Raw genomic sequence first — 121,896 nt, forward strand, 5'->3', positions numbered from 1 at the left:
GAGCTCGTTATACTTGTTTCATGATGTGCTCGATTCGCTTGATAGCCCAGCTTCATTCCATTTTGCTGTTTTTCTATATAACCACTTCCGTCCCTGCGATAGTTCTGTATGGAACACAGTATGTAAAGATAAAGCAAAAATAAATGCTGCTTAGTTTCACCGACCTATATCCAGCACCGACCTATTCGTTACAGCATGCCTGACGGTTCAAGGAAGAGCGTTTGCCTTCAGTGTGCCAAAATGCGCACTCGCCTGGGAGCCGAACATTTCCTGCAAGCGGTTAATGCCGCCGCCGTCGAGGTAAAGCAGCAGGATGGTGAAGATTATGCTCTCGACCAGCATCAAGAACACCTCGTCGATGTCGGATATGGACGGTGTGAAGTTCGGGATTTGCGTTGCTCCCGGTTGAAACTCCGGACAACAGTGCCTGACGAAGTCTCTGTTATTGCGGCGCTCTTCTTCGACCGCCACGCTGAAGCCTTCCGCCGGCTCCAAGCACACGCGCCGGTACGCCTCCAATGTCGCTGGGAGAAGCCATGACGAAAAGACGCATTTTGAGGATAAACATATTAATAAGCGTTCGTGAAAATCATTACTAATGAAGTTCACGCCGCCAGCAAAGTGATGATGCATGACGGTGGTCTACAGACAGCTCTTTGCATATTCTCGATCACAGGAGAAACAAAAAGGGAGAATTTAACTTGGGCGGGTAAGCTTCTTTTACCAGCCCAAGTGAATATCCCCCATTCCTTCACTTTCTCTTCTGCCATCTAATGCTTGCCATTTTTACAGCAAAGCTGTTCTAGCTAACCGTAAAAAGTGCCGCCTGCTGACGCAAAACCTTGCCGGGCTATGACGTCACTGCGTTGCCTAGGAACCACCTCGCGGATCGGCGTGTGCCTCGTCTCCTCTCCGTGCCGTGCACACGTTGCCTTGACATGGGACGCTAAGGATAGTTCATAAGGACTCGACCCAAGCTTCTTGAACTCTTATTGGTTGGCATCAACCTTATCGCAACCAATATGATCCTTATGAACTCTTATCAACCTTATCGGGCATTATTCAATCATTATCAACCCTTGTAGATCCTTTTCAGCTTTATGACTTTATCGAACCCTTACCAACCCTTAAAGGTGCTTCTTAAGCTTATCAGAATAGCTCCGACCATTATAAGCCCTTGTCACGCTTTAGCACCTTATCCATCCGCGCCGAACCATTATCAACTGTGATGAGAGCCATTATAACACCTCACCACTCCTTATCATCCTTATCAACTCATTGACTGCGTATCAGTCTATGTTGCGCGAAGTGAAGAACATGTGCCCTCATAAAACGAGGGCGTTTCGGTCGGTGAAGGAACGGCCCAACGGAAGGCGAATCCCGCGACCACCGAAACGCATCGGGAATGTGCCGTGTTTAGCATTAAATTTTAGCTAAATCGCAAACTTTCTGATGTCTGCAATGCCCCAAGACGCCTCTACATGTGGCCCTAAGGATGGCTTTTATGCCAGCATCACAAACGATTTCAAGAAAGCCTGCATAGAAACTGTTTTCTTCTGGGTGTATATGTAGGTCGGTAAGGCACTCGATTTTAAGCGTGGGGTCATAGTTGCGAAATTCACTACTGCCAACGTTTCAAGCGAAGCTTGCTCACAAGTATCGGCGGTGGGGGTGGTGGTGTCCCACTGAAAAGAGGGCCGATCCTGGTGATAGTGCAGACAGGATTCAAGCTCAATGGCACATGCCGGGACAAAAAAGAAAGAGAGAGGGGAAAGACAGAGAGAGAGAGACAAAGGAGAGAGAGAAAGAGAAAGAAAGAGAGAGAGAGAAAGAAAGAGAGATATAAAGAAAGAAAATCACCACGAAGGTCACATACACACACGAAAAGCTTCGCTTACCCCCATTTTCTCGACATGGGAAGGGCTGGTGATTTGTTCCTTTCAAAATCTGATGTAGAACTCCACTTACTTGAGCGTATTTCGGCATTTTGTGTTCAGTTTCCGGCGTGTTTCGGCCTGTGTCGTCACATTATTCAGCTGGCATGCTATACACCGTACGAGCCCTGGCACGAGGCTGACATCCCCAGCTCTAAATAAGCTTTCGGGTGCGTTTACCACACACTGTGCCACTTAATTCGATGATTGCTGGCAGCCGTGCCCTAAAATAAGTAAGGGTACTTATTTTAATGCAGTCGAGGAACATCAGCACACTTTTGCTTTATGCTGAAACTCTGCTTCAAACAAATGCAAAGTTATTCAAGTGACGGTCCAGAATGTAGTAGCACACATACTAACGCGGATACAATGCATTTGACATTTTCTACCTAGATTAGCTCAGTGCTGGCACGCCACCATCACAAGCCAATAGGCCGCTACTGCTACGCTCAAATAGCGTGCTGTTATTGCCTTTATCGCCGCTACCCTAACAGTGATGAGTAACCTTTGCGACACAATAGGCTATTTGAGAATAACGGCCCCCATTCATAGGGGCCCCAAACGATTAGCGTTTCGCCACAGTGCATGCGCCTGAACCCAAAGGGTACCTTTGGTTTGGGTTTCTAAAAACATTTTTAACAATGTCAGCAATAGTGTGGGTGCCCCAAACGCCCCAAACCTCTTATGTGCCGTCTCAACATCGCCGCGACCACCTTAAAAACGCGTCAACGGCTTCTCATTGAAAATAATAAACGCTCAGGTATGCTTTTCAAGTTGTGAATTATTACAGTTGCATTAATTTATAATTTTTCTCCTGCGGCATTTTATTTTCCTTTTCCTTCTGCGTGCAAGACTGGTGTCGCAGTCCCGTGACTCTGACGCATGTCAGAGTCACGCAATTCTAAAGCACCATCCCGCGGCGCAGACCGCGATCGTAAAGCAGTAGCTTCTTGGGGCCCGCTAAGCTGTAATTCCGTATTCTAAACCTCCCTAATACTTTTTCACCCTTGGAGATCGGCTGATTGCATCTTTACTCGTTGCAGTCGCAATTTAACAAAGCACAGCGCAATGATATACTGCTTCAAGAGGTGACAACAGCGAAAGCGTGCATTTGACCACGTAGTATATTGGAAGCTGAAAGGGTTCTCGACGCATTCCTTCCTCGAATTGAGCTCCACACGGCGCAAATATTTGGCCCCAACAACTAGCGGAGAAAGAAAGGGAGAGAATATTTTGGAAGGTCACGAAGAAGAGAGGAAGTGAACGGAGTCCGAGAGCGCGCTAGAATGCTGAGTGCCTGTTATTGCTGGGACATTAGTTGGCCGTGCCGAAGGCATTGCAAGATAGGAGAGTCGGCGCTCCTGTATATTCTACTCCCTGCTCGCAGCTATCGATATCACCTCCACTGAAACTTCTGCAATGAGCCATCAATTTGAAATGTTATGCTAGCTGTCTTGGATGCTTTGAGCATTGAAAGATGGTAGACTCCACACGGACGCCAGTCACCTGGATCCTTCTTTGGCACAAGACATTCGTAGTTAAGCCAAACTAGAGAAGTTTTGAAATTTATATGATGAAATCACTTTCTGCATAAGAGCACTGCAGGGCCTTTGAGTTTCACCAAACGAGTTCGCTGCTGGTCTCCGACGCATCATCATGGCTTTACCACATGACCTTGGGATACCGTACCCTCATTGGGTCAAAGAGGTTTCGTCGAACCACGCCTACACGGCAGCGATTATAGAAGACAATTCCCAGCAAGTGAAACATCTTATGACCTCCCTACGAATTCAAGTAGAGGTGATGGAGGAAGGCGGTCTCGACTAAGGCAGCTCATCTGCATGGAAGCGACATTATCATCGTGAATCGCCACCTTTGGAGCTAACGAAACCAGCCTTCTTCAGCGGCTCTATCAACTGAAGCAAGATCGCCGTACACGAGTACTCACCTCCTGTGCAATGCGTTGAACCATACATTCAGGAATGTTCCACGTCGCTCACATCAGAAGAAAAACGCAGGAGGCTTCAGGCGTGCAGGCGCGTTGCTTCCACTACGCCAATTGCAACCAAGTCGCTAGTTAATGTCGAAGGGCCACAAATTTGCGATGCGCCCGCTGTGCTGGACAACACTTGACGTCGCTGTACCACGTCTCTACTCAGGTCACGACCAATCAAAGCCTCAGGGCAACACTTCCGCACCATTCGTGCAACGCACAGGCGGACCGGTGTCCATCATCAAACCACCGCGAACAACATCTGTGTCTACGAGTGGTACCGGCCTCATGTCCGTATTCCTACAGAGAGGCAGAGCTTGGGCTGTCGCACCAGCAACGTCAATTTTCCTGCGGTTCCTGCTAAACACCGGCAGTCAGTGCACTTTCCTTCGGCAGGACTTTCCTCGAGGACTTAGTTAGCCTGTTCAAGATGTGAGGCGCATCACACTATTCACCTTCGGGAAAACGCATCACCCTGTGACCCTTACATGTAACCGAGTGTTCGTCTCACTCCGAACCTAGCACAGTAACAACAAGACCACGATAGTAGATACCCTATAACTGCCAGAAATATCTGAGGTAACCAGTCTACCAGCGGATGCCGCGATCGTCACCACGGTGACGCACCACGCTATATTCCCGGTGATGCACGACCCGAGACGACAATTTTCTGAGAGGACGAGATCAGCATCCTGATAGGCTCCGACTTCTACTGGGACGTTGTAACCGCACAGATAACTCTACTATCACCACGGGTTATGGTAGTATAAACCCTTTTTTTTTGGGGGGGGGGGGGGTTTCCAGGGAACGCCCCACGACTTATACTAAGGTTCCACTGCACAAACCACATGACTCTTCTTTGCTGTCGGAGAGCCTACGGTAAACGACTCCTTACTAGACGTGGACATCTCTTCCATGTGGCACGTCGAAGTAGTTGGGGTGCAAGATAATCCTTAAGGTAAATATGACGCCCACGTGGCTGTTGAGGACTTCGAACGCCATGTTTTGAATAGCCAGGTCTTGACTGCCAGCTAGAACTTCGCCCTAGCTAGGCTGAGGCTTTTCATGCAGCTTCGACACCTTAAGGAACAACCAGATCTTCTCGTCGAATATGAGAAGACGATCGAGGCTTTATAGAATCAGTTAAATATGGAGGCACTACGCTCACCTGAGTGCCTGTGTCGATAACGAAATCTATGCCCGAAACCTTTTTCATCATAGTCAGCAAGCGGACAGCTCGAAAGGCCGGGTCACCTGCGGCTGTCAATGATCCCACCAGTCATTTCCCGACAATTTGCAGGGTGGCGTACATTTCCTAGCATGCCGTACGTAGCCCAGGTGGTAACAGATTTGCTAGCGTTGACGATCTTGCGCGTGTGTCGCGAGAAGACGGCGAAACACGTGGACTGGAACAATGCTGGCACTGTCTAGATGCGGGAAGGGATTGGATGACCGAAATGAGATCGTCGATGCGCGCCTCGAGCTGTGTGAGCGCTCAGTTCTCAGGCGTGGTCCCAACGGCAGAAACGAAAGGATTGGCAGCCTCGTAGATGTTGTCAGCGAGTTTGGCCAGGTGGTCCAGCGTCGCGTCGTCAGAGTCGGCAAAGATGAGGTGAACAGGTTGCGCTTGGCGTTGCAAGAAATGTTCCCTGGGCAGAGCGCCGTTCGCCCAGGAACTGCCGCATCCGGTGGAACATCTGGGAAGAGCGCCTGTCACCGAGCTCTTCAGTGGTGGAAAACGTGGGCGGGCGCGTTCCGAAAGGCACCGTACGTGTCAGGGTCTTTAGCTTGAAGCGCTCATAGGGGTTTTCACCCAACAGCTGGACGATGACGTCGGTGCGCTCGTTCACCACCACTAATGATAGTCACTAGATCACTTTGTAGTACCTGATCGTCTGCGAAGCCATCCGGTGGAGGCGGAATTTCGTTTCGGCCTGTAGAAAACAGATTTGAGGATTTTGCGTCCAAAAGTGTGGCAACGAAAATCGCAGCTCCGGAGAATCGAGGAGACAAGAGCTTTACACGCTCAAACCCAGAGAATAGTTACTCGTGCGAACGAAAAGACGGCCAGCATGTAGACTACAGAAGTGATAACTGAGCACCCGCGCACTGCATTCCTAGATTGCTGTGACCTACAGTTACCAACCACTGGCATCCGCGCTTATATGGGCGCTACAGTTGCATTGTGGTGTACGTGGAGGCGCTTTGGTTTTGGTCGTGGTTCCAGTTCTGTTGTAGGCCCCAACTGTTCTCTGTAGTTCTTATATGCTTTGGTAGCTACATTCATCAGACTACTGCACGTTTCTCGGTGTAACTCTAAGAAGTTAAAAACAACGTGAAGGACAAAGAAGTGTGTGATTTAGTGTGCTGCTGCGGTAGGCAAGCGGACAAAACCCACCTCACGATGGCTGCCGACAATAATGCGTTAGCACTGAAAAAAAAATAGAGCCAAACAACGTATTGTCACCTTGGGAAACGAGTTATGCATAAGGGGTGCACTGCAGCGGGACTCCTCTTTCACGCTTCCCTAAAACACAACACATAATGCATATACAGACCCCGGAATGTGCATGGAGTACCCAAAGATTGCTAACCCATCCAAAACGGCTATTTCTTCAAATGCTCCGCGGCAGGTTTTGACGTTGGAACGGTGACAATGGTTCCAATTACCTAGGCTTCAAATGCAGCGAGTAGAATGCGAGCGCCATTGGCTGACGGAAGGTGGCGGTTACTCTATGAGCCAGCTGTAATAAAACCTACCACGAACCAAGCAACGTCGTGCTAACTCTGGAAACATCGTACGTACGGTGTGCCGTTCCCAGGATTCAAGACGAAAGCAGGGAGAGATTGGAAACAGAGCAGATTACTTGGGAAGACTAATTATGTAACGAAAAGTTCTCTCAACTTTTTGCTTTCTATTCTCTATACCTGTCACTATCAATCTGGCTCAAATCTCAAGCGTCATTCCTCTAGGGGTCAGAGCAGTGCGGAAGAGCATCGCATGGGCTCCTGCTTTTCTCGCCAATTTTTCCGGATACCGGCGTTTATTCATCGAAAATGTGGCATCGACGCAATGCACATGGGAGGTAAAGCCGGAGGATATGAAATTTATGTGCAGTCCATGGAATTACCGTCATTTTTGTCGTTTGAAGGTTTCACGCCACGCTAACGGAGCTAACTCTACAAGGGTAGGCTGCCCGCCGAACGCGCGTGACCCGTGAATCGTGAGCGCTCGTGAACCGCGGCTCCCTCTCTTTAAGAGTGACTTGGCGCCGTCGCCGAGTACCAGTGGATGGCGCATCCAACATAGCAAAACAAAAACTGCGCGAGAATTGAGCCGGAAATACAAGGGCATTGAGATGCAAGTCCAGATGCCACAAGAGCAACACAGGCAAGCGGAATGGACGCCTGATGAGAGCAGGGAAAATGCAATACACATGCAGCGAAAAATCACACAGGGGGGAGAGGAGAGGAAAGAAGACTCAGGCGCATATGAAATCCATAGCCGACGAAGCGGACCATGCAGCGTCCGTAGCAAGCCGCAGCAATAAAACCTACCCCTGGAAACATGCCACATTATAGAAAAACGAGTCTTCAGCCTTTGCCAGTGGATGACACGAAGTTCGTCTACAGAACGAAGGCGGGATTACAAATCTCTAAGTGGACACTGGTGACAGCGACACATCCCATCGGCTGACCTAGCAAGTTGTCTGACGAAGGCTTCTACGAAAACATTCGGATTCAAGTGCAGCACGTCGAGAACATAATCATCGCAAGTGCACCAAACATAGACATAGGGCGCAATATGCTCCTCAAGATCACCAGTATCTTGCTTGGAGGGTCCATTTACGAAGTTGAAGCAAATGTCAAGACACCAGAAGGCATCAGCAGAGGCGCAACCTAGAACATCATGACCAGTGTCCTGCTTGGAGAGTCCATTTACGAAGTTAAAGTAAATGTCAGGACACCATACGGCATCAGCAGAGGCGTAATCTAAAACAACCCTCCAGGCAGTAGTGAACAAGAGCTACTAAAAGGGCTACGATTATTCGCAAGACACAAGGTTATCGCAGCGTGCATACTGATATCTTCAGCGGCACTTATTTACTTCGATGGACCACACGACCCATGCAGCATCATATATCAGTGCAGTGAATACTGCTGCAAACCATACAGGAAATCCCTGCAGTAGTGTAGAACCTGCGGAGAACACCGGCACCGTTAAGATATCTCCCGAAACCCATCATAAAGTTAAGCTATAGATGTGGGATGGAAAATCAACCACAAGAACATGACGGCCAACCCAGATGTAAAATATGCCAACAACCATATTGAGACACTGATACAGCGGGCAAGGAGTGCCGACATAAGCTAAAACCAGATCCGCCACTGTAAAATATCAGACTGCATTAGTAAATGAAGATCCAAGAACAGCAGCATAGATGGAACTCAAATTCAGACTCCGACTTCCCCGAACTATCCAAATCAAACAGTACCTCACTATTCATTAAATGAAGACCGAGAAGTGACTCCAAATCAAGAGACGGACGAGGAAATGCCAGACCCCAGTCAAGATCACGGTCTTGATACTGTGCCCCCCCACCCACAAACGCGAGTCACATATGCAGACGCTGCAGGAGACACACGAGCACAAAAACCCAAGGAAACCGAACGAGAACTGCGAGCCCAACTCCAAAATCAGGAAGCCCTCTATGACAAGCTCACACAAACCTGCAAAGAACACGACACCGCGATTACAGCCTCCAATCCTCAAGGAATCCCAAACATCCCACCGCCCCTTATGGAAGGAAGAATCAAGAAAAGAATAACAATGGTGGTGCGAAAGCAGATACAGGAGGTCATGACCACTTTTGCAAAGGCTATAACACAACAGCTCCAGCAACATATCACAGCTCAACTGGCCCCTATCCATGCTACCCTCAAAGAACTCAGTAACATCGCGTCCTATGCCAAGCAAAACAACATAACGAAATCCACAGTAGAAAAGCTACTCCACAACGCCGACATGGCTCGCAAGAAAGCACGTAAAGAATTCCACAATGCGGCCAGACCAGAATGCATGACCCGGGGCGAACACGATAGGCAGGCAAGATGTTGGGTAATATAAAGAGGAGGTTCCCACAACCCCAATGAAGGTGTGGCAATGAAACTGTAACACTGTTCGAACCAGAAAACAAACCTCCAGGAACTGACCAACCAAACTACCAGACATCATCGCTGCTCCAGAAACTTATAATACCAATCTCCGCATACAGGAATACGATACACACTCCGGATCCCATAGAATAGCCAACCTGACGAAGAAACATCTAGCCACAATGCGGGGATTAACCGTAGAACACACCTTCGTGGAAGTGCAACGTGAGAAGAGGACACACCAAAGCCTATACGTCCTATGCTTATACAGCCGAACCTTCGTTAAATCGCGAATTTTGTTAATTCGAAGTTTTAAAGTTTCAGCATTAACAACAACTTGACAAATTCCGAGAGTATTCCTGATGGATACCTTGTTAGTAAGCACTTATAGACAAATCGGAAGAAGGTCAGGTCATAATACCCCAGTGTGTGCGGTGCACATCGCGCTGCGAGTAATGCATCGACCTGTCTTACGGCATCCGAGATTTGCATGTGTTGCTTCGCGCGGCGTGGTAAATCTTGGGCCCCATAGATGGCCGCGTTTAGTGCCCACAGCGGACCCGCACAAATTAGAACGAAAGTGTAAGGATATGCAGATATTTGTCCTGAATTAAAAAAAAGTCAGTTTCGCCAGAAAGCCGGAGCATTGATGGCGATAGCGAAGAAACAACTACTCGAAGTAAAAAAAATATTGTTACGGGGAGAACATATATACAATGGTTATATTTACAAGGTAAGGCTCACAACGCTACAGCAATCGTTTAGGAGAGCGCGTGCACACCAGAAAGCCACGCTGCCGTCGTCGTCATCGTCCAAGCACCGACCACAGGATCGCCGCTCGTGACATTACCCGCCCGCGGCAGAAGCACCGTCCCGGTGCAATTAGGGCCCGGGCCGAGAGTGGTACGGTTTAAGGCGCGAGACATGGACTATGTCAATCGCGATTGTTGCAGAGGCCGACTTAGGATTTAGCGGAGCGATTTCATAGGTCACATTAGTGACTTTGCGTACGACGCGGTAAGGGCCAGCATTACGGGAGATGAGTTTTTTGCATACGCCAACGCGACGTGACGGGAACCACAGCAAGACGAGCGATCCTGGAGGGAAGTTCACCTTCCGGTGTCGGCGGTCATAGAGACATTTTTGATTGACCTGTGAAGCCGACAAGCGATCGCGGGCAACCTGACGGGCAATTTCAGCACGAGCAAGAGCATCACGAGCATAGGCAGAGGATGTGTCTGCGTGAGGATGGAGTATGGTGTCCATAGGCAATGGTGGATCGTAGCCAAACAGTAGATAAAAAGGTGTGTAGCCAGCTGTGTCGTCACGAGAAGAGTTGTAGGCGAAGGTCACAAAAGGCAAGTTAATGTCCCAGTCTCGGTGGTCCTCAGACACGTACATAGCAAGCATATCTGTGAGAGTACGGTTGAGGCGTTCAGTAAGGCCGTTTGTCTGTGGATGGTACGCAGTGGTGAACTTGGAATTGGTCGAGCAAGAACGAAGAATGTCGTCGACTACTTTAGACAGGAAGCAGTGGCCGCGGTCCGTGATTAACTGACGAGGAGCACCGTGGCGCAGGATGACGTCGTGAAGAAGGAAATCGGCTACATCAGTAGCACAGCTGGTGGTAAGTGCTCGTGTAACAGCGTACCGCGTTGCGTAGTGAGTAGCGACTGCAACCCATCTATTGCCAGTGGTTGACATGGGGAAAGGCCCTAGAAGATCGAGTCCCACCCGGAAAAATGGTTCATCAGGGATATCGAGGGGCTGAAGGCTGCCAGCAGGGAGTAGGGCAGGAGTCTCGCGTCGCTGGCAGAGGTCACAAGCCGCAACGTACTGTCGCACAGAACGGTAGAGACCAGGCCATAAGAAGCGCCTACGGATGTGATCATACGTGTGGGACACGCCTAGGTGTCCGGCCGTCGGTGCATCGTGAAGCTGGCTCAAAACAGTAGAGCGAAGATGAGCGGGAACAACAAGTAAGAGCTCAGCGCCGTCCGGCCGGGCGTTGTAGCGGTGTAAGGTGTCGTTGTGTAGCACAAACATCCGTAGGGAAGGGTCAGGGTGTGGTGAGTTGAGACCGTCTATAATAGGCCGCAAAGATGAGTCGCGGCGCTGTTCGTCAGCTATGTGGACGAAGTCTGGAATGGCCAGAACAAAGGTGTCAGGTTCATCTTCCAGTGTATCAGGGCGATCGACCGGGTATCGTGACAAACAGTCAGCGTCTTGGTGAAGCCGTCCAGCTTTGTAGAAAACAGAAAATGAGTACTCTTGCAAGCGGAGTGCCCAAAGGGCCAAAGCGACCAGTGGGGTCCTTGAGCGAGGAAAGCCAGCAAAAGTGCATGGTGGTCTGTAATTACTGAAAAGTGCCTGCCATACAGGTACGGGCGGAATTTTGCGATGGTCCAGACGAGAGCTAAGCACTCGCGTTCTGTGATCGAGTAGTTTTTCTCCGACAGCGAAAGAAGTCGGCTTACATAGGCGACCACGCGGTGGAGGCCGTGCTGCTGTTGTTCAAGGACGGCGCCAATACCGTGGCCACTCGCGTCGGTACGAACGTCCGTGCTGGCTGATGGGTCGAAATGTGCTAGAACAGGTGGGTTCGTTAGGATGGCAACGAGCGATGAAAAGGCGTCCGCTTGGTCACGACCACAAGTGAAAACGACGTCCTTCTTGAGTAGGCCAGTTAGAGGGCGGGCCACTTCCGCGAAGTTCTGGACAAAACGACGCAAGTACGAGCACAGGCCAAGAAAACTGCGGACGTCTTTGGCCGACCGTGGAGTAGGGAACTGACTAACCGCGCGGACTTTGCCAGGGTCTGGCTGCACGCCTGCAGCGTCAACAAGGTGGCCGAGTACGCAAATTTGACGGTGCCCAAAGCGACATTTCGACGAGTTAGGCTGAAGAGGAGCACGGCGAAAAACATCAAGGACGGTGGACAGGCGAGTGAGATGGTTTTCAAACGTAGTCGAAAAAATGATAACAACGTCCAGGTAGCAAAGTTATATGGATCACTTGGTGCCTCGAAGAAGAGAGTCCATCATGCACTCGAAAGTAGAAGGGGCGTTACATAGGCCAAAAGGCATCACTTTAAATTGATAGAGGCCATCAGGGGTCACGAAGGCCGTCTTCTCGCGGTCTTGGTCCTCTACAGCGATTTGCCAGTATCGTGAGCGCAGGTCAATGGAAGAGAAATATCTGGCGCCATGCAAGCAGTCCAATGCGTCATCAATACGCGGGAGAGGATACACATCCTTCTTGGTAATCTGGTTGAGGTGGCGGTAGTCTACACAGAATCTCCAGCTATTGTCCTTTTTCCACAAGTACGACGGGAGAGGCCCAAGGACTGCATGAGGGTTCAATTATGCCTTTGCCCAGCATTTTCTCCACTTCGTGTTGGATGACAGCACGCTCCGGAGCTGACACACGGTCAAAGTCAAAGATATCCTGGTAGGAAACCAGCACGCGGCGAAGGGCAGTGGACTGTGCCGGAGCAAGGTCTCCTGATATCATGCGGGCGAAGTGGTCGCAGGACGAACCTGACTGCGATGACGGCGGTGAAAAATCCGGTGGAGGTTCTGTGGTCAGGGCAGAAACCGTGTGGCCGGTCAATGGGGTCAGATGAGCGAGTGATATGCCGCGAGGAATAACTTGCGTCTAGTAGCCAAAATTGAGGATGGTAGAGCAGGTGCCGTTGTTTGTAACTGTCACCACCGTATAGGGGAGCGTGACGTTGCGCGTCATGGCGACCTCAGTAATAGGGCAGGCAACGTAGTCGCCGTCGGGTAGGGACGGAAAGGCTGAAAGCTGGACGTATATTGCGGCTTGCGGAGGCACACGAAGAAACTCGACGGAGTGTTGGCGGGGTGGGCCGGCATCAACGTTGTTGGAGCACGAAGGAAGTTCTAGCCGGAGAAGGCCCGCGGAGCAGTTGATAAGGGCAGCGTGTGTGGACAGAAAGTCGATTCCCAAGAAGAGGTCATGGGGGCACTGTTCTAGAACAGCAAAAAGAACAGATGTGTGGCGACCAGAAATGGTGAAGCGTGCAGTGCACATTCTAAGTACGGCAGGTGTACTTCCGTCGGCTACTCGGACGGTAGGTGAAGTCGCGGGCGTCAGCACTTTCTGGAGACGGCTCCGGAGGCTCGAACTCATTACAGAAATTTGTGCGCCGGTATCAACAAGAGCGGTAACTGCCACACCATCAACCAGAACTTCAAGAAGGTTGCATCGGGTATGAGGGACAATCAGAGGATTTTCAGGCCGGGTCGTAAATGCAGCGTCACCTCCGGGGGCGGCACTGGCTAGTTTTCCCGAGAGGCGGTCAAAGGGAGACCGAGAGCGGCGAGGTTGGGGCGAGCGGGACTGACGGCGCTGGGGCGATGGTGAGCGGCTGATCCGGTTTTCCCTAGGAGGACGTTCAGCACTAGAGGCCTCAGGACGGAACGACGGGGCATATGGTGCACGGTCCGGGTGATTGTAAGTGTTTGGTCGATAGAACGTGGGCCAGCGGCTGCGGCAATGGCGGGCGATGTGTCCAATCCTAGAGCACGTGAAGCAGATGGGGCGCTCGTCAGGTGTGCGTCAATCGGCTGGATTTCGATAACGTGGCCTGAAGGTCGTGTTCGGTCTTGCAGCAGCGACGACAGGGGCGACCGGGTTGGTAGCAGCATGATCGTTATCAAAGGTGGGTAAACTGCCCATATTCGTAACCTCTTGGCGAAGCACGGCCTGAATTAGCGAAATTGGAGCCAGGTTGTTGCTTTGCATACCGTCATGAGGGTTACCGGGTGCCATGGCCTAGAGTTCTCGACGGACGATCTTGTTGACCTTTTCTGGAGCTTGTGCTTGCCGAAGCGTGGCTAAGCCTTCACATGAGGACGTGGCAGCCGTATTGGGAAGTCAAGCGGTGAGTTATACGTTGACTTTTGGCCAGCTCAAAACGACGACATTCAGCGATGACCGACTTCACTGTAGAGCAGTTCTTACACAGTAGCAGATTGAATGCGTCATCGGCTATGCCTTTCAGTACGTGGCCCACTTTGTCCGCTTCAGGCATATCCTTGTCGACCTTGTGGCACAGAGAGAACACGTCCTGAATATACGAGATGTACGGCTCTGTGGACGTCTGAATACGAATTGCGAGCTCCTGCTTGGCCGCTAGTTGTCGTTCGATAGGTCTCCCAAATAGATCGCGTAATTTCCGCTTAAAGACGTCCCAACTTGTCAGATCTGCCTCGTGGGTCTCGAACCAGAGTAGCGCAAGCATTATCGTCGGGTCCCACTTGTTAGTGCGGCTGACGCGCTCATACATTGCCAGCCATTCATCGACGTCCAGGCCGCTTGTGCCGTTGAATGTCCAGGGGTCACGAGTGTGCAAGAGAATGACCGGTCACGGGCCTTGCTCACACTGGGTCGCTTGGTCGGTCATTGTGGTGGCAGCAACGCGCCGTCCGCTGCGCAGATCCAGTTCCCGGTGTTGTAGCGAGCGTACCCCGCACCTCCACCAAAGATGTTACGGGGAGAATATATATACAATGGACATATTTACAAGGTAAGGCGCACAACGCTACAGCAATCGTTCAGGAGAGCGCGTGCACACCAGAAAGCCACGCCGTCGTCGTCGTCCAAGCACCAACCACAGGATCGCCGCTCGTGACAATATTCACAGATATCTCTCGATAACCACGAACTAGCAGTCTATGACGAGCGGTCAGCGTCTCGACGACGACTACGATGTTGCGCCTCGGCTGCTCCGAGCGTTCGAGCTGAGGCGAGAGTAGAACGGTGACAAGACGGCAGGAACGACGGCAAGAGCAACAGCGTCTGTGATAGTGCATAAATAAATGTGGCCGACCAAACGCCATCACGTCTTCCCACAAGTGGTGACAAGTGGTGACCCTGGACTTCCGACGGCAACGCGCCACCTGCTCGTTCCTTCGCCAACGCACCGAGTGTCCACGGTAAATACCTTCAGCCTCGTTCATTCCGGCTGATCATGGACACCACAACCAACATTGACGTCACACCGAATCCCACGGTACCCGAACCTGTCGTCGCTACACTCAAGCTACCGGAGTTTTGTCAGTTGGATTTAGAACTCTGGTTTCTGAGCGTCTAGCCTCTCTTCCGACGACATCGAGTAACATCGCAAACAGCAAGGCACGACTTCGTCATCGGTGCTTTACCACCTGCTGTCATCGCCATCGTAAGGGACATTCTGCGCTCTCCGCCTCCTGACACACCCTACGACACTCTTAAAACAGAGCTTATATGCCGGACAACCGAGTCGGTACAGCGTAGGCTGCAGCAGCTACTCACCGCGGAGGAGCTCGGTGACCGAAAGCCCACGGAGCTTCTGCGTCGCATGCGGCATCTGATTGGGGACGAGTCTGCTGCATTGGACGCATCCATTCTACAGGAGCTCTTCCAACAGCGACTGCCACAGCAGGTGCGGATGATCTTGAGCGCGTCCTCCACAGGAACCCTCCACTCACTGGCACAAATGGCCGACAAAGTTATGGATGTCGGCACCCCGGCCATATCTGGAATCGAGAAACAACGTGACTCTTCCCTCTTTGCGCCGGTCTGCGAAGACCGCTTGGACCGTCTCCTTCAAGCTAACGAGGAGCTCAACCGAAAAGTGGACCAGCTGGCCGCTGAACTCAGCTCACTCAAAGCAGACCACCAAGGCAGTGCGTAACGACAGCGACACCAAGCCGCGACAAATCACCAAGTCTGCCTCGCAGCGTCTGGTGGTACCACCGCCGATACGGAGCACGCGCTCGTCAGTGCAATCAGCCATGCCAGTTTGCGGCAAACACACGGACCACGCACTGACTGGCGGCCAGTGTTTCAGGCCCGCCATACAGCCGCCTATTCCACGTCACTGGTCTCGTCACGAAAGTCCGGTACCTCATCGACACAGGTGCCGAAGTGTGTGTCGTTCCTCCTACGCTGGAGGACCGCGGCCGACGTCAGACCACGCCGCCTGTCACTGCTGTCAATGGTTCAACCATAAGGACCTTCGGACACAGGTCCGTTACGCTTGACATTGGCTTGAGACACACGTTTCGATGGATTTTCTTAGTCGCTGACGTGCGTGTAGGATTCATCGGTGCAGATTTTCTTTGGCATTTTAAGCTTGTGGTAGACCTACGACATAGCCGTCTCCTGGATCCTGAGACCCACCTAACAGTTCAAGGCGTGACATCAAGTTTACCACCTTTGCGTCTCGTGCAAGCTCATGCCAAAGTCTCTCCGCCGTGGTCTACACTTCTGGAAGACTTTACCGATCTCTTCCGTGGTCCATATCTTGAAGACCCGGTACGCCACCATGTCAGTCACCGCATTGTGACAGTAGGAGCGCCGGTGTTTGCACGTGCTCGTCATCTCGCTCCTGACTGTTACAAGATCGCAAGGCAAGACTTCCAGCATATGCTTGAGCTCGGATACGTCCACCCCTCTTCTGGTGCCTGGTAATCACTGCTACACATGGTCCCCAAGTCATCAGGTGACTGGAGACCGTGCGGTCACTATCGCGCCCTCAACAATATGACGGTACCGGACCGCTACCCGATACCACACATCCAGGACTTCACGGCATTGCTGCACGGTTGCACCGTATTGAGCAAGATCGACTTAGTGAAGGCATACCACCAAATACCTGTCGAGCTTTCTGACGTACCGAAGACTGCCATAACACCTTTTGGCATGTTTGAATATATACGTATGCCGTTTGGTCTACGAAACGCCGCACAAACCTTTCAACTGTTCGTGGACCAGGTTGTTCGTGGTTTGACGTGCTGTTTCCCGTACATCGACAACATCCTCGTCTTCATCACCTCAGAAGCGGATCATGAACTTCACCTGCGTCAGGTTTTCACGCGGCTCCGCACGTACGTACTAGTCGTCAACGGACCGAAGAGCGAGTTCGGATTTTCTTCACTAGACTTCCTTGCCCATCGCGTGGATTCCCGTGGGATCTTTCCACCAGCCGCGCGTGTGGAAGCTATATTACAGTTTCCACGACCAACTACGAAGAAACTGCATGAATTCCTCGGGCTTGCCAACTATTACCGGCGGTTTATACCCCACTGCACTGCTATTATGCACCCGCTACATGCACTTCTGTAAGGTCCAACGAAGCCGACAGCTTCCATCTCCTGGACAGGCTATACCCAGACAGCTTTCAGTCTCATTAAGGAAGCGCTCGCCAACGTAACACTCCTCGCGCACCGAAAGTGCGACGCCAGCACGTCACTCACCGTGGATGCCTCGGACGTCGCCATTGGAGCAATCCTGCAGCAGTTGGTGGATGGAGTTTGGCAGCCGATGGCTTCCTTTTCTCGGAAGCTCTCACAGACCGAGCGCCAATACAGCACATTCGGTCGCGAACTACTGGTGGCCTATTTGGCTGTCAAGCACTCTGGTCACTTCCTCGAAGGTCGGCCATTTCATCTCCTCACCGACCACAAGCCGCTCACGTGTCTTTCGACCGCTGCCAACTCTTCCCACACTCCACGTGAGATCCGCCAGCTTGCCTATATATGAGAGTTTACCAGCTATATCCGACAGATCAGTGGCAAAGACAATCCTGTTGCTGACGCACTATCAGGAATAGAAATCAACGCAACGGTGGATGAGCGCCCGCCAGTCGATTTTTCAGCCATGGCTACTGCACAACGCGAGGACAGTGACCTTCAAGTTCTACGACTCCAAGGTAACTTCCTCAAGTTCGAAGATGTCCAACTTCCAGGCTGCGCTATTCCACTCATTTTCGACACCTCTACCGGACGTCCTCGCCAGTATGTTCCAGCGCCATTTCGCCGCAGCATCTTCAACGCCTTGCATTCCTTGTCGCACCCCGGCATACGTGCGACTCAACGCCTCGTCACAGAGCGATATATATGGCCACGAATGAACATCGACGTCCGTCGCTGGACACGTGCTTGCCTCACATGCCAGCAAACCAAAGTCCAGCGAAACACAGTGAGCCCACTGGGTACCTTTATGCCTTCCGACTCGCGGTTCAGTCACGTGCACCTGCACCTCGTAGGCCCTTTGCCCCCATCGAACAACAGCCGCTATATGTTAACGTGCGTTGATCGGTTCACGCGGTGGCCTGAGGCACTACCGCTCACCGACATCACGGCAGAGTCAGTTGCCCGCGGACTCATCACCGTGTGGATAAGCCGTTACGGAGTTCCCAAGACCATCACAACAGATAGAGGTCGTCAATTTGACTCCGCGCTCTTCCGCACTTTGTTCCGGACGCTTGGTGTCAACCACATCAAGACGACGGCCTACCACCCGATGTCGAACGGCATGGTTGAACGATTTCACCGCCAACTCAAAGCCTCGCTCATGCCTCACGATCGCTGATAGCCTGGACGGAGCGAGTACCGCTCGTCCTCCTAGCCGTTCGTAGCACGATACGTACGGACGCGTCCTGATCCTCAGCTGAGCTCGTTTTTGGCACGACCTTAAGGCTTCCTGGCCAGTTTTTATTGGGATAGCAATTATATGGACACTCCAAAGCAGATTTCTGCCGTCGCCGTCGCCATGAGGGTCCGTATGACGTCAATGGAGATGAAATCGTCGCCGCGCGCCGCCGAACGCTGTATGTGCTAGTGAAAGGGCGCGAGGGACGCACTCTGTCACGGGGAGTGAATCCACGGTGGAGAACACCCGCGCGTTCTGCGCCGTGCTTCCTTAAGGGTTGCAGAAGTAGGCGTCTTTCCTCCTTTATACAATCACCATATATGTAGAGCAAACGCGCCTTCTTCCGGCGCGCGAAAGGCAGGGGGGGGGGGAGGGAGGGGACGTTTAGCTGCGGCACCAAGTGCCTATTTATATCAGAGGCTCCGGCAACAGTCAGCAACGCCGCACGCATTTTGTGCGAACGCGGGCAAAACGCCGACGGCGTCGACATTAGTTCTGCGTGTTGCCGGTGCTGCTGCATGTCCAAGTTTATACAGCTGATAAAGCTACTATCATTACTCCGTATAGCTCTCTACAAATTTGCTATCGCAATTGATGCTTCCCCTTTCAGGTGAAACTGCGACCACTTTTTGAGGCGTCACCGATACCACCACTGGACGTTGCCGATTATGCCAGCCGCCTCGGGAATGCCATGAGAGACTTGTCCCCTATTCTGCCGCGTCAACACTCACGCCCATCTTTCACCAGTCGTGCTCTCCGCGATTGCACACACGTATTCGTACGGCACGATGCAGTGAGACCACCACTGCAGCCGCCTTACGACGGGCCCTTCGTCAAGCGTTGCCCGAAGCATTTCGTCCTGCTTCTCAATGGACGCAAAGACAGTGCCTCCGTTGACCGCATAAAGCCACCCTTCCTCGACACCGACGCCGTTCCCGAAGACGAAAGGCCATCCACAAACACCAGACGAACGCGCTTCGCAACAGAAAAACCTACCAGGTGCTCATTGAGATCGCTCCTTCGCACACTGTCTACCTCGCTAGAGGGGGGGCCCTATGGCGAGCCGTCAGCGTCTCGACGACGACGACGATGTTGCGCCTCGGCTGCTCCGCGCGTTCGAGCTGAGTACGAGAGGTGAACGGCGACAAGACGGCAAGAACGACGGCAAGAGCAACAGCATCTGTGATAGTGCATAAATAATTGTGGGCAACCAAACGCCATCACGCCTTCCCACAAGTCAAAAGTCGAGCGAGTGCTTCACACGGTGTTTCGGAAACTTGAGATTAGGCGACAGCAAACCCTTCACGCGCGGGTTGTTTGTTTACCAACTCGACAAATGGCGCAGCAGTGTTTCCTGCCTACCGGGTCCAGGCACGCGCGCTTTGACAGCGGTTTTGCTTCGGCCGACATAGTTTTGTTTCCTAGATTCGCTAGTCATACAGCCTTGGAGTAGATGCTTGAACTTGGCGAAAACTTCGTTAAATTGATACTGTGCCACGAAGTTACATCCTGAAACCACGAAGAAAAATACACGGTTTTCAATGAAACTAATAGCAGCAAATAAAAAAAGTTAGTTACCCCACGAATTTCCTTTAATCGAGCTTCGTTTATTTATTTATTTATTTCAGTACCCTCAGGGCCCGAGGGCATTACAGAGGGGAGTGGGTTACATTCGAAGAAGTGGGAAACAAGAAACAGCAGTAAACTTATATAAAACTTAGCATATTTGAGGTTCACGGGGGAAAAAGGAAAAAAAATAAAGTTACATCAATACAATAAAGGAGATTAACAATAAATAGCGCACAGCACAAGGAGAGAAAACCAGCTGAACAAACAAAGCATAAATAAATATTTTGCAACAAAGAAATAAAACGAAATACATGACGCTCGAAGTAGTAATATGTGCCTACAAAACAGAACACCCATTTTAAAAAGATTGGTGTAGTAAAAAAATTGCGAAGAAAAAATAAAAGCGCTGACAATGCTACAAATATGTTTATGATAACAGCAGGTTCGTTAAAGCAGCTTTGAACTTAGCGTTATCAGCTATGTCAACGACGGATCGGGGAAGGTGATTCCAACTTGCTGACGTACTGGGGATGAATGAATTGAAAAAATGGTTGGTGTGGCATGGACGGAATACCAACCTTATGACGATGGTCGATGCGCGCTGAAACGTAACACGAGGGGGTTATCAATTTATTCTTAAGAATGGGGTTGTCACAATATATTGACACGTATACATGTTTATCTTTCACTGGTGGCCGCTTTCCACCGGCTAACAAATGTTAAACGTTATCGCTCGGCGCAGGACGCGCCTGTATCAGAAGTTTCTAGAACGTTATCGATGATTTTTTCCGTTGCCTGTTTTCACCGACGCTTATGTTATCTGATTGTATGACCGACGCGAATTGTCTAGAACTTTCTGGAAGACCCGCGGGCATCAGGGTTAATCTGGAACCTTCGATGACTCAGGTATAAAAGCCGACGCGTTTCGCAGCTGATCGGATTTTCAACGATCGCCGACTGTGTTCGCCGCTATCGTTGTGCTTTGAGTGTAGCTTGCTTTTGTGGGCACAGGTTCGCCCAATAAACAACCAGTTTCGTCATACACAGTTTTGCGACTGTTTTCTTTACCGTCACTACTACGTGACAATATCTTATGGAATAGGCAAAGACGGAATATTTTCCTACGTTGTGAAAGCAAAGGTAACGATAAGCTTGTTTTCATAGTAGTGACGCTGGAGTTACGGTGATACTTGAAAAGAATGAAGCGAGCCGCCCGGTTCTGGACAGCGTTATATCGTTCTATATCGAGGTTCTATATCGAGGTTCTATATCGTCGTTATATCGAGGTTTGAATTATAGTCCACCTATGGATCTACTATCGCACATTGAAAACCATCATTGAAGCCAGAAGACTCAACAAAGGCCATAAGCTCATAAAATGGGGGATTTCAATGCCCTGCGCGCAGTATCGGGCGGTTATTAGCACAATACCAAGAAAGGAGCGCGAGTGCACGATACAGCGCAACACAATCCCCTAACCGTCTGGAATGATCCCAAACTCGAATAGGCAACAGTCTCTCCGGGAAACAAAACCTGACCTCACCCTTACAAGAGGAATATCCAAGGCCGAATAGACACGACTGGAAGGAAATCAGGGCAGCGACCACCATATCCTCCCGTTTGAAATCATGCACAATAAGAAGCCGAGCAGGACCGGAGCGGCAAGACTGACGGACTGGAAGGCCTTCCGAGAACATGACATACAGAAAAACATTCAAAATGTTCAAGAGTGGCTCTCCGAAGTAGTCAAGACGGCGGAGAAGCACACTAAAGACAACTTACAATGTACCCGCCGACAGTAGGTTCTCACCTCCTACATCTTGTAGATCACCCAGGCGGACTACTGACATGGTGGACAAAGATGAAACATAACCGTAAACTGAAAAAAATGGTTCGCCCACATAACAAATCATGCAGAAGAATACGGAGACTAGCTCAGCAGGCAAAAATGGCCTAAGCTCTGCGACGAACATCAGGGCTCACTCAGCACATAGAAGACCGGCATAAACTGGAAGCCCTTCAGCTACCAGCGAAAACCAAGACGCAACAAAGCCATGACCTCAAGAAAATCATTCACTCCCATCCAGGAACTCAGAAACAAGTTTTGGAAGAACTTAAGCATCAACGTTCTGGAGTCTACTTCGGTAGCTCCGATAAGTGTCAAGGGCGCCGATCCTTGAACGTACAAAGGCGAACGCCACCCTTGCTAATTTGACCAGTAACACGTCCCCAGAAAATTACAAGGTGACCAACAGGCTCCTACGTAACCTACCAGATAAGGCCCTAAATGGACTCCTCGACTGTATGAATAACTGATGGGAAAAAGGCGAGCTCCCGGCAGAATGGAAGCACGCAGAAGTCATTATGATTCCAAAACCGAACAAGCCACTACAAATCAGCAACCTACGGCCCATCTCCTTTACTTCCTGCGCTAGAAAGCTCCTCGAACACATGGTTCACGATCGCCTCACCACATACCTCGAAGACTCAGGACTCATGCCTGACACAATGTTTGGCTTCCGACAGCTCCTCTAAGCCCAATATATACTCCAACAGCTCAAGGAGGACCTCTTGGACTACCTAGAGCGCCGCAAAAGGTTCTCCATTTTAGCAATAGATGTAAAAGGAGCATTTGGTAATGTGAAGCATGAAGTAATCCTCAAGAATCTCCCAAGACACAAACTGCAGAATCCGGACCTACCAATACGTACAGGACTTCTCAAAAGTCGCACGGCTACGGTGGGTATCAGCAACATCCGAAGCGACAAATTCGAAATGTCCAACAAAGGCACTCCACAAAAGTCAGTCACAATCAGAACTGGTTTTGGCACGTTAAGCCCCAGAGAGGAGAAGATGTTTAATCTCGCCATCATTAAGCCCCCGCAACAACTGATGACATCGAAGGCTTAAACCATGCATTATACGCTGACGATATAACGTTATTGACAAAAGCATTCACAACCGGCCAACATCAAACTGCCATCCAAGATGCAATCAGCCAGAGAGACCAGTACCTAGAGAAATGGGGTCTTCAGTGCGTCCCTAAAAATCAGATCCACTATACTCAAGACAAGAACCCGGGGAAGACCATCAGCCCACATGGCCCCAGATCCCAAAATCACGCTCAATGCAGTCGAGTTCCCCCAGTTAGCGGCCTCTGCGTCCTTGGCCTCACAATACTTAAGCGTGGATCTGGCGCAGCTACACTGCCGAAGGGTCAGAAGACCCTAACACAAGTCGCTCATTTAATTAGGCGCATAACCACCCGAAGAAGAGGACTCAATATCAAAGAGAGATCAGGGAATCACCCAAATAATCCAAGCCATTCGCATAAGCCGGATCCCAAATGGCACGTCCTATGTACGCCTCACGAAAACAGAAATTGAAGACATCATTATCAGCCGAAAAGCAATCAAGAGTCCACCAGAACTTCCCAGTATGACCTCAACGACGACACTCCTCAAGCTTGGCCTCTATAACAAACGGGAAGAAATGAGTGAAGCACACAGGGGCAGCCAGTTGGAAGGCCTTCTTAAACTGACTCAAAGAGGTAGAATAGTACTTCGAAAATTGGTATACAGCGAAAACTTCATTGCAGACTCAGACTCGATAGTCCCATTACGGCCCCTTCTCCAAGACCGGAGGAAGGGGCCATTGTCCTCGCCATCGCCACATGCAAGAATACAGCTCTCATCTTGAGTGACTCGCAAAACGCGTGTACAAATCTACAAAAAGGCCATGTGTCTGCCGCAGCAGTGAATATTCTCAAAGAAATAACAAGGCGATAAAAACTCCCCGAGACGTACGTCGCATGTACCGCAGGCCACGAACCCCTGGCAGGAAACGAAGCAACACATGCTGTCGCCCGAGAGCATACCAGCAGAAATATCTTACCGCACGGGCGCCGGAAAGCGACTACGGTGCAGGACATTCCCATCAACTACGCCGCAATAATGCAACGCTACCGACTGGAAAGAAGAGAATATCCCGTAGCATATCCAAAATTAAGCCAGGAAGAAGCCACTGCCCTCCTCATACTACAAACGAATACATATGTCCGGGCAATTATCGTGCACCGAAAGCACCCCACACAATTCTCATACCTATGCAGATTCTGTGATGTATCGCACACCCTCCAACAGGTGGTGTTGGTGTACCCACACCACGTGAAAACGTCGGGAGGGAAGCTTCATAATTGCTAAAAGCTATCATAGAAACGTGGGAGGCAATGTTAACGGCTTGACAGCTGTACGTGCTAAACGCATACCTATAGCGCAACATCCTGGCATTGTAGCTTCTGTGAAGTTCGTATCTAGCGCGTGGGATGCAGACCTGGAAAGCGTCAGCAAATATATTTCTTATGTGTAGCATAAAATCTGCACGAATGATACGCGGTGCCGCATTTTCTTCCTCTTGCGCGTTAATCATTACAAAGTTTTAGTTTCGCTTGCACAAGACGGCAATATTTTACGTGCGCTACGCAGCACACGCTTTTAGTTTCGCCTATAGAAAAGCTTGCGCGGATAGTTCTCGCAGATATACGGCGGTTGCTTACACATGCCTATGCGCTTTCTTCGTGGGCGGGCGGAAACGCTATCTAGAGCAGCCAACTTGTTCAAGCCGAGTCCGGAGACAGATCGATACTTCCCTAAAATGCATGAACTGTGAATTTGTATACCTCCTAGGGTGGTCGTGGAATATCAGTGGCAAAATAAGTTTAGTATGCTTCAGCAGTCTGCCAGTATATCCCATCAATACAAACAAAAGATGAGTTTTTAGTTTGGCGATAAGCCCACCGACACGGTATGGGGCGAAGGCAATACTGTTCACGGCTGAACAGTTCAGAAATTCAGGAAGGCTGTCGCCAGGTTGATCTTCAAAAGCACAATACGAAAATGATGTGCTCCGTTCCTTAACAATCTTCAAATCAGCGACAGATGAACCTGAAGGATCTCGAAGGAGAACCGTGTTTGATTCATTTTTATTAATAACGTGTCAGTAGTGTTTGGGGCTATTGTACAGCATGGCGGCTGGCGTGTTAGAAATAAATTAACGTTTTGCTTCGTTTGATCTTACATGTGTAGGTTTTAGCAGCACTGAAGTATTTCGCCCAAGCAAGACTGCAACTTACCGTTCTGACAGCCCAAGACGTGTTTTTTTTTTCGCATGCTGCCTGAAGTACCGTATTTGCAGCTTACATAGAAACTCGAGCCAGAGCATCGTGCAATAATATCTGAACATAAATGCAACGTCGCGGCCAGTATGGGTGAGACTCTTCATGATCGCGGCACCCTCAACAGGAGACCGAGCATGCCACTGAAGGATATCACTCACATCGACTGCAGATCCAGGCGAGCTGGCTTTTGGAGACTGTTTGCAGGAATGCCGACATGAAGGCGAAGGAAGGCAACAGGCGCAGCAACGGAAGCAGGTTCAGCAGAACGAATCTGATGCCGGCAGCCGTCTTCAGCAGTTCGGCGGCGATCGTGCCGCTTGTCATGAACGCTGCACAAGTGCATCGCCCTTTGCTAGCGCAAACGTCATGGTATAAATGCACATACACACACGCATTCAAATGCGCTTCTCTAATTCTGTACTGTGAGCATACTCCCAACAGAAACGTGCTGTCGACTCACCGCCAAAGAAGCTCAGCAACAGGACGAGGGCGTAGCCCGCAGACGGAGTGTTCGCACCAAGGGACAGCAGGTACCCCAAGGGAAAGGCAGAGAGGCCGTAACAGGCGAAAACAAGCACAACGGGCTCTGGGAACAAGTAGAACAGCATGGTTTCAAAGCCAACTCACAGTTTGGCTAAGCGTAATACATGCGTTTGTTCAGTTCAATAGGGTACTGAGGGGTAGTGAACAAAAAATGCAGCAGGTCCGAAGAGTTGTAATCTATATACAACGAAGCTTTGTGTGAGCGCATGAAGAGTCGAAACACGAGTTTGTGTTTATTGAACTGCCACACAAAGTGGCACGGAAGACTTTATTAAGGCATTGTAGAGAGGCTAATGCAATACGTGGATGCGCGAAGGCGAGCTTTCTGGTTATTTTCGTTCCCCGCTGCTGCCACGGATAGGTGGTTGGATCCTATGAGCGTCCCCTTTGAAACAGGGCGGTGGGTTGCGTCACCTAGCTCTTATTATTTTGCCTAATTCCCTACCCATATATTCTGAGAAAACACAGATACAAAGAATTGCCAGCACCCACCATTTGGAACCATTACTGGGAACTCTTGTTTTTGTACGTCTCCGTTGTTTGTGGTCTCCCTAATTTTCTGCCACCAAACCTCCAATCACCTCTTACTAATCCCTATTGCGGTCATGTTTACTTTACCCCTGCTATCCCTGAACACAAGGGCTTAAAGGACGCCAGATGAGCCTAAACGGGCATTTAAGTAGGTATCTTGACATTCCACTAAAACATGATCTATTGTTTCCTTATGTTTACCGCAGCAAGCACATGCGTCTTTGTCCATCGTGTACCTCGCTTTATAACTACGCGTTGTAAGATATCCTGATCTCGCTTCGAAAAGTGAGGAGCTTTCCTTTGAGTTATCATAAATTGTTTCTTTCCTGATTTCATTTTTTTTTCTTTGGGGTGGTTAGTCATAGCAGGTTTCTTTTCCATTGCCGCCAGCCATGACACTGTTTCAGTCTGTTTCACTTTGCCTTTGACGTTCTTTGTTGCCGTGTTGCTGACCACACCGGTCGCATACTTGCTGGTATGCTTCCTAGTTCTTTTCCTCCAATGGTAGTCAACGTTTTGCCTGGAGAAATACGGGAACACTCTCGTGCCCCATTTATTTCCTTCCATATTTCTCGGTCGTTCTTCAAAATCACTTTTACTCTAAGCTATAGCACTGCACGGGCCGATTTTTTCAGCCCGGGCCCGTTTTTACGTTGGCTGGCCCGCCCGAGCCCGACCCGGTTTCATGGCGAGACCCGGGCCCGCAAATAATGTACGTTACCCGCCCGGCCCGGACCGCCACCCCTTTACCTTAGGCCCGAGCCCGGCCCGAGCCCGGCTCCAAATCGGCCCGAACCCGGCCCAAAGCAAAAACGACCACCGAGCGGCATTAAAAAAATAAAATGAAGCGAGTGAAAGGAATTTATTCTTAAGGCATAAATACATGTCATATGCAATTATGAACCCCATTTGAGCGGTCTGAACGCAAGTACCAGCGCGGAACATAGTACAAATGACCCTGCCGAGGAGTATCGCCAGCAGTTTTCAACGGCGCGACCTTGATGCGGCCCAATCCACATCTATCGCAGCGTCGCCAGAGTATTTTTCCACGTAGGGCGCCTCACTGCAAAGCATGCGCCGCCAAAGCCGCTCGTCCCACTCAACCGTATTCTAGTACACTGTAGTCGAGACGCAGCCACGACCGGTCGTGAGCACAGCGCATGGATGGAGTAAATGGAGAAAAAAAGCATGTCGTTCCTCGATGGTGCAGCGTAGTGCGCTGCTGCTAGGCAACCGGTTGAAAACATGCGTGTAATCACGGATGGACGCAGTGCCATATTTCAGCCGCGTGACGAATTATCTTACCAGTCATCGTTTTACCAATTCGCCTCTGAAGAAACAGCAAGTCGCGATCGCGCTTACACCGCGCTGAAAGCATAATTTACATTGATTTAAGTAAGGAACACAATGACATCGTTTGGTTTGAGGCGACTTCGGTCTTTGTGGACATTTACATTCTGTTCAAACAGCGCAAAACGCGACGGAAGAAGAAAAGGGAAGTACACAGGAGTAGCACTGCTAGCTTCCAGCTGCGCCGGGGCAACAGGTTTTTCAGAGTCAAGACATGCGAGGATAACTCGCTCCACGTTACATGCACACCACCAGAAAAGTCCGAGCCTGGCCCGGGCCCGCGTCAAAATACTCGAGCCCGGCCTGGGCCCAAGTCACAAAGCACATGCCGTGCCCGAGCCCGGTCCGAGCCCGTGATAAAACTGCCCTACCCGGCCCGACACGGCCCACGGGCACGCTCGACACGACATGGCCCGACACAGCCGACATCTCTCGTGGGCCGTGTCGGGCCGGGGCCGGGCCCGGGCCTTCGGGTAAGCCCGAGCCTGTGCAGTGCTCTACTCTGAGCCTCCATTACTTCAAGCATTTGTCCAGCCCTTACCACCCTGGAGAACTTTATTACTAGTCTTCCCGTGAGCGCGCAATGCGAGGCGTCCCACTGACCTTTGGTTACCATCGAGTCCCCCCATAGAACCCCTGACTTGAAGCAAATCGCATTTCCAAACCACGGATGCGCGGAGGCGAGCGACATCTGTTAGTGGTGCAAGGCGATGTCGCGCGCGTCCTGCGCTTTGATTGGTTAGCCTATTCGGCTAGAGAACGGCCACGTCGCACCCATGGTCACGAAAACCCGGCGATGTTCGCATGGAAAAGGTTCACTTTTAAAAGACCACATTGGCAAGTAATGTGCTACATATCTCCACTGTTGCAGATTTTCGCTTGTATACCGGTAACTTAGCACCCTCTGCCGCGTAGCAGGTCTGACCGCCGCCTTGGTCAGGTGCTCCGCAGCCACTGGGAACTGAGGGCCATGGGTTAATTGTCGGAGTCATGAGGGAGGTAGTGGCCGAATACTGCACCAGGGAGGCCAATTCCTGTTCTGGTGAGGGAGTGACTTTGATGAAGCTTAGTGGGCCTGCCGAGTTTGGTTGCACCTGAACTAGTATAGCCCCACTAGCTCTCGGCAATGTGTACTTTTTTTTCTTTGCCGGTGTCAGGCACCACTCCATGCCTGAAAATGTAGTGTAATGGAGCAGGATTCGAACTTACGACCTTCAGATTTGAGGTCGGGTGTTCTACCTCTACTCCACGCCACCACCTTCCATATTCCTTTACAGATTCCGTCAGCCTCTAGAATCTGTAAAGGAATATGTTTATCTAGGTCAATTACTCACAGGGGACCCTGATCATGAGAAAGAAATTTACAGAAGAATAAAATTGGGTTGGAGTGCATACGGCAGGCATTGCCATATCCTGACTGGGAGCTTACCACTGTCATTGAAAAGAAAAGTGTACAATCATTGCATTCTACCGGTGCTAACATACGGGGCAGAAACTTGGAGGTTAACAAAGAAGCTCGAGAACAAGTTAAGGACCGCACAAAGAGCAATGGAACGAAAAATCTTAGGAGTAACGTTAAGAGACCGGAAAAGAGCGGTGTGGATCAGAGAACAAACGGGGGTAGACGATATTCTAGTTGACATTAAGCGGAAGAAATGGAGCTGGGCAGGCCATGTAATGCGTAGGATGGATAACCGGTGGACCATTAGGGTTACAGAATGGATACCAAGAGAAGGGAAGCGCAGTCGAGGACGGCAGAAAGTCAGGTGGGATGATGAGGTTAGGAAATTCGCAGGCGCAAGTTGGAATACGCTAGCGCAAGACAGGGGTAATTGGAGATCGCAGGGAGAGGCCTTCGTCCTGCAGTGGACATAAATATAGGCTGATGATGATGATGATGACCGGTAACTGGACAGAGTCGCATGTCACGCTGTTGACTAGTATCTGGAGGCGCTCAGCGTAATCTCTGGCCTAAGCAACCAATTGATGTTGAAAGTAGTTCGACACCAAATATTCGTACTGGATCACCGTTGACTCACACTGACTAGATCTCTAGCCAGTAGTGATCGAGCTCAAACACAGCTGCTGACACGCTCGCTTAGCTGCCTGCGGTGAAAGCCAGATACTGAAGTTATTAGGAACGTGAAGTTATCTGTCGACTCACGATTTGCCGATTTCAAATTACATGTCTACTGTGGAGCAGTAGACAGACTACTACTCATTTTGCCTAAACTGTATTTTATGGGTTTATGCAAACCTTTGTTCGCGTTAGTGTGCAATTGATAATTACCAGCTATAGCGTGCTGAAACCTGGCGCAGCCATTTTACATACGACGGAGTGGTGCATTGATGGGACCACAACTGTGGCCTCGTGACACGGTGACTTCGCAACACTACGAGCAACGTTGTCGCTGGGGTGCGAAGGTTGGTACCTTTTTCGGGATGTCAAAGATGCGTTGTGCTTTCAAGGGTTGTCGGGGTCGTCACAACGCAAGTGTAGGCATTTCTTAATACAATGTGCCGGCTTGACGGTCAGACAAAAGGGTTCGATTGACTACACAGATCGCGCCTGCGGAGAACACGTCACATTATAGGTGACAAAAAAAGAAGGCACTTACGAGTTATGCAACCAATGGTTGCTGATGGCGTCTATTACAGCCATACTTTTCGTATCTTTAATAATATAACCCCAACTGTGGAAACCGTCGGTGCTTCCAGTTTGTCAGTTTTATCGACATGGCATTGCCACCGCATTTAGTAATGAGGCGCGGAATTCACAACGCTGCGCTTTTCGCGCGCAATTTCCTATCCAAAAAGTGGCAGCGCATTTAACCTACGGCGTCGTATGAGAGTGAGGAGGAAGCAAAGCTCGGATTAAAATACAAGAATTGAGAGAAGCGCGGTCAACTGATTGCATGATCGCACTCCATGGATCCGAAGTTGAGGCTATCTTCTTACGGCCAATCACGACACAACCCTTTTCGACAGCTACCTTTTCCGGGCATCTGGTACCGCGCCGGCAAGCGCAGCCACGCTCGCTCGTACACCGCACCGTCATGAAAAGAACGGCAGTAGAAGGGTCACGTATTCTCACATTTCTGCGAGAGGCAGGACTGATGGATGATGGTGGTGTATTTGGCGCAGAAAAAAGGCGCTCATGTGGAGCAATTGCCGACCAGGTCTGCCAGGCTAACCCCACGTGTATACATCACAACAACCACCCTGTTGCAAAGCTACTGAATGTGTTTATTTCGATACTAATTACGGGAATGAAAAAAAAAGCTCCATAATATATAGTTCGTATGGCCTCAAGGCAAGGGGCACTGCAACCGTTTGTTCACCAGGCACACGGTTGCAAGTGTGGTTCTAATGACGCGCATATGCTCAATATCAGCTTCCTCGCCCTTCCATACGGTCTGAAGTGCTGGTCGACGACGTCGTCAAGCACCAACCGACGACGACATGCGTGCTCCGTTCGCATAGGATCACTGTAGAGGGCACGGAGAGCTATTAAAGCAGCCCTAAAATAGAAATGCAGAAAGAAGCCGTGGCTATCAACGCTCCCAAATTAAGACAGAAAACTTGACTAGTAACATGCACACTTGCAAGTTTAGCTGCGTGTTACACTTTGACATCGTATCAGCGTTCATCGCATCTTCTTAGCTTCTGCTCAGCTGATAAAACACGATGATGCCTCGCACGAGGTCAAGAGTTTGTTCTTGCAGGTTCAGGCGTCCGCATTCCGACAGAGGTGAAATGCGCAAAGGGCCGTAGACATCCATTTCGGAAACCGGTAAATAATCATAGGTTGGTGATGTGAGGGCTTGGGGCCCTTAACTACACTGTCTGCCATAGCCCAAGTGGCACCTCATAGAACTGTAGGCTAACCAGTCAACATGACCACGATGCTCAGCACGAACGTTCCCATAAATTTACCAGCTTCATAAGAACACACACTCAAGTGCACGTCAGAATACTGCACAGCTACCATACACCAAGCACATAGCGGTTCAACATTCTAGCTGGTTTTGAATCAAATCAGTTCAAGCCGTTATCTTGCTACACTGACGTGCTTTTTTTTGCTGTACAAAATAGGAGGTCCTTGAAACACATTACACACTCCCGTTAAGCCACTGCACGTATTGTCGCTTTTTGTCTCATCGTGAACAAGGCTCTGCCGTGGCAGTCAAAATGTTAACGCTACTACCTTCCACATAGCTTTCCGCTATAAGTGGAATCAATTTTTCAGTCTTCCACACACTTAAAGGTGGAAATATGTTCCGCGTATTATTGCCAAATATATGGAGCGGGAACACTGTCACGGATAAAAGTGGCTATTTTAGAAGAAATTTTGAAGTATTTATTGTTATGTGCACTTTAAATGCAAAAAAGGGATAAAATTTCCTATATCTCGAATGATGTTCCACATGATTTGCAATTTCACCAAGCATACGCCATCGGTTAGGGGAAGCGCGGTGTGGTTGTCACGAATTTATGGAGACTAAAGACAGACAGGGAGAAGTCTCTCCTTTAAGACAAACATTTATAATTGAGAAACCAAACGTAAAAGGAAAGAAGAGAAAACAACCAATTTACAGCACAGCTTATTCTACAGGTTCCCCAATGTCCACAGATACCATAAATTGACATATCCTAAACATTTACATTGAATCCACCGACATGGCCACGTCACCTCGTCGTCGCTGCTTCCGACGACACGTCGTTGGGCCCGGCGATACGTCGTGGACTCGACGTCGTTGTGTCCGACGTTCGGCCCACTATTGACCTGGTCAGGGGCTCATGACGGTGGTGTGATCGAGGCGCTGAATCGCCCGGTCAACTCCGCTAGCCTGCGGATCGTAGCCACAGGCAGTCTTGGAGACGGTGCCGTATGCCTGTAGGCGCCCGCTCAGCTCGCGGGTCATGGGCGCGGCAGCGTAGAACAGCTTCTACTGGGTGGCCGCCGTCTCCGCGATCCACCCGTCGTGCCCGGCCTCCAGCTCCTTCTCCATCGTCTTCGTCCCAGAGCTTAGCTGGGCTGTTCTCTTCTGCTACGTGTCCCTTCTCCACCTTGGCCACGCAGCCGTACGTGCATTTTCCACTTCTTTCATACCTTCCGTTATTTTTTTCGATCGGGTACTTTCGCATTTTCTTCTTTTTACTTCATCTCTTCCCCAGACTTCTCGTGCTTTATTGTCCTCTTGAAATCTTCTCCCACCTATTTCTTGGCTCATGACAGTGGCGCACATGTTTTTTATGATCCTGAAGTTAAAAATCGGCGCTATCCCAATATTTTTATACGACGCCGCGAGGAGCCGTGACGCGTATGAAATTCTTTAAACATCCCGAAGTAAAATAAGACCGTATCCCGACGTTTTCAAACAATGCCACAAGGTGGCGTGACGCGTCTGAAGTTTTACTATCCCGAAGTTTAAAAACGCCACCATCCCGATGTTTTCATCCGAAGCGACAAGGTGGCGCGATGCGTCTGAAGTTGTTTTACGATCCTAAAGTTTAAAAATGCCGTATCCTGACATTTTCATACAACGCAACAAGGTGGCGCAACGCGTCTGAAATTCTTTTAAAAACCCGAAGTTTAAAAACGCCGCCATCCCGACGTTTACATACAAAACCACAAGGTGGCGCGACGCGTCTGAAATTGTTTTACGGTCACGAAGTTTAAAAACGCCGTATCCTGACGTTTTCATACCACGCAACAAAGTGGCGCGATGCGTCTGAAATTGGTTTACGGTCCCAAAGATTAAAAACGCCGTATCCTGACGTTTTCACACCACGCAACAAGGTGGCGCGACGCGTCTGAAATTGGTTTACGGTCCCAAAGTTTAAAAACGCCGCCATCCCGATGTTTTATACGACGCGACAAGGTGGCGCGACGCGCCTGAAGTTTTACATTCCCGAAGTTTAAAAACGCCGTATCCTGACGTTTTCATACCACGCAACGAGGTGGCGCGACGCGTCTGAAATTGTTTTACGGTCACGAAGTTTAAAAACGCCGTATCCTGACGTTTTCATACCACGCAACAAGGTGGCGCGATGCGTCTGAAATTGGTTTACGGTCCCAAAGTTTAAAAACGCCGCCATCCCGATGTTTTATACGACGCGACAAGGTGGCGCGACGCGTCTGAAGTTTTACATTCCCGAAGTTCAAAAACGCCGTATCCTGACGTTTTCATACAACGCAACAAGGTGGTGCAACGCGTCTAAAATTCTTTTACGATCCCGAAGTTTAAAAATTCCGCCAACCCCACGTTTTCTTAAGACGCCAGAAGATGGCGCGACGCGTCTGAAATTTTTTTACGATCTCGAAGTTTAAAAACGCCGCCATCCCGCCATTTTCATTAAACGCCAGAAGATGGCGCGATGCGTCAGAAATCTTTTACGATCCCGAAGTTTAAAAATGTCGCCATCCGACGTTTTCAAACGAAGCGGCAAGGTGGCGGGACCTTTTGAACTTGTTTTACGATTTCGAACTTTAAGAACGCTGCCATCCGGACGTTTTCATACTATGTCAGAACGTGGCACGACGCGTCTGAAATTGATCTACTCCCGTTGCTAGACGCAATCTCCTGTAACCTAGCATATCACAGCTTTGCTACAAAACAATATTTCTGCAATTGTTCACATGCGTCTCCTTCCTAAGGTTTTCTTTTTCTGTTCCTTCATGAGGACGTCGCTGGCATTCTCGTCTGCGTCTCATTTTTTGGACGGCGAACTCGCTGCGCCGTAAAAGTCGGCAATCGACGCGCCGCATCCATCGGCTGATGGCGGTGCAGGCTGAATAGCGTCGCATCGCTCTTAAAACTGCGTGTTTCGCGGAAAATTCTCGCCTTAGTATTTTCTCTACTGCATTGGTGGGCTTGATGGTTTTGCGCAGTCGGGTAATTCGTCCGGCAATACCGACGTGCATAGGACCTCTGCGCTGCCCGTGTGATTCAAGGATCAACAGAGACATCTGCTGCCGCGTGACGTCAAGCGTTACGTCCTATATATATATGCGTTGGGAAATGGTATTGCGAATTGTGCAGTACACTCCCCTCATCCTGGAAGGCACCTCAAATATAAATTTACTTTGCAAGTGGGTTCTTATAACTGATTGGTATGTTACAAACGTGAAATACCAATTTTACAGCAAAGCTGTCCATGACTAGGGTTCTACACATTTTTTCGTATACGTCAATAGATCTGCGTGTGCGAATACACTGCTCCCGAATTTGATGCAAAATCACTTCATTGGAATCAAAGTCTTATACAGCGCCTCCTCTATTCTTTTGAGAAGGTGCTGGGTAAAAGTCTCATCACTTCGATATGCATTTTCAGTAGATTAGTTATCAAAAGGCACCATTTTCGAGATCAGTTGACTCTCAGGCAGATATAAGTGTTTTTAAAAGATTTGCCGCTCCGCAACCCGCGTCCGCCATGTGTACGCTCGCACCGCCGCCTCTTTGTCCTATCTATCGGCGTGGCGGTCCCGACGCCCGTGTCTAGTTTCCTCCGGCTCCTCAAAGTGGTGATAGTCTTCCACGCGAATGTATGCCGCCGATCAAGATCGCCGATCAAAATAAAAGACCACCGTCGCCTATCAAGCGAAATGAAATGTGCTCACCTTTGATCTAATTCTTGTATCACCTCTATGATGTGTGCTAAACTGCTTCGCTTTTAATCCACTTTCACAGCAGTGGAATGGCACGTGTTTCCTTTTTTGTTTAAATATCTCCGTTAGATTTCCGAAGCAGGACCTCCAAGTACAGTGTCCAACAATTTAAACACTTATCTGCCTACTTGTGAACTTCAAATTTCGTAAAATGCCGTGGGCATGGCCTTGAAGAAGAGGGTGGGGTGGGAATGAAAAGTGAGTATGCAATATTGTGTGGTTTGTGGTGATGTTTCCGCTGCATTCCGGAATTTCACGCAATTTGGCGGTATTCCAGACAGGCTTTACATTTTTTTTCGTTGTCTGTGACAATACAAACGGCTTATGCCAACTGATTGTCAGTTTTCTGGAAAGCTGGCGGCAAGAATGCAGCTAAACCACTTTCATAAAGTTGTGGTGGCATCTGAATTCATTTTTGGTATACATATTTCACGTGATGGTTTCCGAATTAACGTTTAAAGTTATTTGACGCCACAATATAGTAAAGTCTGCGACGTTCTCAGGCCGCTGTGCTCAAGTGTTCGGGTAGGTTTCGTGCAGTTGGCATACCATACCCTTAAAGCTCTGGACTGTTTCAGAACGTCTTTATACAGCTCCGCTGTCTTTGATGAATGGTTTCTTCGGCTTGGCGTTAATCAGAGATTTGCTTACATAGACGGTCACTTCGAAAAGGCCGAACGTTTTACATAATCTGGATAAACGCCGGGTGAAAGAATGAACCGACGAAGCCGTACGAACTCACGCATCATTTCCCGGAAGAAAGTGCCGTAAAACCAGAACATCAGCATGTAGATGCATATGGTGGACAATGTGTAGAGGAAGTAGTCGAAGATGAAGTTGGCCAGCCAGTAGGTGGGGACGGAGATTCCCGTGAGCAGCTGCAGCTGGCGAGAGCCGCTCACACGGTCCAGGACGGGGAACAGGCCACACCCGGCCGTCAACGTGGCCAGAGACATAGCACCGAGCGTGAAGCGCTCCAACTGCCGCTGGATTACCTCGGGCGAGTCCTTGTCGTACTCGACAGACTCCTCCAGGTTCTTTTGGGGACGCACACGGAGCTTGATTGACGCCGTGTCGTCGCCCACGGTCCAGCGCAGAAGAGACGTATGAACCAGGTTCAAGGCCAGTATGGCGCTGTGGTAGAACTCGCCGCTGTACCTGCAACCAAAGTTTCCGTACTTTCGAGACACGCTTTTGTAATATCCGCGTGGAAGCCCTATCGAGAAAACCCGTATGCCGCATCAGCGATAATTCCTTGTGGACACACGGGGTAGCCACCCGCAGTAGCGGCTTATTCGCTATGTCATGGAGCTGCAAAGCAAGAGGTCGCGGAATCAAATCCTCGCCACGACGGCCGCCTTCAGATGGAGGCTACTGCAAAACGCCCATCTAGTGGTCATTGGGTACACATTGAAGAAACCCACGTGGTCAACATAAATCGGGAGTCGCACTACACTACGGCGCGTCTCATAAATAAATCGTGGTTTTGGCACCGCAAGACCCCAGAATTTAAATAATTTTCAGATGCGGGAATCTCATGCAAGGACCTGTATCTTCCCATGTATAGCATGGAGCATGTCTCATATCCTCCCCATATCTAGTATATGAACATATCGGAATGCCATATAAAAACAAAGGACCAACCAACTGCCGACGCTGACGACGAGATCCACGTTCGTGGTGCTTGAAATGGTTCGACGATAAAATGCTTATTATATGTCTCTATTCTGTCTGTTTCCATCTCTTCTTCATGTTCTTTATTCACTCACTTTCTCTCAATACCAATACTATTGGTAGTGTATTTCATGCGCAATTACGTCGACCCTATCATATTTATCACCGAAACATCGTTGACCCCGCTTTTCTTGCTGCACTTTCATGTTATGCCAAGTATTGGGCCTATTAGTTCAAAGTGTTTACGGTTTCTTCAAAATCAAGTTGACGATCATGATGGTGTGTTATTGGCAACCCCTTGGCAGCGATAAATAGTCACCAAGCCTGCTTGAGCGAGTCAAGTTTTCTATAGTGAATTTATCAGCCTAGGCATCTTGTCTATCTCTCCTTAATTTCTTTTACCTTCCTTAATGCCTCTATACCTACCTACCTATGCCCTTAATGGATCCCGTCCTATCAATTCTCTTGCAACTTTTTTTCCACCAATACTCGCAACGTCTCTTTTATCTGCACCCCCGCTCAATGACCGGTTACTGCTTACACCCAATGCAAATCCCAGTGCTTCTCGAAGGTGGACGTTTCCTATGGGTCTTGTGTGAATACTGTGGCATTCTATTACAATGTGCAGAGCTGTCTCAGGATTTTTGAAGCAGCAGACGTATCTAATTGTGTTGCGAATATTTGTTCCGGTATGTTTTTGTCCAACGTGGTAGCGTGGAGCAGTAGTAGAACACCCGACTTCAAATCTGAAGGTCGTAAGTTCGAATCTCACTCCTGTCCATTACATTTTCAGGCATGGAGTGGTGCCTGACACCTGCAAAAAATATATTGCCGAGACCTAGTGGGGCTATACTAGTTCAGGTGCAACCAAACTAGGCAGGCCCACTAAGCTTCATCAAAGTCACTCCCTCACCAGAACAGGAATTGGCCTCACTCGTGCAGTATTCGGCCACTACCTCCCTCACGACTCCGACAATTAACCCATGGCCCTCAGTTACCAGTGGCTGCGGAGCACCTGACCAAGGCGGCGGTCAGACCTGTGACGTGGCAGAGGGTGCTAAGAATCTCTGGGACCGGACAGACTGCCAATGGAAACGAAACCTGGCAACGTTCAACACGCGCACCCTCTCGAGTAAGGCTGGCTTAGCAGGACTATTTGAGGAATTATCTGGCATTGCCTGGTATATTATTGGCCTTAGTGAGGTTAGAAGAACAGGTGAGGCTTACACAGTGCTGACTAGCGGCCACGTGCTACAGATGTCTTCCAGATAAGAGAGAATCCGGGGTAGGATTTCTAGTCCATAACAACATAACGCGCAACATTGATGAATTCTACAGCATTATTGAGAGGGTAGCATTCGTGGTAATGAAGCTGAATAGGAGGTACAAAATGACCTCCATTCGCGATGATGAAGAAATAGAACAGTTTTATGAAGATGCTGAATTAGCAATGAGAAAGGTGCAAACTGAGTATACTGTAGTCATGGGCGACTTCAATGCAAAAGTGGGGGAAAAGCAGGTTGGTGAGCAAGCAATTGGCAACTACGGCATCGATTCTAGGAATGCAAGAGGAGAGATGTTGGTCGAATTCGCGGGAAGGAATAGGCTCCGAATAATGAATACATTCTTCAGGAAGCGCAGCAACAGGAAGTGGACCTGGAAAAGCCCTAATGGAGAAACAAGGAATGAAATAGATTTCATACTCTCTGCCAATCCACGCATAGTGCAGAATCTAGAAGTGTTAGGTAAGGTAAAGTGCAGTGACCATAGGTTAGTAAGGTCTAGGATTTTTCTCAATTTGAAGAGAGAAAGAGTGAAATTAGTCAAGAGGAAACAGGCCAACCTAGACGCAGTAAGGGTAAAAGCAGACCAATTCAGGCTGGTGCTCGCAAACAAATATGCAGCTTTAGAACAGGAAGATGAAGATAACATCGAGGTAATGAATGAAACTGTAGCTATGTTGACCTCAGAAGCAGCAATTGAAGTGGGAGGTAAGGCACCAAGGAAACTAGTAGGTAAGCTCATCCAAGAAACAAAGGAGCTAATAAAGAAACGACAAAATATGAATCTGTCCAACTCAAGAGATCACATAGAATTCGCTGAACTGTCAAAACTAATCAACAAGAAGAAAGTAAGAGATATTCGAAATTATAACGTGGGAAAGATTGAGGAAGCCGTAAAATATGGACGCAGCATGAAATCAGTAAGAAGAAAGCTTGGCATAGGACAAGCCAAGATGTACGCACTGAAAGATAAGCATGGTCATATCAGCAATATCGATGACAGAAAAAGCAGCGGAAGAATTCTATACTGACCTGTACAGTGCGCAAAACAGCCAAGATACTTTCATTCGAAATAGTGATGAACCGGATACAGAGGCTCCTTCTTATAACTAGCAAAGAAGTAAGAAGGACCTTGAAAGACATGACCAGAGGAAAATCGTCGGGAGAAGATGGAATAACAGTCGATTTAATCAAAGATGGAGGAGATATCATGCTTGAAAAGCTTGCGGCCCTTTATACGCAATGCCTCACAACTTCAAGTGTACCGGAGAGCTGGAAGAACGCCAACATCATAGTTATCCATAAGAAGTGAGACATTAAAGAATTGAAGTACTGACGCATTAGCTTGCTTTCAGTATTGTATAAAATACTCACCAAGATAATTTCCAATAGAATCAGGGCAACACTTGACTTCAATCAACCAAGAGAACAGGCTGGTTTCAGGAAGGGATATTCTACGATGGATCACATCCATGTCATCAATCAGATAATCGAGAAATCTGCGGAGTACACGCTAAACATTTTCACACCCTTAAGGGTGTTAAAATAGGTGTTTTCAGCATTTTCACCCCAATGCACATCCCTCTAGCACCCATTTTGTTAAAAACACCCTATCATAAGCGTGTATACTACGCATAAGGTGTGAAGTTGCTCAAAGAAGGGTGCTAAATGGACGTCTGAAGGGTGTTGAACAAAAGGATGCATGCATAAATCTGGCCATTAGAACGCGTATACGTCCGCGCAATGAGCCATGTGTCTATGTATAGCAGTTTTTTCTAAGATACTGATGTTACTGGTATGACGGGCACTACAAAACGTATTACCTAGAAAAGTACGCACATTCACTTGCAATTTCATTAAATATTATTAGATTTAGTGCTCACTGTCATACTACAATGCAATTTGACAATTTTAATACAAACTGCAGTAGTTGAATGAAAACGCGCAAGCAACTTGCAAAATTTTGCAGGAATTTAGCGGTGCCCTTAACAGCCCAACAAAAAGTGGCGAACCCCGGTGAGATGTCTTTTAAAAGGATTCGAGGTAGTAATTAGACACGCAGGCATAAAAATTAGGCTAATTCACTTGTCAACCAACGAAGTCAGAAGATTCTGCTTACTTAATTGTAGCCCATCATCGATATAGTTCATAAATGGTCCTTTGAATGCCAAGAACTGATGCCGCTTATTGCTTCAGTGTAATTCCGGACTATGGAAATATGGGAAACAGAAACATGTACTGCGGAAGAGCACAACTGTCACTCCTTTGGCAGACGCCCACGAGTGATATGCATGCTTGCGCCTCACACGTGGCACGACCAATAATATAGCGCTCTTATCGAGCCACGATCTCGCTAAAACTTTATGCTGCGTCCTGGCATGGTCTCCTTGATCGGATGCAGCCGGTATTTTGATCGTACATGTAGAAGCGCGCTGATCGGCTCGCTCATGGTCACGATTTGTGCGCTGCACTCAGTCATGCAGCCCAGACATCGTCAAAAAGAAAAAAAAATGCAACGCTTGACACGAAACGTATTCGCAGCTCCCAGCACACCGGTACAGCTAGAGACGACAGCGAAATGGCAGCAAGCAGGCGGCCACGCCAACAAGCAAACCTGTGAGAATAAACGGGCAGCGGCAGATAATTTTTGTACGCAGTTCGACTGAGTTCGGCGCAGCGCGATTTACGCAGCTGCGCCCTCCCGAATGAAAAGAGACCGGAACTGACGCTACGACGCTGTACCGTTGCCTTGACAACCCGGCACGCGGCAGGGTGGGAAGGCGGAAGCTGCTACGTCACCTCTTGCTTCAAAAGATGCGTTGTCTCTTTTGTCTGTGTCCGCGTCTCGCGCTCTGGGAAATAATTTTAAACGTGTGATTGGTTTTATGTGCGGTCTATTCAGAGACGTGGTCCGTGCGTTGTGTATTAATCGCGCCCCACCTCAACTCAAAGCCTTGGCACGCGCTGGAAGATGGATCCACGGAGGCAGATACGAGCAGTTGCAACGTGCCCGGTGTCGGCGGTCGGTATACTACTGTCAGTATGGAAAGTTTCAGGCAAGTGTCCGTTCATTTGGTGTTTCTTCATTTGATTACGTGTTATTGTTGGCTGTAGAAGTATCTCATTGTGATCCCATAGCATAATTCACTAATGTAAGCGCAAAAGCAGTTGCACGCAGTACTACGGCATGATGGCTACCTAGATTGCTCCCGTGTGACTAACGTTTCTGTGGCCACGTCGGGCGTTGTGCGCCTGCATAATCCCGCTTTGTTTCTGAGCGCTTGAGCTATCGGAAATGTTGTGTTCTTGCGAGTTCAGTGCCGCTTATAACACGGTTGTTCGTTTTGTATCGCGTAGAAAAAGAAGTGACGACTAGCTTTGCCTTTCGAAAGTACCGGCACATTATTGGCTCTCCCTGGCGCGCTCGCGTACTGCTGCTGCTGCTGCTGCTTGCCGGACGCCTTCCTTCAGCGTGTTTTGGGCTATCTTTCTCTATCCGTTTGTGTATGTGTGTGAGCGCGCGCGTACGTGTTTTGTAAGCGCTTTACGTGTGCGTGCGTGCGCCCGTGCGTTTGTGCTGAGCACTTTGTATGTGCGTTGGTGCATGTTTTTTTTGTGTTTTGTATGTGTGCGTGCGCGCGCGCGCGCGTTGCTGTTTTGCGTGTGCGCGCGTGCTTGTATGCGAGTTTCTATGTGCTTGCGCGTGCGTGCGTTCGTGTTTTGTGAGCGCTTTGTATGTGCGCGCGTGCCTGTTGTGGGAGTGCTTTGCATGTGTGCGTGCGCGCGCGCGCGTTGCTGCTTTGCGAGCGTTTTGCGTGTGCGCGCGTGCTTGTATGCGGGTCTCTATGTGCTTGCGCGTGCGTGCGTTCGTGCGTGTTTTGTGAGTGCTATGTATGTACGTGCGTGCCTCTTTTGTGGGTACTTTGCGTGTGTGCGAGTATTTTGTGAGCGCTTTGTCTGTGCGTGCGTGCGCACGCGCGTACGTGTTTTGTGAGCTTTTTGCGTGTGCGCGCGTGCTTGTGTGTGAGTGTATTGCATAAGGTCGGTAGTTTTACACGCAATAAACCTCTTCAAAATTGGTGCAGCGGCTCTCCCCGCCCTGAATACCGAGTTTGGTGTCGAGCCACCCTGGAAGCCACCTTTGGATATATGGAGGCGCCGGAGGACCAGTGGAAGGTGCAAGTTTCCTCCTTTTTCCCTCCTCTACCCTGATGAATCCACTTCCTTGATTGTTATTGTGAAACAAACGTTTCATCAACGGCATAAATACATGAATCAGAAATACGGAATGTGTGTTTCACGATTACACTAATTTCGATCGTGAAACGTGTACCTTGGGTTAGCCCACATTTCCTTGAAATAGGCAACTGCTTATGGAGGCGGCGGCGGGCGAAATGCCGCCGCTTTTGCCCGCACAAAAATGTTTTGCCGACAAATGCAAAAAACGTCCGTGTCCCGTGCATTGGGGGCACGTTGAAAAGCCCCTGGGGGTCAGAATCAATGCAGAGTCACCCGCAATCGCGTGCCCCTTAATGAAATTGTTGTTTTGACACGTAACACTTCCGAAATCAAGGAGACAACTGCTTAAATTGTGAATAGCTGGTTATTTGCCATGTTCCGCGTATGTAGCAATTGGTTTCAGCAGCTTTTAATAATTTGAAGATATGAAGTGCTAAGCTTTAGGTCTCTCTGGGTGGTTCCCATGCCCTTCGAAAATTGTCCCCTATAGGCCAATTATAATTCGTAGAAATGGAATTTATAAGGCATGCCGTCGCGCTCGAGAATGTGTTTGAGCTGGAAGTTTAGATTGAGAAGGTTGCAGTGAGTCCTAGAAAAGTTTTTTTATGGGATTCTTTAAAAGTTCTTTATCAGTAGGAGTGTCAAAGTGTAAAAAAAAGCGTATGTGTGTGTAAATTGTTGAAAGCGAGTCATGTGGTGGAGGTGTGCGCGTAAGTGACTTCTTGAACAACACATTGCAATGTGGTGAACATGATTTAAATAATGTATTTGAGACCTGCAAGGAGTTGCGACATTCTAACGCATTCCTTTTGCATTTACCACGGAGTTGCCACAGATTTGTATGACTCACTGGTGCGGTTTCTAGCATTGGCAAGGAAACTATAATTAATCAAATTTGTTTCATTCACACTATTTATATCCAGCATAGTAGCGCAAGTCACTAGTGTGATGGAGTATAGATTTGCAATGTGGCAGTAAGATTAGTCATTACATTCAACTTAGCCACTTTCATAGCTGGTAATAAACTTAGCACTAAAAGAAATATTCAACAATGGAAATACCGCTGGCACAGCACTGGCAACAGTGTATGAGCAGGCAAGCGTATATATGTGTGGAAATTTTAATGCAATGAACTTTCACTGCAACATCTGTGGTATGAGGCTTGTTTTTTTTCTCAGTAAGCTGTGCCGAGTCCATACTTTAATTTCTCTCTTGCCAACCAAAATCAGCTTTATTGCCAGTGATCTTGTCTCGCGTTCTGGCAGCATTTGTTTATGTGGAACTTAATATGTCATTTCTTGCAGGTCAACCAGATGACAGCCTAACAATTCCCAGCCTTTGTGCTCTCCATCAGAAACCCATCAGGGGCAAGCCACTTATGTTTGCCTTCAGACAAGACAACATTGTAAGTAGATGTAGGCGTGTAATCTAATATTCTAAACCAAGTTTCCATTTATTACTGTGAGGCTCCTTTGATAGCCTTCGGTTCATATTTTGTGCCGTTGTGTGTGTGCAGTTTTTAGATATTGCCGATGGTACAGTGCACATTGCAGATATGACGACTCAGAAGTATATACTTGCAATTTCATCATTGCCTTTCATAATGAAGTTTTTCTTTTGTGCAAGGATATTCAGAAATTGGGGAAATTCAGCATCATATTCTGTATTGTGCATTCAGTGCTCATTTCAAGTTACCCTCATCCTACCAATTTATTTGCGGGAAAGGAATATTTGTTTGCCCTCTGCAATGCGCTTCTTATTTGCTCATTGCATCAAACTCCTCTACCTGTAATTCTCACATAATTATCACAACCTCAAAATCTCGGCTGTTCTTATTGTTTTGAAAACACTATCAAAATCAAACTGTGCTTGATTGCTATCTAGACTGCAAGGGAATTCAAGAAATTGCAAGAAACCGTGGCTTCTTATAGTAGTTGAAAACCTCTTTTCAGCAAAACATGTGCCTATTTCGTTTACTGAGCTGCTCAAGAAATTAGCGAGAATGTTTGATTTAACATAGCCGTTACAGGACAAGAGAAAAAAAAGATTAACAGGAGCACTTTTCACGTGGATGCAATGCTTTTGGATATTCTCCAGGTGGGAAAATGTACATTTAGGAGCGAAAGTGACCTTGAATCAGAGAGGGTGGGGCGGGGAGACAATTTGCAGCCATTGTGACTCATGCATGTAGTGGCAACACAGGATGAGAAATTGTTGTGGCACTGCATTCTAGTAAATAGATATTCCCCCACAGTGAGGGGGAAACGTAGGATATGGTATCCAATAAAGATAGTGCTTTTAGGAGACAGCAGCGAATTTTAGGCTCTAGTTGAGCAGCTTCAACATGAAGGACCACGAAAATTGTAGGAAGCCAACATAAACTCAGTAGAAGGACGTACGTCACTGTTCAGAGCATGAAGTAGAAATTCGCAGCATCAGGAAGGATTGTAAGTATAAATAAGGGAATAGTACTTGTCAGCGTATTGCCGAGCTAACACATTGGAACAAGAGCAAAAAATAGTTGACAGGACGTTCTATAATTTCCAGAGAAATGTGCTGAAACACTAATTCTTACCCAGTCAGTAAAGAAATACAATAAATAAAAATAATTAAGTATACAGAAAAGGCCTTATAGACCGCAGTGGAGAGTTGGACATTGTTGGGCTGGATGCATATACTGCTTTGCTACTGTAATGCAGGGCAGGTGAGAATGCAGTTGGGGCTTTCTTCATTTTCGTCTGTTGTGCACTCTCTCTGTACAATGGTGCTCTTCGTCTCGTAGTGTATAAATGATGCGTTAAAAACAATTATTTTCTCATGCCTTGAGCATAGCAGTCTTATTGTGTCTTCTCCCATGAAGTCTTTTGCTATGGTGCTTCTGAAGTGTAATGCACAACTACATTGCAGATTTTTATTGTGAGTTTTATATTGCGGTCACATCCATGCTTCTGGAGAAATGCCCATTGCTGAGAGATGTCGTTAGTAATCTTTACAGTTTATGCTCTTATTTTCTTTATGTTTATGTTATGTTTATGTTAGTTTATGTTCTTATTTTATTTTTGCATCTATGCCATTTTGTATTCACGATGACTTGGTAATCGCGGTTTCTAAATTCGAAAACTGGAAATTTTGCCTACCTTTCATTTGTCATGCCCTATTAAGCTGTGCCTTGTGTTCGGTCACAATAACTAGGAGTGTTGTTTTCAGAAGCTTGTTGCCTTATCAAATTCCCCGCAGTGTATAGGATCGTAATGAAATGTGGAGTCAACTCTCATGATTCTGTTATTTTGCTGATGCAGAAGTGTGATTCCAGCACAGCCATCTCCTGCACTTATGGTCAAGATGCTCGGACAATGGAGTCCCTGTTCCTTGTGGTTAACCGTGAACAGTATTCTCGCTTTTATGAAAGCTAAAGGTGATTTCCTGCACAAATTACAATTTCGCAGCTCAAATGTATACACTTTATTCTAATTTGAATCAACTAATATATGCTGTTTAATACTTTTATACTGTTTGATACAATCATTTCTTGTTGGAAAATATTAAGCATGATGTTTAACATTTATTTATGCATTACTGGCTGATGCATGATGGCCTCTGTTTAAAAAATGTGAACTCACACATTTGAAGCTTCATTCAGTAACCAGAGTATGGCTGATTTAATAAACATTATTTGCTCATTTATGTACAAGCCCTAATCTTCCATTATCGCACTAAGTACAAATAATTTATAAATTGGCAATGTATCATCCGCATGTGGCCAGTAGAGTACCTTAATGAACAGTGGTTTGTTTTTATAATGCCCCATTGATGCGGCACTTCGCACCTAAACAGTAATAAATGTGGCATATTAGGGTTTTGTCTTGCAGTAGAAAAAAAAAACATTTTCAAGCAATATATTTTATAACAGACCATGCTGTGGCTTCGCATTACAAAAATTTAAGAAACCAGAATTGTAATTGGAAAATCTGCTACACAGCATTTTTAGCTCAGAAAACTATTTACATTTGAAAAAAAATTATTTAGGCGGGAAAAAATATTCTTGCTCAAGGAACCTTGTTCAGGAGGAAAATTCATCTTGATGCTCCTGGATCAAACATTATATAAAGCAAGTTCATGTGTGAAACATACGTTGTTTCAGTATATCAAAAATGTTGGCCAGTCAAGCTTTATATCGACTGTCCAAATCAGCTTTTCAAAATGATTTGCCATGACATTGGTGTACAAAATAACAGGTGTGTTTCTTGTGTGCTTTCTCTGCATTTCATGTAGTTCCCTAATTGACCTTTGCAATATACATATTTTTTTAAAAGGCCACCAAAACTAGAATTTTTGTACCTGAAATTTAATATTGAAATTTTTTTCCTTTAAGTGGTACCAAACTCCGGCTGTGTTAGTGTTACCATATATACAGGTTGTTTCAGAGAACTTAAGCTAAACTTTAAATATATGTAAATGCTACATAGCTGGGCAGAACCAAGATAATGTTGTTTGCCGTTGCTTGGAGATACTCAGACTATTTTTTGTATTCCGTCTAATTACATAATTAGACCTGATTATTTATTCAACTTCTCAATTATTATATTTAGATGAAAAGTGTCAATGAGTAAATCGTAGAGCAACATGAGAAACTCCCAATACAGCTTTCTGTTGCTCAATACGTGCAACATAAAATTGTTTTTCCGAGCGTGCAAAGAAACCCGCGAATACGCGCAAAATTGTCGCCCAACTGGCCGCTCGAGGTGCTTTATGTGTATTCGCGGGCATCTTTCACGCTTGGAAAAACACTTTTGTGTTGCACGTATTGAGCAACAGAAAGCTGTATCGGGAGTTTCTCATGTTGCTCTATACAATTTTCTAATTCACACTTGTCATCTAATTATAATAAATGAGAAGTTGAATAAATAATTAAGTCTAATAATCTAATTAGGCGGAATACAAAAAATAGTCTGAGAATCCCCAAGCGACGGTAAACAACATTACTTTGGTTCTGTCCACCTACGGAGCATTTGCATATTTTTAAAGTTTGTCCCAAGTTAACTGATACACCCTGTATATAGGACAGATTTAATCAGTTATATTAAAAAAACATATTTTTGTAGGAAATGTAAATTTTCATGTACTTACACGTATTTGGTGATTGCACGTTTTAGGTTGTTATATATGTATTACGTAGTTATGTATTCTAGCATGGAATAAATATATTTACTTTCCTTGAAAATGCAGTATCATATATGTCTTGCTGGTCTGTATTGCATTTTATATGGATATGTAAAGCGTAATAACCATTGATGTATATATACACGCTAAGAAGTTATAATTTGCTAGGTTGCATTTGTGCAGTGAAAGCAGGTTTGGCCCTGAATTACTAATATTTATTGTGATCCACTCGTATAAATGTTGTGTATGCCTATGGAAGCTTCAGGCTTGTCTATCAGACGCTGTGTTTGGTAGCTGAACTTGAACCTTCTGGCACACACGAGTTATGCGTGGATCGCTCTATATAGTTGTAATTGAAGACATGTACAGCTGAGCCTGCGTTCCGTATACACTAGAAACAAAAGGGTGTACACCCTTTCAACACCTAAGAAAATGGGTGTTAATGAGAACTAACACCCTAACACTCTTCATAATTTTTGCTGGACACCCTTCCTCTAGGGTGTAGGAAACAGCACCCATAGGGTGTCCGTCTGGCGACAAACTGATTTACACCCTTAAGGGTGTTAAAATGTTTAGTGTGTACAATCAACCTCTCTATATGACTTTCATAGATTATGAAAAGGCATTTGATTCAGTAGAGATACCAGCAGTCATAGAGGCATTGCGTAATCAAGGAGTACAGGAGGCATACGTGAATATCTTAGCAAATATCTACAAGGATTTCACAGCTACCTTGGTTCTCCTCAAGAAAAGTAGAACGTTACCTATCAAGAAAGGGGTCGGGCAAGGAGACACAATCTGTCCATTGCTATTCACTGCATGCTTAGAACAAGTATTCAATCTCTTAGACTGGGAAGGCTTAGGAGTGAGGATCAACGCCGAATATCTCAGCAACCTTCAGTTTGCAGATGACATTGTCCTATTCAGCAACAATGGAGACGAATTACAACAAATGATTGAAGACCTTAATCGAGAAAGTGTGAGAATTCGGTTGAATATGAGTAAGCAGAAGACAAAGATAATGTTCAATAGCCTGGCAAGGAAACAACAATTCAGGATCGCCAGTCAGCCTCTAGAGTCTGTAAAGGAGTATGTTTATCTAGGTCAATTACTCACAGGGCACCGTGATCATGAGAAAGAAATTTACAGAAGAATAAAATTGGGTTGGAGTACATACGGCAAGTATTGCCAAATCCTAACTGCGAGCTTACCACTGTCGCTGAAAAGTGTACAATCATTGCATTCTACCTGTGCTAACATGTGGGGCAGAAACTTGGAGGTTAACAAAGAAGCTCGGGAACAAGTTAAGGACCGCACAAAGAGCGATGGAACGAAAAATCTTAGGAGTAGCGTTAAGAGACAGGAAGCGAGTGGTGTGCATCAAAGAACAAACGGTGATAGCCGATATTCTAGTTGACATTAAGCTGAAGACATGGAGCTGGGCAGGCCATGTAATGCGTAGGATGGACAACCGGTGGACCATTAGGGTTACAGAATGGATACCAAGAGAAGGGAAGCGCAGTCGAGGACGGCAGAAAACCAGGTTGGATGATGAAGTTAGGAAATTTGCACGTGCAAGTTGTAATAGCCTAGCGCAAGACAGGGGTACTTGGAGATCACAGGGAGAGGCCTTCGTACTGCAGTGGACATAAATATAGGCTGATGATGATGTTTTTGTCCATAGGCAACCAGGTCAAGGCCCAAACAGAGGGACACTTCCGGTTGTGTTATCGTACAGATTTTTCCTTCCAATTTCTTTCTTCTCATTCTTGTATATCTCAATTGTCCTTTTTGTTCCCATCATTTGCCTCCTATTCGCTATTTCTGTTTCTCTCATTTTCTTTGCGATGACTCCTGGTTGTCTTAGTTACACTTTCTATAACCCTGTACTGGTTGCCAACTTAACACTAGCGAAGCCGGCGGCTCTCCCCCTCCTCCGACCCAGCTTTCCTCTATACCGATGACTTTGATAATCGACTATTACTCCATCTCGATGACGTTGATGATCGACTATTCATTGCTCAAGCGTTTTGCGCATCGTTCTTTGTTGTGAGCATAGAAACAGTTCTCATGGCACAGCGAGTATTTAAGTGGCTATTATTATTTCGCGAAGAAGGCGCTTAGGCACAGCAGTCACTTGACTGATCGAAGCAAGGTGACCAGTTCAATTTGGTATACGCAGTGATATTGCAAAATTGTAGCTGTGGGTTGGGTTCTCAATATCATACCCTGAAACGTTTTAAGGCTGTCATTGGGACCCTCGACATTCCCAATATAATAGCGTTTACTAAATATTTGCTAATCCCTACAAATCCAATGCACCGTTTTTCTTACGCCGACTGTTATACTTCTCAATTCTATCTTAAGAGTGGGAAAGCTGGAGCAAAGTTTATGTTGCGGATTGTTCAGAAAACCAATTACTAATTACGAATTTTGTACAGTAGAAATGTTTTATTGGAATAGCAATTTATTGCGTTTTTGTCCTGTACGAGTGCATACTAGACAAAAGACAAAATAAAACAATTTTTTTTCTGATTTTCTTTTATGTGGTAAGGTGTTTAGCTCTGCGAGGTTACCTAACAAAGATCACGCGACGATCTGTGTTACGCCAAGCCGAGGTGACGTCACCTCAAGGCGAACCAAATAAAACTATACCACCAAGGGTCGCGACAGCGTACCAGGCAATGGCCAGCCTGCCTTCGTAATCCTTGGAGAGGCCCAGCTGGACGACTCCCTCACTTGGGTCTGCGCGCGTGGATTTCTTTTTGCCGACAAGGAGGAAGCTGGCGCCGACCACGTATTTCATGTACTCATCCAAGCTGCGAATGCCAACTTCTAGCAGGTAGTCTGTGACGTCACGAACTCGCGTCACCTGCAAAGTTGGATTGGAAAGACGACGCATGAATATGTTGTAGCAAGAAAGTGCAGTGATATTGTTGGTGCAGGCTCTTCAGGGTGACTCTGGGATAAGGGGGGGGGGGGGCGGGAGGGAGGGAGTGAGTGAAATTTTAAGGCGAAAGCCTTAGATGTCTACGTATGCGGTGCCCTAGACTGTGACCTTGCGGTGACCATGGCGAAAATGCGTCGTGACAAATAAATACTGACGCCGCAAAGAGTAAAAACACGTCTAAAAATACTCTAATTGACGTTAAATTTCTAAGGCAGGTTCCTGTAAACAAAGCTGTCTAGTGGCTTTGAGAGAAAATTTTGTACATTCCGGTCTGGGTGGGAATCGAACACAGGCCTCTGCGGTGGCTTCCCTCAAGCCACGGCTGATCCACGGTTCTGGCTCACTAAAGATGTGCCTATTGTGCGCCCGATTGCACACGTCACGGGGTCACAGGGACGCGCTTGTGCCGCTGCCCGCACGTTCATCGTCATCTTCTGCCACAGCTGGATCCTATGCCGCTGATTATGCCAGGTTTCCATTACTGCTCCTTGCGCTCGTGCGACTGCTCGTGCGTTCGCCATCGTCTTCTTCCACAGCTGGGTGGCTTTGGTCTTCGCGTTTTACAAACGTGTTACACTTGCTTAATTTTGGGCCTCACAGCTGACAGCAATGAGAAAGGTGTAGAGCGTACGCCTCAGCTGATAGGAACAAACAAACCCACAAACTCAGGAGGAGTTTGTATGGGCGGCCAAGAGTATAGTCTTTTGGACGAAAACAAGACTGCTAAGGAGTCTTGCGTTGCTTTATCGGACTGCAGCCATTGCGAAACGTGCAAGTTATCGTACAGACGTGATAGTTAACGCCCCTGCTATAGCCCCTCACGATTATGAAAGTGAATCCTCAGTTGCACCATCTCACAAAGAAATGGCATGTCTTGTGTGCACAGAGGATGATGCCTTCTCCTAATCTACCTTAGGTCCTCCAAAGGATTGATAAGTGTTTTTATCTGACTTCTTGTTTTGCCACTTGGCGACGCGGCCGTTTCATTGGAGATCACGTGTGCGAATGTATACCTTCCTTTTAGAGCATACAGATAGCGCAAGGATCGTCAGTGGCAGATAACACCATTCTAATCCTTGAACTGGATTTACTCGAAGAAGCTAACATTACTTGAACAAGAAATCAAAATGTATATAATGTTTAATTAAAATAACTAACGACGGCTTTAAGCAATTACTTTGTCTCATTAAAATCTACAAATCGTCGTAATGCTTAAGGATCTGACCTCACAGGAGGCATAGACAGGCCAATGATCTGCGACACAACAAACTCTTTAGAAATTCGTTCAAAAGATAACTGAGTAAAACCGACCATGATGGGAAGCTTACTTCGACACCCTTTTGCTCGATGAGTTGACGGTAGTACTGCGATATTAACACGGACTCCTCGTCGGACGTCAGCATGGAGGCCACGCTGAAGTTGTACATCGCCATTATGTCGTAATGGTACACGTCCGTCAGGTTAACAGCTGCCCTCGCGCTGCGCCACGGTAAAGGAAGGGGCGTGAGAGCCGAGTAAAAATTCAACGGAAATTCAATAATAATAAAAATAAAAACTGCCTTACACGTACCTGCTTCGTGCCACGAGAGCATGCTTGTTTATTCGCTGCATAATGGGTTGATCGAATTGCAATAATTTTATTATTGAGTATATTCAAAACAGTCTTTCTTATATACCACGCCCTTTCACATGTATACCAACTTACAATCCTGAAGCCAAGGCGCGCTAACTCGACGTTTGTACTGCTTCTAATGCAGTTCATGTGCCATACACTGCCCAGGGTTGTTCTTTTATATATATATATATATATATATATATATATATATATAGTTAGAGATCGTAGCAGCGCCGCGTCGACAGCCCAACGAGACACGGCTTTCAAGCACAGCGCCGTTGCGAGCCAAAGCGCGGGAGCCACGAGCGTCTCTCTTCGCTACAATTACCCCGGGAGTGCTAAGGGCGCCGAGCCGTCCGGCGACAACAGCTCGTCAGGATGACAGGATCGTAGTATGGCTTGAGGCGGTCGACGTGCACAATGTCTCGTCCATGACGGCGCTTGTCCGAAGACGGTTGAACTGGTTCGATAACAAAATTCACGGGAGATGCGCGTTCAACGACGCGGTAAGGCCCTTCATATTTCGGGAGTAGTTTCGATGAGAGGCCAGGGGCTGTGAACGGGACAGAGAGCCAGACAAGCACGCCAGGAAGCAAGGTGACCGCGGAAGTGGAGTCGTCGCGAGTGCTCTTCTGGCGCTCTTGGTCGTTGGAAGTAAAGGCACGTGCGATGTCACGGCATTCTTCAGCACGCCGTGCTTTGGCAGAAATAGGTGAGCCCTCGGATGCATCCGCCCGGTAAGGTAAAATTGTGTCGATGGTATGCGACGGGTGCCGACCGTATAGTAAGAAAAAGGGCGAAAAGCCAGTGGTGCTCTGAGTACCGGTGTTGTACGCGTAGGTGACGAAGGGCAGAATGGTGTTCCAGTTCGTGTGGTCGGAGGCGACGCATATTGAAAGCACGTCGCCGAGCGCGCAGTTGAAGCGTTCTGTGAGGCCATTGGTTTGGGGTGGTACGCCGCAGTTGTGCGATGATTAAAGTGGCAATCTTTAAAAATGGCTTCAACCACTTCCGACAGGAAGACACGTCCGCGATCACTGAGCAATTCCTGGGGTGGACCATGCCGTAGGATGAATCGGCGAAGCAGGAATGAGGCAACATCGCGCGCTGTAGCTGCTGGGAGAGCGGCGGTTTTGGCGTGTCGTGTGAGGTGATCTACTGCCACAATAGTCCAGCGGTTACCAGCCGACGTCAAGGGAAGTGGCCCATACAAATCAATTCCAACGCGCCCGAACAGCCGAGTAGGGCAAGGTAGAGGCTGCAGACCAGCCGGCGAGAGCTGGGGTGAAGATTTCCGGCGCTGGCAGTCGGGGCAGGAGCGAACGAACTGTTGAACGTACTTGTACATTCCTCGCCAGTAGTAGCGCTGCCGAAGGCGCTGGTAGGTTTTGAAAACTCCCGAGTGTGCGCACTGTAGATCGGTGTAAAAGGATGCGCAGAATTCGGAGTGCAGACTGCGAGGAACTACTAACAACCACTGGAGGCCGTCTGCGGCATAACTGCGTCGGTGAAGCAGGTTGTCGCGAACCGCGAAATGGCGAGCCTGACGACGCAACGTACGAGTGGTTGATTGTGGTGATGGGTCAGCAAGCAAGTCTACAATCGAGGCAATCCAGGGGTCCTTGCGCTGCTCGGAATCGAGAGTCTCAAGGTCGATTGTAGAAACAGCTAGCTCCGATAGTGAGCAGCAGGTATTGTCGTCAGGCAAGGGAGAGCGTGATAGGGCGTCGGCATCAGAATGTTGGCGTCCGTTGCGGTACAGCACGCGGATATCGTAGTCCTGCAGGCGAAGTGCCCAGCGGGCAAGACGACCTGAAGGATCCTTCAAAGATGACAGCCAACATAGTGCATGGTGGTCGGTGACGACATCAAACGGGCGGCCATACAAATAAGGACGGAACTTAGTAAGAGCCCAGATGATCGCCAGACATTCTTTTTCCGTGACAGTGTAATTGGTCTCGGCTTTCGTAAGGGTGCGACTGGCATAGGCCACGATATATATTTAGGAAAACCAGGTTTGCGCTGCGCAAAGACAGCGCCGAGGCCAACACCGCTGGCATCTGTGTGTCCCTCTGTAGGGGCCGTCGGGTCGTTGTGGCGCAAAATTGGGGGAGTCGTCAGCAAACGACGGAGATTTGCGAACGCTTCCTCACACTCTGACGACCACGAATGAAGGGGTCCGTTGCATCCAAGGAGCTTCGTCAGAGGCGATATGATGGCGGCGAAATTTCGAATGAAGCGTCGGAAGTAAGAACACAAACCTACGAAACTTCGCAGTTCTTTGATGGGCGTAGGTTTAGGAAATTCGGCGACGGCACGAAGCTTGGCTGGATCGGGGAGAATTCCATCCTTGGAAACAACGTAACCCAGTATCGTCAGCTGCCACGCTGCAAATCGGCAGTTCTTTAAATTCAGTTGTTTGCCGGCGTTTCTCAAACACGTCAAAACACGCCGGAGGCGTTGAAGGTGCGTGGAGAAGTCCGGACCAAAAACAACGACGTCAACAAGGTAGCATAAGCACGTATGCCATTTCAAGCCGTGCAGAATGGTATCCATCATGCGCTCAAAAGTTGCTGGCGCATTACAAAGTCCAAACGGCATGACGATAAATTCGTATAAGCCGTCGCGCGTGTCAAAGGCTGTCTTCGGTCGATCATCATCTGCCATAGGTACTTGCCAATACCCTGAGCGCAGATCGAGAGATGAAAACATTCTGCTCCCTGTAGGCTGTCAATAGCGTCGTCGATTCGCGGAAGCGGGTAAACGTCCTTACGAGTGATTTTGTTGAGGCGCCGATAGTCCACACAGAACCGTACAGAACCGTTTTTCTTCGTAACAAGGACGACGAGAGATGCCGATGGACTGTGGGAAGGTCGGATCACTTCACGGCGGAGCATATCGGCCACTTGTTCATTAATCACGCGACGTTCTGTAGCCGATACACGATATGGGCGTTGCCGCAATGGTGATTGGGAGCCAGTATCGATGTGGTGCGTAAAAGTTGATGTCCGGCCCAGGGAAAGCTGCCCGACGTCGAAAGAAGCACGAAATTCTTGTAGGAAGCACAGAAGCTGTGATCGCTGGCCCGGTGTAAGGTCATCGGCAACAGAAGAATCGAACACATCTATAGGCAATGGGCCAGACGTAGAACTCGAGCCGAGCGTACTGTAACGGGCACAGTATGTGTCTTCGGGAACGTCCGTAATTTGTACGTCTGCGATAGCTTCGACACTGCCCAGACATTCTCCTTGGAGTAGCAACACAGGGCACGAGAACGGGTTACAAATAAATATAGCACTAGAGCCCTGTGTGATGTTCACCGTCGCAAAAGGTAGCAGGAGACCTTTTCGAGTGGAAAAGCGGCCGGACGGAGAAAGTAGTGCGACGGCGTCGGAGAAGCTGCTGCAGTACATAGAGACAACCACTGACGAGTTGGGAGGAACGGTGGTGTCGTGTCTGAAGAGGAGTTTGTTCGGTAGAGAAGCATTGTCGGCGAGCGTCAACCTGAGAGCGGCGACAGTTCTAGTTCGGCCCGTGCGCAATGAATGACGGCATTGTGGCGGGAAAGAAAATCCCAGCCGAGGATAACGTCATGGGAGCACGACGAAACTACAATAAATTCGATGGCGTATACAACGTCCTCAATGACAACACGAGCTGTGCACGCCGCTAACGGGTGAATACGCTGTGCGCCGGCTGTGTGGAGGGACAGTCCAGTAAGGGGCATCGTGACTTTCCGAATCAAGCGACAAAGTTTTGCGTCCATAACTGACACGGCGGCTCCGGTGTCCAGGAGGCAGATGTGTGAACACCATCAACAAACACGTCTATCACATTCGTCGGGCTACCCTGAGGACTTTCGCGTTTCACCGGCGTCGCAGCCCTTGCCTCGTGGACTGCGACGATTAGTTTTCCTCTTCCCGAGCTGCGGGACGGGGCCGCATCGGTAATAGCGAGCGTCGGTGTTGAGAAGGGGAGCGGCGGGTATTGGGCGTTGGGCGGAACGTCGGTGACGATGCCGAAGGGTCGCCGTAATATGGGCGGGGAGGACCGACCATACGACTTGGCGCATATGTTGTAGCGCTAGGTGACTAGACGCGATTACAGTAGCGTGCGACGTGACCGGCGTAGCCGCACGCAAAACAGATAGGCCGGTTGTCGGATGTAGGCCACCGATTCGCTGTGGTGGGCCCCGTCCATGTAGGAGGACGCGTTGTGTGGGGCGGCTGGTGATATGGTTGCATGGTGGGCTGTGGTCGGGGCATAGTCAAGACGTCGGCGTTTCTGAGAGGCCCACCTTGAGAGAAGGGGTGGGGCCTGGCGACGACTTCCGCGTAGCTGAGAGGTGCAGCCGGAGGGATCTGTTGGGGCCCGGCGGCGACTTCAGCGTAGCGGAGAGGTGCGACCGCAGGAACATGTTGATGGCGCTCAGGCAAAAGCCGGTTGAGTTCGTGCGCGATGGTGCGGCGGAGCGGGGGCTCAAAGCTTGACGTTGGCTCTTGTACTGGTGGCGGTTGTTCAAAGGCCATCAAGGAGAGCTGGCGTGCAATTTCCTCGCGCACGAAAGCCTTCATTTCTGCCATCAACGCTGACTGATCAGAAATGGCCGTCAAGCCAGCGAGGTGTTTGTCGCGCGATGGAGGGCTACGGGTCAATGACCGCTGCCTGCGTAGCTACTCGTAACTTTGGCACAGTGTAATTACCTCGGCCACAGTGCGAGGATTTTTGGCAAGGAACATGTTGAAGGCATCGTCTTCCATGCCTTTCTTAACATTCCTGATCTTATCAGACTCCGATATGGTCGCGTTGACTTTCCTGCCTAAGTCCAGGATGTCTTCGATATAACTTGTGAAGGATTCGCCTACTTGCTGAGCTCATTCCCGCAAAAGCTGTTCGGCGCGCAGCTTACGAACAGCAGGGCGACCAAAAACCTCGACAAAAGATGTCTTGAAGTCTGACCACGTCGGAAAATCCGTTTCATGGTTGTTGTACCATAAGCTGGCCACACCCGCGAGGTAGAATATCACGTTTCTGAGCTTAGCGGCTTCGTCCCATTTATTGTGGGCGCTTACCCGCTCGTAGGTCGTAAGCCAATCCTCAACGTCGGTTTCGTCCGCGCCTGTGAAGATAGCAGGGTCCCTGTGGCGCGGCACACCAAAGCAGGGTGCCGATGCAGGGGGAGGTAATTGCTGGGAGGCTTCTTCAGGCATGGTCGACGGTACGCTGCGGGATCGAAGTTCCAGGTTGCAGGTTTTGAGGGCGCAGCACGCTCCACCAATTGTAAAGGGTTTATTAGAGATCGGAGCAGCGCAGCGTCGACAGCCTAACGAGACACGGCTTTCAAGCGCGAGCGCCATTGCGAGCCAAAGCGCTGGACCCACTAGCGTCTCTCTTCGCTACATATATATATATATATATATATATATATATATATATACTAACTGTTACGCGACGCTCTGCTAGGCAGCACTCTACGCTTTCTGCATGGCCCCGTTACAGCAGTGGATGTCTTACGGTTCCACTGGACCCATCGTGCATAACGTATTTTAATGCCGTATTTCAAAGTTACTTGAATATATCATTTATAGCCAGTAATTACGTTGCATGGATGAATTGTCGCCGCGCCGTGTTACCTTTATGTTTTTTTCTAGCCCTATTCATGATGATCATCATCATCCACCTATATTTATGTTCACTGAAGGACGAAGGCCTCTCCCTGCGAACTCCCGATTACCCCTATCTTGCGCTAGCTAATTCCAACTTGGTAATGCCAGCCGTATGCACTCCAACCTAATTTTATTCTGCTGTAAATTTCCTTCTAAAGATCAGGGTCCCCTGTAAGTAATGGACCTAAATAAACGTACTCCTTTACAGAATCTAGAGGCTGACTGGCAATCCTGAATTCTTGTTCCCTTGCTAGGCTATTGAACATTATCTTTGTCTTCTGCATATTCATCTTCAACCCCATTCTTACACTTTCTCGGTTAAGGTCCTCAATCATTTGTTGTAATTCGTCTCCATTGCAGCTGAATAGGACAACGTGATCTGCAAACCGAAGTTGCTGAGATATTCACGCTTGATCCTTGCTCCTAAGCCTTCCCAGTCTAAGAGCTTGAATACTTATTCTAAGCATGCACTGAATAGCATTGGAGATATGGTGTCTCCTTGCCTGACCCCTTTCTTGATAGGTACTTTCTACTTTTCTTGTGGAGAACCAGGGTCGCTGTGGAATTTTGTAGATATTTGCCAAGATATTTACGGATGCCTACTGTACTCCTTGATGACTACTGATATTTCTACTGAATAAAAAGCCTTTTCATAACCTATGAAAGCCCTGTTCACACAACTGTGCTATTCCTCGAAATTCCAATGGCTTTATAGTTTTTTTGGCTACGTCCCACGCTCGCTTTCGCTGACAATTTGAAATGAAAGATCATTGAAATTGGCAAGCCCCATTGGCTCCCTTCCACGAGGTGGCACAAATGAGGAAATTTGGCAGGTGCATTCAAATGGCCTTTGGTTTCGTAGTCAGCGCAAGCGAGCGTGTGACACTGGTATTATATTTTCCACCATGCTTAGTCCCATTTTTGTTTTATCCCAATTATTACGTGGTTCAGCGCAAATACTTTACAATTGCATCTGGGCGCCATTATTCATGCAGTGTTTGATTCAATTCATTACTGCGTAGTACGCCTCGTGGCGCCACTCACGTGCTTCGTTCCCGGTAACCTTGCAATCCGAGGAGCAAGCATGGCGCGAATATTCCGAGTACCGGCAGCGCCCACTGGTGACGAGCGTACTGGCAGCGCTTGCGGATCAGCGCGCGCAGGCACTGTAGCGTAGACGTGCGCCACACGCACCCGTCGCAGCTGTCGCGCAGTGCGTTCACGTCCACAGGGTTCGTCGACGGCGCCTGCCCCGCGGCCGTCAGGGTCTCCGCCTGCTCTTCCATCATCTCGTCCGCGATCCTGCAAACGCAGCGCGATTGCACTGGCCCGCTTCAACGGCATCCGGACAGCGATACGGCTGTTCGCGCATATATTGCACCTGTCAGGGGTTTCAGCGAGGACTTCCTTTATCGATTCCAAAGTTTTCGACATCTGTTGCCGCATAAATACATGCCGCATTTTCCGCATTTACAGAGTCACACTCTGTAAGTATCACGGGCCCTTTTTCACGAGTTAGAAAGAAAAATACTGGCGTATAAGTAGCACCCAGTCTATGTATAAGACGCACCTATTTTAACTAGATAGGCATGATCTAACGAGAATATGCACCCTTGTACACTCATTCCAAAATGCCGCATTTATTCATTTCAGGACACAATTTCCGTAAACAAAATTTATACAAGCCGAAATTTCTACCAGAAGAAAACTTTGCCCAACACCAATATCATGCGCAGGAAACCAACATTCCTTGGTCTTGACTTGAAGTCATCGAAGCCCTCTTCCTTCAGCGCAGTCAAAAAGTTCAGCCACTACAGCCGGCAGCATGCCTAGGCCACCGTCGTCGGCCTCTGAATGAATGAACTAAATTTGTCCGGATTAAAAGTAGTTTCTTTTGCATTAAACCCTACAGGACGAGCGAGTTTGGGAGGCGAGAGATACATCTACTAGCGGCAGAGCTCCATCACCACCACGGAACAGCGCAGGACGTCGTCCTGCAGACCAGGCTTGGAGCTGCCCAGGGCAGCCCCCCCCCCCCCCCCACACACACACACTTGTAAAACGGTGGGGGGTGAGAGGGCCTGGTCTGGGCATGCTAGTAGTGCTAGTATTATGTGGTTATAGTTAGCATAAGGGGCTGTGCAACGACAACATCTGGGACAAAGAAAGTGATCGGGGTATAGTTTATTCAGGAGTGACGAAGTAGTGATGGTGTGAGTCTGCAGTTGTCTCCATAGTATTTCCAATTGCCTCGAGTTGGGATGAGTGAGAGGGGGCAAGTGCGTTGAGATGACCTGTAGTGCTGGCAAATGTGGTATGTAATGTGTCTATCACGCCGGTCTCAGCCTCCGATTTTGTTTGTGTCTGGTGCGTGAAACCTCGTGGACAGGAACAGACGGCTTCATTGCCTGGCAAGACCTCGTGCGCAGGAGCCCAAACAAGTGTAACTTCTGATTGAACTACAATTTTGCGTGCAATGATTCCATCCAGTCTGCCGATACACCCGGCTCCATGCAATCCTGATCGAGACACCCGGCTCCAATCACAAGCCTGATTTAGAATCGCTGATGACAGTGGTGGCTGAGGGGATAGTGTGAGCCAGCGCTACGGCGGCCTGCTCTGCCTCCTCTGGGAAGGGGAGCCACCAGCTGGCCTTGTGGGGTTACTGCCACGAGAACGAACTTATCCCGGGTGGTGTGAGGGGCATTCTGCGGCATCTAAATATAGTGTGCCTGGCAGTTTATCGCACTGGCGGTGCTGCGCTCTCACCCGAGCCACTCTCCGCATGCGGTTATACAGTGGGTGCATGTTCCGGAGAAGTGGTGGTACATACAATTTGGCTTGGAGCTCACTCCGCAGACGAAGTTTGTGCGTAGGTTGGAGGGGAGGGTTAACGTCAAGGCTGCGGGTATGCATATTTCGGTAGTGAATTTTGCGAGTCCGTAATACTGTGCACTGATAGTGGCTTCAATTGCAAGTTGAGAGAATGAGAACTCCTCCAACTCGATCAAGCCTTCGTCATGCCTATCATTACCCTACCTCACTTACCCTACCTCACTCACTAAACAGGAGGAAGAGGAAATCAATATACTTATTCTCAAGGCTCACAATTTCGCCCTCGATGAATGCATGAGAAAATGTACGGAATGATTTCTTGCCATCAGGGGCTGCCAAGTTAGCCCCATTTTCTGATCAACGGATTGCCTAAACCTCTGAATTGTAGTTGAGGTCTGCCTATTTTTCTGTATGGTGAGACATAAGGTCCGAATGTTATCAGCGATAGGAATGGGAGTGGCACCTATCGTGATATGAATTGGAGTAATTTGTTTTTCGGGCCATTTGTGCGCGCGGAGAAGCAGGAGATCTGATTTGAATGTAGCGCACGTCAGCTTGAGCTGCCGTGCGCATTATTTGGCCCGGTCTGTGTCTTTCAGCAGGCGTTCCTGCATCTCCACGTACGAACCACCGCCCCTGGTCCATATGGCGATGTCATCAGCATAGAGAGCGAAAGAGATCCCTGGGATTAACTGAAGTTTGCGCGTGATGTTTAGCATCGCAACGGTAAAGGAAGGGGGATAGCACCGACCCTTGGGGCATCCCAATGCGGCCCAGGTTTGATTCTGAAGAGTGCCCTGTACCCCAGTGAATAGTGGCCTTCCTATCGGTAATAAAGTGGCGGGAAACTTGACCGCGAATACACGCAGAATTGCCGCGCGACTGGATCGAGGCACTTTGAGTGTATTCGCAGGCTTCTTTAAGGATTGGAAATACGCTTATGTAGCACGTATTGAGCAACAGAAAGCTGTATCGGGAGTTTTTCATCTTGCTCTACAACTTTCTCACTGACATTTTGATAATTAGGTCAGTACTTCTCGAGTTAGATAATTACAATTACCTAATTAAATCTCAGTAACGAAAAAAATTACTGGCTGCTATTCCACTGTACTGGAAACAATAAGAAGTAGGTTTGCTTCGCGTAACGCCGTTCCTCTTTCTTTAAATCGTGCTGCGTGATAGCTGGGACACCCTGTATATATATATATATATATATATATATATTGTACTGAAGACGAATGACGGGAGCTTCGATGTCTGAGAAAAGTAGACAACTGGCTCTAGCTCACGCGCGCCAATAGGCAGACCTGCCTTTCGAATAGCTTTCTGTAATGCAACGCCAAGGCCTGCTTGAAGACCAACGCCCCAATTTTAAGTGGTGGAGATGCGGAGTAGAGGGTACAGATCCTTGCGCGTTATTCGATTAAGACGTCGGTAATCCACGCATAACCTGATGGATCCGTCCTTTTTCTTCCCCAGCACAACTGGACAGGCCCAGGGACTGCTGGAGGGCTGGATTATTCCACGTTTCAGCATATCGTTTATACCTGTTGATCGATGACACGGCGTTCTCCAGTTGACACACGGTATGGGCGCTGGCGCAATGGTGCTTGTTGGCCGGTATCGATGCGATGAACAACTGGTGACGTTCAACCTAAGGAAGACTGGTTGTGGTAGAAGGAGGCTCGAAAACGCTGCAGGCGTTTTCGAGCTTTGTTTGTTAGACAGTCGGATTCCCCCGGTCCGTGCCAGTTCTGAGTTGGCTGTTTTCTGCCGGCCGAAGCAAGAACCTCAGGCGCGAAGCCCATGGAAAATGCACAGCTGTGGCTTTCCACAGGAAGGTCCCGACGCTGGTCCGGGCTCGGCCGCACCGCTTTTTACTGCGGCGAGCCTCGCCCAGTCCCGGTGCAGTGCCGTTCCTGCTTCTGGACCCCAGCCTGACCGGCTCAGCCCTTAGAGCCAATCCTTTTCCCAAGGTTACGGATCCGTTTTGCCGACTTCCCTTACCTACATTGGTCTATCGACTAGAGGCTGTTCACCATGGAGACCTGCTGCGGTTGTGGGTACGGTCCGGCACGAAAATCACACTCCCTCACTCGGATTTTCAAGGGCCGACAGGAGCGCACCGGACAGCGCAAGAGACGCACTGCTCTACGGAGCCACCGTCCCTATCTCGGGGTGAACCCTTTCCAGGGACTCGATCTCCTTACAGAGAAAAGAAAACTCTTCCCGGGGCTCCCATCGGCGTCTCCGAGCTGCTTTGCGTTTCCGCACTGGGCCCCGAAGGGCCGATCTCCGTAGCCGGGTTCGGGACTCTTAACCCGATTGCCTTTTGGTTGCAGCAGGGCGTCTCCGTTTCACAGACTGAGCTGCACAAACGCGCCCGCTTCTGAAAGGATTTCTCCTTTCCCTAAGGACCGACTGACCCATGTTCAACTGCTGTTCACATGGAACCCTTCTCCACTTCAGTCCTCAAGGTTCTCACTTGAGTATTTGCTACTACCACCATTTGAAGCCACAAAATTCAAAGGTGAGCACTGCAGTGGTATGAGAAGCCTAAAAAACGCTCAACCTTGCACTCGGCCGGGCAACGCTTGAACCAGCGAAGCTGGGCGATCGTCGCCCAGCATTTTTCGGAAGTGCGCGCGAACTTTTCACCTTACTACTCATGATGTTGATAATTGCTTTTCGCACGTCCTGGACTTACGGCCGTCACTGCGCGTTGCATGGCGCCGCTTGCAACACCGGCAACGTGTTGTAATGCCAACATCGCGTTGCAGCAGACTCACTCCGTGAATGCATGTCTCTCTCGCTCTCTATCTCTCTCTCTCTCTCTCGGACTTACGGCCGTCACTGCGCATTGCATAGCGCAGCTTGCAACACCGACACCGCGTCCCAATGGCAACACCGCGTTCCACCGCGTTGCAATACCGACAACGCGTTCCATCAGACCCGCTCCATGAACGCGTCTCTCTCCCGCTCTAATTTTCTTTGTCTCTCTCCCGAGCCTCTTCTTAACCTCGCAGAGCATTGGCACTAGCGCGTGCGCACGCGCCAGCTGTGGACGACGACGCTCGAAAGCAATAATATGGTTCGCATAAATGCATGTTCTGCAAGCGTGGCTCTATATAGCCTAGTGGTTGTGACACTCGCCTTGGAACCGGGGGTACGTGGGCTCGATTCCCGTCTCGGCAAGAAAGTTTATTTCCTTTTATTTCTTTCTTCATTGCGATGATGATAGTTTCTTCGAGATTAGATTATGGGGTTTTACGGGCCAAAACCACAATCTGGTTATGAGGCACGCCGTAGTGGGGACTCCGGAAATATGGACCACGTGGTGTTCTTTAACGTGCACCTAAGTCTTAAGTACACGGGTGTTTTCGCATTTCGCCCCCATCAAAAGTGATAGTTTCTTCATACAAACCACTAATTATGGCTGCCTTAAACAGCTTCGCTGTTAATAGTCGTGGGTCACTGAGAAGCCAGACCAGATGTTGGTGTGAAAAACAAGGAAGCTAAATCAGAAACCTCTGGCAGTTGTTTCCTTATATTGTGTGACACTTTTACAAATCAGAGCACAACAAACGTGAGGCTTTAAGGGAATGGATGTCAATCGCAAAGCAATTTGAAGTTTATGTCCATCGTGTTCCAGATTCAGTGCTGTAAGTACGTCACATGTGCAGAAACCATCCATCAGCAAAAACACTCGATTCTACCAACATGAGTGCTTGGCACAAGTGGTGAACTTATTCACATTCGTTGAAGGAACACCCGCATTTTGTTAAACAGCAGATCATATTATAAACGCGCTCCGAAAAATTCGCGTGTCTAGAAGGCAGAATAGCAGTTGATGTAAAGACTATAATGTAAAGACTGTAACGTTGTGCTGCGGCACCAACTGCATATCTTGCGACCGGGCGCAAGCGGAACTGGCGACTCAATCTCACACATGAAATAAGGAAAGCGGAAAGGCGGCGTGAAAGGGGGGGGGGGGTGCGGCTTCTACTCTGCCAGCCACTGCGTACTTCTACTTTGAGCGGCTGCGGGCGGTCGCGCGCACCGTATTTTGAAAGCGATCTGCACACGGCTCCTACCTTGGTAAGCGCTGTGCTTTCGCCGCTAAGTTTCCGTTGAAGCGATAGACCGCTCGAACCTTCGCTCGCTGCTGCCCCCGCGCTTGCTCACGCCAGCGTTTTGACAACGGTTGTCTGCGGTCATCGAATCTGATCTATTCATGTTGGCTTGCGCACGCTGACACCATTCTTGTTAACTCAGTTAGTAAGCGAATGTGTTCATGTGTAGACAGCCGATAAAACTACTATTCTTACTGCCTAGCTATCTACTCATTTGCTATCGCAATTCATGCTGCGCCTTTCGGGAAAAACTGCGACTTTCTTATCATGCATGACTCAAAAATGCATGCTAGCAACCGCCGTGCTTCATGTTGCCTTGTGATTTAAGCATGAATGGTGGAATGTATTGTTGAAATGTGTTGCGTCTGTAAAGCCGTAGTTGGCTGCCGACTATTTATGAAACTCAAGGAAACAAACATATTAGGAGACAGCAGTCCAGGAGTATGATAAAACACCGGCGAGGCATTCATTCCGTGAGGCGCACTTGTGCCAGAGAGCCAGTGCCTTCGCGCGCGCACTTCGTCGTTGTTTCCTTCTGGCGACATATCAATTCTTCCTCCCTTAGACGAAGTTTCCATAGCGATCCGAAGGCCGTCTAACTAGTGGTCGCAGTTGCCGGGTGGTTCCTGCTTGTGACGTCGAGGTCGATGTTTCAGAGGAAGTGTTCTCTTGCGTATTGATTGAGTCCGGTACCAGTGGAACAGTAGCACTTGTTTCTTGTGGCATTGTGTCCGAGAATTCGTCTGGTCTGCTCCAGTCTGTCGGCGCTTGGGTTGCTTGCCTGGTTTGAGTCTTTTTGATGTGAAAGAGGTGACGCCTTATCTTTCCGAGGACGCTTTTCAAAGTCAGGATCATGGTCCGACGTTGCTCAGTATTTCCCCTTCAATCCAGTCTGGTTTCTTTAATAACTGTCGGATAAGCACTTTCTCCCCTACTGAGAAGCGACGTGATTGCCTGAGTGCTTCCTGGCACTCAGGGATCTGTGTCTTCGTCTGCGGCATGAGTATGTCGAGAGGACACAAAAGTTCTCGTCCAAACATCACTCTTAGCAGGTGTCATTCCTGTAGCCGTGTGAGCCGTGGTGTGTTGCCGATACACGAACCTCGCAATTCGACACTGTATGGACAACTTTGTATCCATCAGGAGCTCTCTCTTTAGTTCTGCAACACAGCGTTCTGCCTGGCCATTTGTTGCAGGGTGATACGCTGGTGATGTGGTAGCATGTATGCCAATTGACGCATACAACTGTTGCATGCAGCATACAGAAAAGTTGTCGCAGACAACTTTTCTGTGTATGCTGAACGCAGCAAAGAGACTTCGGAGTAGATCTTTGGACTACAACTGCGGGTGTTGGTTGTGTGACGTGATGGCCTCACGAAATCAATGTGCACTGTGTTCCACGGTGTTTGGGGACGATCCAAGGTGGGAATAGGAACTTTGGGTGAACTATTATGCGTTGACGGGTATTCACGGCACCGTTCGCACCGTTTTTTCGATAACCTTGTCAATTCCGGGCCACCATACGTAGGTTCTTGCGCACTTCCTCATGGCTACTATGCCTCGGTGACCCGCATGTAGGAGTTCCAAAACGTGAGATCGCGCTGAACATGGTATAATCACCCGTGATCCAATCGTGAGGCACTCACGATGAGTTGCCAGTGCAGTCGCTCTTTGTCGGTAAGGAGTGAACTTATCTCCAATGCGTTAAGCTCACTGTGCCATCTTGTACTGACTTGTGCAGCCTTTGTAGGATCTTGTCTTCCTGAGTCAGACGTGCTATCTCTGTAGGTGTAAACGGGGGTCTTGTCAACGCTTCAAACAATAGTACGTCGCCTGGTGGCCATGGCTTGTCGGTGTGTTCTGGTATACTGGCAATCGGCTAAGCGCATCCGCGTTTTCTTGCCATTCTTGTACACAATGCTGTAATCATACGCAGATAACTAGATGCTCCATCTCGTCATTCTTTGTGAGAGGACTTGAGCCGTTGGTTTCTCGGGGCCCAGTATGCCGAGCAGAGGTTGATGGCCAGTCACGAAACTTACCTTTCGTCCCACAATACACTTGTGTAAGCTGTGAGCTGCAAACACTACAGCAAGGCCTTCTCTGTCCAACTGTGCATAGTTTCGTTCCGCCGGCTCTAGTGTCCTAGATGCAAAAGCGATCGGTGCCTCTCTATTCTGGTCGTCACGTTCAGACAGAATTGCTCCTATGTCGTATGGTGAAGCGTCACAAGTGACAAGCAGCCCCTCCCGTTCGTCGTAGTGTGCCAGTATTGTCTGACTGAGAAGCAATCTCTTAAGTTCGTCAAAAGCTTCTTGATGATTGATTTCCCATATCCACGTGGCGTCCTTCTGAAGGAGCTGGTAAAGACAGCTGGCAATCGTTGCCTGTTTCCAAGGAATCTGTCGTAAAAAGGCAGCATTCCAAGAAATGACTAGCGCTTGCTTGCAGTTTGGTGCTGGAGCCTCTGTAACCGCTCGAAATTTCTCTTCGCTGGTGTGAGCTCCTGTTTCGTGAATTAGGTGTCTCAGAAAAGAAACTTGTCTCACTACAAAACAGCACTTGTTTTTGCCGAGGCGCACATTGTACTACGCCGCCTCTGAATGACTTCTTCCAATCAGTTGGCATGTTCCGCAGCGTACTTTCCACTGATGATCACGTCATCTAAGTACGCACAAACACCAGTGATGCCAGACAGCCTAGTCTCTATGGAGCGTTGAAAAATGACTGGTGCTGCAGAGATTCCAATGGGTAATTGTTTGACATTGTAGAGTCCTTTCAGCGTGTTCAAAGTCAATATCTCGACTGTCTGCGGTGTTACGTGAAGTTACTGGTAAGCCTGTGCTAAATCCAGTGTGCTGAAGATCTTGCCGCCCCTAAAGTGGCTGAGAACTACATCTGTTGTGGTAAGTGGGTAATCTGCCTTCTTCGATACTTGATTCACTGTACAACGGTAGTCGCCACATATTCGCAACGAGCTGTTCTTTCGAACGAGTACGTGAGGTGTTGCCCAATCCGAATGCTGCGCAGGCTCGAATATGCCTTGATATTTCAGTCGATCCACTTGAGCCTCTACAGCTTTTACAAACTTTGGCTTTGCTCCTTCCACAAGCTTGACTTGTACCGTAGGACCAACGTGTCCTGAGACGTCGGCGTCGAAAAGAGACTGATACTTGCTTAGAAACACGATCGTCTTACTTGCTTAGAAACGAGCTTAGAAACGAGTTCGTAGTCTGTTACGTCATTGATGCCTGTTATCTGTATACCCAGATAAGGAAACCAATTTCGTCCGAGGAGGTTACACCCTTCTCACTTCCACCTATTACTTCCACCGTTGCACTACCGAGAACACGAAGGGCCTGGCCTGACCATTTGCGTAGTAGAATCTTGTTCGTCTGAAGCTGTGGTGGGTCATATGTCCACGTCACTGTTAACGTGGCCTCACTGATGAGAGTTCAGGCTGCACCTGAGTCGACCTCAAAACCCAAGGGCTTGCCATGCATGCGTATCTGAATGATCACCTTGTAAGTTCACGATGCGTCCCCTAAGGAGTTGAGCTCGTAAAGCGCCACGTCTGGTGTTGAGGCAGTTGGCAAAATTCCTTGTCGTGGATTTTGGATATTGTCATTCTTCTTAGTTCTTGCTTCTTTCCGCTTCTTTATGCACGCTTTTTCAAAGTGTGCGCGTTTCTTGCAGTAGTTGCAGGAGGTTGTCTGAAACTTGCAAGTGTCCGAACTATGTTGCGCGTCACAACGCCAACGCCGTTGATTCTTCTTTAGGGCATAGGTATTCGAACTACTTAGATTTTCTGTCTTGCAGATGCTTCTTCTGGCTTCGTGAATGTCTTTAAATTCCGCGTTTTTTTTTCTGATCGTCAACGGCGTTCTCAGCTCGTAGTGCAAAGTCAAACGTTTGCTGGAACGTTAAGTCCGTTTCTTCCAACAACCGTTGCTGTACCTGCTCATACCGGAGACCACAGACGAAACGATCCCGCAGCATTACGTTAACAGGCAGCATTGTCGGTTTCGCAGCCATGTCTGCGCTGGTTCCAAAATTACAATCAGCTGCTAGTTTCTTGAGTGCTCTCGCGTAATCACTGACCATTTCGCCGTGTAGTTGGTCTCGTCGTTAGAAGCGTGGCTTCAGAAGGTCGTGGATCAAAATGAGCCGTGAGCATCTCGATTACGTCCTCGTAGCTCATTTGGCTTGGCTGCTTGGGTTGAACGAGAGCGCCCACAACATCGTAAGTCGGTTCCCCGCACAACATGAGCAGATGAGCACGTTTCTTGGAAGCGGCAGCAATGTCGTTAGCTTCGAAAAATAATTGAAGCCTCCCATACTAGGATCTCCATCATCCGGGGCTGAATTTGGGTAGGCGACCAAAGTCCGGCGTCGCCATGTTATTCCTTCGGTGAAGTGCGGGTGAGTCGAGAGTCTTTGTTGCCAATTGTTGCGTCGCCAATTGTTGTGTCTCTACAGCCGTAGTTGGCTGCCGACGATATATTAAACTCAAGGAAACAGAAACATTAGGAGGGAGCAGTCCAGGTGTATGAGAAAACACTGGCGAGGCTTTCGTTCCGTGAGGCGCGCTCGTGCCAGAGCGCCAGTGCCTTCGCGCGCACACTTGGTCGTTGGGCTCTTCTCGCGACATATCAAAATGTATTAAGCGTAGACGACTCCTCGGTGGAAGTTCACCGATTAAATTAACGACTGCTGGCGCCAAGGGTCCATTCCCCCATCATGGAAAACGGCCAAAGTAATTGTTATTCGAAAATCTGGCAAGCCATCTAGCCTTGCCAATCCCCGCCCCATCTCGTTAACCTCGTGTGTCGGTAAGGTTATGGAGCATGCACTCCTTACCCACATAAACTCTCACCTCGAAGACACGTCCGCATACCCCTACTCATTCATCGGCTTTAGAGCGCATCTCTCAGCCCAGGATGCCATGCTCCAACTCAAGCACCAAATTCTCGGCGACAAATCCCGACACACGAAGGTGATATTGGGCCTCGATCTCTAGAGCGCCTTCGATAACGTCGCGCACTCTACCATCCTCGAACGCATCTCCCTGCTCAACCTCTGCGACTGCACCTACAACTACGTACGAGACTTTCTATCCAACGGAGGGGTGTTCCTCTCGGTTGGAGATATTCAATCGGAGAAATTCACTCTCGGATGCGCGGGAACCCCACAAGGATCTGTCATTTCACCAATGCTGTTCAATTTGGTCATGCTCGGATTAACACAGGAACTACACAAGCTCGATGGCATAGAACATACCATCTATGCCAACGACATTACCATCTGGGCCACAACGGGCAGCGACGGGCAAATTGAAGCCGCTCTGCAAGACGCCATCAATGCCATCGGAAATTATCTCCAAGGCATGGGACTCCGATGTTCCCCCGACAAGTCAGAGCTCCTCCTATACCGCCCCACGCACTGTAGGCGCCCACCACTAGGTTCTACGCACAAACTCCACTACGAGAAAATCCAACTCCACATGAGAGATGGTGGAACCATACCCGTGGTCTCTACCATCCGGGACCTCGGCATGACCATCGAAGCCAACAGCGCCAACTCAACGGCTATATCGAAGATCCTCCGACAAACGGCCAATACGACGCGGCTGCTGAAACGGGTGACCAACCGGCGACAGTGCATGAAGGAAGAAAGCCTCATGCGCCTTGTGCACTCGTTCATCATCTGTCACGTGACGTACGTTGCCGCCTTCCATAATTGGTACAAAGCAGAACAGACCAAATTGGACATAATTATACGCTGCGCCTACCATCTATAGCCTTAGGACTGCCAAACAACACCAGCAGGGAACTTCTACTCAAATTAGGACTCCATAACACCCTCAACGAATTAATCGAAGCACCACGTCGGTCTCATCTGGAGCGTCTCACCGTCACAGAAACGGGCCAGCGCATTGTAACTAAAGTCGGCATCACCTACCACCGTCAACATGGAGACAAATACCCAATTCCACGTAACGTACAGATTTGGCTACATGCCGACCCTATCCCCAAAAACCTGCACCCGGACAACAATAAAGAACGTCGGAAGGCAAGGGCTGCCTCCCTCATTAAAGCCTATGGCGACACCACAGGCGTCTCCTGCGTCGACGCAGCTGGCTACCACAGTAAGCGGATCGCTCAAGCATGCCGCCAGCATCGTAACCCAAAACGCCGAGACGGCCGAGGAAGTGGCCATCGCCCTGGCCACCCTCGATGCTGACTGCCACATCATCGTGAGCGATTGCCGCACGGAAATCGGCAATTACATCAAAGGTCGTATTTCAAAAGAAGCACTACGCATCCCGCACCAAGCCCCTACCTCAACTCAAAGCCAAATCACCCTCGTCTGGTTCGCAGTGCACGTCGGCGGCGTACATCCCCACCTCATCAACCTCAATGAGGCCGCTCACTCCGTAGCACGAGGCCTTGTCAACCATGCGGGAGACAGCGCAGGTGCACCCGCGGAACGTGATCGCCTCACAAGCTTCAACGAACTTACGAAATCATTCCATCTCGGAAGAAGAACCTTCCCCATCCCTCATCACAAGCTAAACAGAGCACAGGCAACAAACCACCCTTCGCCTGTTACAGACAAACACGTACCCCTCACTAACACGTTACCACAGGATCTACCCAGACTCCTACCCTAGTACCACTTGGAAGATCTGTAAGACTCAGGCAGATTCGCTTGCCCACATGCTATGGGAATGTAAACACTACTATCCGACAAATAATACTGTGACTCTCACGTCGAGATGGCACGCCGCCCTGCGCAGCTTCCACCTCGACGACCAACTCTGGGCTACCCAGCAAGCCTGCGAGGCGGCGAAGAAGCAAGACCTCGACGTCCCCACGTGGGAGGCCTAGGCCTAGCCAACTAAACTGCTGGTTTCAATAAAAGCTTGTTCCTCCTCCTCCTCGCGGTTTATTGCGGGGCGTACGACAATACAATTGTATTTTCTTCATGCGAACATTGTCGTGCGTCTAGGCTGGTTTGGTTACCGTAAGTGTTCAGAAGAGTGCCTCGCCCATTAACCTGTTACATCCTGTGGAACGCACAATTTGAAGGTGCCCAAATTAAAGCTGGGCTTTGCAGCCGGAAATTCCCAGCACTGCTTGCTTCGCAGCAGAGACCGCTTTGAAAAATTAGCGACCACAATGCCTGCCTCTTATTCTTTTAGTTTACCCCAAAAACTCACTCCCATGGATTTCATCGAAACACGCACCTGAGGTACACGTCTTCCATGGTGGTAACGGACACGGTCATTTCCACTATGCCCAACTTGGAGCGAAAGCGCTCGAGCACCTTGAACATGTCCACGAACCCCTCGGACGAGGTCACACCAAGAGACAGGCGCAGCATCTTAGAGGTCTCGGACACCAACTGGACGGTGGGCACGTACGTCTTCACCACCAAGATGATGCCCTGCACGTCGCATCGGTGTAGCCGCTTGCCGATATCCATATGGTACCCCGTACCTGCGCACAGAGCAGTGATGACCATAGTTTTTCGTGCTCAGTTATTGATGCTTCAACGGCATGCTTGCGGTGCTCAGTGAAATTGCCTCAATCGTGTGAGCGGTGACCTGTAGTTGGATCCAAACGACTTTATTTTAAACGAGCATCGCTCGAATGGGGTACGAATGACAGCCCCACTGCTAAATGCGGGGCGACCACCCCCACCCACAATCTGCCTTTGAGAAACGCCGTATATAGGGGGAGGCTCCGGATTGAGTTTCAGATTACGAGGCACTCTAAGGTGCACCACAAGTGTGATAAAAAGATCATTTTTTACAGTCTTTTCGTCTCGGAATTCTGCCGCCTCAGCTGTTCGCAGAAATCACGAACCGTGCTCCGTGTTTCGTGCTCGGTTGTAGAACAACATATCCATTTAGCTACCATGGCGCCTAAAGATGGCTGCTATGGCTATGAACGAAGGAATGCCAAAGGCATGCTCAATTATATTTTCAATCAGGGTGCTGCTCTGGCTCGGAGGCAATAATGAAATTATTAAAAGGGTGTGGCTCGGAGGCAATATTGAAATTATTAAAGGGGTGCGCAAGGCGTATCCACTTGAACACCACGCTTTCCACAAATAATGTTAAAGTAAAGCAATCAAGACAGTTTATGCGAAACGTAAGTTGAGCTGGATTAGGAGAGCAGTGAACCGCGAAGACAACAAAAGCAAGTGGTAAAGACAATTCCAGATTAAGCGACAGTATAGACATAGTCAATTAAGAAGCGCAAGTTGAAAATATGCGTTCTCGAGGATGCAGGTGATGGTTTGTCACTCATATTTGGAGTTCGTGAGTAGTGGCCTGGAAGTGGGCATGGCTATCACAGAAAAAGAGAGATGTATGAACGATGCTAAATGAGAGAACTTTGTTAGCTGCCGATAATTCGATTTGTATCTTCTTTTCAATGTTTTAGTTTTAGAGAGGTTTTGATAGTTGATTTAAATTGAGCATATTAGGTCAAGATAGTTCTGTACGAAAAGCGAGAATGCTAGGACGAGTAAGTTTCAGTAAGCATTTAAGGGTTCTTGTTCACGATTTTTGTGGTATAACCCTTGTGTGCACGCACACAACGCCTTCGTACTCGTGATGATGTTGCAAACTAGGTTGGTTCCTCGAGTGTGAAGCTACTGCCTCTCTCTTGACGACAAACAGCGTCAGGTGACCATCAAAGCATCTTACTTCAGTGACGTGGCGCGTTCCAACATGGCGGTGTGCTTCTATGTGAAGTCGATTCTGAGAGAAAACGTAATATTCAAGCACCCGTTCCTTTCCCACAAAGTGTAATACATGTTGTAGCTAGGTCCGGTTGTCAGCTAATCAGGTGTTTCACTTAGGAATTGAAAGAAAGCAAAGTTTGTCAACATAAGCTGCAGCATTCTCTAATGTCACAGGCAAGAGTTTTATATTTGTGACGCGGTGTCTAGTCACACGTATAGTTATCAGATTCAAGCTTGTTTCCCATGCCGTACTTGAAGTATTAGCTAGCGGCATGAGATGGTGGTGGGGGCTTGTGCTTCATTCTGAAAATGCTGACTGTTTGTAGTTTGTAGGCTCTCGCAATTGGCGAATAAGCCGCAGGAAAACATGAAAAACAACGCCAAATGCCAAAACGTTACGAAAGTGTTTGTTTTTATTTTCAATCTGGAAAGGCACAAAATAATGGAAGAAACGTACAGGTAAAGGAAGGGAAGGGAAGTGCAGCCGAGAGCGAGAGAGATGAAAGAAAGGTCGGGATATTAACCAGTGAAGAGTCCCGTTGGCTACCCTACGCAGGGGGAACAGAGAAGGGGCATACAAAAAAGGGCCAGAGAGACGGTGGAGGGAGTAAATAGACGTGCACAGAAAGCACTACAAAGTCAAAGGCGCTCGCACAAGCTTTAAGTTCTCAGAAAGCAGAAAATTCGAGACGCCAGAAAATTAGGTGAGGGGATTAAATTAGAGATTTTGCAGGGGCAAGTTTTCAACAGCTAGCGCAAGACGAGGGTAATTGGAGATCGCTGGGAGATGCGTTCGTCGAGAACGCATAAATATTGTCTGGTGATGATGAAGGTACAGAAAAAAGAACTTAAAAAAGCTTTTGTGAAGCGGCTGGACTGATTCACAGCCCCGTAATCATCTCGAAGCGGTAACAGTACTTAGTTTAAAAAGCAAAGAACAGCAACACATTGACATAAAGCGTACTGACACAGTGTCAATACGCGGTACCTTAGTGCCAGGGGGGCATGTTTAGTGACGAGTTGTTGCAAGCGTTCTGAATTGGGACAATAAAAATGTGTATTAGCGCCTTAACTACTGAGTGGTACCTCCATTTCCTACTAAGTTGTTGCAGACCGTTTTCTTGTACTATACCTTTGCTGCATCGCATACGGGATATGCATAGCTTCTTTCCTTAGTTAGAGATGTCTATTGTACAAAAAAAAACGGGAGAGAGGGTTGGATTACGGTGTCCAGGAGAGACAAGTGGGGCTCTATTGAACGCCGCTGAACGCAGTTTTGCAGGGAACTGTAGCTCGTGCCGTTTGCGCCACCGATTCTGTCACTCTGATGCTTCCAACTGTCCCCAAATAGCAAGATCGCTACGCCTTGTATGACTCTGAAGGACAGAAAATTTTCCTCCACGCCGCAGAAGCTGCCTGAAGTCACACAACAGGGCTTTTCTACCGGCGGTAACGACGCGCAGGCCTTTGCAATAAACGCAGATATTAACGCGATAGCGTTAAGGGCCCCATGTCGCAGAAAATCCGGCGTTGGTGTCGGCGTCACCTTTGACACCCACGGCTGAGAAAGAAAGGGCGGGGGGAGGAGGACGGGAGGGAGGGAGGGGAGGCGACGTTTAGCGGCGGCACCAAATGCGTATTTGTATAAAAAAAATGTCGCGTGCGTTTGGTGCGAACGCGGGCAAAACGCCGACGGCGTCGACAAAAGTTCTGCACGTTGCTGGTGCTGCTGCTTGTCCAAGTTTATACAGCTGATAAAACTACCATCCTTACTCCGTATAGCTCTCTACTAATTTGCTATCGCAATTGATGCTTCGCATTTCGGGTGAAACTGCGACAATTTTATTGAAGAGAATTGCTCTGTTTGCCTCTTTAGCACGTTTTCGTGCTCGGCAATGCAGGGTAATCGGTGCTCGGTGGCTCGTGGTCAGTGGTCGGACTTGCCGTAAGGGGTGGGTAGAAAAGTAACGGGACGCGTTCGTCGCAGAACGCTAACTTTATAGCCGTTTTATATGAATCGTGAGCTTCGGTATCAGTCGTGAGCTTTGATGTGTACGAAGACTTGGATGCGGTAGTGGGCCACTCGTCAAGAAAAACGTACGTTGGTTCGTTTGTTCATGCGTTAGTTCGTGCTAGCCGTTTAGGTGGACCAGAATCTTCGTCAGTTTCTGCCCAATATTAATGCGTTAGCATTCTTAGTGTGCTTGACACACATTCCGGGTATTATATACCGTTTTCCTTTCTACCTGGGTCGAATGGTTAGCGCATCGCGCTGCTGTGCTGAGGTTAAAGAGATTGAAACCAGCCACCGTATCAACTTAGGCCACTGAGTAAGCACCAATGTTTACATACGTGCCTGTGTTCAACAACGCTCTTTCGCGCCGAGCATGGGTCACGGTAGATACGGGACTGCGTAGGCACCTCTGGTCAAAGAAACTCTGTCCGACGTGGAGCACCGTGTATGTGCCATTCCGTCGGTCCTGGTCTTTAAGAAACTCTTTGACGCCAAGTTAGGTAACTATGTATCTGCCACTGGGAATGGGCTACTTAGACGAAAAAGATCCGTTAAATTTATCCGATGTTGAGAGGAATTGAACGCACGTCAAAATGGTTCCTCAAGGAGAGCAACCCAACGCATTTGCAGGCGGCGCCACAATTACACTCGGTATGCGCCACTTTTCAATGAACGTGTTTCACGCCGAGGCTTTTATTGCAATAGCAATTATATGGACACTCCAAAGCGGATTTCTGCCGTCGCCGTCGCCACGAGGTTCCGTATGACGTCAAGGGCGATGACGTCAGCGCCGCGCTCCGGACGCTGTATGTGCGAGTGAAAGGGCGCGAGGGACGCGCGCTTTCACAGGGAGCGAACGCACGTCGAAGAGCAAACGTCCATTCTGCGCCGTGCTCCCTGAAGGGCTGCATAATTAAGCGTCTCTTTCCTCCTTTCCATATATAGAGAGCAAACGCTACTTTTTCCGTCGCGCGTAAGGCTGTGGGGGGACGGGAGGGAGAAAGGGCGGGGAGGCGACGTTTAGCTGCTGCACCAAATGTCGATAACAGTTCTGCGCGTTGCTGGTGCTGCTGCATGTCCAAGTTTATGCAGCTGATAAAACTACTATCCTTACACCGTATAGCTCTCTACTAATTTGCTATCGCAAATGATGCTTCGCCTTTCGGGTGAAACTGCAACAAATCTTTCTGAGCTGCGCCACGAATGAACTGTGTATGTGCCGCTCTTTAATAAACCTCTAGCCAACTTGGCTTACTGAGTATGTGCCACTGAATTTAGGCAAGCGAGGGAGCAATTCTCAGCGTTCGCAGGTGCCGGCGGGCCACGCTTCTCGCCTCAGGGGCCACGCGCGGACTTGTCAGCAGCGCCACTAGAGGCGCAGCGCGAAAGAAAGAAGCGCGACAGAGGAGCTCAGCTTTCGCATGACGCGTTTCTCGGCGTTTGCATGCGCCTGTGCCCCATGCATTTCGGAGGCCACGCGCAGGCTTCGCGATGGCGGCGTTAGATGGCGCTGAGTGTTCTTATAGAAGCGCGAAAGAGGATTGGCGCTGCAGTACACGCCTCATACAAAACACGTTTCGACTGTGGCGATGCATTGTGTGGCTATATTCATTTAATGGTAACGCATTATCATCGACAGTAAACGTGAGAAGGCTTCTGCCGCAATGTTTTCCTAGTTGTTCGTGCGTAGAGTTTGTCTTAACTTTAATGGCTTTCGAGCTGCATGTCCAGGCCTTTGGCAACAAACGGAACTCGTCGGGCCAAGACATGGGAATTGCGGGAAATCTTCATTGCAATAGGGTCAGGTGTGGGAGGGAATCCTAACCAGCGCCACGCAGTCTATATTGGGAAGCATTCCTGTGGAGTTTAAACCAGTTTCGTGTAACAGGTACCCCGCCGGTATTCGCCGATTTTCACGGGCAGATCCCAAAGATTGTGACGTCTAGAAATGTGTGCCGATGTGCCACCGAGTACATCCCGTTCTTCAACGAACTTTTTGGCACCATTTTTGTGTCATATTGGCAACATCGTGATGTCCCAGCGGGCACGTCTACAGGAGCCACAAGGTATGGGCCAATGGGTATGTGCCGCTCATCATAATCAGTAATAATCAACAATCGCAACATATAAAACGTATCACTAGTCACACGCCCATCCTAAACTCGATTGCTAATCGCATTAACTGGGCCAATTGCCCCCATGGGATGAATGCGCCACCAATTTATTTTTCGTCAGCGTACCGAATCGATGCTTGAGGAACTGCGACGAGCCGCAGCAGCGTATCGTGCCCTCGGCAAGGATGGCGATTCGGTCCCCAACGACGTCCGCCTCCTCCATGTCGTGTGTGGTGAGTAGCATGGTGCACGAGCGACGCATCTTCTGCAGCAGGTCCCACACCTCGTGACGGCTCTGGGGGTCCAGGCCAGCCGTCGGTTCGTCCAGGATGAGCACCTGGAAGGCGTGGGACGTGGTGAGTCAGCGAAATCTAAAGAAGTTGGCCAAGGACCAAACTGACCACTTACGTAAAGGGCCCTTCACCGCGCCCCAACGAAAATTCGGTTATACACTGGTTATACAGTTATACAATTAACTTGTCCATTAATAAAACAATCGAAGCGCTGAAATTTTAATAAGAATGGGAAAGGTTCCGTGAATTTATTGTCACGCATTCAATAATAGGTTCCTGCAGAGACAGCAAGATTTTAATTGGATCAAAAGTGCGAGTTTGGCACTCTTGTAATAATTAGTGTATACGGTATGATGCGCCGCAAAGGCGTTGCGTCATGCAACTAAGCCAGTACCAAAACTGATCGAAGGCTAACAGGGCGAAGCACTTTAGTTAGAGTTTGGCACCTTGGGATCGGCGATGATTGCAATGGCTAGGCCGAGCTTCTTCCTGATACCCGAAGGCAAGGCCCGCGGCAAACTATGCAGGTGCGATGCGAAGTGAAGCGACTTCACTAAGACCTCGACTTGCTCTGCGATGGCCTCGGGGGCGACGCGCTGAACCTGAAAGGAGGATGAAAATTGGAGGATGCTTAAGTTTCGCCTTTAAAAGACAAACAACCGCTCAGTACATGAATTCAGATAACCCCCACTGATGGAAAGATCGTCTATTGTATTGGATAGAACGGGCCTGTTTTTCTCAATAAACGTTGATTTATATATTTAACTATTCACTAAAAGTCTGGAAAAATGGCCTTCAGTGCCCCATGCGGGAAAAACGTGAGCATTCTTACGAGGTCAACCACGTGACATTGTACTAGTGTATGTGGTTCCAGGTATTTCTATTAATATTGAAATGCAGTAACATTCTTTCTATTATAACTTAGTATGTGCATATAAGCCTTCGTTTGTAGTGAACAGAAAAGTGGCGCTGCCTTCGTCTTCGTTTCCGATGAGTTGGATTGGCTCATCTGTCGACAAAATAACGACGCCAGAGGCCAGCCAGCTATAACGTAATCGTGTACTTGGGAAAAAAGTGCGGTACAACTATAGGCATGGTCTGTATACCCTTACGAAAATGGGTATTGCAATTCCGTTGTCGATCCGTTGTACCATTACTGATTCACTTCAAATTACATGAAATTTCAACACTCACTGAGCCAGCACAACGAGACTTCAATGAAACTTCCGTCGTGCATTGCTCATTAAGTTTTGCATTGACGATTTTGTATTGGTTTCCCGTTTAATTTTTTTTTACTTAACGTGTGACATAGAATGAACTTCTGTTCACTTGAACGAAGTTAACTCCCCCCTCCCGACTACCCCTACTATGCCCCGGTTCAGTGCGAGCCCCTCAGTCAGTATAAAGTATGCTGAGTTCTTGTGTGGTCCTATTTATGTGAGTGCTGAAAAGCGCTCGACGACTTCTGGCCCTGCTATAAGGTTCAATTACCGTAAAATTGTTCCCGTCGCATATGCTTCTCCTAAACATAGCCACGCGGCTGGTGGTGTGGAGAGGGAACGCGGGTGACATATCCACGCGTCAAGGGGTAAGAAGCCTGGTTACTCCAAGAGCCGCCAAAAACGCACGATCGCTTGAAATACAAGGGAACACGTTCGTTCCGCGCAGAATGGGAAGCATGCGAGGCTTCGCCAGAAGGGAGGAAGAAAAATAGGAGAGGGCGTTATTAGCCAGTGTGCCTGCTTTCAATCCTCTCCCGCTGTGGATAGGTGGGAGAGGGGAAGAGCACTGAGGCACCCTGGCGGTTGTAGCTATGCGCTGTCGCTGACTAAAAAAAGCAAAAGAAAAAAAACAGGTTACTTGGGTGCTTTGATATATATATATATATATATATATATATATATATATATATAAATAGACAGTAACATGCGAGATCACCGATGTGAGCGCTGTCATTCACCATGAGTGCTGTTCACCATGTTTTTGTTCGGGCCTTAAGAGATTCTAGTTAAGCGCGTAACCTGTGCGAATCTCGGAGGCGAAGCCTCTGGAAGCTTCACATTCCCCTCGATACTTGAAGATTGTGTCATCGCAGTCAACGGCCATTCGCAGAACAATGTATTTTATTGTATAAGCCTTTGTGCAAGGCTTACAGCTTTGGAAAAAATACTAGAGCTTATATAAAAAAGTTACTTTTACATGGTTTAAATCGCACATATCAAAAAAGAGAACCGGCAACATTGGTATCTTGTTTTCGGCCGGCGTTTGCTTTGTCACCATTTTGCACATTTTTGTGGTATACGGGTGTGCGTTGTCGGCGTGGTATGCTCCTATGTTTGTGTGTCTGTGTGTTTGCGGCTGCATAATAATGAGACGCATTTTTGTCATGAGGTTAGAAGACGAAAAGTTGGATTCCCTTGTATCCAGTCCGTGCCACAATCATTCCGGATAACAGCAGAGCATCGGCTGACGCGGAGGTTTGCCATCGACTGCTTTGCGGAAGCGTGCACGAAGGAAGCAGCAGTACATCAGCGGCCCGACGATAGTTCTTGTCTTCGGTGAGGATCTTTCTCGTGTTGTGTGTTCATACGGCTCTCCCAGCTGAATGTTTCATTCACGTGTGGTGCACGGCACCGGTGTCAGAGCAGTTTGTGCGGCGGCGGTGCAGCGCAGGCGTGGTGTCCATGGTGCATGTATAACGCCTTCAGTCGAGCGCCAAGGTGTGCGACATGTCATCGGTTTAAACGGAATAGTTTCCGGCCTGGCTTGCAGGATTGCAGATTGGGCAGGCTGGTCACGATCAAACCACTTGAATTTAACTGAAACCAACCGCTTAAAACAGGGGCGCCAGTTCGTGAATTCTGATGGTCGTCCGTATACCCGCCGCGGTAGCTTAGTGGCTATGGCATTGCGCTGTTAAGCGCGAAGTCGCGGTTTCGATTGCGGCCGCATTCGGTGGCGCAAAATGCAAAAACGCTTGTGTGCTCGTATTTATCGGCACGTTAATAGAAGGTGGTCAAAATTAATCATGGGAGTCCGCCGCCGCTGCGTGCTTAACAATCAGACCGTGATTGCGGCATATTGTGAGGGCGAGGTTGGCGCGAGATGCTTGAGGCTTGACACGAAGGGAGTAACGTCGACGCAGGTGGACGTCTTTATTAATGTTGGCAAGGCACACTGAACAATACAAGGGCTAGTGCGCGCCAGCGCGACTGAACACAACAGTCCTGCATGGCAGCGGGGCAGACAATCACTGAGCTCTCCTCTCCAAGCTAAAGGCGGGAAAGCAGGGGAGAATGCCAGACAGGTGCTGCCATCTGTCGGGCGGCTGGCAAGTGGACGTGGGAGTCTCGGAGGTACCTCACATCCGACCATACATTTATGATCAAAGTCCTCTTTGATTACAAGTGTGAACTAAGGCTAGGCCAAGGGGAGAAAACGCTAGACATGGACAACAGGCAATGTATGACAACACTAGACATGAATAGGCGAGGCAGGAAAACAGAGGCATATGACAGGCAAATAGCAACAGACGAGGCAAGGCAATAAATATTCTACCTGGATTAAAGGCAAAATCAGGCAAAGACAAACTCTAAAGAAATTGCAAGGGGTACAAGCACAGCACTTTAAAAGTCCACTTCAAAGTCCTGAAGATGGGTAGGAAGTCTGCGCTATTTGACGGCCCTGCTCGTTCAGCTGCAAAGCAGATGCAGTTTCTGATCTACGTAACGCCAGGCGAGAAGTCTTCAAAGGTGGACACAAACACAAGGATGTCATTCAAGTAGACTCTGATGCCCGACATTAAAGGAGGTTGAAGGTCTTGCAGGACGAGCTGCATGGCACGTTGCAATGTTGATGGAGCATTCTTGAGTTCAAAGGGCATACGTGTGCACATGTGTCCCACTGTGTGTGATGAAGGCTGTCTTGACATAATCTGCAGGTTGCAGGCTGACTTGCCAGTAGGCAGATTTCAGGTCCAGACATGCAAAATATGATGCTCCGGCGGCGTCTCGCATAACATCATCAGCATGGACCAAAGGGTGTACAAATGTGCGATGATGTGAAAGAGCCGTAGCCAGAGCTACTTGCTGCCCCTCTGATAGGTCCTTTGCAACAAAAGCGGGAGGAAGTCAGGATAAGGTCAGGATGAATGGTTATGGCTATTGTACCTTCTGGTGCAACAGTGGCTTGTTCTGGCAAGCTTTTGCACAAAGGCTTCCAAAGGGGCTCCATTCCTGGGAGAGGTGCTTCTTGGAGACCGTCTGAACATGGCAGTTCAGCACATTGAGCTAGGAAAGACTGCCGAAGAATTACTGCGCATGAGGCACGTGGATACAGCTTCTGGTGTGCCTGTATGACTACCAGAGGCCAGATGGTGGATTTCGGCTGGATTTGTAGGCTCGGACACAAGTCTTGTATTGCTGGCACGAAACCAATGTCACAAGTCTTGTATTGCTGGCACGAAACCAATCTTCACCCAGTATCACTTGCAAGACATTATTGCTGATCACAGCGGCTTCCACTAGAGTTGTTATGGGGCCCACTGTAATCTTCAGGCAGACCATGCGTTCGGGATGCGCACTTTATCCACCAACAACGGTTAGGGGCTCGCGTGTCCAGGGCATCAGTGGAAGATTCATGATTGCAGACTTGGTAACTATAGTTATATTGGACCCTTTGTCCGGGAAGGCGTCGTAGGATCCCAAGAGTGCAATGTCAGCTGTAAAGAATGAACACTCCAGATGGGAGCCATGGACGTCTTCCAAAGGGCTTGTGTGCAGAGCAGGGGCTGCTGCATGAAGTGATGTTGAAGCTATGGCTGGCTGCTGTGTGACAGTCTCTTGCTTTGTTGAGCATTTTCATGCTAGGTGGCCCTTTTCGTGACACTTGAAGCAAACAGCTTCCCTCAATTACTGTCCTAGGCGAAACTCAGGGACGCCATAACGCTGTGACAGAGCCGAGTACCGAGCTTCCTGCTCAGCAGGCGGTAGATCTGTTATGCGACGGCTATGTGGAGGACGGGCAGGGCGAGACTGGGGCACACGGCTGTGCTTGAAACTGCCGACTGTTGGAGGTGCCGTTGAAGGCATTAACGACGCATAAGAGACTTGTCTGGAGGGCACAGTCCCGTTATTTTCATTGCGAAAAATCTGCTCAGGACGATCAGCCAGGTTGCTTGCAGTCTGCATATGTTGCATAGCTCTGTCAAGCTGGGTGCATATATCAATGAAGCTGGTTACTGACGACGGGCGTTGCACTGCTATGCTTGTTGCGGTTCCCGCGCACTGAATGCCGTGCAGGAGATATTCCACCTTCTGAGGCTCCGTCAGTGGCACTGGACATTTCTCGATTACTCGAAGCTTTGCATAGGCATAGTCGCGAAGTGATTGAGAGCTGGATTGTACTTGGGACATAATTTGCTTCTGCCATTGCTGTAGAGTCAGCTCGTCGGCGAATGCGTCCCGGAAAGCTTTACGCCACGTATCCCAAGTCAGGAACTTCGCGCCAAGAGTCAGGTGCCAGTTTTTCACAGTGCCTCTCAACTTGCTTGCGGCGACGAGGCGGGTTGTTTTTGGTGACCACGAAGTTAGGTGCTGCGTTCGTTGAATCTTCTCAATCCACAAACGCGCACTTTGCTTGTGGCAGTTCTCGAACAATGGCAGGGTAGGCGATACGTCGGGCACGGTTGTCACTTGCAGCTGTGTCATGAAAGGGGCCTGGTACTGCGGTGACATTGGCGAAAATGGCACTCCAAATGGTGGCATGGGGTACCATGGAGCTGTTACAAAGCTGGGTGTTGTTACAAAAGGCTGCGGTTCCTGTGGCGGCGAAAAAACTTCAGGCGCTCACATGGCTGTGGCGTCGCAAACGAGCGGCGGCGTGGGGTAGGAGCACGGTGGCGGTGGGACGTACGAGGCGGGCGCATACACTTGCGAGGTTGCACCTGGAATTGCTTGACAAACCGTCGGAGTAAGGTGCGAGGCAGGGAACTGCACGCCGGTCCAGGAAACTGGCGCTGAGGCCGGTCTCGGTGCTTTCGGAAATGCTGCACGAGCTTCCTCCAGGCACGCTGTCAAACGTTGAATCAGGTCGTCTCTTGACCCGGTAGCGTCGATTCCGCAGCGTCGACTTCGGCCCAATTCAATGCCGGCATGGCGCTTACTTGGCGGGAGCAAGGAGGTTGACAATGGCGGCCACTAAGCGGGCTTGGCGGGAGCGGCGGCACGGCGTGAGCGAACGGCGAGCCGAGATTCTTTGTCGACTCCGCCAAATGTGAGGGCGAGGCTGGGGTGAGATGCTTGAGGCTTGACACGAAGGGAGTAACGTCTACGCAGGTCGACGTCTTTATTAATGTTGGCAAGGCATACTGAATACAAGGGCTAGTGCGCGCCAGCGCGACTCGACAGAAGAGTCCTGCATGGCAGCGGGGCAGACTATCACTCAGCTCTCCTCTCCAAGCTAAAGGCGGGAAAGCAGGGGAGAATGCCAGACAGGTGCTGCCATCTGTCGGGCGGCTGGCGAAGTGGACTTGGGAGTCTTGGAGGTACCTCACAATATAATACAGCAAGATTTAATGTTTAACTTAAATGCTTTGTACGTGGTACTGTTGCAGTATGACCCCTTTTCTGTTAACCTTAAAGTGCCCGTCCGTCATTTTGTTGTATCGCCATGAAAGTGTGATTCAGTGAGTGTCTGGAACGGTGACGGGCCATGTGTTAACACATTGCACGTCACCGTTCTCAACCATGTAAATATACGGGTGTCACAATGTGCACTTAAGATCGGGATTGAATTTGTCAATCGCTATTGGCTCATTAGCGCAAGCTGCGGATGAGAGCCAATCGCGGTGGAGAAATTCTATCGGGATCGAAAATGAATGTGTGACACTGGTATTAGAAGCGCGGATCATCGAGCAAAACAGGCCGGCTGATTTGTCCTGGATCAAATGCAACCAAAATGTATTGCCTCTTCAACAATTGTAAAAAAAGTAATAAGTGCCCATAGCGAATGGGATCGACGCCACTAGTTTCTGGTGTAGTTCTGAACATTTATCCCGTCGTAAAATTATTTTTCCGGAGTTATGGGCGTAAGATGTTACTTAAGAAGTTGCTGCGTGTGGAAAGAAGATAGATTGGGACGGGTAATACGATCAGCTCTACATTAATTACAAAATTACACAAAATACTAAACATTCACTTAAATTTAAGGGCTTTAGTTGCCTTCTTCGTTTAACAAGTGCATTCAAAAGCTGTATTTTAAACAGAATATACCTGTTGGTTGCAATTATGAAGTTGTGGGTAAGGTACGATTATATATTATGTATCTGTGCAGACAGAAACGTAATTGTAGAATATGCTGTTTAATTTATTCGAAATTGTGACCTAGTAGGCTATACTGCTGAGACTGTTTTCGGGATTTTCATGCCCGAGTTCTTACGATGTACCTTTTATTTAGCATCCAAAGAGCATTCGTTTTCTTGTTCGAATAATATATTGTTTGTGGCAGAACAAACATTTCATGAAATGACGTTAGAGCAGGTAAAGCAGTATTTCATCCATGCCCGGTCGCAGTAACCCAGTGGTTATGACGTTGCGCTGCTGATCTCGAGGTCGCGGTTTCGATTCTGGCCGCGGCGATCGCATTCCGATGAAGGTGGAATGTAAAAACGCTCATGTATCGTGCATTTGGGTACACGTTAAAGAACCGCAGGGTGTCAAAATTAATCCAGGACCCCCCCCCCCTTTACTGTGCAACAATTAGCATACATTTGAACGTAAAACTACGGAATTCTATTTTTGTGTGCACATAATCATTTTCAGTGTTTCTAATTTGAATGTAATTTTGCGGGTGAATGTAATAAGATATGCCTACCGTCATTTCTGCTCTTTGTGCAGGTCTTGTATGCGTGCAATGCTATCATCTTCAACGGCATAACAGCTCTCTCTGACGGTGGATGCTTGGAGCCTCGCTACAGCATTATCGGATCGACAAGCATGAACACGGACAGCGATAGCACTACATCGTTCACGGAAAGCTGCACGGTACTGCTGCCGACGCCACACGTGGAAACCACCTTCTGCGCATCTTCATCGAGCACGATGACCACGGTATCCGCCCCCAAGAAGGACCTGCTGCTGCCTATAAATTGGAGCTCACCGAGGGCCAGCTTCAGTGGGCACGGCAACACAGCCGTGACTATGACACCCAACATACCGCTCTTTGTGCAGGTCTTGTATACGTGCAATGCTATCATCTTCAACGGGATAACAGCTCTCTCTAACTGTGGATGCTTGGAGCCTCGCTACAGCATTATCGCATCGACAAGCATGAACTCGGACAGCGATAGCACTACATCGTTCACGGAAAGCTGCACGGTACTGCTGCCGACGCCACACGTGGAAACCACCTTCTGCGCATCTTCATCGAGCACGATGACCACGGTATCCGCCCCCAAGAAGGACCTGCTGCTGCCTATAAATTGGAGCTCACCGAGGGCCAGCTTCAGTGGGCACGGCAACACAGCCGTGACTATGTCACCCAACATACCGCTCTTTGTGCAGGTTAGTCATACAAAATACTGTTTCCGTAGTGACGACCTATGTCTTAGTGTTGCCGTGCCCACACACTGTGTTATGCTGCTTTTCGGAGTGTATATCATTGGCGGGTTTGCTGCTTAAGTTGTCCGGTGACGTAGAAGAAAATCCTGGACCGGTAACGGAAGCGATGATTGCAAATGTACTCCAGAACCAGAAAGAGATCCTGTCGAAACTGACTGAGGTTCAGACAAATCAGGCTAGCTCAGAAACTAGAATGCTTGAAATGCAAAATCGACTTCTCGCAAGTGAACATATGCTGCAAAGCTTTGAAGATACTCAGCTCAGGCTTACAAACGTTGAAGCGATTGTTGACAGGTGGAATGATGGCGCGACGAGCCTTGTTAGACAGGTTGATGATTTGGACAATCGTTCTAGAAGAAATAATTTAATAATTAGAGGCATGCAAGCAGGCACGCAGGAGAATGATGCAGCACTGGTGAAGAAAGTCAATGAAGAAGTCTTTAGAGACATCCTGAAAGTACAAGTAACCTCCATTGAAAGAATCCACAGGCTCGGAAAGAAAACACTTGGTAGAAATCGCCCGATTATTTTTAGGCTAGCGGACTTCAGGGAGAAAGTAAAGATTTTGAGCAATTGTACCAAGCTTAAAGATATCGAGATAAGCATTAGTGAAGATTACTCCAGACGTGTAGTGGAAATTAGGAAGAGACTGTGGGACTCGTGCGCCGAGGAAAGAAAAGAAGGTCGTAGAGCGAAACTTGTCTTTGATAAACTGAAAATGAATAACGTATTGTATGGATGGGATGAGGATAAAAAGGTGAGGTATCAAATTTCGAGGGTAATTGAAACTGGCAACTGATGCCAACAAGGTAAACAGGATGGCTTTAAGATTATAAACATAAATGCGCGGAGCATAATAAACAAAACCGATGCATTGGAAGTTGTGGTCTTGGAGCATGAACCTGACGTTATTGTCATAACGGAGACATGGTTACATAGCAGTATTAGAGACGCCGAAGTTGTGCCAGTTGGTTACAAAGCATTTAGAAAGGACCGAGGAGGAAGAGGTGGAGGAGTAGCCATATTTGTTAAACAAAGCATATTGTGTACTAGCCTCCAACAATCGGATAGTATCGAAGCTCTATGGATTAAGACTAAGCTTGCTGATCACACAGTTTACATTGGAGGTATATATAGGGCCCAAATACCTCACCTGATGTAATGACTAGCCTTCGGGAATTTATGGAAATAAATTTTCGAGAAGGAGACAATATCATTCTCCTGGGTGACTTTAACTTACCGGGAATTAATTGGAGCTCGTACTCACTAGGGGAGGTAGATGTGGCGATTTGCGAACAGCTTTTGGACTTGGCCTTCTCTTATGATTTAGAACAAATTGTAGAAGAACACACCAGACTAAGTGATACAACTTCATCTCTTTTAGACCTTATTTTAGTGTCGCATGGGTTGGTAGGGCTTTTGACGGATTGCCATGTAGAGGACGGAATATCGGACCATAAGATGCCAATAGCTACTTTCAGTATGTCTCCATCCCCCTCAGTGGGTAACCCAAAGAAAAGTGTTTGGAATTTTCAATCCGCAGATGATGTCAGTATATTAGACTATCTGGAAAGCTCCTTTGATGAATTTATCTACTTGTATCAATCGGACGTGAGCACTGATGATTTATGGAATTTCATTTACAATTTAGTAACTCGTTGCTTGGATAAATTTGTTCCCAAGAAGAACAAAAAATGCGGAAAGACAAATCCGTGGATGAACCGTAAAATTATTCAGGCAAAACGGAAAATTAAAAGAAAACGGGAAGCATGTTCTCAATATAGGAACACAGATGACAAAACTCTAATTCGAAACATGAGGCAAGAATTGAAGCGGCTAATTAAGGAGGCGAAAGACCAATTTTACAATGTAACATTGACGAAGTTCCTCTCAGAAGCACCGGCTAAGTTTTGGCGTTATGTAAATCCACCGAATAAGCAATGCTGTTCTAATCCTGACATTAATGATGCTGAAAGGGCTGATCAATTTAATCTTTTCTTTTCATCGGTTTATACAAAGGATGATGGTGCGGTGCCTAGCGTATGCGAATTCTCTGCCCGCCCTCCCATTTCACATATTGAAATAACCGAGGAAGGTGTGCTAAACCTTTTGCTCAATATAAACACTAAAAAGAGCCCTGGACCAGACGATATTCCTAATGAATTTTAGTGAGGTATGCGGAATGGGTGTCTAAGTTCCTTACAAAAATATTTAATTCTTCAGTATTGCATGCTTCTTTCCCTATGGCATGGAAACTAGCGAGAATGGTACCAGTTCATAAAACCGGGAACACTTCAGACATTAGCAATTACCGACCAATTTCCCTCACAAGTACATGCTATAAACTCCTGGAACACATCATATCCAAACACTTGTCACAATATCTTGAAGTGCATAACTTGTTATCCCCTGTGCAGCATGGTTTCCGTAAGGGACTATCTACGATCACTCAATTAGTTGAACTGGTTCATGACACGTCCCAAACGATAAATTCACGCGGACAGATGGACCTCGTTTATTTAGATTTTGCCAAAGCGTTCGATAAAGTTTCCCACTCCACACTTTTGTTCAAATTAATACAGTGTTTAAGGATCCTAACCTCACAAAGTGGTTTACCTCGTGCTTGCAGTGCCGTCAGCAGTACGTTCAAATAAACGAGCATACATCCAGTCTAGAACCGGTGTTATCTGGAGTACCTCAGGGAAGTGTCCTAGGACCTCTTATTTCTTATTTTCATTAATGACCTGCCACTCAACATTTCTGTTCCAATAAGACTATTCGCTGACGACTGTGTTGTTTATAATACTATAGAATCTCCCAGTGACCAAATTAAATTACAATGCAGCCTTGAAAACATTATGAAATGGTGTTCTGACTGGCAAATGGTTATAAACCCTAATAAATCAGTAAGCATGTCTATTACAAGAAAAAAGAAAATCCTGCAATTTGCTTATAGTATACATGGCCAGAAGCTTAAAAAAGTAGAGGAGCACAAATATTTGGGTTTATTATTTAGAAGTGACTTAAGCTGGAATAGACATGTAGAGGAAGTAAGTAAGAAGGCGAATAATGCGCTTTGGAGCCTAAGGCGAAATTTACAAAGAGCAACCACTGAAGTTAAAAACTTGGCCTATAGAACACTGGTCAGGACAATCATTGAGTACGCGAAAATTGTCTGGGATCCTTACAAAGAGAAAAATCGTAAAAAACTGGAAAGGATTCAGAGGTTAGCTTCCCGATTCATTTTCAACAAATATGGTCGACATCACTCCCCTTCAAGACTATGTCAGCTTGCAAATCTTCCCAATTTAGAATTAAGGACTAAGTATGATAGGATTAAGTTCCTGTTCCTTATTATCCATAATGAAATCAAAATTAATAGGACGAACTATTTCGAAATTTCTACTAATGAATCGTCTAGACATCGCCACAGCATGTATATTCCCCCACCAGTAACCCGTAATGACACATTTAAATATAGGTTCTTTCCCAGAACGATAAAAGAATGGAACATGCTTCCCGATTTTGTAGTCCAGTCTGCTTCTTTTAATAATTTTTAAGTAATTTGCATGCCGTTATTTATTCCGAGAGCGTGGTGCGTTAATCATCTGACTTTGTGAATCATCTGATTTTATGATTTCGTTATTATATGTGTATGTTGTTCTTATTTTTACATGCCTCAAGGGATATTGATTGGTTTTTTTCTGCTTTGTTTATTACAATGTATATGAGCTGCAATTTATTTTTTGTACGTTGTACTCAAATGTATTGTACGCCCTGCTTAAATCAGATGTGTTGACTTTGCTTGTTTTATTTATGTTTTCTCCACTCCTGTAATGACCCTAAAAAAGGGCTGACAGTATCAATAAACAAACAAACAAAATATCTGATCCACAATTTCAATACATTAGAACCAACGGGTATAAACAAACAAAGCAAAGAGTTGACTGTCATATTCTTTAAAATCAGTGCCTGTCATGAACAATTTTGAGAAACTGTGTACGCTTGACTAATCGTATGGTGTATTTCTTTCCAGAGTACACGTGCACCACGTTCCCATGGACCAGCGTATCAGCATAACAAGTAGCCTGTTCTTAATGCTGGCTAGTGAAATGAAGAAGAAATAAATTGATGAAAACATTGATAAAAAGTATTCATATGCTCTTTTTTATTACAAACTGAATGCTCATTTTACATAACAATACAGGGAGAGGCGTCTTGGAATAAAGGACTACAAAAGGTATCTTAAAGGTGTCCAATGCACGCAAGCGCCTCAATAAGAAATTTCAAAATTCATTTACCATTGTAGTCCACTGTGAAATCCAGAATTTTTATGTTGCATTCGCCTTTACATATCAGTGAAATACAATGTTTATTCTATGGGAATCTCATACGAAATCAACACAATAACTGGTAAATGAAATTACAATGGTTCCACGATGGCCACTTTTCAATAATGATCAACGAATCTACAATGATAGGTCCATGATATTTCCATGAAACTTTTATTGATTGAGCGACAAGACGTCAATGGAATTCATTTTCGTAAGGGTATACAACAACGCAAACTTAATGTACCAATCTATTTACCTTTAAAAGTGGTTGGAAAGGTGACAATATAGGTGGATAACCACAGTGACACACCCTCCAGTGAAAGCAGGACAATGGGCGGCTTTCACAATTTGCGAGGTGGGCTACCGGCAACGCCATCACTTCTCAGCATTGCTGGAGGAGGGACAGATTTTTTTAGAGGCTGCTCAGTTCGAAGAATTCTGCTTAGAAAATATCCACGCGCTTTTAGAAGTAACCGCTGCAGGTCTAAACACTACCGAGGGTGAGCGTTTCGGTGCGCCATAAAAACTGAGAGCTTAAAAATTGATTGTCAGTCCTTTGCGGTCATATAAGCCTTTACCCAGTTTGCGGTCATTCCGTTCAAGAAGCCATATTTTGGGCGCCATGCATAAAAAATGCTCTAGTACACAAACACATGTTAGGGGATTTATTTGAGAAACATTTCTCTCTACCCTTGGCTGTCAGCAGTACTTGAGCATAGTATGGGATCCTTAAAAGCAGTCGCCAGGGTGGAGACCAGGATTTGCACTGCATGTCTTGAAGTAGAAGACAGTCTCCTTCCTGCCTATTTTCGTCTTTCTGTCTACTGGGTCAGTCTCTCCAGCGCATTACTCGGACTACGCCGCTTGCGCTCGGGGTTCCCTGAACTGACCCAACGGTCGGCCCTAACGCTAGCGTACAATAAACGCATATACAAATGTTAACCCATGAACAATGTTAACCCAAAGACAATGTTAACCCATGAACGAGCCCACCCTTATGTGATAACTTGAGGCCTTTAAGGAGGAAAATTTTGAAATTGAATGAAATGAAATGTTCAATAAAAAGACCTCGGCACCTGATTTAGTATTATTCCAAATTTACTATGCTTGTTCATTTACTCACCGCTATCTAAGAGGAGAAAATGAAGGTGAAGGTGAAGTTTTTTTTTTTCGGAATATTGCGTCGACACGCTGGCGCAGGTACGTCAGTGTCACGTAACCCATGTTAGCTTTTTTTTAATTTCCTATTTGGAACGTTCTGGTTCGGCAAAAGTTTTTTAAATTACGAAGTTCTCTCGTTGCTGTTTTTTTCTAGAATAGAACGCAATCCACCTTAACCGATTATTTAAATACCGCCAAGCGCACGTGGTCAAAATTTATGTCTTGGTGGGCAATTGTGGGGACATCAAGGCGGTGTTGCCATCCGGTATTTCATCATTGCGTCTTTTTTGGCTTAATGAGCCTCTTTTCTCGGTAAGATCGCCTTTTTTGGGTAGTGTAAAAGGGTACTTTACTCATAAAGCAAAAATAACTAATTTTCAGTGTCCTTGAAAGAAAAGAATCTACATTCGATGAACATTTGTCGCCCACGTGTGTGTTTTATATTTACTGCTGTGCTCGTCTTCGTTCCCCGCCGTTTACGCATCCATAAGAGGATAGATGCACTTTTGCAAAGCTGTCTCGCATGGATGTCGATCCTATGATTTAATAAAGAAGCAACCGCCACAGCGAGGCGCCTACCTGTACGCTGCGTTTTCTGTCGAAATGTATTCGAAATTCCTTTAATTTAGGGAAGATGTCGTAATTAATTGATTTCCTTGCGATTCTTTTTACCACAGAGGCGCACATTTATTGATGATTCGATGCAGTAATTATAAAAAGTAACTATTCAATTTATAATAATTCGTTCCCAATGGAAGACTTGAAGCGTGCCATCATTCAAGCCCCATTGCGGTTTCCAGAAATGAAACAAAAGTTCACGCTGACAATTTTTTACAGCGCCATTCCGGCAAGTTTCACAGAAAATCGAAACGGAATATCCGAAGATCGAAACTTTCGCGCCCTTAGTAGACGCCCATCCATGATTGCTTGCGTGTCACAGTCGGGCGACCGCCAAGCGAGCGTCCTCATCAAATCGCGATCGCGCTAGCTTCATGCTCACCCAGCGATGAGGCGCAAGCAGTCGCGTCACTCATGGTTAGCCGTCTACTAAGGGCGTAACAGTTGCGCTCTCCGGCTGTCCGTTTTGCTATTCTGTGTAAAACTGCTCGGAATTACGCAGCAAAATTTGCAGCCTCAACATTTTTTTTTATTTATGGAAATTGTTATCAGCTCCTCGGATGGCTCGCTTTAACTCTTCTACTGGGACCAATCACATGGCTACCTTATTTAGAAATATAAAAATTGTACCTTGAATATTTAATTGTCTATTTACTACGTGGAATCTTTTTTTCATGATGATGACTATTTGTAGTGGTTAATGGCGCAAGGGGCAGCTATTGCCAAAGAGTGCCATCACATATGGTGATGGGTTCTCAATTTATTGTGAATGGAATGGACAGTGGACAGTGGGTTGCAAATCGTAGATAGAAGGTGGCTGTAAATAGGCCTAAAACAAGTCGCTGTATATATTTTTTTCAAATGTATGCTATTATGGTAACATTATTCGAGAAGAAATCAGTTAAATACCTGAGCTTCCTTACTTTTCTATTTGAAATTCGAACGAATTTGGTGAAAAACGTCGTATAGATTTACTGCACTCGGTAAAGGCAATCCTGGAAGCACTCACGAGGGCGAAAAAATAAAGATGTTCGTAGAGCGTCATGTCATCGTACAGCATGTCGTGTTGTGGACACACGCGCACGTTTTCCAGCGAGTCGTCATGGTACTTGATTAGGTCGAATCCTTCGATGATTGCCGTGCCGTATGTCGGTCGTAAAAATCCTGTGCAGTGGACGCAAATGCAGGGAACGTGTTTAGGCTGTGTCCGTTAAAACGTACATTTCGCAGGTATACGTCGTCTGTATTGAAAAAATTTGCAATCTATTTCTCTTAGGTTAAGCGATACCGCTCAACAGCCGCAGTACTTTGAAATGTTCTTTAAGTTTACTTCATAGAACGCGTCGAGAGAGAGATCGCATGTCATCAGCATAACGAAGCACTTTGAGAAGAACATGTCATCGTAGACAAGTATGCATTCATTAGGCTGCATAAATGTTACGAAACATTATGTTCCATATAGTTACGGGTCTGCAGGCTCACGGTGTAGGGCCAAGTGACGTCTTAAAAAATTAAGCTTAAGCAGTAGCAGTGAGCGTGAAGTGTCCTGTTACGTCTGATTAAAAGAAAACGTTCCGATAACAAACCTCTGTAATATTTCATCGTAAATGAGAATATCTAGCTGTAACATATCCGTTCGGCTAATGCTACTTAGGCAAGCTTTCTCTATAACGATGAAAATTAAGCTGTGGTCATTTTTGAGAAGGAAATCGGCACATTTGACGAATCACCACAGCCATAAGATATTTCATACAAGGATGAATCGTGGCACATCGTAAGTGAGATTCGCACTTATTTAGTTTCCACACAATGAAATATGCGCAAGAAAACGAGAGCTCACCGGATAGCATGCTGCATGTGGTGGTCTTGCCAGCGCCATTGTGACCCAGCAATACGAATATCTGGCCGTAGTAGAGTCGCATGTTGAGATGATCCACTGCAAACTTGTTGCGGTATACCTGTGATGCGGATATAAATGTTTGTGCACTGGAGCCCTTAAACAGCGAAATGGAGAAGATAGAAGGGTAGGGCCTATCGATAACTGCGAATAGAAATAAAAATTTAAATAAGTAAATGCTGTGGTATAGCGTGCCATATCTGCGATCGGATTATCAGGCCCGGCGTAGCGGAAGACTTACAATTAATATACTTGTGACCGCCTGCAACTTTTTATTGTGCACGTACATCTGAATACATGAGCGTTCTTGCCAATTGCCCCCCCCCCCCCCCGATCGAATTCGGGCCGCCGTGGTCCTGATCGAATCCACGCCCGCGATATTGGCAGCGGAACGCTATTATAGCCATCTAGCTACAACAGTGGGTTGATAGAACTGGTGGGTTTTTAGATATGGGTTTCAGATTAGATATGCCAATCGATAGCGCTGAAGTATCAAGGAACATGGGGGCTACAGGATGAACTAGTTTAGCACGAACAAACAAGGAAAAGAGGAATGCAACTTATGGTTTGCTTCATAAATATCCGCTGGAAGTCCGCATAAACATCCGCATTTCCATGTTTCACCAGTATTTATGGAAGAGGAGGACTTTGTTTTGTGATGTTATGCAATGTCTAGGAGCCTAATAAACAGATTCGATCACTTTTAAATTACTGACTTTATGGCACATGCTCCAAAATCAGCACTAGTTTAGCAAGCTTTAGTCAAAGGAAATAGGAAAGGGATCACCACTTTCCTAGATGCCCCACCTTAAGGAATGCTAATTACATGGTATTCTGGTACATGGTATGCATGGTATGCATACCATGTACCATTACGTATGCATTACATGACACATGGTACATGGTATGCTAAAGGTATGCTGGCAGTTTCCTAAAATCCTGCTTTAAACAGTTCCGCATGATCCCAACTCTAATGGGCATGCATTTATTAGCACATTTAGAAGTCAATTGCCTCGAAACTGGCGCCACATTTAGTCATTCCGGTAAGGAAGACATGACGGCACTAATCTTGGCTTCAATTGCGCAGTTGAGACATGTGTCTTAAGCCAACAGTTAGAAAGTCAATTAGCAAATCTTAATTAGCCACCTGGACATTGTAATATGTCGAGGGGGCGCTGCGGTCGCCGTCGGGAGCAGGCGTGTCTCACATCGGCTCCGTCTTTTTCGATCTTCCGCTGGCTAATCATTCGAGGTACGACGATTTCAAGCACATCATCATATTTGTGAAGTTGCCCAGAACCGACTAATACCAAGGTTCGAGGTGGGAACAGATTTTTTGACAATTTTATTCGACTTTTTTTCTTCACCCCACTACATGCGGAGCTAACCCTAGCGAGGGATAGGGCCCGTTAGGCCTTGGCGGCCTACGTGCCAGGTGGACATGGCGGACTCCTGTATGGAAGAGGAGAACAACAAGGAGGATTTTGTTTGGCAAGTGGCTACCGGACGAAGATCCCGTGCTGGAAAGAAGAGCAGCGACGCGGCCAACGCGACGCCAAGTAACTCGCAAGCGTCCGGCGGAGCCGCCGTTACCGCCGGCAGCAAGGGACCCGCCACCACCACCGGCGCGATCAAGAATCGTATAGTCAAGGCCTCGAGGATGCTCCAACTGCCCGAGGAGCATCGCAAGATTAAAATCAGGCCATGAGAAGGACTAAATTTGAGCAAAGTTAAGTACCACCGATATTGGAACTGCAGTGATCGAGGCTTCAGGCCTAACGGCAGAGCAAGCAAGTAAAGACGTGGTGTGCCCCAACTTCACGCAATATATCATGGTAGCACGCCTGAACCAGACCATGCGGCAAGGTATGTGAGAATCAAGTCCTTCAAAATAGTGGACACGGAGTACGAAGTCAATGCGTGCGAGATGGCCCCGCACGCCACATGCAAAGGGGTGATTAGACGAGTCGACATCAGGGGCTCCCAGTCCGCTATTACAAGGAATATCGTGCATGAGCGCAACCCGCACGCTTTGGCCGCCAAGCGCATCAAAACGTTGGGCTCAGTCATCTTCCTCTTCGATGGACTAAGAGTGCCAAACTTTGTGCGCTACGGACTGACCTTGTTCAGATGCTACATCTACAGGAAACAATTTGATGTGTGCTTCATTCTGGTAGGGTAGGACACCACTCGGTCGTGTGTCGCCCGCCGGACTCTGTTCAGAGTAGAGGGTGTGGAGCCCTCAACCCACGTTTGCACACCCAATTGCAAGTTTGGCGGAGAAGACCACCCCACCGGAGACAAGGCGTGCAAAAAGAGATTTCAAACGCCCTATGTGGTACGGGCTCGCCGAAAAGAACGCGCCCGGTCACGATCGGCCACTAGGGAGAGAAGCCGCTCCAAGTCGGGAGGAGCGCAGGTGCGCTTAGAAGAAGGAACACCTGGTGGCAAGCCGACATTTGGGACCGCCTGGGCGGATTAAGTCAAAGATACGGTGAGAATCGCTGGTGGCTCCGCCCCGCCGGCGGTGACTGAAAGCAATGGTGCCAGAATACAACAGTTTATTAGGGAGGTAAACTGTTTGCGGAAAGCTAACGAAGAGCTGAACAAACAGGTAGCAGAACTCAAAAAGAAGGCACAGCCGAGCCCTGCCAGCGTAGCAGTAGCCAGGCCAGTAAGTTAAAGCAACGAACCAAGCGAGGGAGACAGCTCCCCCGCTTCGAAAAAAAGAGCAGTAAGCCCGACACTGACTCAGCTTTCTCAGTCCTCAGCGAGCTGAAAAAGGTAATTAATGAAATTAGAGAGACGACGAAAATGACTAACTTTAAAGTGGATAAACTATGGAAATGGAGGTTAACGGCCAAACAGATTTTCAAGAAACTCGAAACGAGATGCGATGACCACGAATTCTTGTCGTCAGACTCAGAAAGCGTAATATCGCTCCCCAGAAAGTCTGGGGGTGCTCCAAAGATAACCATCGCTATTAATAGCAAAATGAACCCATCCAATAATCATAGATAGCGCCCAAAGTTTTAGCGTGTGGTAGTGGAATTGTCGCGGATTCCTCAACAAAAAAGCATCTCTGCGCCAAATAATTAGATCGATGGGGGTCAAACCAAAAGTAATTATGCTGCAGGAAATTTTAGCAGACAAAGTCAAGCTTACCGGGTAAAAATTGGCATGTAGAGAAAAAAAAGATTGCGGCAGGGAATTGGCAACCCTCGTTGACAAAAAGCTACCCTTTATCGAAGACGATATCCATTTCGGATTGAGTAAAATCGAGTATACCCTAGTAGAAGTCGTACTCAAAAGGCACAAGGGCGGGGCGCAGAGTATCTTCTGCCTAAACATTTACAGCCGTCCCACCGACAAGAAACGAAGCTTTAGCGCACTTTTCAACAAGGCACTCGCATTCGCAAGAACTCCCCGCTCATCATCGGAGGGGACTTTAACGCCCCCTATCACGCGTGGGGTACGCTTAGAATACAAAGAAAGGTGAGGGGTTACGGGACCTTGCCACAGACCTGGGACTGCTCCTGATCCCCTCTCCAGCTTTCGCCACCCGCTGTGGCACTACACCCGACCTCACTTTTATCAACAACTCGAAACAAGCTAGTTGGGAAAACTCGGGAACCGATCTAGGCAGCGACCACTACATCATATACATAGGTATAGGCATGCCAAAACAAGATACTAGAACCTTTAGGTGCACAGACTGGGACCTTTTTAGGAAGGTTAGAGCAAAGGGACTAGCGTCAGAACCGATAGAAGCGGGCAGACTGTTTTTTCATACCTGGGTCAACCAGCTCGAAGAGGACCTCAGGGAGGCCGCTAAAGAAATTAAGACCGAAGAAGACGGAGAGCCTAAACCAGTACGCTCGCGCATATTATCGAGGCCAAACAATCCATCCTGCAAGGATGGGAAACGCAAAGAATAAACCGAAGGCACGGGAAAAAAGATAGCGTTGCTAAACAGACAGATCGAGGAGCATTCGAGAACACTCGCGCAACAGCAGTTGGGCGAAGTTTGCCACTTGGCAGACGGCAGAATCAAACACGGGGGCAGTTGAAACCTCCTGAAACACGCATTGAATGAGAGCGAAACTAAGTCAAACAAGAGAACGGCAACAAGAGAACGGAAATTGCAAAACTAGTACAACAGGTCAGCCAGTACAGTACTCAAGAGGTAGTCATGAGACATCTCGCGGAAAATTATCTCCCGCTCAAACAACCGGGCGATAGCGACGAACTCGTAGAGCACTCGTCAGAGGAAATGGACCGCAATTTCACCGAGGGTGAAGTACGGGCCGCGATCCATGGTCTCTTTAGTAGATCTGCAGCCGAACTCGACGGTATTACTAATAAATTTTTAGTGAATCTCGATGACGACTCGATCACTTTCTTGACGGATCATTTCACAGAGTTGTGGAGAAAGGGACACTATCCAGAGGAATGGAAGATGGCCAACACCATCCTCATACCCAAACCGGACAAACTGCTCCATCTGGAAAACCTCTGTCCAATCTCGCTTACATCGTGCCTAGGTAAAGCTATGGAACACGTTATTCGCAACAGACTCACTAGATACGTCGAGCAAAACGACATATACCTGTATAACCTGATTCTTTTCCGCCCCGGGCGCCATGCTCATGAAGAAACACCAGCTCATACAAGTTAGCCCGGTGCACGCGAGAGCGATCCTGGGACTAGACGTAGAGAGAGAGAAGAGACTTTATTTGCACCCGTCCACTAGATGACGGGGTAGAGGCTTCAGCCTAAACCCACACTCATCCTCCCTAACCGTCGACCGGGATCCCTTGGGACGCGGCGGCGGTCAGGGCGAGACCGATGACTTGCCGTTGTGCATTTTCTTCTTCGTTGAGTAGCAAGGACTCTAGACGTAGAAAAAGCTTTTGATCGCATAGAGCGCAAGGCAATCCTCAAGGTCCTCTCCGAGCTAGGGTTGGGCGCGAGCGTTTTCAGCGTAGTCAAGGCGTTTCTCGGCGGTAGGCAAGCGAGCCTCATGCTAGGAGAACTAAAATTGAAGGTGATGAAACTGGGAAAAAAGGGCACCCGGCAAGGGGCCGTGCTCTCGCCCATGTTATTTAATATAGCAATGACCAGAGTCGCGAGGAAACTGGAGCATATCGAAGGTATATACTTTGCAATATATGCCGATGACATAACCATATGGAGCGCCAACGGTAATGCAGGAGAAACGGAGACTAGACTGCAGGAGAGCATACGCACCGAGTGAAGCACACTAGGCGAGATAGGACTAAACTGTTCGGCAGCAAAATCGGAGCTTTTGGTCCTAAAACATCGAGGCAGGAGTCGAAGACTCAGGGGCTACGTCCCCGGGAGGAACCCAAGATTATGTTGCGCTGTCACGACAGATCCGCAATCAAGCAGGTCGAAAAGATTAGAGTTTTAGGCTTCCACATAGTGGCGGGAGGTACCAACCTCAATGCCATTAAACACATTTCCATCAAAACGGACCAACCCATCAGGTTACAAAAGAGAATCACCAGCAGACACAGGGGCCTAGGTGAGGACAGCGCTCTAAGGCTAGTGCACGCCTTCGCTCTTTGTCACTTCATCTACTTGGCAGGTCTACTCTAATAGTCGCAGGTCGAGCTGAACAAGCTCAACATTATGATCAGAAAGCTAGTCAAGGCTGAACAAGCTCAACATTATGATCAGAAAGCTAGTCAAGGCTACCCTAGGTATACCCAACAGCACCTCGAACGAGAAACTCATTAACCTAGACGTACACAATACAACAGAACAGATGCCGGAAGCGCAACAGATGGCGCAGCAGGACAGACTGACGAAAACTCGAGCGGGCAGGCTTATACTCAAAGCGATAGGGAAAGACCGCAACAGATCCAGGAACCCGAAGGAGGCCGAGGTAGAGCTGAGCGCGGACCTTAGAGACGCAATCAGAACCGGCCCCCTTCCGAGAAACATGCACCCGGAACACAATCTTAGCAGGAGAAAAGCGAGAGCGAAAGCTTTGTTGAAAGAAACTGAACAGCTAGGACAACAGGCAGTCCTCGTAGACGCTGCCTGGGTCAAAGGCAAAGAGGCCTACACGGCCGTGGAGGTGGACAGACAGCCAGGGCGAGGTACGGGACGCCGTCACCATCTTCACTAAGAATTCCACGGTAGCGGAGCAAGCCGCGATTGCTCTAGCCATCAGGAACCGTAAATGGTCTTTCATTTATAGCTATTCCAAAGCAGAAATTAAGAGCTTTGTCAAAGGTTATGTCGCTGGGACTGCGGCTCAAAAATTATTGACAAGGTCGAAACTATCAAAACTGAAATCTGACGGTTTCCTGCACACATGGGTCAAGTGGACGAGACTCTGCTCAACCTCAACAAAGTGACAAACGACCTGGCACGAGGACTTGCTTGCCGTGTGGGTCAGAACCGAACCGAAGCCCACTACCATTCCGGGGATCATAAAGATCATTTACTAACTTACAAAGATATCACTAAATACTACTACTTGGGGCGTAGGCAATTCCCACTGCCACACGTAAAGTTGAAAGGGTTCAGGCAGTCACGCTACGTTTACTGCAAACTGGGACGTACCCCACTCCGTATTTCGGATCCGAAAGATAAATGAGGTAAGAACGCAACGTGTGCGATGGCATCATTGAAATCAGACACATGCTGGCGGGCTGTCCCTGCGACTGTCGCCGACCCCGAAGAAAAATGGGTTTACTGGCACAAGATATTATCAAGCTCTTTATACCAAGATCAACTACGGGTTGTCCAGAGGGTGCACGATGGCGCCAGAAGGCTTGGCCGGACGGTGCTGACGTGGACGCGGCCCGCCTCGGTCTCTAAAGTTTTGTGAATGAATGAATTGCAATATGTCAGGCAAGCAACATTACGCTCTCGAGGTAATCCTCCTGATCATACCGAATAGTTGTATGTTCTCCCTGCGAACCCAGGTAATTTTGTTCGAACTAAAGGTGTTCACTGGGAACTATGTCTATGATGCGTTGCATACAATGTGTACGATGTGTTCATACCACGCATCCTGCTAGGACGGCATTGTCTAATTGCGTTTAAATATTTGTTAAATCTAGTCTAAAATATTTCTAAAGTTGTTTTGCTTTCTGCGCGCGAAGTTCCAAGCCCGCTTAAGAACATGAAAAACACACCACTGTATACTGCTATGCAAGGCTCCGTATTGTAGAGGGCTCCGACACAAGTGTTAAGAAAAAGGAAAAGCACCCGAATGGCAACAGCGGATCAGACGGTGTGACGTAATAAGTTGCAGGCGCAGCATGAAGTCGGATGAGTGAGAGAAGAGATTGATGGGTGACACATTCGCACAGGAGCGAAGATAAAATAGGTTGATGGTTATAATCTCGCACCTTGACACATCCCATGTTCAGAGAAATTACTACAGGACAAGTGGGCTGTGCAGAACGTTAGTAATACTTACAAGAAAGAATGTCGCAGTGTCGCTCGAAAGGCGAAGCATGGATTGCGAAAGGAAATCATTAGACAGCTATACGAAGTAAGGATAGCCGAAGCCGACGCCGATGGCGGAAATGCGCCTGGAGTGCCCATATAGTCGCCATCACAGTTAAGAAAGCTAGTCAACTGCAACTCCTAACCTTGCAGAGGTCGATGGTTTCTAGCACGAGCAGCAGATGGCGCGGTTCCTCTTCGAAGTTCTCTTGGCCTTCCTCCTGGGAATGGCTGCTCTCTTGGGTACCCGCCGCCTTGATCTCCTCTTGGATCACGTTCCAGTAGCTTGCCTGTCGACGAACAGAGACAAGCGAGTCAGGCGTTGGGCATCCTGAAATCTACTAGGACATCTCTATTGCCAATACAAACAGCAATTTTGAATAAAATAGAATACAATAGCAAAAATACTGTTTAGTTTCGCACGAAAGGGTAGGCTCACCCAAATCCGAGTACGCCTAAGCCTTGTGGCTTGCGGGCGCTAATGGACAGTGTCGGCTGAGAAGCACCTTATCTGTGAAGCCAGGTTCCTCGTCAGTAAAAATAAAACAACATGCACAGCAATCGCGAGAATGGCTTCATGAGAATAAACACAACTAGGGAACTGCACATCATATAGCATGGAAAATACTGTCCGGCTAAAGTTATGTGTGATATTAAACAAAGCTATTTAAAAATAAAGGCACTCTGGAATCGCAAGAGTACATCGTGCAAAGAAACAAATATTAAAAATATAAACGCTCATATGTATATGAAATAAAATTCTTATAACGTTGTCTTCTATGCCCTATTTTCTTATCTTTTCCGTCAGTGCTCCTCCATCTTGTTCCTTCCATCAACACCTTTCGATATGCTTTCATTCGCTTTTCAAAACAAGAGAACATAAGCTATAAACGTAGTTTTTAATTTTAATCCAGACACATTTATTGCAATTCATAAGCAGAGACAGATAGAGCCAATTCCATTCCATGAGCTTGGTTACTCGTAGAGGCAGAGTATACTTCCAAGAGGAATAATAAAAAGCAAATAAATGAGAACCTACGCATCACGAATTACATCTTTGAACTAGCACTTCGGCGCAAATACGAGTATATAAATGTAGGAAGTAGAGCCGGCAAGTTTAGAAGATATATCCACTGATGAGAAATTTGGAGTCGGCAGAAAAGAGTCGACCATATAAGCGCCGATTGCCCAATAATACTTTCTTTAAAAAACAAGCGCTAGGTGTAAGAAAAAACGTGAAACACGATACAACACTCTCTCGCAAACATGAATATGAGGCTGAAAACGTTTGAGAAACCGCTTATAAACGACGTTTAATATCTAGAATGAGAGATAGCACAAATCTAATCATATATCACACCACTAAATATCATGAGCCATTCCTCTCTGTGAAGGTTGATGACCAGTGAAGCTGTTTATCACACGACACAGACATGACACAGAATTTTGAACATAGATACGAACACTTTTATTGTCTTGATTGGTGGTCATCGTGAGGAAAGGTACGCCATTGTCTTGATCGGTGGACAATTGGGGTTTGCAGCCTGCCGGCGCCGATTGCACTCTCGCATGTGTTCCCCCGTCGCTCTTCACAGGCGCGTTGCTCATCGGCAGACCGGACTATACGCTGCCTCCCCATTACGACGACAGAAGAGAAGTGAAATTCTAAATCGAGAATAGCAACTTGTCTTCCAGATTTGTTTATATATCGCTACCCCGAAACAGTGGAAGGAAAAGAAACTAGATACGCAAGCGCTTGGAATGCCGACGAAGAGAGGGCGGTGCGAACGTAGACATGGTCGACGCGAGTCGCACAGCGGCTAATCTTTGAGAAACCTTTATTATCTACCAGGGAGTCTACTGATCTTGAAAATGGTGCCTATTTATATCTAATCTACTCAAAATGCATATCCGAGGGACGCCGACGAGCCAGCTGCGGAAGAAGACGACGACGAACGCGCGAGCAGTGGCACGAGCGCATTTGCGCGGGACCTGAAGTTTTGCCTTACGCACACGAAAAATCCACGGAACCCTAGCCATAAACAGCTTGGCTGTAAAAGCTTGGCGCTACATACATGTTATCAGGAAAGTAATGAACTCTCTGACAAATCACCATTGGGCACACTTATTTTTCAATCTTGCGGTTTCTCAAAGCGCGTCCACTGGTAACTGATTTCAAAACTGCCACCACTTTAAACAGAAGCAATAACAAATATGCGTAAATGAACAACAAGGCAAAGATACCGGAAACACTGAGGTTATTTAATTGCACAATATAGGACCGCATGTCTGCGGAACTGGTTTCATTAAGCGGCCTCCGTAAGTGCCTCCATATACCCTGGAATTAGCACCCACTTTTTTTAGTGGTGTGCTAATCAACCGTGATTTGGCAATCATAACTTGCATGGAGAACACTTTTCATATTGTTATTGCTTCTGTTCATTAGTCTTCGTCCGCTACTCGCAATCCACCGCTTTGCAATAAACCTATCTTTTTGAACTGGTCATCATTACTCAATCCTTAAAAAAGTGATTATTTCACTTTTCGACTAACTGTTCTCAACTTTTGTCATGGCGATGCCAAGCAAAGCCGAGAATCTCCCTCACTGCGCGGTGTGTGTCGGCACGTTCATTTGCAAAAAATTCACTTGCTCGTTTGCTGCACATATCCATTCATTACATAGGTCGCTTTGTAGCGGAAGAAGTATAAGTAGCGTAAATATGGAACATGTCCGCCCGCACCATGAAGGGAAAGTGCAGTGGCAGCGGCACCACGTTGGTCCAGGGTAGCACGGCCTCCAGATACCAGATGGCGACACTGAACACGAACGAGCTGGCGCCCATGCACAGCATGAGGGTGAACGGGGTCACGTTGTCTTTACCCAGTGCCTTCCGGTAGATGGCCGGCCAGCCAAACGGCACGTCTGCGGAAAAGCGCGTGGTGCATAGCGCATGCAGCGAAAAAAATATAAAAAATAAACTGTCCCTGTTTCGCCTGCAATGCGAAGCATCAATTGCGGTAGCGAATTAGTAGAGAGCTATACGGAGTAAGGATAGTAGTTATATCAGCTGCATGAACTTGCACACGTTCGCTTACTAACTGAATTAACAAGCGTGATGTCAGCGCGCACAAGCAGACATGAATAGATCGCGCTCGATGACCACAGACAACCGCTGTCAAAACGCTGGCGTGAGCAAGTACGGTTGCAGCAGTGAGCGAATGTTCGTGCGGACTATCGCTTCAAGGGAAACTGAGCGGCGAAAGCACAGCGCATACAAATGTAGGAGCCGTGTGCAGATCGCTTTCAAGATACGGTGCGCTTGACCGCTCGCAGCCGCGCAAAGTACAAGCACGCAGTTGCTGGCAGAGTCGAAGCCGCACCTCCTCCCTGCCGCGCTGCCTTCCCGCTTTCCTCCTTTCACGTGTGAGATTGAGTCTCCAGTTAGCCTTGCGCCCGGTCACAAGATACGCAGTTAGTGCTTGACCGCTAGCATAAGCGGGCTGCACTGAAGATAAGGATCATCATTTCCATACGAACTTACTTTTGTAAAAGAGCTTGAAAGCGGTCTTCCCCACTTTCACAACATGGCTGGAGGGCTCTCGAACGACCACCTGAATATACCACACTTGTGGACACATGTGCTACTTACAAGTGAAGGTTCTGGTAATGACAAACCGTGTCCTACCACCTTTGGTGTGGTACATTCGTCGTGACGGAAACAAATTAGGAGGGCGCATAACGTCACGCCGCCAGCCTTCGCAGGCCAATTATCTGTGAAACCACTCCTTATCGCTTTTTCCTTCTCAAAAACAAGATCCAACACCTGACTCTGCGGCTCGACTGAGCCGACTCAGTGTGCTTGGTTCTCTGTAGGTTTTATTCAACAGTGCAATCATTTCGGTGCCCCATCAGTTCCTCTGTGCGCATTCCCTCCCGATATGATTGAACGACTTCGGTTGTTTATTGCAACGAGTGCATTGGCAACGCTCAAGTGCAGCAGCCACACTTTGATCGCGCTGGCGTTGTCCTTGCGGAAAAGCGTGCGCATAGAGCAGCTAGCGCGGTGGTGCACGGAAGACGCTAAACTTGCCGTGAAATGATCACATATTTCTGGCATTAGGCTTATCAGGTTTATCAGCGCCATCCTAGTTTTTTTCTACCGCCATTACCATCACGGTATTGTTTGCTTCTTGAGACAAGCGTCCCTGTTGTGCGAATGCCCGTCTGTAACGGCGTCTTTCAGCTCCATTACTCAATGTAAGCAGCCATGCCATCTCGCCCGTCGGACAATATATTGTCACGTGCCTTGTGAGAGCACGGGCGACGCGACGTTTATTGAGGGTAGCGGCTCCTGAAAAGCACGGCGCTGGGGGCTGGCTATCGAGCGGGCGGAGAAGCACGCGCACTTCTTCCTTCTTGTCCGTGCCTGCCTCTTAGCACTGTACCCACTACTGCTGGTGGCATTTCCCCCCTTCCTCGGAAAGAGCATCGGCTCGATGCTCAAGAAGCGGTGTTAGAAAAGGATGGGGAAACAGCATGGGCAAGGCAGGTGCTCGTGCAAAGGACACAATCACAGCTAGAGGAGAAACAAAAGCACAGCAGCGGGGAAGCGCGACGGGTACAGTCTCAAGAAACAGAGAGGTTGCAAACAGTAGCGTAAGTAGAAAGATGAATAAAAAATAATAATCACGAACGCGCAACATATGGTTTCATGCGCACAACGTGAACTACGTCAGGGCGAGGTTGTTGTCTACGCCGTGTTTGCGCCGCACTGTCTGGTACGACTTCGTAGTTCACGTCACTAATGCGGCGCAGCACTTTGTATGGGCCAAAATACCGGCTAATCAACTTTTCACAAAGGCCACGGCGGCGAACAGGGGTCCACACCCACACTTGGTCTCCGGGACTGTAGCGCACTTGCCGGCGACGGATGTTATAGCGCCGTGCGTCTGCATGTTGCTGCTCACCGATGTGCAGCCGCGCGAGCTGGCGGGCTTCCTCAGCGCGCTCAGCAAATTCTTCGGCGTCAGTCGTTAGGTGCTCGGTGTCGTGACACGGAAGCATAGCGTCCAGCATCGTCTGTACTTCGCGGCCGTAAACGAGGCGAAATGGTGCGAACCGCGTCGTCTCTTGTACGGCGGTATTATACGCGAAGGTCACGTAAGGCAAGATGCGATCCCATGTTTTGTGCTGGACGTCGATATACATAGAGATCATATCTGTGATGGTCTTGTTTAATCGCTCCGTAAGTCCATTGGACTGCGGATGGTAAGCAGTCGTCTTTCGATGCCTGGTGTTGCTCAATTGAAAAATTTCGTCCATGAGCTGTGCCGTGAACGCCGTTCCTCTGTCTGTGATTACAGTGGATGGGGCACCATGACGCAGTACAATGTGGCACATGAAGAACTGTGCTACCTCAGAAGCCGTGGCTCGTGGGAGCGCCTCCGTCTCGGCATAGCGGGTTAAATAGTCAGTGGCGACGATCACCCACTTGTTGCCGTCGGTTGACAGGGGAAAAGGCCCAAGGATGTCCAAGCCGACTTGGTCGAATGGCTTATGAGGTGGTTCGATGGGTTGCAATAACCCGGCGGGCTTCAGGGGTGGTGACTTTCGTCGCTGACATTCACGGCAGCCCTTAACATACTGTTTTACGCTTGCCGCAAGCCCGGGCCAGTAATACATCTCGCGCACTCTAGCAAGCGTTCGTGAGGAACCGAGGTGGCCAGATGTAGGCTCGTCGTGGCAAGCGAAAAGAATATCGTCCCGCAAGTTTTTGGGAACTACTAGAAGGTAGGCTCGGTCATTCGGGCGGGAGTTCTTCTTGTAGAGCAGATTGTCTCGTAGACAGAAGGACGTCAAAACGCGGCGTAGATGGCGTGGTATGGATGTGGGACGGCCCTCGAAGTGGTCGATGAGAGGTAGAATTTCAGCGTCGTCACGCTGCCATTTGACCAAGTCCGACGTAGTAAGGGCGCCCAGGAAGCCGTCGTCGTCCTCTGGCTGTCGACTGACAGATTCGGCGGGAGCACGCGACAACGCGTCGGCGTCTTCGTGCTTGCGGCCAGACTTATAAACTATAGTGACGTCAAATTCCTGTAGCCGCAAGCTCCATCGTGCCAGTCGGCCTGAAGGGTCGCGTATGTTCGCCAACCAACATAGAGCATGGTGGTCTGTCACCACTTTAAAGGCACGGCCGTAGAGATAAGGGCGAAACTTCGTGATCGCCCAGATGACCGCGAGACACTCTTTTTCTGTGGTAGAGTAGTTCGCCTCGGCACGGGACAGCGAGCGGCTAGCATAAGCTATTACTCTTTCAAGGCCGTCTTGACGTTGGACGAGTACTGCGCCAAGGCCGATGCTACTGGCGTCAGTATGCACCTCGGTGTCAGCCTCTTCGTCAAAATGAGCCAGGACGGGTGCTGACTGCATGCGTTGTCGTAGTTCAGCGAAGGCCGCCTGTTGCTCATGCGTCCAGGCAAATGGCGTGTCATCCCTGGTAAGGCGAGTCAGGGGTTCCGCAATCTTCGAAAAGTTGTCGATGAAGCGGCGATAATACGCACACAAGCCCAGGAAGCGTCGGACGGCCTTCTTGTCGGCAGGAGGAGGAAAAGCTGCTACAGCGGCAAGTTTGTCGGGATCGGGTCGAACTCCTTTGGCGCTGACGACGTGTCCGAGAAACTTGAGCTCTTCATAACCGAAGTGACACTTTTCTGGTTTAAGCGTGAGATTAGCCGATCGGAGCGCTTCTAGCACATGCCGCAGGCGATGAAGATGTTGCTCAAATGTTTCAGAAAAGACAACTACGTCGTCAAGATACACAAGGCAAGTCTGTGCCTTCAATCCAGCGAGGAGAGTATCCATCATTCGCTGGAAGGTTGCTGGGGCAGAACACAAACCGAAAGGGAGCACTCGAAATTCGTAAAGGCCGTCGGGAGTCACAAAGGCAGTTTTCTCGCGGTCTCGTTCGTCGACCTCGATCTGCCAGTATCCACTTTTCAAATCGAGTGACGAAAAGTACTGGGCACGCCGCAGCCTATCTAACGAGTCGTCGATACGGGGCAGTGGGTACACGTCCTTTTTAGTTACGTTGTTGAGCTTCCGGTAGTCGACGCAAAAGCGTAGCGTTCCGTCTTTCTTTTTAACAAGAACGACCGGGGACGACCATGAGCTGTTAGAAGGTTCGATCACGCCGTCTTCAAGCATCTCTTGTACTTGCGTACGATTCGCTTCACGTTCCTTTGCCGACACGCGGTAGGGCTGCTGGCGTATCGGGCGTGCGTCGTCGCATGTGATGATCCTGTGCCTTGTAACTGAAGTCTGGCGTACCTTAGACGAGCTTGCGAAGCATGCCCTGAATTCAAGCAAGAGCTCGTGCAGTGCCGCCTGTTTGTCTGGAGATAACTCTGAATTAATGTCGACGTTGCCCAGTGACTTGTCAGCCATCCTCACTGGTTCAGGGGTAAAACATTCAGCAACGTGCTCTATTTCCTCGGCAAACGCTATCGAAGTACCGCGGAACAGGTGTCGATGCTCGTTACTGAAGTTGGTGACAAGCAACTGAGAACGGCCATCACTAAGCTGTAGCACACTTCTAGCAGCACAAACACCTTGCATCACTAGATGCGATAAGTTACTTTCAGCGACCACTTCACCATCGCGCATTCCACCGCACATCACTTAGACTAGGACACTGGTTCGCGGAGGAAGCGTAACACATTCGGTGGAGACACGAAGGGCGTCGTCTCGACGCTTGTGGTCGTACCCGTCGAGTGCTCGGTCTGCTGAGAAGGTGGCCGTGAAAATATCGGTGGTGGATGTCACGGTCACTTGCCGCTCATAGAAATTCGATCGTTGCTGCAGCATCTTCTCCATACCTACAGCTTCAGATAAAAATTCGGCGACAGTCTTCGGAGGGCTCCGCACAAGACCAGCGAAGAGCTGCTCCTTCACTCCTCGCATCAGGTGACGTAACTTCTTGTCCTCGGTCATTCCCGAGTCTGCTCGTCTGAAGAGGCGCGTCATATCTTCGACGAACGTGGTAACATTTTCGTTGGGGAGCTGAACGCGGACCTGGATTGCTCGTTCGGCTCGTTCACGGCGATCAGCACTGGCGTAGGCGTCTAGTAACTGACGGCGGAACTCAGGCCACGACGTCAGTTGCTGCTCATGGTTTTGGAACCATGTGAGCGCGCCGTCTTCCAGGCAAAAGTAGACACTTCGAAATTTATTTGTGTCGTCCCAGTCATTGTATTCGGCCACGCGCTCGAAGTCGGCCATCCAGTCTTCGACGTCTTCGAAGGCCTTGCCATGGAACGACTTTGGAACCCGTGGGTTTTGAAGCGTGTACCGGTTCGTCACTGCGGCGCCTTCCATACTGGTTGAGATGGTCTGAAGCGCTGCGGGGTCTTCAGGAGGCAGTCCCCGGATCCTGCGGCTGGCCCGGTGTACCGGCGTATCGATTGGCACGGGGGTAGTGGTTCCACTGCCAGAAGGGGTCTGCGACATGGGTGAGGAATACCCAGCACCTCCACCACTTTGTCACGTGCCTTGTGAGAGAACGGGCGACGCGACGTTTATTGAGGGTAGCGGCTCCTGAAAAGCACGGCGCTGGGGGCTGGCTATCGAGCGGGCGGAGAAGCACGCGCACTTCTTCCTTCTTGTCCGTGCCTGCCTCTTAGCACTGTACCCACTACTGCTGGTGGCAATATGAGTATATTAACGAAATTCCTACGATGCAAAGGTGTTCAAGCGCGCCCCTGGCGACATCTAGGGATGCTGTACTCAAACACAATTTGTTGGAGAGGCTCGTTTTCTTGAGTGCTAATATAAAAAAAAGAAATCCCTCGTTTTATATTCATGTTAGCGTTGACAGCCTACACGCCAACAACAAACTCAAATTTCATAAACAAATTAAATTATGGGCTTTGACGCTCCAAAACCACGATCTGATTATGAGGCATGCTGTAGTGGGGGTCTCCGGAATATTTCGGACCAAATGGGCTGTTGTTTAATGTGCACGTTAATCTAAGTACATGGTTTGCCCATTTCCTCCCCATCGAAATTCAGCCGCCGTGGCCGGGATTCCACCCCGCGACCTTGTGCTTAGAGCCGGACACCATAGCCACTAAGCATGCAACCACGGCTGGTAACAAACTGAAAGCATAGTCGATCGTTGAGTTACAGTGCGGGGTATTCTAGTTGAACTAAGCATCTTTAAGCGTGGTTTCTTATCACAACCTTTAAAAGTTCTTACGTTAACATTTTTCAAGAAGTACCGCAGCTAATACTTCTATTATTAGCAAAGTCTTTAGCTGACACAAATATTTCTCTAAGCATTGCTATCTTGATAGACGATTTAAGCCTGGGATTTTACCCTACGCCTTTTCCTTTAAAGCTTAGCGTAAACGCCTTGTCACGTTGACGTGACGGTGAAAAATTGGCGGTGTCACAATGGTGAATAATAAAGCTAACAGTTTAGTGAGTGAACCTCTACGTAGACAAAAAAAATTAAGTTACACTACAGCAGAACCATAGTGACGAGCGTATGGGTCGACTGTCGTAATCTGACCTGCGAGGTCAAGCGCGCCAGCTTTTATACATGGCTCGTCGAAGGTTCCAGCTTAATTGCTGGTGTCCGCGCGTCTTCCAGAAAGTACTGCATAGTTAGTGTTGCGAATACTACGAGATTAACACAAGGTCCGGAGGCAGACAACGGATGGAACCAACGATAACATTTAAGAAAATTCGTACACAGAAAGGTGCATCTTGCGCTGAACTATAACATTGCAATACAGATTTGCTCGTAAAAAACGTTCACCGAATATGTAAAAATGCACACATGTCCACGAATAGACGCAAAATTGCCGCACGACTGGCCGCTCGAGGCATTTCGCGTGTATTCAGTGGCTTCATTCACGCTCAGAAAAACATTTCTATGTAGCACGTATTGAGCAGACAGAAAGCTGTATCGGAAGTTTTTCGTGTTGCTCTGCAATTTTCTAATTGGCACGTTTCATCTAATTATGATAATTGAGAAGTTGAATAATATTTAGACTCATTGTGTAATTAGGCGCTATGCAAAAAAATAACCTCAGTATCTCCAAGCGATGGCAAACGACATTTCCATTGGTTCTATCCAGCTACGTGGCATTTGCATAATCAATATTCATGCATAAAAGTTGGGGCACCCTGTATAATATTGGGTGATGAAATTAGAAAATTTGCGGGCGCAAGTTCGAATCTGCTAGCGCAAGAAAGGGGTAATTGAAGATCGCTGGGAGAGGCCTTCGTCCTGAAGTTGATTTAAAAATAGGCTGTTGACCATGATTATGTGTCCCTCTGTCTCCTAGAAGTGCTTTTAAGCGGCCTTCATAAGTGGTGAGCGCTCCCTCTCAATTCTTCGTCGCTCACCGCATTCAATGAACTGATATAGACAGAAGTTCTTGGCCGTTAATCCATTATGTAACTACCTGTCAGCTATACACGTGACTCATGTACACCTATTTCTGTGATTGTGACCCACGAGGAGTATTTGAAGGGCGGAATAATATGCAGCTTTACATTAAATTACAGATTTGCCAACGTTTCAAGGAACCTGAACGTTTGCTGGCGCCCTTCACAATTAGTCGTTTAAAAATCGTTAAAGAGTGAAAGGAGTCGGAAGAAAGTCCGCCAGATGTCGGCCGACAAATAAAAACGGCTATTCTAGGGCTCGGTAAGGATGGTCACTTCAAATTTTGACGCCAACTTATCACCCGTGGACGGTTTTTCAGTTTTTAGCTGGCGTTATCGGGAGCGCCTTCCGCTAGCGCCAGCAGTAATCAAGCGCTGGGCTTCACAGAGGACCCGGACTTAAGCATCGTGTCATCGAATAATCACAATATTGTGCGCAAGGCGTCGTTATGTAACACCAAGACGTCGTGGTTGCTTAGTGGCTACGGTGTCACGCTGCTAAGCACGAGGTCGCTGGTTCAAATCCCGGCCACGGCGGCCGCATCTCGATGAGGGTGTAATGCAGACAGGCCTGTGTATCGTGCATTGGGTGCACGTGAAAGGTCACCATGTGGTCAAAATTAATTCGAAGAACTGCGGCGTGTACCATAAATCATATCGTGATTTTGTCACGTAATACCCAATAATTCGAATCGTTACAATTAACACCGCCCACCTCTCAAGCACGCACATAGAGTAAGCTTTCATTGTCGCTGAAGATGTATTCACAAGAAGATGAGAGATTGCCACAAAAAAATTTCGAGAAAGTATTGTTATTGAAGATATACAAAAAATTCTCGCAGTTTCACCCGAAAGGCGAAGCACCAATTGCGATAGCAAATTAGTAGAGAGCTGTACGGAGTAAGGATAGTAATTTTATCAGCTGTATAAACTTGGACATGCAGCAGCACCAGCAACGCGCAGAACTGTTGTCGACGCCGTCGGTGTTTTGCCCGCGTTCGCACCGAACGCGCGCGGCGTTTTTATATAAATACGCATTCAGTGCCGCAGCTAAACGTCACCTCCCCTCCCTCTCTCCCTTCCGTCCCCCCACAACCTTTCGCGCGGCGGAAAAAGTTGCGCTTGCTCTCTATATATGGAAAGGAGGAAAGAGACGCTTAATTCTGCAGCCCTTCAAGGAACACGGCGCAAAACGCGCGTTCGCTCTCCGACCTGCGTTCGCTTCCCGTGAAAGCGCGCGTCCCTCGCCCCCTTTCACTCGCACATACAGCGTCCGAAGCGCGGCGACGAATTCATCGCCGTTGACGTCATACGCAACCTGACGGCGACGACGACGGCGACGGCAGAAATCTGCTTTGGAGTGTCCATAAAATTGCTATCACAATAAAACATGTGAAGGGATGTAAAGGACGCATTGAAAGAGTCACACCCGCTTGTTCTTCTTTTGTATCTGTGCAATGTTAATAAATGCAGGAAAGAAAGTAATCGATTGCTTAACACTAACTGGTGGATTACCTTTGTGGTGCAATAATTGGTAACTGGAATCAATTACTTTTTAAAGAATTGTAATCGTCTACTTTCTTTGTAGCGTGTCAAAGTCAGGTCTGATATTGTGAGGTGCCTCCGAGACTCCCACGTCCACTTCGCCAGCCGCCCGACAGATGGCAACACCTGTCTGGCATTCTCGCCTACTTTCCCGCCTTTAGCTTGGAGAGCTGAGCTGAGTGAGTGTCTGCCCCGCTGCCATGTAGGACTGTTGTGTTGAGTCGCGCTCGCGCGCGTTAGCGTTGTATTGTTCTGTATGCCTTGCCAACATTAATAAAGACGTCGACAGGCGTCGACGTTACTGCCTTCATGCCCAGCCTCAAGCATCTCGCCCCAGCCTCGCCCTCAAATTTGGCGCAGTCGACAGGATCTTGCCTCGCCGTTCGCTCACGCCGTGCCGCCGCTCCCGCCAAGCCCGCCTAGTCGCCGCCATTGTCTACCTCCCTGCTCCCACCAAGAAAGCGCCATGCCGGGATTGAATTGGGCCGAAGTCGACGCTGCCACCGTCGCATGCTTCAGCACAGAGTTTCTGCAAACCGAGCTCATTCGCCGCGGAATCGACGCTACCGGGTCAAGAGACGATCTGATTCAACGTTTGACAGCGTGCCTGGAGGAAGATCGTGCAGCGATCCCGAAACAAGCACCGAGACCGGCCTCAGCGCCAGTTTCCTCGCCCAGCGCGCAGTTCCCTGCCTCGCACCTTACTCCGACGGTTTATCAAGCAATTCCAGATGCAACCTCGCAAGTGTATGCGCCCGCCTCGTACGTCCCACCGCCACCGTTGTCCTACCCCACGCCGCCGCTCGTTTGCGACGCCGCAGCCGTGCCAACGCAAGTTTTTTCGCCGCCACAGGAACCGCAGCCTTTTGTAACTACACCCGGCTTTGTAACGGCTCCGCGGTACCCCCAGCCACCATTTGGAATGCCATTTTCGCCAATGTCGCCGCAGTATCAGGCCGCGTCCTTGCCACAGCTGCAAGTGACAACCATGCCCGACGTATCGTCTACCCTGCGTCTACCCTATCGTCTACCCTATCGTCTATCGTTCGAGAACGGCATGCCACAAGCAAAGTGCGCGTTTGTGGATTCAGGAGATTGAACGAACACAGCAACTAACTTCGTGGTCGCCAGAAACAACCCGCCTCATCGCCGCAAGCAAGTTGAGAGGCACTGCGAAAAACTGGCACCTGACTCTTGGCGCGCAGTTCCCGACTTGGGATACGTGGCGTAAAGCTTTCCTGGACGCATTTGCCGACGAGCTGACTCTACTGCAATGGCAGCAGCAAATTATGTCCCATGTACAGTCCAGCTCTCAGTCACTTCGTGACTATGCCTATGCAAAGCTTCGAGTAATCGAGAAATGTCCAGCGCCACTGACGGAGCCTCAGAAGGTGGAATATCTCCTGCACGGCATTCAGTGCGCGGGAACTACAACAAGCATAGCAGTGCAACGCCGATCGTCAGTAACCAGCTTCATTGATATATGCACCCAACTTGACAGGGCTATGCAACATATGCAGATCGCAAGCAACCTGGCTGATTGTCCTGAACAGACTCTTCGCAGTCAAAATAACGGGACTACGCCTTCCAGACAAGTCTCTTCTGCGTCGTTAATGCCTTCAACGGCACCTCCAACAGTCAGCAGTTTCAAGAAAAGCCGTGTGCCCCCGTCTCGCCCTGCCAGTCCTCCACATAGCCGTCGCATAGCAGATCTACCGCCTGCTGAACAGGAAGCTCGGTACTCGGCTCTGTCACAGCATTATGGTGTCCCTGCGTTTCGCCCAGGACAGTCATTGAGTGAAGCTGTTTGCTTAAAGTGTCACGAAAAGGGCCACCTAGCATCAAAGTGCCCAACAAAGCAAGAGACTGTCACACAGCAGCCAGCCACAGCTTTAACATCACTTCATGCAGCAGCCCCTGCATTGCACACAAGCCCTTTGGAAGACGTCCATGGCTCCCATCTGGAGTGTTCCTTCTTTACAGCTGACATTGCACTTTTGGGCCCCTGCGACGCCTTCCCAGACACAGGGTCCAAGATAACTATAGTGACCAAGTCTGCCATCAAGAATCTTCCACTGATGCCCTGGACACGCGAGCCCTTAGAGGTTGTTGGTGGATCAAGTGTGCATCCCGAAGGCACGGTCTGCCTGAAAATTGCAGTGGGCCCCATAACAGCTCTAGTGGAAGCCGCGGTGATCAGCAGTGATGTCTAGTGTTTTCTTCCTTTTGCCTAGCCTTAGTTGACACTTGTAATCAAAGAGGACTTTGATCATAAAAGTGGGGCCGGATGTGAGGTGCCTCCGAGACTCCCACGTCCACTTCGCCAGCCGCCCGACAGATGGCAACACCTGTCTGGCATTCTCCCCTGCTTTCCCGCCTTTAGCTTGGAGAGCTGAGCTGAGTGAGTGTCTGCCCCGCTGCCATGTAGGACTGTTGTGTTGAGTCGCGCTCGCGCGCGTTAGCGTTGTATTGTTCTGTATGCCTTGCCAACATTAATAAAGACGTCGACAGGCGTCGACGTTACTGCCTTCATGCCCAGCCTCAAGCATCTCGCCCCAGCCTCGCCCTCACAATATAAATGCGTCATCTCATAAACTGTAATCGGCGCACGTACTCTAATGAAGAAAAGGACCTGCCAAAACCATTCATCCTTTTTAGGTGCGACTGCGAGGGGACGAACTGTTACTCCCCATGTGGTTACTCCTTCAAGGACTAAGAGTTGCTCTCTTCCAATGCTCCTCAGGAGAGCAACGGTCATTCTTCCCGATGCTCCTCAAGAAAGCAATTAACTTTATATGAACATAAAACTTATTTAGCTTAAAAAAGTGCTGCAGAGGAGGATTGCATTTCGTGCTATCACGCTCACGAGGTAGCTCCTATATTGACTACATCACAACACAACACCTCGATTGAAAGGATGAAATACTAGGAGTATATTGAGCCTTTCAACGCATGTGTGGAAATACGAAACAGACTCGGCACTTTGTATATCCTCCTGAGACCCCTTGTACAATACATTGCACATTGCCATCCACTTGTTTTTTTCGAAATTCACTCGGAAGTGATTACGCAAAATATTCACTCTGGGTGTGAAGAACGGTGCATGTGTAACTACTGTAAAGAAGTGGTTTACTCATATTCTTGTCATCCGCTTTCGCGAAATTTGACAATAAATTGGTCTAGACCTCTGTGTCGTCCCACACAGCCGAAAGACTTCGAGGCGTATGTCGAAGTCACCGAGATTTCGAGAAAATACCGGACGCGGCAGCAATATGGCAATGTACCACACGTAGTTCCATCTTCATTTCAGCGTTCAAACAATGAAATGCAGTTTTTACCACAGCTTACATGAGGAGATGATGGAGATAGTCATTTTTTTCACGTACATGGAGGCGGAGCTTTTGGCATCTTTCCGTGGTATTATAGCGCCCACCGACGCTGCAACGCGGGGCCCTTTGGTCGGCGCTCTCAGCCGGTGCCTTAGCGCCGGCTGTCAAAGAAGTGAAAAAATTAAGATGCACAGCGCGTGCTCGAGGCGCAAGCTCGTCACGCCCAGTGTCGTTCTAGAAGCTAGCCACGCTGGTCGTCGCAGCCGCCGCTCGGCTCACCACCTTCGCCATTTTGAGTAGGGACGACGGCACGGCTCGTACGGCCGCTGGCCGCTATCACGTCATCCTACAGTGGTGCTACACTATTGAAATTTTAAAAATTGTTTTCCAAGTTCATGACATAACAGTAGGCAATAAAAACTACCGTGAAGAGCGATTATGTCCCGTTGTTGTGTCCGGGTCTCAGGAGGCTATGCTATGAGGCGAGAGCCAAGCGTTGGTGCAATTGGAGCCAGAAAGCTCCCCGATTATTATTGAAAATGAGACGTACTCAAACGTAACTCAAACGGCGCATGCAACACGACAGAGATGACTAACTTCTCTTTCGCTTAGATCGCCCCCTGTGAGCTACACATCCCCTCATTTACGTTTACAATCTCGTTGTACCGGAAGTAACTTAGGTACCATTGACCAAGAACTTCTGGCAGCCCATAAATGATTTGCGCATTTAACGTGTATCGTTTACTTATTGTGGGGGCATAAAGTGCATGACTCGTCATATACCCCACCTCTTAAAATTCACGGAATTTTTTTCACCTAGAGGTAAAGGGCTACCCTCCAAGTAGTTCAAAATAAACACTGCACAAGCTTCAAATTATTTACGTTTACTCGATTTATATAGACAATGCCATTGCGGCCTCTTCACTCGACGAGACGGGAGATAACAGCGGAGTGTATAGAGAGTAACTTTTGCCGTTCATCCTCCCGTTTCTCTTTTTTCCGACCATAGAATAAACACGTACTCTCTGAAACTTGCACACCGCACGCAAACTTGTGCAGTTAGTGCCTTGAGTGACGAAAGCGCCCTTTTTAGGACTAACTGTCCCGTTACTCGCGTTTTCCCGGGCACGTTTCAAGAGGAGCGCAGAGGCTAACCTTATTTCAATCTCCTTCAAGGCTTACCGTACGACTCGTAGAACTCGACGATGCGGAAGAAGAAGTACATTCCGTGTATGGGCACCAAGGAGGCGACTATCTTGGAATTGCTCTTGGTCGAGATGTAGGCGGACACCGTGCGCGCCGACCACTCCAGCGACAGGAAGGGACCCAGCAGGGAGACCGTCCACAGGATGAGTCCGCACGCCAGTCCCAGACTCGCTGCGCGAACCCGCGACGCGCATTGTCGATCCGAGTGGTTAAATGAAGTACAAGCCTATCGGCAATCAACGTAGCCATTTTTCATCAAAGTAATGCCTATGGCACATACTGCTATAGACTGGGCCACGCGTCCCGCGCGTATTAAGCGCGCAGGACATGTAGCTATGGTGTCTACTAGGAATACCTAAACTTGCGACCAAAAGTCTGGAGCCCTGCCGCTGCGGTGGCTAACTGCTGACAAGGGCGAGGTCAGGGGTTCCATTCGCCGCTGCGACGACCGCATCCCAAAGTGAGTTAAATGCCAAAACGCTTCTCTACCGTGCATTAGGTGAGCGTTAAAACACTCTGCATGTTCAGCAACGCCCGCCACTACGCCGCGTTCACTGTTACCCATAGCACCGCTTAAACCCTAAGATATACAACGAATGGTGCACAGAACAGAAGAAGCGAATGGTACATTTGTAAAACAATGCGATATCCGACGGGAAAACGAATCAAGTATAGTGGGGAATCAAGCAACGCATGCGGCAGTGGGACACTGTCTTGGCTAGAGGTGCGAGCCCAGATCGCGAGCTGTTGACGCCGGCTGAGACTGTCGTTGTGCCCGTCGTGCAAACCTTCCGCCTGACGTCCAACGTTAATAAACCCCTTCCACAAGAATTATACGTAATCTGGCCTACCATGATACTTATGTTGAACCTAATTATGTTCATTTTGTTTTTACTGCCCCACGAGCACTCCTTTGGCTTTGGCGCAACCGCGTTTGCAGATTGCTAATGCAATTATGCATTTATTTGTTCATATCATCAACCTGCTGGCATGGTTATTACAGGAGTAGGGTTCGTAAAATAACGGCAGAAAACATTTGACTGATTGTAGAAGAATATAACACTATATTATTATTATTATTATTATTATTATTATTATTATTATTATTATTATTATTATTATTATTACTATTATTATTATTATTATTGTACAGGCGAGAAAGTTAGCAAATGAAGCGTTGCTGAGTTCTAAACATTAGGACAACGATGCCTATGGAGTAATAACTGTTTTCCGATTGTACTACTTTCTTACCTTCATTTCCTCCCTAATGGAAACATTCTGGCAGATGTCATCTACTGCGATAATTGTCTAAGGTATGCGAGAGCCCCCTTCCCTCCCCCCCCCCAACCCCCCCTCCCCCCATCCGCACAGCACACACATTATTCAACGTCCATTAGCGGACACATTATTCATCGTCCATTAGAGCGCATTGAGCGGACCGCGACAGTGGCTTCCTCGCCTTTGCTGCCAACCACACTACGCGTTTGTGAAGACTTTTTAACGCGATAGCGTTAAGAGCCATGTGTCGCAAGAAATGCGGTGTCGACGTCGTTGTTGGTTCGAGAAAATTGCGTTTACATACATGTATGTGCCACGCCTTGCTATATGACATGCGGTGTATGCGCGTTATATTGCCACGCCATTCTATCACTAAAGTTGCTCATACCTTGTTTTACATTCTTGACAAATGTTGTTCCGCGAGCTCTTAAGAATGACAAACCCCAAACAAATGTCATGAAACAAAACACCGACAGCGCATGCCTGTTATGGTAAACCTTCTGACTGATATATCAATATAGTGCGAAAAATATCAAAAGCCTGAAAATGAGGTAATATTTTTGGCGCGGCTGTGCATAACCTCCGGAATCGGCCCACGCAAGAGGCCGCGTTTACACCGTAAAGCTTGCTTTCGTGCACTACGTTTGGCGCCAGCGTTTCCAGGTAAACATTACGGTTAAATAAGCTGCAGTTGCCGGGAAGCCTTTGAAGCAGTCAGGGATCGTTGAATGCTATCGCGTTCCACTCTTAAACGTGAAGCTTAAGCGTTCTCAAAGATTTTTGAAGCCTCTCCATGCGTGAGCCACGCATGTGCGTCGATGTCATGATATCACGACGACGGCGGTGCGCTTCCGCTCTACTGTGGCACGTATCCCGCATCCCTTATCAACTGTTCTCATGACGCCGAGGATGGCATGCTGCAGGATCGGATTCAATTCCTCCCAGGGGCTACATTTTAATAGCTATTTGTATGCAGTCATCGCGATAAGGACACATAGGGAGATTAAGGATAGGGTAGCCTAATAGGAAATCATCTCGCATTTCAAACGCACCGCGAACGGATTGAGCAGCTGTCACTTTCTAGCCTGTCAGCTGCTTGGCATTTTATCTACAGAGACACACCCGCTTCAACTCTGGGACGAGAGACCCCTTCGGCTAGTTGGTCATACGTGTTCAAGTTAATTGAGCTTCACGAACGAACGAACAAGGACAGACAAGACACCCGGACAGGCGCTTGTCCGGGAGTCGTGTGTGTCCTTGGTCGTTCCTGTAATGTGGCTGCCCCTCCTGCCTCCTGTCTTTTCATACAACTCTTGCAGTCTCAACACTGAAACTTGCTGGGACAACGCGCTTACCTGTGTCGAAAAAGAGCGAGGTGAAGAGGCCGATGAGAATGTATCCCGAGTTAAAGATGAGCATGGCAGAGAAGACGATCATAGGGTTGGTGCGGAAGATAAAGGTCAATCCATGAGGACCGTTGATTTGGCTCATCATGGCCAGCAACAGCACGCTACCCAACGTCCACGTGACCATGCCGCACAGGTAGTGTACAAGCCAGAACCAGGTGCGTGGAACGCCCATCAGCTTCGTGAACAGCTGCAGCACCAGCGGCACGTTACACGCACGTCGCGGACAAGTGAGGCATTGTGTAATCTCGTGATGGACTGCGAGCAAGGCACGAACGGTGCAAGATTCTTTGGTCTTATGCTTCTCAGCCAATTTACAGTCACAATGAATACAGGAATTAGTTTCATATTCTTTTCTGTTGCACATACATGTAGTATAGCGCATACCTCGTAGCTCAAGATTAAGGCTTCCTACCCCATGTAAGCGCCTAAACGAAAGTTGTTGCACAAGAACACTG

The 121,896-nt window shown here is 48.3% G+C and overlaps 1 protein-coding gene across 1 annotated transcript; it reads right to left on the reverse strand.

Annotated features, from left to right (window-relative positions):
- Nucleotides 1–50,354: 50,354 nt before the first annotated feature.
- On the reverse strand, nucleotides 50,355–121,565 carry LOC119459176 (phospholipid-transporting ATPase ABCA3). Its single transcript, XM_037721002.2, has 12 exons — nucleotides 121,388–121,565; nucleotides 118,731–118,925; nucleotides 104,963–105,144; nucleotides 102,368–102,511; nucleotides 94,674–94,791; nucleotides 93,843–93,997; nucleotides 78,549–78,704; nucleotides 77,936–78,146; nucleotides 72,174–72,426; nucleotides 59,001–59,258; nucleotides 52,004–52,154; nucleotides 50,355–50,597 (listed from the first exon to the last, which is right to left on the reverse strand). Exons 1-12 carry the CDS (start codon nucleotides 121,563–121,565, stop codon nucleotides 50,355–50,357), a joined length of 2,244 nt encoding a protein of 747 aa, XP_037576930.2.
- Nucleotides 121,566–121,896: the final 331 nt, after the last annotated feature.

The sequence above is a fragment of the Dermacentor silvarum genome, chromosome 7, assembly GCF_013339745.2.
Source record: "Dermacentor silvarum isolate Dsil-2018 chromosome 7, BIME_Dsil_1.4, whole genome shotgun sequence".
Classification (NCBI taxonomy): domain Eukaryota; kingdom Metazoa; phylum Arthropoda; class Arachnida; order Ixodida; family Ixodidae; genus Dermacentor; species Dermacentor silvarum.

Coding starts and splice junctions, on each gene's coding strand:
- LOC119459176 (XM_037721002.2), bottom strand. CDS start 121,565: ATGGTCACGTGGACGTTGGGTAGCGTGCTGTTGCTGGCCATGATGAGC. Junction 72,427..77,935: donor GTTCCTCAAGCATCGATTCG/GTACGCTGACGA, acceptor CTCTGTGCGCAG/GTACGGGGTACCATATGGAT. Junction 59,259..72,173: donor ATGGAAGACGTGTACCTCAG/GTGCGTGTTTCG, acceptor CTGCGTTTGCAG/GATCGCGGACGAGATGATGG.